This window comes from Lathamus discolor, chromosome Z (assembly GCF_037157495.1).
Source record: "Lathamus discolor isolate bLatDis1 chromosome Z, bLatDis1.hap1, whole genome shotgun sequence".
Taxonomy (NCBI): Eukaryota; Metazoa; Chordata; class Aves; order Psittaciformes; family Psittacidae; genus Lathamus; species Lathamus discolor.
Genome location: NC_088909.1, coordinates 97453098 through 97597276, shown reverse-complemented (window position 1 = coordinate 97597276; position 144179 = coordinate 97453098). Strand labels below are relative to the sequence as shown.

Sequence of the window (144179 nt, the reverse complement as noted above, 5' to 3'; positions counted from 1 at the left end):
CTGTGTTCACCAGATACTTGAGTACTGGGACTTGTCCTACAGAATTTCAAGCAAATGATAGTCCTTTTTTATTCTTTTCTTTTTCTGCTGCCATTTATTATTTTTACATACTTTAAAGAATAAAAAGTGCTTGATCCTGGCATAAGAATGAACCAAACCACTAGTGTGGACTAGACATCTACATTGAAAGACAGTAGTGAAATCAGATCTTGTTTCTTTTGTGCTTTTTTACTACAGTGGTTTTTAATTGACCTAAATCTGTGCAAGCTGCAACCCATTCTGATGTTTTTATCATGGAAAAATATATTCTTATGAAGACATATGATATTTCTCTTTGGATTACTGCTAATGCTTGTTAGTTAATGTTTTCTATTTCTATTAATCTTTCTAGTATTTTTATAATATGTGTTTTCTAATGCTGGCTTTCATCATGTACCACAGTAAGGAGGAGTTGTAATAGGAAATTCCTCTAGTTTGGGATAGGGGAGATTGTACTTTTCAGATGATTTTAGAAACTTTAATCCATAAAAATACAATTACATTGACAATTTTGAAAAAATTAGCGTGAAAATCATATGGAAATCATTCAGTAAAATACATGTTGCGATATTGATAGACTTGAGCCACCTCCATATAAAAGCCTGTTTCAGGCCTGACTGACCTCCCAGTATGTTCCAGTTTTCCTTTGTGCATGCCTGGTCCTATGTGTGCCACCAAGTTTTGGGAACAGGAGAGATGTTTGAGAAGCTCTTCCATCCTATTTGTTGTTGAAGCCAGTTTTTAGTACAGGGATCTGAATATTTTGAGTGCTTACATCAAAGAAGCCTGTCCTTGTCCTTCAAGAAAATGAAGCAGGTAGCCACTGTGCTTTCCACTAAGTGGGTGAGGCCAGGTACTCTCTGGGACAGAACAAAAGTGTTTAAATGGCCAAAACCTTTAAAGTACAAATGCTGAAAGCACATGTGAGAAGTTACCCTTGTGCTTTTAGCTCTGCTAAGTGGCATTTTAAAGACTTCAGCTTTGATGGATACTGACTTTCAGGACAGTTTCTCCCTAAGAGGTGTTCTGTGTTAGGGATGTCTTGGGAAGTACTGTCATTAAAATCTTGATACCATGCTGTAAAGACCTGTGTATAATTTCCTAATATCTGATACCAGCCACCTGATCTTTAGCTACTGCCGATCATTTCTCCCCATTGAGACAAATTTTATCATTGACATCTCTAACATTTCTTCTCAAGACTGAATACTTTGCAGGCTGCATCAAACAGAAAGTAGTTTAAGGGCAGATACATGCCCTTACATAGCAGGTACAATGTCTTTCAAGCTTCTACAGGCTCTACTTGTGCTCAGCATCAAAGAAATGAAACTCTGTTATGCATGTTGCTGCAAGTACATGAACATTTTTGACAGGATGCTTAACAGGAATGTATTTACCAGTCAGTTCGGTCTCTCCTTTTGTTTTAGTTACAAGAAAGCTTTTTTTTTCCTTTTATTTTAAAATAGGACAAAACAACATGAGAAGTCTCCGTTTGCAACATCTGCTTGTCTAAACATCTCTGTGACTCAGGCTGTTTCCGCCTTGTCTGCTGGGCCTCTGCTGCCACCCACCGTGAGCTGTGCAGGAGAAGCTCCAGGTGTGTGGTCAGCTGGAAGTCTTTTCTATCTGTTATCCTGACAAATTGCAAAATGAGTCACCCAACAACGTGATTTACTCAGTATGTAGAATTTTGCAATGGAAGAATTGTTTTTCCATAAACAAGTAAATCTTCAAAACTTTTAAAGGGCTATTTGCATTCAGAGGGCTGGCTGGACAATACCGTTTAAATCCTGTAGAAACAGAACTTGAAACCTGCTAAACTGAGATTGAATTATGACCTATGGAAATACAGAGTAACTGAGCCAGCTTTTCTTACATTAGTATCTGAAATAGCGTAGGCACCTTTGAAAATGTCATCTTGTTTTAAACTCTCATCAGTTGTACCAGCTCCATGGAGACCTAACAAAAGTCTCTGCTTTTTGCTGTGGTGGCACTCACATGACTTTCCAACTCAAACATCACGTTTTTGTAATGACTTACAATCATTCATGTCTGATGGTACTTGGACAAGTCCATTGGATAGTTAATTCTTAAACCAGCAGCTGATCCCAGCCAGTTCCTTAAAAGCAGCACCTTCTTTGTTGGTGGTGGTATGCTGCCTGCACCTAGCAGAGGAAAGAGGCAGCTTTCATCCTTTCTGAAGTGATCCTGGGTGAGCTGTCAGGATGGGACTGGGCTGCTGAACTGTGGGCACCGATCTCATGAGCAGGTCTCTTTTCTCACAGCAGCTTCCCAAACAGTAAATTCCTCTGGTATAAAACACTACCATGCAAATTTTGCTGCGTTTTCTTATGTACATGCCAAAACGGTGTTAGTGATGAATCAGTTAACAAAATCCTTCACCCTGTCCTTTTAGTGTCCCATCTTCCATGTAATGTTTGGGTATACAGGTTTTTTAAAGACTCTAGTGATAACTGTCATGAGTAAAGACTTGTGATATGTACAGGTTAGAAAAAGTCACTGACATGCTGGGAAAATCTTCCGTTTCTTCACAGAGGGCCATACAAAAATAGTATCTTAGCTGGTTTGTATTAAGTATTTCATGTGCTCGTTGGTTCTCTTGTGAATGTGCTTGGACTCTGCTCAGCTGCACCAAAAGGTGATTCTCCCCCTCTACTCAGCTCTAGTGAGATCCCACCTGCAGTACTATGTTCAGCTCTGAGGCCTCCAACACAAGGATGTGGACATGTTAGAGCAAGTGCAGAGAATGGCCAGGAGGATGATTAGAGGGCTGGAGCACCTATGCTATGGAGACAGGCTGAAAGAGTTGCAGTTGTTCAGATTGGAGAAGTGAAGGCTCTGGAGAGACCTTATAGCAGTCTTCCAGTACTTGAAGGGGCCTACAAGAAATCTGGAGAAGGACTTTCTATATGGCATGTAAGGATAAGACATCTGTAAATCGATGGGTCCGGATGGAATGCACCCATGGGTGCTGAGGGAGCTGGCGGAGGTCATTGCTAGGCCACTCTCCATCATCTTTGGTAAGTCGTGGGAAACGGGCGAGGTGCCTAAGGATTGGCGGATGGCAAAGGTCACACCAATCTATAAGAAGGGCAAGAAGGAGGACCCGGGTAATTATAGACCGGTCAGCCTTACCTCCATCCCTGGAAAGGTGATGGAACAACTTATTCTTGACTCCATCACTAGGCATATCAAGGACGAGGGGGTCATTAAGAACAGCCAACATGGTTTTATGAGGGGGAAGTCATGTATGACCAACCTTATAGCCTTCTATGAGGAAGTGACTAGGTGGAGGGATGATGGTAGAGCGGTAGATGTAGTTTTTCTTGATTTCAGTAAGGCATTTGATACTGTCTCCCATAGCATCCTCATAGATAAGCTAAAGAAGTGTGGGCTTGACAATCAAGTAGTGAGGTGGATCGAGAACTGGTTGAAAGGAAGAAGGCAGAGAGTTGTGGTCAATGGCGCAGAATCTAGCTGGAGGTCTGTGACTAGTGGAGTTCCTCAGGGGTCGGTGCTGGGACCGGTGCTGTTTAATATTTTCATCAATGACCTGGATGAGGGAACTGAGTGCACCCTCAGCAAGTTTGCTGATGACACAAAACTGGGAGGAGTGGCTGACACACCAGAAGGCTGTGCTGCCATTCAGCGAGACCTGGACAGGCTGGAGAGTTGGGCGGGGAGAAACTTGATGAAATTTAACAAGGGCAAGTGTAGAGTCTTGCATCTGGGGAAGAACAACCCCATGTACCAGTACAGGTTGGGGGTTGACCCGCTGGAAAGTAGTGAAGGGGAAAGGGACCTGGGGGTCCTGGTGGATAGGAGGATGACCATGAGCCAGCAATGTGCTCTTGCGGCCAAGAAGGCAAATGGCATCTTAGGGTGCATTAGAAAGGGAGTGGTTAGTAGGTCAAGAGAGGTTCTCCTCCCCCTCTACTCAGCCTTGGTGAGGCCGCATCTGGAATATTGCGTCCAGTTCTGGGCCCCTCTGTTCAAGAAGGACAGGGAATTGCTTGAAGGAGTCCAGCGCAGAGCCACAAAGATGATTAAGGGAGTGGAACATCTCCCTTATGAGGAGAGGCTGAGGGAGCTGGGTCTCTTTAGCTTGCAAAAGAGGAGACTGAGGGGTGACCTCATCAATGTTTACAAACATGTAAAGGGTAGGTGTCAGGATGATGGAGCTAGGCTTTTTTCAGTGATATCCAGTGATAGGACAAGGGGCAATGGGTGTAAACTGGAGCATAGGAAGTTCCACATTAACATCAGGAAGAACTTCTTTACTGTAAGAGTGACAGAGCACTGGAACAGGTTGCCCAGGGGGGTTGTGGAGTCTCCTACACTGGAGATATTCAAGGCCCGCCTGGACAAGTTCCTGTGTGATGTACTGTAGGTTACCCTGCTCTTGCAGGGGGGTTGGACTAGATGATCTTTTGAGGTCCCTTCCAACCCTTGGGATTCTGTGATTCTGTGATTCTGTGAAAAGGGGGAATGGATTTAAGTTGACAGAGGGTGGATATTAGATATTATATTAGATATTAGGAAGAATTTCTTTACTGTGAGGGTGATGAGGCCCTGGTACAGGACACCCAGAGAAGTTGTAGCCGCCCCATCCCTGGAAGTATTCGAGGCCAGGCTGGACAGAGATTTGAGTAACCTGGTCTAGTGGAGGATGACGCGCCTGTGCCAGGGGGGTTGGAACTTTACTATCTTTATGGCTCGTTCCAACCCAACTCATTCTATGTTCTATGATTCTGTGACATCCCTTTTGCCTTTGAACACGTCAGAAACATGGGATCTGTTGCTTCATGGATTTTAGCTTGTTTAGTTGTGCACTGAAGTGCTGTACTAGATGAAGAGCTGCCACAGATGTAACTCGGGGCTCTGAAATATTCATGCTTTGAGTTCAAACACCACCATCACAATAGCCTGTGTTCACAGTCCTCCAGTGCCCAGAACCAAGACAAGGAGAGAAGGGCAGAGACTTGTCTCCTTCTCTCTCCCAGAAGACTGCTAGGTAAAGGCTCAGTCTTTGTACAATCTCTCTTGCTCTCCTAGTATCTTGCACACACATAGTTAGGAGAGAGGAACAGCAGTACAGCTGCACATCACAAAGGTTCTGCTGGTAGGTGACAGTACACAGCACACATCCTGCTGAGGCTGGCACAGCTCCATGATTTGGCCAGGGTTCACCTTAGGCAAATGTAACCCTGGTGTCAGGAAGGATGCTGCGGGCCGTGCAGGGCAGGAGTATTACATTGAGATTTTTCTCAGGATGATCAGTAATCACACGGTTCTGCCCTGCGTAGTCTTGCTGGATGCCTCTGCAAATGGTAAATGGCTTCTCTGAAGGCTAGTCCTAGTAGAATCTGTCCAAATCAAGTGGAGCCAATCTACACCCCAAGGCTGTGTTACGCCTAGCTGATAGTTCATGTCTCTGGCACTGCTGATGGCCCATAATTGTGGGCAGTCTGTCTTTCATTCCCAGTATAGAAGTATTTTCCTATCAATGTTGCCTTCTGCAGCAGCGTTTGTTTTTCAGCTGATGCAGTTCGGAGGAAGCATTACCTTTTTCCCCTGGCTGCTTTGAGGGTACTAGAGAAATGCCCTGCTTTACTATGAGTTATGTGATTTTAAATATGATTCACAGATTTCTGTCTGCTCCCTCCTCTGAAACTCTTTCATTTGGCATTAGAATGACATAGAGATAGGAGAGCAGAGTTTCCTCTTGGTGGGAAAAGGTACTTTGATTTGTAGGTGAAAGGGGAGTAAAATAATAAAATCATAAATCATAAATAAAACTTTAATGACATAAATTGTAGACAAAGTTTGCCAATCATCCTAGCTGTATCCTCTTCAGCCTCTACAACACAAAACAGGAAAAAGGAAATGATCCACAAGGAAAGGACATGATCAGGCATTTCTCAGACTACTGCTAGCCACAGTTTTATTAAAAACCAGATACATCTTGCAAACACAAGGCATTGCTGTGCATGCTGAACTGAGAGTATTAAGGTCACTTGTGTGAAAAATGTATGGTAAATACTGATAAGTTGCGGGTGACCACAGAGAAGAGTGAAAAGCTTTATGTGCTACTGGCATAAAACAGAGTTTTCAATCCAGTGACAGCATTAACTCTTTCAAAACACCTCAGGGTCAATCCTGTAAGTGTGTCCTCGTATGCCCAGGATTCATGTGTCTGTCTCCATCTGGCTGATGTCTCAGAACAGTTTTATACTCTTCTGCCGACTGCAGTGCATATACCTCCCTGCTCAGGTCATCATGTGAGTACGAATGAGTCAAGGGACTTTAAGCTGGATTTAGTAAAGTTTTGAGCGTGACCAGGTGACAGGAATGCATTTGAAAACAAGTATTTTAAAGGGAGTTACAGAAGAAGTTTGGTCAAACAGGAAAACATTAGCAGGACAGAGAAAAGTGAATAGTTATTTTGAGGACCCAGAGTTAAGTCCATGCAGAGAAATGCAAATTACATCCTTAAAAATGCTGCTGAACATAACATCAGGTGCTTGTGCTTTACAAGTTCTAGGTAGGGAAAGGGGGAAAAGGAAGTGATTTATGTAGGATTGCTAGTGGGCTACTAGCTATTGTCATTGAAAATGGGCTACTATTGATCATTTTAAAAGCTGGATGGGCTTTTTGGATACACATTAACCTAGGGATTGACTCCATATGAGTGGTATGTGAATGACGGTTGATTCCAATCCTAGCTCTGTGTGCGACATAGTCTTTCACTGCCTTTTTACCTTTGATACACTGGAGCTGTTTGCACCAGATTAAAATGTGTTTTAGCATTTATGGAGGGTTTAAAACCAGTCATATAACAAAACAGAATGGAGCGTGAAGGGGCCAAAAGCCGGTGGAATCTGTTACATTGGTCTAACATACCTGGGAAGCATTTGGATACAACTCTGCTCTACTGTGTCACACACACAGAGCTGAGTTTTGGTGTTTAAAAGAAGAGGCTTTTTGTCCCAGTGAGGAACCACCCAAATTCTGTCCAAGAGCCATAATATCTTGTTCTCTCCTGCCTGAAACTCAGTTTTGGGGTTTTAAGGAATGGTCCCACAGGGCCAGATTACTGGCCATGACATTGCTGTTTTGCCTGTGAATGGACAGAGTTGGCATCCCCAAGCAAGGGTGATCAAGCCTTGTAGAACAGAGGATGTGAGCTATGGAGAAGGGCACCAGAGCTGTCCTTCCTTGAGAATCAGACTGCCACAAGTCTGGGCAAGATTTGCTTTCAACCAGCTGGGTTATTAATAATTAGTGATAGGCAGCTGAGCGTGGGATTTCTCCTCTGTTTCTTTAGCTATCTGGTTTTAATGAAAGGTTTATTATCTTCTATCAATCCTTTGGCACCTGTCTGCCCATTTCTGTCTTCCAGATGGTAAGAAACCACTCACAACTGTTGTATTTCACTCTTTTTGGGAAGTTCTCCTTTTTGTCAAGACAGGACATATCCCTGTCTTACAAAGAAATGGTGGTATATAGGAGACGTGCAAAGGGCTTTCAAAGTGCCACAGGAACTGACCCTCATGTTTGTTCATCCTTTATGTAATAAAACTAATTCTATTTGACTTTTGTAGCGGTGGTGCTTGTGTTCTTATTGCCTCCCACTTGAGCATAGCAATTCTCGTTGGGTACAGCATCAGATTGCAGAGGGGTTAGCATGTGGTAGCAAGAATGATGCTGGGGGGCCTGAAGGAGGGAAAGCATTGCTCTAATTTTAAATCACTGAACTGGCAGCTTTATCTTAGATCAGCTTATCCAGACTCAAAGGATATCGCTATGATCTATTTAACTGAAATTAACCTCTACTTATAGGAGGAAATTACATTCCAAAATCATCTGCAAACTTCTGCTAATCAGTCCCCGTTTGACACTGTCCCTAGATTTAATAGCATTACTTTTAAGCTGTGAGAACAGGTTTTTAAACCCAGCTTTGGGATTTCCTGAGTCCCAGCCAGCTTGTGGGCAGTTGAGCGTGTGTTGCAGAGTTTTTAATTGAATATATTTCTGCGATGAGATGGCTTTGCAGAGCAGACCGAGCCTGAGCTAGGCTCAGCCTAGGCTGAGCTCACCTAGCTCATGGGCACTCTTGTCCTCAGGAGGAAAGAGGAAGGTAGGAAGCCTCCTTTTGTGCCCTCTTTCTGTGTGCCTTCAGATCATCCACCTCCCACAGTCTTTTTTTTTGTAGTGCCAGCACTAATGTGGCTTCCGCAGTCCTCCTCTGAAAGAAGGCAGGAAGATACTGGGACAGGCCAGTGCTGAGGACACCTATGTCTGGAAAAGGACTGAATCACTCATCATAGAATTGCACATTCATGGGTCAAGAAGGACAGAAAGAGGAAGCCATCTTATACACATCCTCATTTAACAATGACTTATGGACACAGGAGAGGAAAACAGTTATTGGCAACAGCAGATGCCAAGTCAGGTTACACTGTTGTCTGAATAGATGACACCCAATGGTTATCTTCAGAGGGTGGTAGAGTGTCCTAGGGAAAGGACATGTGGAGGAGAAGAGTAACTAACTTTGCTTCTCACCCCACGACATTTTCCACAGGAGACCTTACTAAAAGGGACATTTGGAAATGAGGATGTCTAGTCACCTAGGATCTTGTGGAGTTTAAGAATCAGCCAAACTTATTGATATTTAACTATGTCCCTGTGACAATCTACAAACTTGTATGTTTTCTTCATGTGGCCTTAGAGTCTGTGTGGAAGGGTGGAAGGTTTCTTGTTGCATATTGTTTTCTGATTCTCATCCGTGGTGTTTCTTACACTGTAGTTGTTAAGGGCAACAAAATGCATTCAAGTAAAGACCCTGCATGACGATAAAGAGAAAGTAAGTGGGAGGAGAAGGTAACTATTGGCTGCTTAAACTTAAGCACAGCTGAGTTGCTAAACCATCTCTGGTTTACTTCCATGCCCAGCACATTCACTCTCACTGCCAGACCTTGCACATACTGGTCAGCGCTCTGCAAGATTCTCTCTTGGCTGTTTCAAAACACCTACTCTTGTCTTAGAAGTTTCCTCGGAGGTACCGCTACAAAGTGGGTCTGAGCAAATCTGCTTCTGCTTGTGTCATCTTGAGTTCAGGTTCAGATTGTGTCCAGGAGCAGCTCAGAATTTAGTGTGCCTCAGCCTACACATAGGGGAAAGCAGCTTAACGAAGTCAAAACTTGTGTATTTCTATTGAAACAGAAATGATGTGGGAAAAGATAAGCCTTTGTTTATTCACGACAGAGAAAAGATCCTGTTATGGCTGAGACATAAGGCAGCAGGATATATACATCTAAATGTAACGTTACTAAGGTGCTTATAGAAGCTCAGAGCTGCCAAGTGTCCTGATTGCATTCTAGTGCCTAAACCAAACAGAGTGGAAAAGTGCCTCTGCACTTTAATGACCTTTCCTGGGGTCACATTCTAGTCCCATTTATTTGGGGATAGAATTCTTTTATTTTCTTTCTCCCTTCAGAAAATGTTTAAATGTTAAAGTTCATCATGAGTCTTTGATAAATTTCTGTACCCTTCCCAAAGCCCTCTTCAGCACTCGCACCTCTCTGCTCCCTGTCTGCTGACACTGACTGCTACAAACCTTTTGTATGAGTTCTCAAACAATGCCTGTTTCAGGCTGTCTGTTGATGTTCCCCATAAAAAAGCTTTAGGAATCACAAGAGCCTGAGTAAATATAGCAGAACTATTGCTCTTGTAGGATGCAACTCCTATGTTCTCAGCCCAGTTTGCTCATTGACTCATTGGATGACCTTGAAGAAAGTGTAGTGGAACAGGGATTCACTTTGTCAGGCTGGTGGCTAAGTCATCTCAGCCTTGTGCCTGTAAAAATAGGGCTTCTGTGTCAAAGAGACACCCCCACCCAGGCGCTATTCAGCTCTTTTCAGTGCTCATTGGACTTTACTCTGAGTTTTCTTTGTAGAAAACAATGCTATCTTTTATGGATGAGTGGAGTTCATCAGAGCAGAGTGGTATAAAGATTCAATCCAACATTGATGAGAAAATCTGAACGAAGCTTCTCCAAATGTTACTGATGCATATTGTAATATATTTGAAGCCAGAAATATCTGCATGCTCATCTCTGAGCTTGTTCATAAAGGACTACCCCAAAAGCTCACATCTCTTACCCTCGATTATGAAACAAATATCTAGTAGCTCTTTTTTCTGTGCCATATTTTGGTAGTGAACTTGCAGAGTGCTTGCATTGGAAAACTGCCCAGAGAACATTTTATTGGTCACATTCAATTTTAAAATGGTTTATATCTCCCTAAACCCCAGGTTTACAGTATTTAATATTGCTAATGGGATGGTAAGATTGCCAAGCATTTATCAGCATATAAGAATGAAAATAGTAAAATGACACATTAATCTTAGAGCTCTCAATACGTCGCCACAGAAACACCCACTGCCCATTATCCAGCTGTTATGAAAATACCAAGTTCTTAGTAACAGACATGCTTGAAGAGAGGTAGAAGTGCTGGGCAATGAATATTTCAGTTGGCTTAAACCTCCCTTTCCTTGTTCAGCTTCAGTCACAACCATATTGGTCTCGCAGGCAGTGCTGTCTGCCTCCCATGGAGATAGGTCATTGCCAGGTGTATTGAAAAGGAAGGCAAGAGACAGTATTTTTTATTTTTATTTCTCTTCTATAAAGTAAAGCCACACTAAGTACTCTTATGTAGGACACTTGGTCACTTGGTCTGTAGTGACAGCAGAGCTTCACTGGCACTAGGTGAGGCTCTTGGGGACCTGACACTTATTGCAAACAGTGGTTGGAGTTTTAAGGGTGACCAGGGGACCAAATCATGGTCTGCCCACAATTTGCAACTAAACATAATTCTAGGCTTGGCCCTCTCCCCATCACTACAGCTCCTGACAATACCCAAAGTCTACTCTCTAGGATATGAATCTGAAAATGGAGAAACTGCACATTTGAAATTCCTGGCTGACATCTTTATCTGACAAAAGGAGAGTTAGCAAGTCAGCATCAGCAGCATTTGCACCTGAGCCTCTATGAGCCTAAGTCCTCCTGCCTCTCAAACTGCTTCCCACAGGATTTACTGGGTAAACAAAGTTTAGTTTACTGCAACCTCATTAAACAGCTTTCTTCTCTCTGGATGGCAAAGGAACTGGAACTGAATAAATGTGTGAAGGTTCTTCTGCCTTTTACGGCAAGCAGACATAATTGGTCTGTTTGTAATAAAAAATACAAAGGATTTTTTTCCCTTTATGATGGGAGAAGATAGAAAATTTGTCTGGCACCAAATTTTTTTTGTATATATTGGGGTGATAATCATTCTTTAGAAAAGAAGGCCTGTCTAGTGTGTTCTCTGGCATACTCAGGAAAAGGCACTCCAACCTGAGCAGCTCAGCTGATTTTGGTTCCGTATGCTCCTCCAAACCAGCTTCTAGTGAAGGAGAAGAAACAGCTGTTCCCCAGCTAGAGTCAACCCACTGCCCTTGCTTGGACCAGAAACGGCTAGAAATAGTTGTGCATTGTGCAGGATGCTGGCTTAAGGCAGAAGCAGCACCTTATCCATAGGTAATAGTATCAGTATTTTCAGAGGCTTTTAATGACCAATGAAACTGCTGCTTTATAACCTGTCTTCATGCAAGGGGTGATGATTTTATTTGTGGAATAATCACTGGGGTAAAACAGAGATTCTCACTTTTAATACAAATATTCTCAAATATAAAGAGCAAAGGAAGCTATACATGGGGTTTGTCTGCTTTAATATGCAGCCCTGCTGTGCACATGGAGTGCACACATGCAGTTTAATGGATGAACAAGAGATTTGATGTTAATTGGTACATATTCAAGAATACAGTTCTTTGCCATGTCTCTCTAATAACACCCTTGGCCCACCTCTTCCAAAATCAGATCCCACATGCAAAAGTGTGTTTAAGTCAAACTTGTGAGACACTTATTTTAAGCTCCACAGAGGCTTTGCAGGTGTGTCTGGGATAACCGGAGCTCACATAGCTGCAGGGAAAATAAAAAGCTCTGTTTATTCACTTAGTGATCTGGCTGCCTGTGTCATCCATGATGTCAGACAAAAAGTCAACACCTCTGTTAAAACTCATGTTTCCACTTTTCACAGACCTTATATCCTTAAGTACAACTGATACCTGCTGTATATCTTAAAAGAGTTGGGAGGCATGTGTGAAAAATCACAGCAGCAGTTCTATAAGGGATCTAAGCATTCATTCAGTGTCCATGCATTAACTTTACCAGTTGGGTGCTATCCTATACAAGCATATGTACAGATAATAATGAACCTTTGGGTGAATTTTAGAATGTAACAAAGCCCCAACTACCAACCTTGTATATTCTTTAATGTTACTTGCCTAGAGCATTTTATTCAGCCAGAATAAATACTGTGCTGGGATGATGACCTAGTGGAGCACACTGCAGGGGAAATCATTAATGCCCACACATTTGTTCTGCTGGGCACCATGGCCTAAGAATAAAAAGTCATCTGTGCTGATGCATGTGCACTTTGCAGGGATTAGCCCATCTGCATCTTTCTATTTTTTAATAAAACACTCAGCTACATGAGTGCTACAGCACTCATGATAATTACTGTATTGCGCATCTGCTAAAACTAATGATGCAAGAAATTTCCAAAGTTCAAACAATTTCTTCATTTTCTAAAGCTCAAAGCTAGAACATTTCTGTGAACTGAATGCAAGGTTCTGAATTGAATTAGGAGGAAAATTGGATTAGGAAGGTTATTTTCATGTTCTAAGAAATGAGATTTAAATGTCCTACTGCAGTAAGACTACACACAGTGGATCATACATAGCAGTAATTCAGAACTAGATAAACAAAAGGCTCAATTAATATTTATTTTTGGATGCACAGAGTCAGAGCCTCATCTGCTCACTGAACTGAATGGAGTTTTGTTTGTTTACTTGTTTGTTTTGTACTGTGCATATGGCACCTGTTTTTTCTCTCAAATAATCAAGTCCATTGTTCCATTGCTGTGTGTGAGCAAATAAATATATATACATATTTAATAAGGATTAAACTTGCATCCTAAGCATACACTCTAGATGTGTCTGTAGCTAAGGACAAGGCTGCTCTTGCCAGCATTGCAGTCATTCAGTTTGTTTTCCTGACCTGATCACCTTTTCTAACATAAGCTAACTGCTGAGGCTGACTGCAGCAATGTATCTGTTTCAGCAGAAGACTGGTCTATTCAGGGATGATACTGCGTATTGAGGTAGTGTGTGATTTATGTTGTATTCCTGCTCTGCATTAGCTGTCCGTGGAAATTTGCTCAGTGAGCAGATGGTAAGGACAACAATTCTACTTTGAAAGTGCCAAGCATCATCTAGCATTTCCTTGTGTTTGCAATTGCTGGGTTGAGCTATGGCTCGTTTTTTTAATTGGTAAGAAGAAAGTAACTGTTCCCTGCTACTACCCCAAAATACCTTAAAGTGTATCCTAAAGCATACTCTTACCCATCCATCAGTCGATCATTCCTCTGTGGTGTCCAATAAAAGCTGGTAAGTTCCAAAGATCCCAAACTTGGCTGTTTTCAGATTGAAATTCCTAGTCTAAAAAAATTCTCCTGGTCCTCACTCACTCTTAGGAAAGGTTAAATTCTGGGGTTTCTGTAGCTCTTTAGGAAAGGCATTGTCCCAGAGAATTGAGGCTTAGAGCAGGCTGGGTTGAACAGGTTCAAAGGAGCACCTTGCACACCTGCACAGAGGAAGTAACGTCAGCCACTGTAACTGCAGTAATGCGATCCTCCCTGGTTAATACTGTCTCACAGAGGTTCAGCCACAGCTGGATAAAAAGAGATTTTGGCAAGGCAAAGCATTTGAAACTTTAGGAACAGTTGCTCGATGAAACACACCCCAAAATACCTCGCTTCCCTCCAGTGAGTACAGCAGTTTCAGTAATCATCAGAGGTAACTTCTGCTGTCCACAAATCCTCCTCTGTGCTTTCTTGTTCACCTTCAGCTTTCAACTTTCCTCTCCCTGTCCACATCTCACCTATGGCCAGCACTAGAAAACCTGCTTGTTTGTCTGTGGGAATGGTGGAATCACAGCCCAGGAACGAATATCTGAAGGTAAAACCTGATTATTTTGGAAACCCATATACTTTCATATTCCTTTCTCCTCCAAAAGAGTGGTGCAAGGAATAATATAGACTGAATGAAGCTGAACAAAAAAATTTAACCACTATGTTACAGTATTTACTTTTCTGAAACATGAGTCCTAACTAAAGAGAAACCTGCAAACTTCTTCTATAACAATACCATCTTAATAATGTGGATTTTCTACTTAGGTTCAGCAGTGCATCCAAAGGTAACAGGCACAAAGCTGAGTAATAACACATTTCTGGTGCATGCTGTAAAGTTGAGAACAACTTTACCCTGCATTTGGGAACATCTGGAATGATGTGGTGAGGTTGTCATGCTACTTTTAGGTCTTCAAGGAAATAGTTTTTCCAGTTCTCTTGCCATAAGGAATACCTGAATGATCTTTAGGCATGGAGCTGTGTGACTGTCGCATAGCTTTACCTTGCTCAGTGGTTTCTCCCCACCATAGCTTTACTCTGCCTTGGCAGGCAAGAGCATAGCAAAATTAAACAATGTTTTGTAAAGCAACCTCTGAAGTCCTGGGATAGCTTAAGAAGAAAATCAGGACTTGCAAGACCTAAGTAGGACCTTGAATGGAGATTAGCCATGGCTCCTTCAGCCTTGCAGGCATAGCTGCAGAGAATTTGTCCATCTGCATTTTAATGGTCTGGGTTGCATTATGGATTGACGCCTAAACTGACACCCAGGCTGGTATGTCTGGCTCTGTAACAACAGACAGACTTGCCCCTGTTCCAGAGGGCACATTGTCCTGTGTTTGGAGGTGGCTGTAGTGTCTCTACAGACCACCTCGGCAGCAGGCTGCCACATGGGCAGGACAGGTGGTTGTGGGTGGCAGTATCACTTACCCACTGCCTTTGGGATGGAGTCACCACACCACACAGTGAACAGGGTCAGGAGCAGTTGTCTGCCCAAGATTGCGATCCACACAGGCATGGGATTAGAGCACACTGGTAGTGAAAGCCACCTGAGTCCGTAAGCTGCTCCAACATGAGTGATACTGTGCTAGGAAATGAGCTGCTGGTTTTGCCTTCTCTCTAAAAGTATTTCTGTTCAGTATGCTTCACATAGCACAACACAGCACAGTACAAGCTGATAGTGATGAAGAAACCTAGGGAAATGCTTTTAAAGTGCTAATATACTCTGAAGAGGAAATAAATTTCAGGGCCAGCGCGGATTATTTTGCAAACATCTTTCAGAAAACCAAACCTGACAATATTTTCCATATAAAGTTCTTTAAAGATGGAAGGGAATAAATTAAATACATCTTTCCAGCAGAAAGGAGTTATGTTCCATGTGTTTCAGCACAGTGCAATATTCTATTGACTGCAGATGTAAAAGTAAAGCTGGTCGCTGGGACGTGCCCAGGCTCTGGAGCTGTGTTGCGCAGGCATAGAAGTAGCCCAAGAGCAAGTGAGAGCAGGAAAAAGCAGCGCTCCCTGGTAGCACTGCAGCTCATAGATGCTTGTATCACCATTGTAACTCCACAACCACATGGCCAGGGACTATTGTGAGGCCAAGTCTTCTGTTCACAGCACTTCACAGAAGATGCTGGTTTAGCTAAATCTGTCAACTTGTAAACTCATCCTTCCATCTCTCGGAGTGCTGGGGACACTCTTTCCATTTGAATCCAGTAAATGTAATGCAATTGAACAATGTAACAATTTGAATGCAATAAATGATGGTCACCAGGAAAAGCTGACGATCAGCAGTCAGCCTATACATGCTTACTATGAACATCAACTGAAACGCTTCAAATACAGAATGCAATGCAACCTGCTTTTCCTCTATGTTTCTCTCCATCTTGTGTATGATGGTATGTGATAATAAGGCACTTCCTTTTGAAGTTTCAAATGGAATTTAAAGGTGTCTGTACAGAAGACAGATAAAACTTCCACTGTCCTTGAGTAGTAAATGAATAATTTTCCGTGATGCATTATGGAGGAACCACTTTGACAGTTAAATTCAGCTTAGCTTCATTCAATTTTTATAAAGACATCAGCACACAAGAACTTTTTTGCAGAAGCTCAGTTCTTCAAGGGACCAAGAATCTCTGTCAGGGTACTGAATATTATCAACTCCGTGTTTTAACTATAAGTTTTTAGTAAAGAGGCAATGCATTGCAGAATTGAGATCAAAATGAATCTTATCATGGAGAACATAATTTTGTCTCCGAACCTATGATTTATGTGATTTTTTGCTACTTAGAGTTAACAGAAGGATGCTCACACCTTCCATATTGAACATTAGAGCCTGGACATTCCTGTCAGAAATGTTTCCTTGTAACAGCCTTTCTCTATCAGAGGTTAAGGATACTGAGTAAATTGCAGAACAGACACCGAATGTGGATCTATTTCATAGAGTCTTAAAAGAAATGGTGACATTTAACAGCCTTGCTTACTGCAAAAACTGTTTCAAACAAACACTTATCTAAATGTATTTGTTCCTGAAGGTCACAACAGGGAAAGGAACAATATGTCCATTAATGATGTCTCTCAGATACGGTTTCTGCTGTTGATTTTTGCCTCATCTGGATACTGTGCCTTGTATTAGTGGTGAACCACAAAAGAAAAGCTTTTCAGAAGCAGTGAGTGGTCTACAAGCCACCCTCATTGTTTAAGGTCTGCACAGCTGGTTTCTGGCGCCAACACAGGCATCTGAAGAGATCCTCACAGGGTTAAATGCTACCCTTGGATAAGTAGTCTAAAAACCAAGGCAGTGTCATAACCACTTGACATTCAGCAGAGCTTCCATGGTTAAGTTAAAACATTTTAGCTCATGTATTTGTGGTAGGTAGTAGAGCTTGAGGATAACTACAGAATCAATCCCAGCTGTCAGCAGAATGAGCACTGCCATTTAAAATGCTCTGTTTGGACCAATCTTTAAGTTGTGGCCCAGGTGAAAAGCAGAAGAATATCAGCAGAAATGCAGGTAATGCACAGAAACCTGTCAGTGATGCCACGCATTGCAAAAGTTGTGTCAGTTTCAAAGGCTTTAGGGATTCCTGAGAACTACCAGAAGTGAAGTATTTCACACTCCAAACTGCTGCCCTTCCTTTCTCTTCCTCCTGTATGCAGAGGGCCAAATTCAGACCTGGTGCAACTCTTCCGCTTTTTTGCGATGTGGCCGAGATAAACTTTGCTCTTTTAACTCTTCTTTTTCTTTCCAAGCTGTGCTGAAATACTTTGGTCCTGTGTATTTTATTATGGCAAGGAAAACATACTTGCTCTGCGCCTCTTTGCGTCACCATTTTTTCATACCAACCCCTTTTTTTCTCTTCAGGCAGTCTCTGGAGACCATGGAAATGCGTAACAGCTCATTGACTTGCAATGTGATTAATCCTTGGATTAGTCAAAATATGATGCAAACAGATCCTGACCCAGTGCTGGTTGCTGTTCTTGCCTGTGCATGCCGTGTTAGGTACCTTACAGCAGTCTCGAATTGATCAGGACATCCGGATTTTGTAACCTCATTTTATAACTGTTCCTCTCTCTCGAATTCCATCCTGTGAAGTTCTGAGGATATGTAACAAGAAGCCACCCAGTTACTATTCCTTGCAGCTATCTGCCAGTGTCACCTGCTTCTCTGGCATCATCATGCAAGTATGCACTGTCACACTCCCCGCTGGAATCTCAGCTCGCGAGTTGAGATTCACACCATCATTCAGCCTGACGAGAGTGTTGACTCCTGGAGCCAGAGCACTGTTTGGGAGCACATAAAAGCACCAGAGTCCCCTGCATTTTGGCAGGACTTCAAGGACTATCCCAACGAAGAGATCTTGACAGCATAGCTGTAAACTCCACAGGCCCCAAGGGCTCAAACACCATGATATTTATGCTGCGGTCTATATTGCCAAGATAGTATCACTGTTATGCAGACATCGGTCTCTGTGTAAGAAGTAACATTTCTCACACCTGTTAACTGGCATTTGAAAAAATTGAGACTGGCTGGAGTGGGCAGTGTGGCTGAGAAAGACAATGCATGCAAAGACTATATCCGGTGTTCCTTCTGTTCCCTGTTCAAAGAAACTTCAACTGCATGGGTACCACAAATATTTGTGAAAGCCAGTAGTAACTGAAGGCATTACGTACTGCATTATCGGCATGCCTGATATATTTAGGACTGTGCTTTTACTCCTTTCAGTCTTTATTACAACTTCAATCTCTGCAGAAAGGTAAGAAGGCCAGAGCTCTTAAATTAGAAGCAGCTCTAGGAAGCACCTAATTGTATGACAAACTACTGTGAGATTACATGCAGGCTTTCATATACAGCATAATCCTTCGTACTTTGCTCAGCTCTATCTATGATGGAAAGACTAAGTCTAAGGCAGATTCTCCACAGTGTTTCACCGGACTAGTTTGATTGTAGTTGTAAACCCGGGTATCTTTCTGTTAGAAGGCTGGAACTAGAACATTAAAGATGGAAAGGTAAAGCTGGAGACATTCTGGTAGGTAGTGCTTCTGGGACTTCAGGCAGTGCAGCAGTACTGAAATTAGTTCACAAAGTCAAGTGCTGACAGCAGATTTCAAACTCAACCTATTGAAGTAAATAGGGCAGTTAACACCTCTGATAGCTAACTTTTAAGTTCATTTGAGGGGCAAAACCCTTAAAAGCTTCCAAAGCCACCATTGCATCACTCTGATCTTCAGTGTTTTTTCTTGAGAACTGCAAGAAAACTGGGCCATATAGGCAATAAATGATGACCCAGATAGACTGCCCCATAAGCAGAACAACAGAAAATAATACATAAAATCCTGCTGGCAACTTTTAACTCCTTTTTTTTTCTGATTTAAAGACCTGATTTTCTTTATGAACAAACTTGTTTTAGTTTGGAACAATTCCATTCATTTCAAACCAGTTATAATGAAAATAAAGCCTGTGTCAGTAATATGAGAATCTTGACCATATGAAGTCAAACCCCAAACCATCTTGAAATTATTCAGCCTCATGTAAAATATCTGGAAAGCGCATCCATCTAACAGTCAGCAACAATTCATCAGATTCTTAGGAAATATTTCTTGTAACAAATGTAAGGAATATGAGAACTTAGAATAAAACCTGTGCAAGTAGCTGAAAACAGGCTTCCTAAAATATCTGTAAGACTTCTGTAAAGATATTCCTGCTCAGGTTTTCTCCTAGCTTTGCCTTTATATCTAGTCAGAGTGGAGAAAACGGGACTGGAGGCTAAACTGCTGTTGTGCTTGTTCACCCTTCTCCCCCATTCTGGATATGCCCTTGGACTGGCTGTTCTTTCTACTGTTGTATTTCAGTGAAATAAAGCATATCTATTAAAACATCTATAATTAATGTTTAATAATGCTTGAAATACTGTATATTCAAGCATTAGCATGTGAATATTTTTCTATTTGTATAAATAATATATTTAGTAATTTATATAATATTAATTATATATAATTAATAACATGACATTAAATATTATATATTATATATACTTGAATTCTAATATCTATAATATTTAATAATGTAATGATTAATCAAACTATTAGCGCAATTATAATGTAATTACACAATTCTCTATTATGTAAATCATATATTGTATATTTATTCTATAACCCCAAATCATAAGTTACATAATTAAAACATTATTTTAGTTAACACTTAATAGATTGATAATTAATATTTTTAGTGGATACAGTTATTTGTAGTCAGACTGACTAGTTCACAAGGCTTCTCTCATCTCATGGAGCCTCCTGTCTTTCGAGGGAGCGCCTCCAGCATTTGCAACCAGCACAGGCGGACGCTCCCCGATGAGTGAAAGTGCTCAGGACAGCGAGGTCTGGGAGACGGGGAGTGGAAAATGTCGGGAGAGATGGAACGAGCGGGGCAGGGCAGGGGCGGACCGAGGCCCGGCGGGACGGGGGCATCCCCTGGCGGCCACCGTGCAGCACTGCACCTCCCGGCCTCGGGTCTGGCTGCGGCGCACCGCAGCGCCCGCAAACACGGCACCCGCGGGAAGCCCAGCCTCGACTCGCTGCTGCTCTCCTAGGTGAGTGCTGCGGACCTCACGACTGTTTGGGTCCCTCAGCGTTATAAATCAAACCTGCTTACCAGTTTCTTCTGGCTTGTTTGGCGTAACAATTTTCAGTTGTCAAGCTCGTTTTCCAGTTCTTCGTGAAGTCCAGTACTTTTCCCGCGTTATATAAGTGGATTTTAAAAATGTTGGCTGCGTTAGTGGCCAAATGCCTGACGTGACAATTTAAAGTGCATAAGTGCTTACGTGATGCTAGCCTACTATTTCAGCTGGCACTATTTTAAACGTACAAATCCCTAGTTATTGGCTGAATATTCTTACCGTAGCACACTTGTGTAGATTTCTGCAGACAGGAAGCGCTGGGAGTGCCTCTGGTCAAAGCTGTACTCAGTGCAACCCAAATTCTGAAAGCCAATTTGAATTCCTCAGGCAGCTTGCATCTGTAGGAATTGCTTCAAGTGCGTGTTGAGCGAGAACTGGGGATACCGAACACCGAAAACATTGACCTTGATCTGAATTTTTGTTCCTGGTCCACTTTGTCCAATAATACGTTAACATGGGGTTTTCAGCCTTTTCTCATAGGTGGAACGTCTCACTTGCAACTTATACCAAAAGGCAAGAAGCTTAGTGCTCTTTCAATGAACTACATATCTGGACTCCTGCACTTGCTGTGATTGAAGTGATCATTTTGTACAGATGGGTCTTGTTGCTTCTCCAAATCATACACCTTGTGAGCTTACAAGTTTTGATACCATAGCAGAGCATAAAACCATTTCAGTCTCTTCCGAAGCGTTATGATACAGCTCTTATTTTCTGTTCTTGCTAAAGCTTTATTAGTGATAAGTGTCCTTTGAACTTCTAGGCAAGGGGCTCTAGGCAAGCACCTTGCCGTAGTTATTTGAATTCATTCCAGGGTTGAACATAAAATATTAGAGAGATTCCTTTAGGAGTGTTGAAATAACATAAGTGAGCATATCTGATGCTGACCATGTATGTGATATTCCCAGCAACTGACTGACATGCCTTCAAAAGATCAAATTCAGCCTTCCTTGCATGATGTAAGATAAAAATCTGGCCTAGGATTTAACTGTACCTGGTAATTAAGTTTAAAGAACAAAAGCCTCACAAACCTCTCTGGGCCTACAGTAAGCATGCTGGAATCTTGGTTGCCATTTCTTCAAACTGTTTACAATTCACATACCTCTGCAAATCCAATCCTGATCTCAAATTGCTGCTCATAAACAACATAGCAGAGATTTGATGTATGAGGGCATGTTCTGAATTCCCCTTTGCTAGCAGTAGCGTGGCTAACTTCTATCAGTAAAAACCCCTCTTATGTCTCTTCTTATTACAAGGAGTGTTCTGTTAACTACTTGAATACATCTTTGGCCATTTTTTTATGTGTGTGACTGGCGGCAAGCAGGCAGATGTAACATGCTTTATTCTCCTTCTCTTCTGCTCACTGTCTGTAAATGAGTATTTTTCACAACTGGAGGCAGGGCAGCCTCTGTTAATTGTCCTAGAATTTCTATGGCAGTCCATTGAAGCCAGATGTTAACCTTCGAAGCATGATACAATGCTGGTCTTTCAGGCTGTGCTCATGCTCAGTCTTAACACATCAGTGTTTATTAGCAAAGTTCGGTAGTGCAGTGATAAGTAAAAATGAGGTAAAATCTCCTGTTTCATGAACTGTATTTTTAAGGGCAAGGAACATATTGTTCAAATAAGAAAGAAACAAATTACTTGCTTGCATTTCCTTGACTTAACAAAATCAAGGGATCTATCCCCAGTTATTAACTGTTTCATGAAGACAGGCTGGCATCCCAACACATATACCACCTTGGGGAACTCAAGAAGAAAAGTTTGAACTCTTCCTGAAAGAGCTGTGTTTGAAGAGAGTTTGGGAGGTAGGTAATTAACAATACTTCACGGGATGCATGCATTAGAGAAGCATGTTAGCAGGACAGCACAGGAACGAAGCAACAAGAGTCTAGTGAGTCTTAATACATTTTACTAGAAAAGTCCGTAGAAGCTGGGTTAAAAAAATAATTCTATTAGAGACATGGATTTCCATGCCATAGTGGAGAAGGTAGGTCTGACTTTAAAGAAGAAAGTAGCACCTTAGGAAGACGTTGGTTATGTCAGCACGTGCTCACCTCCAGAAGACTTTTCACAAGATTTCTCAAAGTGTCAGAAAAGCCACTAATCTGTGCCAGAATGAGATTAAAGATCCTTCATGGATTCTATTGGTTACAGGCAGAAATAAAGGGTAGGAATAAAAGTAAGTTTTTCCAGTGCTCTGGGGACCTGTCCTAGGACCTGTGTTATTTGACATATTCATAACTGATGTAGAAAAAGGGAGTGAGAAGGGGATGAGAGGTTTTGTATGTCGTAATTATCTGCTCAGGGCAGTAAAACCAAGAAACAGCTAAAAAAGACTACTTGCCTTGCAGAAAGATCTCATGCTGTTGTAAGCTGGAGGGTACAATAGCTAGTGAAATCCAGTGCTGCCAATCATGAAATTATGTACTTGGAGGCACAGTGAGGGATTCAGCTCTAGTTACTATCTCCTAAGAAAGAGATTCATAATGTACTTCTGTGAAAATGTCAGTTCACTTTCTAGTAACAGTTAAGCACAGAAAAAATAAGTGTTACTGGGAAATAAAAAGTAAGAAAAATGGAAATACCATTATGCTACTACAGAAACTCCATGGTGTGAAGAAAATGCCGTTTGACACAGCATTTTCCTTCTGGAAGAGGAAATGTCATTAAGCCAGAAAGAGCTGGAGGCTGGGAAGGTACTCTGGGAAGGCCTGTAACTCTTCAGCAGCTTGCTCTGAAGCAGAAAGTTGAACTGGGTAAATCTGTAGTGTGACCCGCTATACCTTACAGCCTTCTAGCCAGGAGAAGTAGCAGTGGGAACAAAGAGGAGAAGGTGAGTGCAAAGTATGGGCTGTATAAGACCCTGGTAACGTGTTGAAGATGTTAGCGCGTGCTGGTGTCAATCTGCTTTACCTTCACCACTGTTTTTACCACGTAGCAACATGGGAGATCACAGCTAAGCAGAGATGGAATGCCACTTTCACAGCGCCTCTGCTACCAGACTGCAATGGAAGAACAGAAAGAGTTTGTACTTTGGGAAACACACTCTGTGTAACAGGTTACTTTCCTTCCAGACACTCGGGTTCAAATATCGTTGCGTTTCTCATAATAATCCTGTTTAGTTTTGTGTTTGCAGGATTATCGATCTGCTTGCACTAGTGTGTGTCTGAATATCCATGACAATAGCCTCTTCTCCCACTAGAGGTCTCACAAAGCCAGTGATTGCAGTCACTCTGCTCAACTGGTACTTCTTTCAGCTACAAAATATTATCTTCTTTAAAATAAAGGGAGTTTATAGAGCTGTATGCTAATGCTTGAGATAATACTTCGTATTAAGCCTAATATTCCAAACCAGTTTTATTAATTTAGATTTCAGCGGGAATTGTTACAAGCTGGACTTCCCTCAAGGCTCCAAGTCAAGCAGGTCATAAATATGTAACTGGACCACAAGGGACGTGAATGAACAAACCAGCCTTAGGACCTGGTGTTTCTCAGGCTGTAACACAGTTCTGCACAGCTCACAACACAAAGGTTCTTTTCAAAGCCAGACATATCTTGTTATTAATGGTGTTTGGGTTTTTTCTTTCTTTTGGGGAATTGTCTTCATAATGAAGGCTTTTGCTTTCAAACTTCCTACTCTTCCCTCTATAAACATATATAAGATCTAATACGGAGATCCCCACATACATACAAGTTACTCTGCTTGAGGTAGAAAGATTTGCTTATTAACTCTTCCACTGAGGATGTGGAAATTTAGTTGCCTGAGTATCAGTGGGTTTTGTTATTCTACCAATAGCCAAGAGCTGCTGTTCTTGCTTTAGCAGAGACGACAGTGCTAAATGCATGAGCTAAAAGCCATTGCAGTTAGTGACTGTCCAGCTACCACAGTGTCCTGGAATTATCCTTCTGTGGTATCTAGGCAGCTTAGTTTGGGAGCTGCTGCTCTAAATATTGATAAAATAAATTTATGGTGAAAAGATGAATTTTGTTATTTTTGCAATAGGAATGCTGCTCAAGAAATGGCTTAATAAGTTATTTTTCTTTCTTTTTTTTTTTTTATATATTCAAAGAACCATAAGAACATTTTATCTGACATCCTTTACAATACAGATCAGAAGATACAGGCCATACAGTTACTAACACATATATTCAGAAAGTGCTCTAGAGTTGTGAAGTGCAGTGTTTGTTCACCCAGAATAGACAGTTTCTAGAATGATACCCAATGTTCAGCAAAATACTGCAAAATCCACTATGTTCCTAGGTGTGCTATTGTGATAATTAATTATTCTTCTTCTTAAAAACATGTGGGTTTCCCCACACTGAATTTGTTCAGCTTTATTTAGACACTAGAACTAATCGTGCCTTTCCATGTTAAGCTAAAGACTGCCAGAACCAATATCAAGGCCTAGGAACACGGTTATTGTATTTGTTTTACATGATCATACACTTCAGGACCCGTCATGGCATTTACATGATACAAGCTTATAAAGAAAAGAGACTGTGGAAACCAGATTTTGATTACTAGGAAGAAGCTTATGTTCAACAGTCTTGACTATTGCATCCTTTGGAATAGCTGTCCCTCCAAATATCTGCTCAGCCAGAGCTTGAGAAAATAACATAAAAATTATTTAGAGTAGCATGTTTTAGTGTGTGGGGAAACCTCGGTGTTTCCACTGGCCTACATGGCAGAGCCTTCAGTAAAATTAAAGTGTGAGGGCTGTCTTCCCTATTTAATGTTGTGCTGAAATCGCTGTCTCTTGTGTAGGGGGGTTGGTGGCTGAGCAAACCCAGATAAACAGATAAATCCAGATAATCCAAAGTAATTGCGCAAGAACTGTAACGGCTATTACAGTGTTAAGATAGCCTTTAAAAGCTTATTCCTTTTCTGGTAACAAGATTTTCAGCGTTCCTTTTTCTTAATTTTTTTTTCTTCTCCAAGCCTATCACAAAGCTGGCTTCCTTCTGGAGAATGAAAGGTCTTTCATATTTTCAGCACATTCTCAGCAGCCACTGCCAAAATCTGGAGTTCTTTGACTTCATATTTCTACTTACACCATGTCTCAGGGGATACTTTCTAGCAGGCCTGGGTTGAAAGAAGCGCTAGAGACTTTGGCTATGCACAGTGCATCCTGAGAGGATATTTGCTGTTTAGTGATAAGAAAGCAGTTGAGGAAGTCATTTAGATACTGACCTTCAAGTTAGAAAGCAGCAAAATCTGGGACAGCAGAAGGAAATTCAGGAAGCTGAAGGGAAAAAAAAAAAATAAAGAAAAAGAAAAATTGCTTGTGAAAGATAGTCAAGACACAAATGGAAAGAAGATTCTCTTGGGAAGCTGGGAAGGTTTTAAATAGACCCAAGGGGGCTGGTTAGTTCAGCAGTATTTTAGGAAGGCAGGACAATTGTGGGAAGGGGCTTTACTGGGCAGTAGGTCAAGCCTCCTCCGGGACACACCTAGACCCAGTACAGCTGTGTCTGGAAACAACTTTAGTCTTGCCCAGCGGTTAGTCTTGTGGGAGGACTTGCTCAGTCATTTACTCCTTTGATAATCACTAATGCTCTGATTTTCAGATCAAATTTGCTCTGATGCTGTTTGCAACCTTTTTTTTTTTTTTGTTAGCCTTTTATTTTAAATAACTTTTTTCTTTCCCTCATTTTAACCATAAGAATGTAATTATAGAAATAATTCTTTCAGCCCTCATTCTCTTAGAGTGTTTAGTCTAGTCCTGTAAGATGACACCTCTCTTTTTTTATGCATATAAAAAATCTATTTAAATCTAGTACACTCACATATATTTGAAAACCGTTATTGAAAACCATCTATGAAACTAGCATAACATGTTTCAAAAGAGATGATGCTATACTATGCAATTTTCTTTTAAGTATCTGTAAACATACCTGTTCTGTTAGATAGAAAACAGGGTCTATCCCTAGCCTTTGTAAAGTAGATTTTGAAGCTGAAATATATTAGTTTAAGGACAGTGAGTTTGCCATTTGTTTTTATTCTGCATCCTGATCTGGTGTTTCTCTGTGCAGGTATTTTGTTTGCTGTTTTCCAGCATAGCAGATTGTTCTTTTCCCATTGCATGTGGAGGACTTGAACATCTATATCAGAGAAAAAAAACCCAAACCATGGCCTAATGGAAGTAGTATGCCAATTAGTCAACCACCTCAGTTACTACGTTTTGAATTTCAGAGGTACCTAATAGTTTCCCTTTTTTTCCCCCACTGAGTTTATTTTGAGGTTTAAAACCACATTTTTTTCAAGTATCTCATGAAATTACATGTGAGTAAGAAGTGCTAAAGAAACATCAAGTTTGTAGAGTTAAAAGAGCTTTTGTCTTCCTTTGGTGATTTGTTGTCATTGTTGAAAAAGGTCTTTATGTTTGGGTTTTTTTTCTTTCAATGTAGAGATCTAGAGGAAAAAAAAAATAGATGTATATATTGGTTTAATAAGTACACTCAAGCCTGATCCAATACACCGTGAAGCATAAGACTTCCATTAGCTTTTATGGGCCTGATTTGATGCCCTTTAAACATTAGTGTATCCTCCAGTGCAGCTGTTGACAAACTATTGCTGATCATGGCCCTTGAAAATGGAGTATTATGGGATATTTACCACTTCCAATAGGATCCCACCAAGTTCATCATTATACATTAATATCCCTTTACAAAGCTAAGTAAGAGAAACATTTGCTTTATAGGGTAGTAGTTACACTTTTTTTTTGTTGTTAGTATCCCTATAATGCACTCTCCCTTTTCTATTTATTATCTTTGCAATTGTATTTTTTTCAAATGTGTAACCTGTTGGAATATAGCTGGTATGAAAGGCAACACAGGAAATAAAATTTTATAGCATGAAGAATTGTTTCAAAATGTTGGACATATTGGCCATTGATTTCATTTTTATTGCACTCTGAAATCATAAGCCACTTCCACAACAAACTCTCATATCCTTAACAGAGAATATGCACGGAAGAAATGAATAATACATTTTATCTATGTTGCTTTCTGCAAGTTCCATCTAAGCCCATCGGGGGAAGATTTCATTTTCATTGCACTGTGTAGCCGGCAGTCACACATCTATAATCTACCAGATAGCAAATAAGGTATTTGTATTGCTGCATTAAAAAAAAAAAAAAAAAGGAAAAGTGAGGAAGTGTGAACCTGCTGAATAAGGCCCTTCTTTTTGTTTTCAAGTTCAGTTTTTACCCAGAGATCCCACTAGGGACCGGTATGATGACTTTTATGTTTCCAGTGGAGGTGAGTGAAATTACATTGTATTTAGTCCTCCAAGGAAATGGTTTCATATAGCCAGACCATTAATTTAGTATCCAACTTGATTAGCCTTGACAATGAGGCTTGATGTGACTTTGCTGAAAAGCAGATTTGAGGGGTTATTATCAAAATACGTCAGTTTTAAAGGAGTAACAAGACAGAAAAAAGAACACATGTAGGATCAGGATAATGAACTGAAGCACTGTCATAGCAGCTTTGCAGGCAACTGAAGCACTGTCATAGCAGCTTTCAGGCAGTAGAACCCTTCCACTGAGATAATACAGCCAAATACTGCACTTGTATTAACCAAAATACTTATACTCACACTTTCCATTGCCTGTTTTGCCTTGAGTTCATCTATGGTAAGGATGAGGAGGTCACTGCAATGTAAGAAAGAGTCAGAGGTGGCTTTTGTAATGTCTAGAACCACTCCTGTGGAACGATGGGGGAGTGGCACCACCCAGACCTAGAAGACCCTAGAGATCCAGGTTCCACTGGGTAGTTCTGTTCCTGCACAGCTGAATAGTCTTCAGAAAGTCACTTCTGTATAAGTCAGTTTTCTCATCAGCTATGTGGGTGTAACCCCTTCCGAGTAAAAAACTTTCAGCTCCACTGCTGGCAGTCTAAGAGCTGAGGATTGTCAGTACTGTAATGCAACATGAGGGTGTGCCCACCATATTCTAGTTTCATTGCAGGTAGACACTGCACATAAAACAGCCCTCTGAAAGTAGTCGAAGACATTCACCAGCAGCTTAATGTTGAAGCTGATCTGAGTGATTTTCTTCTACAGCCATGTGAAAGCAACTAGAAAGAGGACTCTAAACAGTGTAAGCTGTATAACAGTTACCTTTCTGTCAAAGGATTGACTTCATGTCTTTGATCTCTGATGCCAACAAGGCAAACCTAGATTCTTGTAGCCAGTTCCCCTGGTACCCAAGTAAGGTCAGTGCCATCACACTGGAGTTTTGTCGCATGGTTGCCTGCCAGGAAGAATGATACAGGAGACCTCTCGCAGTCCTGTGAGCCTCTAACTTGGGGGCTATTCTGAACTCTTTTTATCCTACAACACCCCAGGATGATTTTTCCTGCTTCACCCAGTGAGTTGAAGTAACAGTTATCATTGAAATACAAGGGTAGCTCACACGCTTCATTAAGATGGTTTCCAGCTATCTGCATCAGTTACCTTCCGTCATGCTTATAAGCTTTCATTCTTGCTGAAGAAACTTACTTATTTACTTATTACTTGCAAGAAACTTACTTATTTTCAAAGGAAGCTGCAGTGCTGGGTTAATCTCATTACTTTGGCACATGGGGCTCTCAGTGTGGGATTGCAATGTTTGTAATGTGGGTTGAACGAGATACTTTTGAAGGATAAATGATCATCAGATTCATTGATAGTTAATTTGGGTACAAGAAATTTCAGTGGATTCTGGTATTACTGGTACAGATCCTCCACCTGTGATCATTTCTTGTTAAATTCAACCACTCTTTCAAAGATTCTTGTTCACCACAACTAATAATTTTTAATGTCTCACCATCAGCCTGAAATAAATTAAAACCTTAGCTCTTGCCTCGTGGCTTCTTTGTGTTATGCTGCTTTTCTGACCTCCCAATGCCTTCCCCAGCCCATTGATGTGGTCAGCTGCTGTCTTTTCCTTATCTCCCACAGAAGACTCACTTGTACAGGCTTAATCAGTATTGAACTGCACTAGGTAAGTGCCTTGTCAGTACTTGACAAGATGTTTAAGAAAAGGAAATTAAAAATTTGAATTCTTTAAATCTTTCTCTACGTCTTCTTTGGAGGAGTTGAACTTTGCATTTTGTATATGACTGCCTTTCACCAGCTCTTAAACCATTGAGGATTTATTGCCAGGTTCCCTTGATGACACACACGTCTCCCTTGAATGTTGTAGCAGAAGTTAGGATACAGCTTTCAGGATCAAGCAGTGATATTGAACAACAATAGTGCTATACATGATCAGAAGTATTTTTCCAGCCAGCAGCTCTTGGCAGCACAATGCCCCCTCTCATCAGGCAATGCCTATGGATATGGAGGATACAAAGTCAGACTGTGCAGGAGCTGTCTGACAGCTGTTTAACAGAACAACACTATGCACTTCACCAACTATGGGCGACAGCGGAAAGGGGAGCAGGGCATGGAAAGTCAGACTGAGAACAAAACATAGTTCTTAGATACAGATTTCAAATTTCGTAACAGCTAAGCTGGTCGTGCAAAGACCTGCTCAGTGAGAACAGTCCCTCTCAAAATGCATTACAGGAAGTGTTCTGACACAGAAAGAATATCTGTCCATCCTATTTACCACATGGTAAATTGGATACAGCACAGCTTTTGATCCTTTTGCAGTAGGGAGGCCCTGTGCTATAAGAGAAATAATAAAGTAACGTCTGTGCAGAGATTTCTGAGAAATCACTTCTAGGGTAATGCAAGGTTATACTGCTGCTCAGAAGTGCCTCTCTCAGAAAGGCTATTGATCCAAGGGATGTGCAAGGGTGTAACACAATGTTCATACTTAGCAACAGGTTTCCATAAGTATACTGCAGAAATATCTGTTGCCTCTACACCAGTGCTACATGAACTCCGTGAAAAAGGAGATGGGTGGGAAAGGGAGTCTTTTTTTTTCTCTAAGTCTGGGCTGAAGTCTGTGACGGGAGACCTCAGAGGCACCATCCTTCATAACAAATGCTCCCAAATTCCTCTTATTATTTGAGCAATCCCAGGCACAGCTACAGATTGGGAAAAGAAGAGGTTCAGAGCAGCCCTATGGAGAAGGACATGGGGGTGCTGGTCGATGAGAAAATGAACATGAGCTGGCTTCAGTGTGTGCTTGCAGCCCAGAAAGCCAGCCGTACCCTGGGCTGCATCAAAAGGAGCGTGACCAGCAGGTCAAAGGAGGTGATCCTGCCCCTCTACTCTGCTCTTGTGAGACCTCACTTGGAGTATTGTGTGCAGTTCTGGTGTCCTCAACATAAAAAAGGACATGGAACTGTTGGAGCAAGTCCAGAGGAGGGCCACGAGGATGATCAGGGGACTGGAGCATCTCCAATATGAAGACAGGCTGAGGAAGTTGGGGCTGTTCAGCCTGGAGAAGAGAACGCTGCGTGGGGACCTCATAGCAGCCTTCCAGTATCTGAAGGGGGCCCACGGGGATGCTGGGGATGGACTCTTCATCAGGGACTGTAGTGACAGGACAAGGGGTAACGGGTTAAGACTTAAACAGGGTAAGTTTAGACTGGATATAAGGAAGAAGTTCTTTCCTGTTAGGGAATTGGTTGCCCAGGGAGGTTGTGATTGCTCCATCCCTGGCAGTGTTCAAGGCCAGGTTGGACGAAGTCTTGGGTGGGATGGTTTAGTGTGAGGTGTCCCTGCCCATGGCAGGGGGGTTGGAACTAGATGATCTTGAGGTCCTTTCCAATCCTAACTATTCTATGATTCTATGATTTTTTCTCTTTCTACATGAGAATAAGTCCAGTACATTGCATGCTCCTCCTCTTTCTCCCAAAGCTCGCCCAAGGTGGGAGGTGATGTGCAAAGTAGTTGTGAGATGTCCTCTGATGATGACAGCAGCACATCCAACTGGATGCTGTGGGGTTTCTCTGCCCTGCAAGGCTGCATTGTGATGATAACCCATCAGTGTGTTCTATCTCCTGCACAGGGAGTAAATGAGATGAACACCTAAAGGGGAATTAACACGAGACATGAATGAGAAGATACTGCAATTCATTCACCAACCAATGACACTCCTGGGCAGACAAGCCTTCTTCACAGTGTAATCATCTTGAACCAGTGCAGTGAAATGTGTGCTTAGGACTTCTTTGCTTAAAGCAGCTGTGTCTGCTGTCCCAGTAAATGAGGACTACTTTAACTGCATGTGTGGAATGAGGCTATCCAAGACAGAAATACAGGGGTCCACAGAGAAATTTGCTTGAGCTTGTCTGAAGAGAGTTTATCTGTGGACAAGTCTGCAGACAGGGACAGAGGGTAGCAAGGGACCCCTCTTGGAATCACAGAATCATAAAATAGTTAGGGTTGGAAAGGACCTCAAGATCATCTAGTTCCAACCCCCCTGCCCTGGGCAGGGACACCTCATGCTAAAATATACCACCCAAGACTTCGTCCAACCCGGCCTTGAACACTGCCAGGGATGGAGCATTCACAGCCTCCCTGGGCAAACCATTTCATTGCCTCACTGCACTTACAGTAAAGAACTTCTTCCTTATATCCAATCTAAGCTTCCCCTGTTTAAGTTTTAACCTGTTACCCCTTGTCCTATCACTGCAGCCCTAATGAAGAGTCCCTCCCCAGCATCCCTATAGGCCCCCTTCAGATACTGGAAGGCTGCTATGAGGTCCCCACGCAGCCTTCTCTTCTCCAGGCTGAACAGCTCCAACTTCCTCAGCCTATCTTTATATGGGAGGTGCTCCAGTCCCCTGATCATCCTCGTGGCCCTCCTCTGGACTTGATCCAGCAGTTCCATGTCCATTTTATGTTGAGGGCACCAGAACTGCACACAATACTCCAGGTGAGGTCTCACAAGAGCAGAGTAGAGGGGCAGGATCACCTCCTTTGACCTGCTGGTCATGCTCCTTTTGATGCAGCCCAGGATACGGTTGGCTTTCTGGGCTGCGAGCGCACACTGCTGGCCCATGTTCATTTTCTCATGGACCAACACCCCCAAGTCCTTCTCCACAGGGCTGCTCTGAATCTCTTCTCTGCCCAACCTGTAGCTGTGCCTGGGATTGCTCCGACCCAGGTGTAGGACCTTGCACTTGTCATGGTTGAACTTCATGAGGTTGGCATCAGCCCACCTCACAAGCATGTCAAGGTCCCTCTGGATGGCATTCCATCCCTCCAGCATATCAACTGAACCACACAGCTTGGTGTCATCGGCAAACTTGCCGAGGGTGCACTCAATCCCACTGTCCATGTCACCAACAAAGATGTTGAACAAGACCAGTCCCAACACCGATCCCTGAGGGACACTACTTATTACTGGTCTCCAGCTGGACGCTGAGCCATTGACCACAACTCTTTGTGTGCAGCCATCCAGCCAGTTCTTTATCCACCGAGTGGTCCATTCATCAAATTGATGTCTCTCCAATTTAGAGGCAAGGACATCGTGTGGGACTGTGTCGAATGCTTTGCACAAGTCCAGGTAGATGACATCAACTGCTCTACCCCAGTCCATCAGTTCTGTAGCCCCATCATAGAAGGCCACCAAATTGGTCAGGCAGGATTTCCCCTTACTGAAGCCATGCCGGCTGTCACCAAGCACCTTGTTGTTTTTCATATGCCTTAGGATGCCTTCCAGGAGAATGTGCTCCAAGGTTTTGCCAGGCACAGAGGTGAGACTGGCTGGTCTGTAGTTCCCTGAGTCATCCATTTTCCCCTTCTTGAAAATGGGGGTTATCTTTCCCTTTTTCCAGTTGTTGGGAACTTACCTGACTGCCGTGAATTTTCAAATATGATGGCCAGTGGCTTAGCAACTTCATTTGCAGCTTCTTCAGGACCCGCGGATGGATTTCATCAGGTCCCATGGACTTGTGCACATTCAGGTTTTTAAGATGGTCTCAGACCAGATCCTCTCCTACAGTGGGCCCAAGGTCTTAACTCTCGCAGTCTCTACGTCTGCCTTCCAAGACTTGGGTGGTGTGATCAGAGCCTTTGCCAGTGAAGACCGAGGCAAAGAAGTCATTCAGAACCTCAGCCTTCTCCAAATCCTGTGTAGCCAGTTCTCCCAAGAGCTTCCTCAGGGGGGCTAAGTTGTCCCTAGTCTGTTTTTTATTTGCTATGTACCTATAGAATCCCTTCTTGTCATCCTTAACATCCCTAGCCAAGTTTAATTCTAACCGGGCCTTAGCTTTCCTAGCCTAGTCCCTAGCTTCTCAAACAACATCCCTGTACTCTACCCAGGCCGCCTGTCCTTGCTTCCACCTTTTATAAGCCTCTTTTTTCCTCTGAGTTCTTCTCAGCAGCTCCTTGTCCATCCAAGGAGGTCTCCTGGCCCTCCTGCTGCACTTCCTTCTAGTTGGGATGCAGCACTCCTGAGCTTGCAGTAGGTGATCCTTGAATATCAACCAACAGTCTTGGGACCCCCTCCCCTTGAGGGCTATATCCCATGTAATATTACTCAGCAGGTTCCTGAAAGGGCCAAAGTCTGCTCTGTTGTAGTCCAGGGCAGTGAGCTTGCTGCACGCTCTTCTGACTGTCCTGAGGATTTTGTATTCAACCATCTCAGGATCGCTACAGCCAAGTCTGGTCTGGAGTTTCACATTTCCAACGAGCCCTTCCTTGTTGGTGAGCACAAGGTCAAGCATGGCACCTCTCCTTGTCAGCGGCTCCTCTATTACTTGCAGAAGGAAGTTATCATCCACACAGTTGAGGAACCTCCTGGATGGCTTGTGCCAGGCTGTACCGTAGCTCCATCAGATATCAGGGTGGTTGAAGTCCCCCATGAGGAGAAGGGCCTGTGAGCATGAGGCTTTTCCTATCTGTCAATATAGTGCTTCATGCACAGAGTCCTCTTGATCAGGCGGTCTGTAACAGATTCCCACAGTGATATCCCCCATCGCTGTTCTAAAGTCCTGGTAGTCCTGGTACAGTGTCTTTGCTCAGCTGTAGTAGCTGGGTACCTCTGGGCAGAAAAGAAAAGAAACACATCTTGTGTGTACAAAATTCCACCAGGGCTCCCAGTCTCTGAAACCTCCATTTCCATAAACTGCACTTTACATGCAATTTTTTTCTTTTTTGCTTATCATTACAGTGCACAAACAGCACACAGCAACAATTTCAGCCTGCCAGCATCTGACTACAGGAGGGCAGGACCTTTCCGTTGCAGCACAGGGATGCAGCCCCAGGCTCATGCCTATCTTTAAGAGAACATGTATCTCAGGTATCTTTGGGAGAGCAGCAGGGAGAGGAGAGAGAGCAGATGTTTTTCCAAGTACTGAAGCTGTTTTTCTCATGCATTTTCCACTAGTAACATTACCTGTTAGCTTAGTGTGTTTTAATGACTAGAAATTGAGAGAATGTAGCAATGATACACTTACAATGATGCTGACCAAAGATAAGGTGAGTCAGCTGGAGCTAGTACAGCTAATGCAGGAAAGTACTTTCATCCTTTATTGCTATCATATGCTGTTGTCTCTCTCTGTGTGTATGTATTTTTAGTGGCTCGGAGGTAGAATAAAACTAACTTCATTCCCTTGAAAAAAAATATTAACCATCTGTGACAGAAAGTATATGTTAAGCAGTTGCATTCCACATCTATTTTCTTTGCTTTTTAAATTATTTATACAATTACACCACCCACAGCTTTGTGCCCCTTTGCACTCAATGAAAAAGTTTCTGTAGGGATAGGATTCATTCTTTTGTCTCTGTCTCACTTACTGTATGTGGCAGCTGGGTATATCTATCTAAAATACAGCGCAATAACAAAGAAATGACAATCAATGGTATGTGACAAACAAGATTCATGCAACATGAGTATCTCAGAGCAAATTAGAAAAGAGTTCATGTCTGGGTAGGGGGAGGTAAAACAGAGAACAATATAAATGCACTAATAAAATGTGAAAATAGATCATATTCCTAGCCTTGCTTTTCTGATTAATTCCTAAGAAGAAAAGACACAAGTTTTCCTAGTGATTTAAATACAGTCACAATGTTAGTTGCTTTTCACTGATCAATTCACAGTCTGATGGCCTGAATTTAAGAGAATGGTGGGATCTGCATATCCAGTGTCATAAATATGTAAATTAGGTGGTATTGAAGCACTCTGCTGAACCACACTGGTAAGGTAAAAAGATAAAGGCAATGAACCTGAGGCTGCACCTACTCCTTATCAATGCTGATAGTAAATTTCCCACTGGCTGTAATCTAAATCTGTGTTTGTCTATCAGGTTGGAGAAATTATTATTAACTTAATACTGTGTAATAGAAATGTTAAAAGGGAAAAGAGAAACAGCAAGGACACAAATTTTAACATGAAATATAATTATTGCATGTTACAGAAACAAGAAGTACAGTTCTTGAACTGTAAAATATCCTTACAGTTCACTCTTTAGCAGATTTCTGGAAAAATAAATCAATAAAATATTTAAATTTTCTCTCTGGGAATTTTCTTGTTGTATTAAAGAAAATTAAGATAAATAAGTAACATGATTCTGAGTCTTGAAAGTTTTCCAGGGTTCACAACAACACCATCAAAGCTTAGAGTGTTGCTGAAAAAACTATCCTTTGAAGTGTATGCATTTCCCTCTAGTTGTTCCAACCCTCTTCCAGATATCCTACTCTAGACTGAAACACTCTACTTTAAATTGATATTTCCCTGCACAGTAATAATTAAATGACAGTCTGAGTTAAAACAGCAATTTAAAACCAAGCATTGACATTTTGAATTGAAGTACTTTGGTTATTTTCAGAATGTTGTTTTGGAAAATGGAAGCATTTTCTCAAAAAGGATATTTTCCCAGGGGTGGACAGTACTCTTTAAATTGGAGAATGCTTTTCTCCTACACGAATTAATCCACTTGACTTGGAAATTCAAAAATGAAGTTGAGGCAAGTCTTTGAAAGACAACTGAGTAGCTACAAAGGAGAATGAACTCCACTGTATCTCTCCATCTGCACAGTATTATTTCATATCATACATTTTCTGCGTTTTGCAAAGCTTGTTAGAGCAGGAACTGAAGCAGACTATACATCTGTGCAGTGTTAAGCCTAAAGATGTACTGATTTCTGCCGCAATGGAAACAAGAATCAAAAGGGTTTTGCCCAGTTCACTGTAATGTTTACTGAGCCAACACAGAGGGCTTCCACCCAGGTCCATGGGAGATACTGGGAACGCTCACTCTAGCCTGCCATTCTCAAGAAAGTACTAAGAGCTTTGCTGCTCTGTGGCATGCTCCAGGCTACTGCGGTTGTAGCTGTGTCACTCATGTCCAACATGTTTCAGCTCTTTCTTCAAGACCACCACTTCCCTGCACTAAGTCTGATTTTCTGCAAGTTCATTAAGGTCAAAAAACCTCATGCTTCAGACAAACTCAGCCTCTTTGTGGCAGATTCAGGGCTGATACTAATCTTGCCAACTCTAGAAGCTCAGCTCTAATGACTGGTATGGTAAGTTTGTCTCATCCTGCTCCAATTTCATAACTAAAGATTAGAAATTTAAACCTCACATGATGGTTTTCATCCAGAGGAGCCCCTTGTTTCAGCTGGATACACTAAGGTTATGTCTGACATGAAAAAAAGCAGCAAGACAAGTTCGGTCATGACTGGAAGCCCAAGCTGTGCTCTGGTTAAGCTTACTGTCCCAGCCTCAGTGCTGACAGCTGACACTGGGATTGCCCACGTAGTCATGCACAAGGGCTGACTGCTTAGAAATAAATATATAAATAAACAACTGACAGGCTAACTCAGCCCTTCCCAAACTGCATTGCCCTGGGTCTCACCTCTTCCTAGTCTTGTCCCAGAAAAGAGATGCAGGTAGCCTGGCATCCAGGAACTCGGCTTTCCAACCTGCTCCCGTCTCCTTCTCACAACGCTGTGCTGGGATCCACACCAGCCCTAGTCCACAGCACAAACAACAGGTGCACTTGCTTATTCTCTGCTCCTAAGCCCCCTAAACCTGAAAATGCTGATAGGAAAATACAGCCTATCTCTATATGTTGCACACTGCCATATTTCACTGTTTGCTATAGCCAAGAAGCCAGTACTGGCTCCCTGGTGCACAAGAGAAGGCAGATTTCCCCTGGGATCATGCACATCTTACCTTCAGGTACTAGCTTGCAAGCTTTGCACTGTCACAATATGAAATCACAAGTCTGAACCTTATTTTGACTTTTTATTAGTACCTGGTTGATGCTGGTAGCCAACTAGAAAATAAGACTCTTATCTTGGAATACAGTGAAAAACAAATTGCTGAGCTATGAGGGGGTATAAACAGGACTGGAGATTGTTATCCTGACTATCCTGAACTGCTGCCCTCAACGTGGGACTGGGAAGGCAGAGGGACTATGAATGTTCAGAAATAATACTATTGGCTATAAAATCATGTGAGAAATACCCAGAAGAATCAGTTTGCTACCCTCTGCTTGCCTGTTGCAGTTGGATTCCTTAGGATTTGTGCTGAACACTTTTTTCAGCAATTTGCAAAAAATTAAATCCTTAATTATTCACATGCTCATGTAACTCAAGATGCTGAAGCTTTAAGAAAGCACAAATGGTCCTATAGCTTTTCAAGAGAACTGCAGCTCTTTGCTGGTTTATTTACCTTCGTTGTTGCCTTCTTATCTTTAGAACTCTCCTTAGTTTTGTTCCATGTTCTCTGACCTTACATACCCTAAGTGCTTAAAGGTTCAACTCTATTTTTCCACCCTGGAGTTTGCTTTTCACTGGTCCTGCTCTCTGGCACTTGCTTCCCCCGTCTGTCGAAGTGCATCCTCTTATTGACTGTGACTCTCAAATCTTCCTGTGTACAATTATGCTAAACCCATTTCAGGACTCTTTCCATGTACTTTCATCTTTGCCTTCCAAACAGAGTGAATTTTATCTTCTTTGTTAGTATCTTTTCCCTTTTCTTTTATCCTCTGTATTCGTACCGTTTTTCTGAGTTCAGGCAAGGCTGTGCTGAACTCACTAGCACTTGTCTCTCACTAAGCATTTGCTGACTGTCTGGGTAATAAAGCCGTATTATTACACTGTGAATGCAAAATACCACTTTCTTGCATGCAGCTCTCCCTAATGTTTTTTTGTTATTTCCTCCTACTGATTCATGTTGGGTATGCAATTACTTCGATTATGCATTGGCCACGCATGTGCTAGAGAGAAACCTCAAGGCAGTCCATGCCTACCTGTTTGATGCCAGTGCTAGCAAGAGATGCCCAGAGACTGGAGAAGGATTGAAGGCCAGTAGGAGAGCACCTGAAGAGCAGCACAAAGGAATTTCAGCCACTTCAGCCAGTAAATCAGTTTCTTCGGGGCTCAATATGCAAACACACGTAGCATGGGGAATAAAGAGTTAGAGACGCATGCCTGCAGGGTTACAATCTTACTGGTGTCATTGAGGTGGAATCATAGAGTCATAGAATAGTTAGGGTTGGCAAGGACCTCAAGATCATCTAGTTCCAACCCCCCTGCCATGGGCAGGGACACCTCACACTAAACCATCTCACCCAAGGCTTTGTCCAACCTGGCCTTGAACACTGCCAGGGATGGAGCATTCACAACCTCACTGGGCAACCCATTCCAGTGCCTCACCACCCTCACAGGAAAGAATTTCCTCCTTATATCCAATCTAAACTTCCCCTATTTAAGTTTGAACCCGTTACCCCTTGTCCTATCCCTACAGAGTCTGACGAAGAGTCCCTCCCCAGCATCCCTATAGGCCCCCTTCAGGTACTGGAAGGCTGCTATGAGGTCTCCACGCAGCCTTCTCTTCTCCAGGCTGAACAGCCCCAACTTCCTCAGCCTGTCTTCATACGGGAGGTGCTCCAGTCCCCTGATCATCCTTGTGGCCCTCCTCTGGACTTGTTCCAGCAGTTCCATGTCCATTTTATGTTGAGGACACCAGAACTGCACACAATACTCCAAGTGAGATCTCACAAGAGCAGAGTAGAGGGGCAGGATCACCTCCTTTGACCTGCTGGTCACGCTCCTTTTGATGCAGCCCAGGATACGGTTGGCTTTCTGGGCTGCGAGCGCACACTGAAGCTGGCCCATGTTCATTTTCTCATTGACCAACACCCCCAAGTCCTTCTCTGCAGGGCCGCTCTGAATCTCTTCTCTGCCCAACCTGTAGCTGTGCCTGGGATTGCTTTGACCCAGGTGTACGACCTTGCACTTGTCATGGTTGAACTTCATAACGTTGGCATCAGCCCACCTCACAAGCGTGTCAGGGTTCCTCTGGATGGCATTCCATCCCTCCAGCATATCAACCGGACCACACAGCTTGGTGTCATCGGCAAACTTGCCGAGAGTGCACTCAATCCCACTGTCCATGTCACCAACAAAGATGTTGAACAAGACCAGTCCCAACACCGATCCCTGAGGGACACTGCTTGTTACTGGTCTCCAGCTAGACGCTGAGCCATTGACCACAACTCTTTGCGTGCGGCCATCCAGCCAGTTCTTTATCCACCGAGTGGTCCATCCATCAAATTGATGTCACTCCAATTTAGAGACAAGGATGTCGTGTCAGACAGTGTCGAACACTTTGCACAAGTCCAGGTAGATGACATCAACTGCTCTACCCCTGCCCATCAGTTCTGTAGCCCCATCATAGAAGGCCACCAAATTGGTCAGGCAGGATTTCCCCTTAGTGAAGCCATGCTGGCTGTCACCAAGCACCTTGTTGTTTTTCATGTGCCTTAGCATGCCTTCCAGGAGAATGTGCTCCAAGATTTTGCCAGGCACAGAGGTGAGACTGACTGGTCTGTAATTCCCCGGGTCTTCCATTTCCCCCTTCTTGAAAATGGGGGTTATCTTTCCCTTTTTCCAGTTGTTGGGATCTTACCTGACTGCCATGATTTTTCAAATATGATGGCCAGTGGCTTAGCAACTTCATTTGCCAGCTCCTTCAGGACCCGCGGATGGATTTCATCAGGTCCCATGGACTTGTGCACAAGATGTGGTGGGATGTCTTCTATGGCTCAATGGCAGGATACATGCTCTTCAGGAAGGACAGGCATGGAAGATGAGGAGGGGGTGTCACCCTCTATGTCACTGATCAGCTGGAATTCATAGAGCTTTGCCTGGGATAGTCTGGGAGATGACCAAGAATTTATGGGTCAGGATTAAAGAGAGGGCAGGGACAGGGAACGTTACAATCAGGGTCTGCTACAGACCGCCTGATCAGGTTGACAAAGAAGATGGGCCCAAGAAAGATCCTGTCCCCTCCCTTCTTCTAGAGAAGCTCATATCTCTAGCTTACAAAATTCCACACCCGTGTTTGCCATCAGCCCCTGACAGTGGCTGAGGAACTTGTTTTTTTCCACTCTACTGCTGCCCGTTTCCTTACGTAAGTAAGGCAGCACTTTCCTCCGCGGGGTATGAGGGGAATGAAAGTCTTTTAATTTCCTTCACCCGCTAAGTTGGAGAAGTGTCAATTTAGTTTTCAGACAGCGTGTCAGACCAGCAAATAAATAAATAAGTCCCAATGACCCCCTACAGCTTTCACAAGCCTGCACTTCAGGGTTTGATTTTTGAGGCTCCTGCTATAGCTAATTGAAAAGGTCTGCTTATAGTTTGTTTCTAAGTGCTCTGCATGACATACAAACTATCTTGTGCATGTACAAGATGGTTTGTACATTTGTGTACAACATGGGCAGGGAATTTAAGTGCTTATATCATGGCTGTGTATCCATAAGTGTTTAAAGAGAAACAGAGTCCCAGAGGCCAATGCTGCAGAAATGCATAGTTGCATTTCTGAGACCCATTTTTTGTTTTAAATCCTTCTTGTTCATATGAAGACAATTAGACAATTTCTTTACCCCAAAAACAATTTTCCTTTTTGTTTTTCTAGAGTTCATGAACAATGGGTTTGCAAATAGCGAGAGATGTGGTTATAGCATGTGATTATAACCAGCAGTATAAGCACGTCTGGAAGAATCATCATAGTCATAGTCACACCAGTCTTTTGCACTTGAAGGTGACAGATCCGCCAATGTGGTTCAGATGTCTGTGCCACCACAACTGCTTCAAAGTCGAGGGCCTGACTGCGGAACTCTTCACTATGGTGTGGGTGTGTCTGCCTGCAAGCTGCGCATTTTCTGGTTTTGGTTCAGGGCTCTGGTAGCAAGTGGTGCTGCAATGCAGCTTTGAGGCATAGCCTAAAAGCCTGTGGAGCATCCTTGGGATATCAGAGGGTGGGCACTGCAGACACCCTCTTCCTGTGGTGGCTTTTGGCTGCGCTGGACAGAGAAAACAGAAGTTATTTAAGAATTGAATTCTACGCCAAGTCTGTTCAGTTTAATAGTGAGAGGAAAGGTCACAGTATTGTTTTTCAGCAGCAAATATTGATATTAAATACGTCTCAAAATGAAGATTTAAGCTCTTAATTATGTGCTATATGGGCATGATGCAATATATTTGGTTAATCAAGATCTTGATGAACTGACAGGCTATGGAACATGGAAATACATGCAGTTTATTGGACAGGGAGGTTAAAAGAGTGAGCCTGGAATAACTGAAATTTTATTGCATGCAAAGAATACAGCATTAGAGAATCCAACTGGCCCTCTTAACAGAAAATAGCATGTCTTGCTTCTGGAATTGGTACAGGAACATAAATAGATAAAAGTTATTCCCAAGAAACTAGAGAACAGTGTTCTTGAAGAAAGAGACCTAAATATGACACAGACAAAACAGGGTTCAGTACATTTTAAATTGGCTTAATCCAAGAAGCAGCATGGTGTCTCACAGATGAGATACAACGGACATGAGCTTCCATTATTTCTGTTGACAAAGTGTATCTGAAACCCTGCAAAGATCTGACAAACTTTTGTAGGCTTAAGTTTGCTCTGTACTTCTTTCTTTTGAACATTCTTTTTTTTTTCTGAAGGTAGACAAAGGGAGAACAAACACACACATCTTATTTGTGTAAAAAGTGAAAGAATTGGTAATGTTAAATATCATACCAGAATACTTTTAATTAATAGGAAGGCTCGATCACCACTGTCTTTTACCTGGATGTGATGAGAGTAAAAACAAAAAAAGCCTTGAAGATTTTGAGGGAGAGTTTGGAAAACGCAAGCAACATCAACACTGGAATATTATTTCATGAACAGGCTGTTAATTTCTACTCCCCATGCTGCTGCAGGGTAATGTGCTGGGGACAGACCCTCAGTCTTATTGTAGAAAGCTCTGTTTTCCTGAAGCTGATGCAGTCTCCAGGGAGCTGTCCTGACTTCAACCTGCAGAGGATCTGACATACTGTATTACAGAAAATAATAGGGTTGATGAAAAGAAGACATATATTTATATCCTTACTGGTCATCTCCCTGTTCAGCAGCAGTGATGGCGACATCAGGAAAGGTGGCTGCAAAATAAAAACATTGGTGGCATTTGTTGCTATGCCAGGTCCAGATGAAGTCTGAGTTCAGAGTTACATAATAAAAATTACTCTTCTTAGTAACATAGTTGGATTTCCTGCACTCAGGAGGTATGAGATTTAACTCTTTCATGTAGAATGTCCTTTTGCAAAGAAAAACAAAAATAAAATATAATACTGCTGCTTACTAACCAGAATACTGAAAAGCAGCCCAGTTCATTCCACTTAATCTATAATTATTTGTATGCCCTTTATCACTTCTCTGTCTTGATCCTGAACCTGAACTGAAAAATGGTAGTATAAATCCAGAATAGCTCCACTGATGTGGAGTATAAGCTGTTGTATTTTCATTTTTCAAGCTATTTAAAGGTCAGTATTAACTTCCTCCTCCAAAGAAGGCAATTTATCTAATTTTTGATAGAACTCTACGCTGTCTTGCACCTCACCAACCCTGTAGCATGATGGGAACGTAAGTGTAAATACAGGCTTCAAAACTGATTCTAGGCATTAGACAACTGTGCTGGAAATCATGTGGCCTTGAATATCAAAGTCAAAGGAATTGAGATGCATGAACAGTCCAGAAGGCAGCACAGCTGTCCAGTACTTGAGGTAGCTTTAAATACACTATCAGGGATATCACACATGATGTATGCATATAGCTGCCCTGCACAGAAACCATTAGCTGCCTTCAAAGTTGTGATTACATAACCAGAATGGTACTCTTATCTTCTGAAACTGCATTACAGACCAGCACCATTTTCCTTGTAGTGTTTTGCAACCTGACAAAACATTTAAAACCTGGAATATGAATCCACTATGTAATCATTAGGAATAAATGCAAAGCTGGATGATGACTTTCATAATCCATAAAATCTTCTGCTCTACGACTACTCTTCATTTGGTGCTCTCGGGGAAACAGTCTCCCAGCTCTTATATATAACAGCCTGGGCAGCTCATCTGCCAGCAATTGCCTCCAAACAATCATGCTTAATACCTACAGATGAACCTGTTCCTCAAAAATTTGGTGGATCTTCAGTTTTACCCTGTGCAGGTGAATCAAAGGGAAATTGCTTTATTGTGTAAACTATCTTTCAACTCAAAGAGTAAGAATCATGGTTTTACAATAAATGCAACTAATTTCTTATTTATGCAAGCCACTATTTTCATATTTATGCAAGCAGGGGGCTTTTCTGATGACAAGAAATAGATAAGATTATTTCAAGTTTGGCTTATGAAATAAATAACACAACTTTCTTGTGTTTTCTTGGACAATAATGGAGAGTTAAGGATTTCACAGTTTCTTCACTGTGTAACTCTGCCTTGCTGCTGCCAGCATCTTAGTGGTCTGTTGGCTGGATCTTGCTACCTGCTGTTTTTAAAGAAGTTTTATTACTTTGTTAGGGCAAACATGAAAAACTGCTTTTAAAGACCTTTTTAAAGTTTTATGATCTTTCAAAAAATTCGTAGATGCTTATCAAGCTCCAAGACATCTGGAATTAAAGTCACAGTATTCTGTCTGCGTTTCTGAGACAGAGAATCAATTTGTGGCAAGTGAAGTTTTCAGTGATCTTTGGAAAGAGACAGAGAAGGAACACCTTGGGTGAATCAGTGCACAAAATTAGTGACATTTTATTTTTTACTTTAATTTAAATGGGGAGACCATGTGATACCTACAAGTGAGTTTCTTCATGTCAGATCCTAGAGGTGAACTTACGTGATGAAGAATCTTGTATCTGGGGTCATCTTTTCAAAACTGGGACTTCAAGAACATGACTGGGGGACTCCAAGGTACGTGGTGCTAATTCTTCATTTTTGTCCTTACAAACTAAAACTGAACTGCTTAACTTTCTCTTCCCTCCAGTGCTTAGATTTCCTTGTGGAAGGAGCAGAAGAGACTGAGTGAACTAGCAGACCTTGTGGTATTCAACTTCTCCTTCAGTGGCCTTGCCAGAAACACCATTCCTTCTGCAATCTGTCCTTTACTGCTCTTTCCTGCAAGTAAGGAGGGTGATGAGATTCATGGAGAATCAGGTAATTCACTGGGAGACAATGAATAGGTATTAGTAAATAAAGAAAATTAAGCTGCATATGTTTGTCCTTCTCCCTGTCATTTGCTTCACAGGAGTGCCATCAATATAAGGGTGAAATAATAAAATTGGAACAGTATTCTAGCCTTCAGACTTCACATTTCCCTAGCAGAGATTAATGGGAATCACATTCCCTCTGTACACAGAGCAGAAAGAGACAATCGTTCATGTGTCTCTAAACTGTGGGTACTCCTTCCAACAGAATGGGAATTAACAACAAATTTTAAAAGGCCAGGAATTGTAGTACCTTTCACGTGTTATTTCTGCAGAATTCATCCCCTCTTCCCCTTATTCAATGTAAATAAACCATTTAAGTTCAAAGTTGCAAGGAGTTTACTGTAAAATCTGGATGGTTCTTTGTGATCCATCTCTTTCCTCATTCTGAAACCCTGATCAGGAACGTGGAGAAAATACCTCAGGAGACTATATCATGAGCAGGAGCTATGTACCAGTCTGTGAGGTTAACAGATGAGAGGATGGAAAGATCGTGCATATTACATTAAATACAAAAAAACAATGAAAGTCAATCTTTAAAGTAATTTTTTTGGAGAGCAGCAGAAAGACTGAAATGGGAAAACGGATATGAAGATGGGGCCCTGAACTCCTCAAAGCACTGTGGATCTTACTTTTCCTTTATATTATCATCATAAACTGAAGAGGAAGGAGAAAAGATGTCTATATTGGGCAACATATAATTTCCCCAGCAACTCCCACACCTGCGAACCCTGAATATGTAATATTTGGTACAAGCAAGTTTTGTAAGTGTCCAAAGCAACAGTTAGGTTTGTAAAAGCACTCATGTCTTCCTTCGGCTACTTTTCATTGCATTTACTATAGGTCCGAGGTCTGTCAAGAATTGATTTGTCAACAAGAAGAGAAGAACATGGTCCACATTAAATCATCAGGAATAAAAGTGGCAAGTATTGACCTGTCAGAGATAAGATGGTGAGAGGTAGGAGAGATAACAATATACCAGATGAGCATTTTGTGGGAATTTGTGTCTTCGTGTGTTGTTTCTTTGTGAGCTGAAAAGGGACAATACGAAATGCTCTCAGAACTCAAATAAGTGCTTTCTCTACCTTACCAAAGCACAGCCAAAGAAGATAAAAGGAGAAGAAAACAAAGGTTATTAAAATTTAAATCTATAAATCCACAAACAACTCTGACAGAAAGAATAACTCTATGACTTTCTCATAAGCTATAAGTGCATGGTTTGGCTTTTACAAGCTACCACTCATATTGCTAGCCCTATTTCCAGGTGGTTCCTTGTACTCTGCCTGTCAATCTGCCTGTGTGGAGGTCAAATTTACTCAGGTTGAGTGATCTTTGGAGCTTACCTTGGGCATTTGTAGCATACTGACATCCTAATCCATGACCTAAATGCTGTAAAATTGTTTGCTATTAAAGTAAGAAAGAGTACTATTTACAAAAAAAGAGCAGGATAAAACTTTAGGATTTGAACATATAGACTACCACATCCATTTTGGAGTGCTGGCACAAATGATTTTACTTGTTGCTAATCACATTTATTTTAAATTTTAAACAAGGTAATGAAGTTGGCCCACAAGTGGAAGAAAGGAACCTTAAAAGTTTATCCAGTATAATCCTATTATTTTAGCAGTGTAATGCATACTAATTCTTAATTATAAAAGTACCAATGATGCTTGGTAAAGTGTCATCCTGTGACTAATAAAAATACATAGCACGTTACGAAAGAGCACTTTATAACATGATAAATACTAATGGGCAAAGAAGAGATTCAGAGCAGCCCTGCGGAGAAGGACTTGGGAATGCTGGTAGACGAGAAAATGAACATGAGCCAGCAGTGTGCGCTTGCAGCCCAGAAAGCCAACTGTATCCTGGGCTGCATCAAAAGGAGCGTGACCAGCAGGTCGAAGGAGGTGATCCTGGTGATCCTGCCCCTCTACTCTGCTCTCATGAGACCTCACCTGGAGTACTGTGTGCAGTTCTGGTGTCCTCAACATAAAAAGGACATGGAACTGCTGGAACAAGTCCAGAGGAGGCCACGAGGATGATCAGGGGACTGGAGCACCTCCCGTATGAAGACAGGCTGAGGAAGTTGGGGCTGTTCAGCCTGGAGAAGAGAAGGCTGCGTGGAGACCTCATAGCAGCCTTCCAGTGTCTGAAGGGGGCCTATAGGGATGCTGGGGAGGGACTCCTTATCACGGACTGTAGTGACAGGACAAGGGGTAACGGGTTAAAACTTAAACAGGGGAAGTTTAGATTGGATATAAGGAGGAAATTCTTTCCTGTTAGGGTGGTGAGACACTGGAATCGGTTGCCCAGGGAGGTTGTGAATGCTCCATCCCTGGCGGTGTTCAAGGCCAGGTTGGATGAAGCCTTGTGTGGGACGGTTTAGTGTGAGGTGTCCCTGCCCATGGCAGGGGGGTAGGAACTAGGTGATCTTAAGGTCCTTTCCAACCCTAACTCTTCTATGATCCTATTATTCTATGATTGTAATGTGGCATAAAAAAGTGGAAATTAGTGAGAGGAAGAGAGAGAAAATAATGAGGAAAGTAATAGTTTATACTGTTCAGGGTACTGCAGGGGTACAACTATTATCTATTTGGTTGCTCATTATCCTCCCATTCATCCTTTTTGTTCTCAGAATTTACTTGTTGCGTGCTTGAAAACTTTTGGCACAACAAGTATTTCTATGCTATCTTTTTGTCTCAGTATATAAAACCAGTCTTACTGGAGTTTGTAAGTCCTGATAAAGTACAAGTAACTGGTGAACTATAATAAACAGAAATAGCCTTAAAACACAGTAAGAAGTAGGGAGACTGGGCGACAGATCTGACAGCATAAGGAAGAAAGACTGTAAAGACTCTCAACTGATGCAGATGTGGTCAGGAAAGGCTCTTCTTTGTAGCACCCTTAGCACTTGCAGACGTATGTGCTGCTCAGGTATATTGACATTTTGTCTACACCACAGCCAATCCGTATGAGAGACAATGGAAGAGAGAAAGACTCTAAGTACTTGGAAAGTGTAACGTGCTTAAGGTGTCAGTCTGGTGAATAAATATATGGCAAATATTTATTGAGGTGACAAGACAGAAAACTGATGCTGGTTTGTTTGAGTTTGTATTTTCAGCATATAATATTTGTGAATGTGTAGCATGTCTCTGCTGTATAGTTGTTTCTGTATTAAAATTTGAGTAAATGGCAGGCAGAGTTTGTTTTGTTCTTTTGGTCCCAAATGACTTAAGTCTAGACTCCATAAACTGTCTGATGGAAAATGGAGAGGACAAGAGCCTGGAAGGCTCAGTTCAGACTCAGATCTGAAGTAAATAGATGGTGTCAAAAGTTAAGAACCTAATAGGATAAACTCATCTCTTCACCACTTTAAGGTAGCTTAAATTTATATTAATCTTTATGTGTTTCCTAATAATATCATAAAGAAGAAACCCTACAAACTCTGAAGGAAAACTAGAATTTCCATGACCCTTGCTCCTTTAGGCTGTTTGACAGCCTGAACTTCCTTTCTGACCTGTTCACATATATCCTGTCTGTAGAGCCACTTATTCATATAGATAAAGCTGCTCCAAACGTGTCGTAGACCTCTATGGTGCCCTATGCACTAAAATGCTCTTAAGTACTTTCAATTACCATCGTCTGTGCAATCAGAAACAGGTCTATCCAAGACACTCAGTTAAGCTAGAGGGAATGCATATGCAAGAGTTATGGATTTAGATGGCATTCTGTAATATAGACTCCATGAACATCTATGACATTTTCTAAGTGGTGAATGAGATAATAAATGTAAACAGTCATTATATTGCAAAGTAACTAATTATTTTGCCATTTGGGGGGGGTTTGTCAGTTAGACAACTATTTATTATAATGAGAAGTTGAAGCAACAAATATACAAATTCATGAAATATTACTGTTTTCTAATTAAACTATTATAGGGTACAAATTACTGTGAGGTGCTTTTTATTGCTCTAAAACTAAATGTGATCTATTAAAATAAAGTTTGCTGATTTTAAGTGCATTTACATTTGTGGGGTTTGTATTTGAGAACTAGTAAGTAACGGTCCTTGTATTTTCCATATATTTGTGAAGTTACTAAAGTCAGTATGAAGAACCTTACTTCTGTATAATTTTATATATCAAAAATATAGATTGGTGTGTCTCATAGTTAATGTCTCATGTTGGAACTAATATCAGGATGGTAAAATAAGTAGAATGATCTTGGCTTAATAACAGGACTTTAATAGGTCAACGGTTTATGTACTTCCTTCAACAAGAACCGAGGAAAAATTCCTGACAAAAATCTGTAGTGGATTATGGATGAATTGACACAATGCCACATATTCAGAATTTATCTTTTAAAAAGTTACAGATTATTAAGAAAAAAAAGTACAAAATTTTTGAGGATTTAGTTAAAGAGAGAAAAAGCCATTCTTCATAACTACGAAAATGTAGAGATTCCTAATTTCCTAAACCAAGCCTCTCACTGACATCATAAAAAACCCCATGAAGTTGTGAAACATCCCTTCACACCATAGATACCTCCCTTTTTTACACTTCTCAATGAAGACTCTTCACTGGTTTTCTTTTACTCTGCACTAAATGTGTCCACATATGGAGCTACTCTAGAAAATGCTATAAATTTACACTCTCCTTTTATCCCAAATATCTTTCAAGTGAAGACAAACCCCAAGGCAAAGACATGGCTCTTTTCCCCCATGAATCACAATGGAAAAGCCTGCTAACTCCACTAATCAGACACCTACACTCTTCAGGCTCACTGTCTGCTTTCTTAACTGCCCACAGAGAAAGACTTCCTCACTTTTACAAAATAGTTTTGGGGTAAACATCCTGTTTCAGCTCCTGCCACAGCAAACTGCTTCCTTGGTAATTTATTGTAAGATCAGGATCTGAGAATAATTGTAGGAATCTGTCTTTTACTATGAATACATAATGGTATAGAGATCTGCTAAAACCACTTTGTTTCATCGTGAGACTTGATGTGCTGGTTGTGAAATTCACCCTGTTACACTGGACTTCCAAACCCTGAAAGAGAGGCTATGGTCATGTTTGAACATTTACATTCATATCCATTTTTAACTTTTCAAAGAAAAAGGATGGCTCTTGCAAATCATATGTGGCATACCAGTGTAATGCAGGTGCAAGCTGAATTGAGTCAAACCTGGATGTAGAGCTTTCAGAGGGGTCTGTGTACACAGAAGTATGAGAAAGTGTTTCTCTTGCATGCCCATGACATCACTCCTTGCATTCCTATTCCTGTATGTACATATGTTGCCTCTTAGAGAAGAGATATGAATGAAAAACTCTGTGCTCTGTGTTACATCCCTTTGCTTCCCAGAGTAAGAAACCTTGTGGACTGGAGCCTGATTCCCTCCCATAGCTACAGTATGGGAGAAAGGATGGAATATTTGACCTAAGCACAAGTCTAGTGTACCCAAATTCATTGCTTAGCATCATCCCGAGTAGAGTGGGTTCAGCAGATAAGGATGGAAAACTGCCTCCACCACCACTAGATTTAGGGACTTCCAAAAGATTGTGCCTCAGTCCTTACCAACAGGTGTATACAACCACTGGTGAGCAAGGTGCATGACAGTACAATGTACAAATAACAACTGAACTGTTTGGAGCTTTTCTCAACCATTGGCAACCATCTTTCTGCCATCTTTTACAGATGAATGAGCAGTCCTGTGTGTCCTGTGGGCAAATGTGAAGTCCAGAGTTCATTCAGTGCCTTATGAATTGCAGTTTCACACGGCACCGCAGTCCCTGACCCCACCAGGAATTCCTGTCACGGGTCCTGCACTTCTCCCACATGCATTACCATTCCTCCAGCTCTTCAAAGGCAGGCTGATAAGGGTGTGACAGACACCACTGGCATCCCAAGTACGCTAACAGAACTGCTCCTCATCTCTAGCTCCTGCAGCCTCGAGCATGCTCTGCTGGTGGGGATCACTCTAAAATTCACATGCTGCCCTTTCTGAAGAGACCAGGTTTCCGTCTCCTTGCTGTGTCCCCGAGGAACACAAGGGCTGTCTTCTCCACCATCTGCTTGTGAGGAATCTGATTTCCCTCTCCAGCTTCTTCCTGAGGTACTTGCAGAGCTTGTACGGAATATAGCCTCTAACTCCCTTGGACTTTATTACCATTCCCTTGTCTCCTCTTGTACCCATAAATGGTACAGCTTTCCTTATTTTACTGTCTCAGCATTGTTCCCAGAGTGAAACAGCTTTTCTTCTGATCTCCTTCTGTTTTTTCTTCCCCTCCCCCCCCCCCCCCCAACCATCATAAAATTACAGCCTGGAACTCATTGAACAGAGTATCAGTGCTCTAAAGATTCAAAAAGGGGCTGCATAAACACAATTTATAGGGACATCAAACCCACTCAACGTTATCAAAGTGAACAACCAACCAAACAAACAAATGAAGCTCATTGCCAAAACAAAGCCCACACAAACACTCAAGACATAACAACTCTGGTATTTCAGGATTTAAATTTATCTCCAACTAACCAAGATTAGAGTGAGACCTAAAGCAGAGGGCAGATAATCCCACATCTGCCTAATACAAAGTTTCTTGAACCCTCCTGTGTCTGTTAAACTCCAAAGATAAGACACTGAACCAAAGAGATTTGGCCTTCCCATCAATGCTATATTGCTCTGAAGGGACGCTTTGGGCTCCTTGTTGCTCATCTTTTCTTGGTTTTTCATGAGATCCTCAAGCTTTGCAGCTTCCCCGTCTTCCTCCCCTAGCCCTCCCCATCACCTCTAATCTCCACAGGGGTTTCTATATTAGTCTGAGTGGCTGGATAGGTCTCAGCCTCCATATGGGGGGATTAGACTTAATTTATCCTCTTAACTCAGCAACAACTTCCTCAAAAAATCCTCTCCCCAGCTTCTCCTTTGCCCCAGTACTTGTCTTCACTTCAGCCCCGTCCGTTTCAGGAAGCCAGGGGAAAAAAAGGAAGAAACTGTGAATCCCAGCGTCAATGCCCACGTCCTGGGGAACGGATCAGCCGGCTGGGGTCCCGCAGGACGGGAGGGAGCCGCGGCCAGCCCCTGGGCGGGGAGCGGGCAGGAATGGGCAGGGTGTCACTGCTGAGGAAGGGGTGACACCCCGCCGCGCGGTGCTAGGGGGTCCCAGCTGCCCTCCCCGCGGGCAAGGCCGGCCTGACGAGGGAGCACCATCGGCACCGGGCTCAGCGGGCCGGGGCCGCTCCGGCACGCAGTCAGCGCAGGGCTGGGGCCGCGGCGCCCTGGGGGGAGGTGCCTATCTGTGCCCAGCGCCGCCGAGGCGGTAATCCCATCAAAGGGCCGGACCCAGCCTCCTCCGCCCTTCTCTTCCCTCCCTTCCCTCCTTTTCGCTTCCTTCCCTCCCCGACCCTGCCCGGCGCCGGTGCAAGCTCCGCAGCTCCACTCCGCTCCGCGCCGGCCCCAGCTCCCAGCTCGGGCGCCGGCGGGACCACGCGGCGCACATGGAGGTGCCGGGCCGCTGCCGCCACCGCTACAGCTGCCGCTGCCTCGCCTCTCTGCTGCTCCTGGCTTCGTGCCTCGGGTCCGCGGCCGTGCCGCGGAGGAGCATCCCCCGCCGGCAAGGTAGGGCGGCTGGCGGTGCAGGGTGGGGGATGCCCTCTTCCTGCAACGCGTTTGCACACAGCGAACTTTCGCGTCCCTTTAAAACTGGCGTCGCCGCGGACTTGAGGGCCCGCCGCCGGGGCTCCGCGGCGGGCAGCGGTGGATCCCGTCGTATGTGAGATGAACTCGCCCCTGAGCTCCGGGAGCACCCAGTCCGCAGCGGGTCCGGCCGGCGGGGCGAGCGCCACTCGCTGCCCTTCCTGCAGCCCCTGCTTTGTCCCCTCCACCCGGGCTGGGAGAGGATGCCCAGGCAGGGGCAGGGGTTGTGCCCCTGAAAGCGGTGAAGTTGCAGAACCAGCGGACTGTCCATTTTCTCCGGCATTTAACACCCATGCCGGTCCGTTCACCTAAGTTACAGACCAGGACCCGACTGCCGATGTTGCGGAAGGGATTGGCAAAATTTTTACCCGTTTTTTTTTTTTTTTTTTCCTTGAAGCCCATGCTTCAGGTGCTCCGTGAGCTGAGTTAGGAGCCAGGTGTACCTCTGTGTCGGTCAGAGGTTTCTTGTAGTCAGGGATGTGCTTTTGCTATGACGTTTATGTGTGTGGTAGTCAGTAATGCAATGCACGGAGTAGTAAATGTGAAAGAAAAATGGCTAGGGAAGCAATACTTTAATAAGAAAAAAAAAAGTACTTATTGTGTACCAGGCATGATGTGGGGTGGTCCAAGTTCTGCTTCTGGCTGAGTGATACCTGTGACCTGTGGGAGAGTTCCCGCGGCTGTCACAGGGTTTTGCGCCTTGATCGGGGTGGTAGTATGTGGTCCTTAGTGGTTGAAAGTTAAAAATCTGGACTCGGAGCAGCTTTTACAGCCTCTGCAATCTTCAGTGTGTGAAGCAGTAAGGTAAAATATAAACAGTGAGATGGGGCACAGTGTGTGGTGAAGTTTGGCATTCTGCATACTCGAAAACTTGTGGTTCTAAAAGGAAATAGTGATGCCCAAGACTGTCCCAGACACTGGGACAATCCTGGAGACTTTACCTCTGATTTCACTGTGATCAGATCAATGGAAAACATACAACAAGTTTAGTAAATTCTGCCTCAGCTCACTAAGTGTTTGCAGCTTCAGACCCATTTTGTAAATATTTCACAGTGATACAAAATTTGTATTGCTGCTTTTTAGAATCACTATTGTGCATTCTTTTGATCTTATGAGAAAAAAATAAACAATAAATGCCTGTACAGTTGGAAACTTAATACTTAAATACAGCCTGAGCTTAAAGCCCTTACTGGACAGATGGCTAATTTTACTGGTCTGACCTTGTCTCTTAAGGATCTGGTTCCGTGATCCTTGGTTGTCATAATAGCTACCATTAAGTACTTGAGGAAATTAGGTAGACTGTAGTTGTGAATGAGACAATCTGTAGTTTATGTTAAAATACTATATATGTGAAGTTTGGGATGGAAATGAGTAGGTATTTATAAGTATTCCTCTACATACTGGTATACTTTTTTCCCCTAAACAGAGCAGAATGTCAGATCTAGATGAAATGTATTCCCATGCATTAAATTAAAACAGTTTAAAGCTTGGAAACAAGTTTTTTTGTAGTATTGTGAAGGAGATGCATTAATACACTAATATTGTGTTTGCCTTACTTTTATTAGCTACATGGTTTATGTTTTTTTTTTTTTTTTTTTTAATAACTGACTTTTCAGGTTCACTGACTTATTCAATTGTTCTTTTTCTACTTTTGCTATATAAGATTTACATGGGAACAATTTTTTCAGAGTCTGTGCAAACAGTTGAAAATCCACTTGCACCAGGCTTTGAAGAGGGAAGTTTCCCAGACAGTTTGTGTGCAGCCACCTATGATTTGAAATCCATCTGCATTGTGCCAAGGGCTCTTGGTATGTGGGCTTCTGAGAATCTCATGACTGGGTCCCTACTGTAAAATGTTGCTGTCAAAACACTGAGAACAGGTATAGTTCCAGATAACTCATACAGACAAGGTAGTCTACCTTGTTCTGCAGGGTATCACATGCTGGGCAGTTAAAATAAACTATTATTTACTCACACATGTAAAAGGAATGGGTTAAGAAGAAATAACATAATTAAAAGTTCTTTAAGATTTCCCCCTCCCCCCCCTCCGCCTCCCCCCCCCCCCGCCTCCCCCCCCCCCCAATTTGCCCTTTTAATAGCAATAGAATTGAGACTTGTACAGGAATTGTAACTAAGGTGAAAACAAGAGGTTATATCAAGAAAGAAGTGATAAGTGATAAAAACAGTTCATCTTCGATACCAGAATCTGACTGGGAGGTCCTGTTGGTCAAAAGAAAAAAAAGATAGTCAAATGCATCTTTGTTTTTCCAACTTTTTTTGTTCAGGGCTCAGCTTACGAAGATCAATTTTGCAATCCTAAGAAATAAGTAGAGCAGGAAAGCTGTTTGCAAAGTGAAAAATAAAATACAGGGCTAAATGGCCACAAATGCAGCTTCTTAAATTAAACTTCAGGGGGAAAAGCTGTCGTGCTCAAATTTGAAACATCCTGATGACTGCTAAACTCATTTGAACATTTATTTACAGTTACATGATACATTTGCTGGCAACAAGGAAATGGGATGACAGACATTTTGGGAAGGGCTTAAAACAAATCCCTAGACACCGTGTGGTGAATAGCGTAGTTGGGAACAGATTAGGCTGGGATTCTCTAAATCTTGTACTCTCAGAAGCTGGCACTCATTCTGCTGCTTTCACATTATTTTCTTGTGTTAGCCTTCTGCAAAGATGCAGGTTTTCACTGCTGCTTCTTCAAGTTTCAGTCAGTTGATTGAAGGCTGGAAAGTCTAAACCGAGCCCCCAGTGTGTAATACTGCTACTAATATAAACATAATAATAATTGGATTTTAATGGTTCTGTGATTTTAGAGAATTACAGGGCAAAGATCCGACCACTTAGTTAATTTCCCATGTATGTTCATGGCATGAACTTGTTGCATGATATTGCACTGTTACTTTCTTAGTAACAGTGTCAAGTTCCAGTGCCCTGTAGAATATTAAAACTGTTGACTTCGTCTGCACAGAGAAAATAAAATATTCGTACCTGATGCCTAGGAAACCTTTATTATTATTATTATTATGCTTGCCAACTAATATAAATAAGAATTGGGTTGTATTGTATTTGTTTCCCAGATGTCTGTAACAGTAGACATCACTGGCTTTGTGTGTAAATGCTGAAGGAATCAAACTGGTTAGAGTCTGAAGACTTTACAAGAGTGTAGCACTCAATATCAGGGCCAGATTTTTGAAAGGTCCCATATCCCTGGTCAGTACTACAGTAAATGACTTTTTTTTCCAAAGAACTTGGCACTGTGATACTTAAATTCTTTAGAAAATCTATCTATGTAGTAAGAGCTGCTGGATATGGAACACTTTTGAAAGTCTAGTCCTATTTAGGTATCAAAATACCTTGAAAATCAGGTCTACAGATATGGAAAATGTACTTTGGGAAAGAAGGTGCTTTCTTGAGTTATTAAAAATTACTTTTTTTTCTGAGCAACAGTAGAATGAGTTGTAATTCACTGTCATGATAAACACCACATGGAAAGCTTGCAGGGGTGAGGTTGATCTGCTGCTGAATGTGAGGTGTCTGAGGAAAGGAATGAGTCTGGATCTGAATGATTCCTAATGCCAGGGCAGCAGAGCTGGCAGAGACAGTGCACATCTGTGAGCTAAAACTAATAAAAAAGATGTGAATAATTTATAAGCGGGAAGAATAATATCATTCTTGTATTGTTTCAGACATATGCCAAAGCGGGGACTATCAGTCTACACTGTTCTTATGTCTCCAATGACAGTAAAATCAATCAAGCACAGATAATATATGTATTTGCTGTTTATTGCATTTGGGTGTAAGTTGTGTCACAACACTCTGTGACATTTTCATTTTGATTGGACCTGCTCTAGTACCTCTGGGATCTGTACTTTGGTAAATCCTGCTAGCTGTCATCAATCCCATCGCAACCTTATTCAGGAATGAGCATTTCCTTAATGCCCTCCGGGGCAGCAATGAGAATGCACTGAATTACTTCACTTGAGCATGTTACTTAGCATGACATTGTTAATCACTCATTTTGTAGCATGTTTTCTGACTTTAGTTAGTCTTACTTTTACCAAAATTTATTGCTTTCTATCCTGAAATTGCTATCTTCTTCTGTAAAAAGAAACTCTTGGTAAATGTTTTGCTTGAGCACCATTTGCCAATGCGACCTCTAAAACTACTAAAGAGACTTCCACCAGTGTTCAGAAAGGTAAAATTAGCCAAGGCATTTTTAAATATTGGTGGAAATATGTCTATACCAGATACAGGGGATCCCATAGATGGTTTGGAGATGAAAGATTGTTTTGGAGTTCAGGCACTAGAGTGGGCCTTTGGAAATCTTTTTGTTCTGAGACTGTCACAGATTTGCTTTGAGGGTTTACCAGTCCTTCACAGGCCAGATTTTCAGTTTTTGAAGTGGGGTTACAATGGTTTTGTGCTTTTATCCTTTTCCAATCAAGACATGTTAGACAGTAACAGGACTTCTTTAGGGTGCTCAGAACAGGTGTATCCCTATTTTAGCCAAAACTACTAGGCATTACTTTGGTAATAACAGGTGAGTGAATACTTCCATGTCTTAGATCACCCCTTGTATCTTCTCTGGTAGATACACAGGGGCACTGGACTAGACACGGCACAGCACTGTGTCCTGTGTACAGTTTGTTAGGAGTGAGCACACCCAAAGATCAGATTCACCTTCTTAGACTTATTGGTAGGGATTTGTAGTGTCTGTCACCCAAAAGACATCCTAATGAGCAGGAGAGTACTCTGCTGTCATAACACATAAAATTTCAGTGGATAGCATCTCTTCAGTGCCCGACAAACTCATCAGTCAGCTGAAAGCATACTTGGGATCTTATCATTCCTCAGATCACGCTGTGTTGGGACTCAACCTTATGCCAGGTTCTACTTATATCCCTTTAATGTGGTCCTACTGAACATAATAATAAATAAAGGATGACTAATATTGTTGCTTCATGATGGAGACTCAAAGCAGGACTGATAGGACCTTTTCACAGCTTTTCTGATACAATGAAGTGAAAGGTTATTAAAATATATCAAAGATGCCTGTAATCTGAGTAAATTACCATGAAAAAGTCTTTGCAGATTTTATTAGTTCACATATAAAAGAGTGTACCATTTGGTGCAATATTTATAAGGGAATGTGCAATGGTGTTTTGTGAGCATGTAACAGAAGACTTCCCAAACCACAGGTACACATGGGGTCTGTATTAGCTATGTGATGTTGAATAAAACTTCCTCATAGTTTCCTATGCAAACAAATGATCTGTCTGAAAAAAATAAACCCAACAAACACAAACCAAACAAAACATAAAACCTGTTCTTCATAGTTAATTCCAATGAAAAAGAAATACTTTCGGGTAAGAACAGGCAAGATTTTACTTTTTTTTTTACTTTAATGAAGATGCTTACATGTGAAGACTAAATTAGTTATTTGTAATATATATAACGGGAACATCCAGACCACAGCAAAAGATTAACATTATTTTTTTAGACTTTTCAGAGTTACTAAGGTGGGAACAAGCACAGCCAAATTCATCTTTGAAAGTAACTGCTTCAGAAGGGCTTAAGCCACTGAAAATTGGAGGCTTAGGGGGAAAGCTCCATCACAAGCAGGTAACTAACTCAAATCTAGGTAATGATACAGTGTGTGATGATCCATAAACTCTGCAAGTGAGTGGTCTGTAGCGTGAAATACAAGTAGTTCATACCAGTACTTCTGCTGAGAGCAGGAGTAAGAATAACTCATGAAGAAGACTCTTTGGGATACTGGCCTCCAATGAAAGAGGAATTCACACAATATTGACCTAGGGAGCCTTTTATTCAAAAGGAAAAGTACATCTATGGGGCTGTGAGAGAAACCAAATTAGTGACTTGCTGCCATGTACTTAGACAGTCAAAATTCACTGTCTTTGTTTTCTTGAAAATATCTATTATTTGAGCATTGCTGAAAGTTATTCTGGATAATTTTTGAAAGTAGAAGAGGTAAACCACATGCTGGTGCTAACATATTCTGCACCTGGTTTTCTGGGTATACCACCAAATGGTGATAGGGTGCTTTTCCACTTATATATGTTAGCTTTATAGTTAATAAACACTTTTTAAATAACAGTGCAGATAGCAGTCACATTAACAGCAATTCTCATAAGAAGCCGACACCAAGCGGTTCTGAGTTTCTCTGTGTCTTCAGAGGATACTCACACTGGTGTAACTCATACAGAAAGATCTCTCAGGCTGGAAGAGTCCCAGGCCAGATTATTCTTAACACTTCTTTTGGTTTTTAAAGTAATTTAAAATTGCTGGCACCTGCGAAAATGATGGTACAGTCAAATAACACCTGTGTATATTTGGAACTTTCAATTTGAACTGTCTTTCTAAAACGAGGGAAATGAGCATCTTGTGAATGTTCAGCAGGCTGCTTTCAAATACCGAAATCATTCCAATTCTTCTAATGTGTCAGAGGCATTATTGCACTTACAAAGTTTAAAACCAAGACTGGCTTTGTGTTGCTGAGCTCAAAAACCCTCTAAAAAAATCCTAAGGGCAAAGATTATAGAGAATTTCACTCAAGCGGAATCCTTTCATGCATAAGAAATTTCAACTAGAAGATCATTTAAGGAAAAAACACATGAACAAAACTTGTCAAACTGCAGATCTTGGAAAGTAAGTGCCTTGGACCAAAACTTTTGTGGTTTAATTAGAGATAGCAGAAGCCAGAATTTGTTGCTTGGAATAGAATGTGAGCTCTGTTTCATATTGTGCTTTCTAGATAATCACAGGAGAAGGCAACGTGTTTCTAAAAATAAGAAGTCTTTATATGAAGACAACTATTTACAGAGTTGGTGACATTGCAGCTGGTACTCCAGCCATGCACAGAGACAAATGTTAGTTGCCACTCCCATTTCATGATGTTCCAGTTCATACATGGACCTGTTGAGTGCAGGTTGCTACTGTTCTCATCTTAATTGAGCTGTCATAATGGCAGGGCTATGGTATGATGCAGCCAAGAATTCCAACTCTTTCTATATATGTGCTAAAAGACTTAGTAGGCTGAAATGTTAATGTTCAAGCCATTCAAACCTCTGTGAGGCCATAGGGCAAAGTGATCATAGAGAGGATGGAGGAAGAAAACTGCAAAATATAAGGGGTTCTTCCAGTCACTTCTGGACAGAGAACTGGACAGCACCTAAAATGGGCAGAAAGGAGAAAAGAACAAACCATTTGAACCAGCTGATGCCAAGAGAAGGGCATAGCTTGCATGGTGAGGCAGCATTGACAAGGGTTGAGGCCAAAGGGTTATACTCTGCAGGCTGCAGAAGCCGATGTGCCAGTGGAGCAGGGAATGCTTTGAGAGGGCTAAAGAATGTTAGATGCTAGCTTTGCGGACATCACAACTGTGTCTAGGCCATTTGTGTTTGTTTCCTTATGTATCTGGTCTTCATGCTGACACATATTCTGTGTCTCATTGTCTCTTGAACAACAAAAGTTTCATCCCTCACAGTCATTCTCCCAGCTTTCACATCCCACTGCTTGTTGCTGGCTGTGGATACACAGCCATGTACCACACAAAATTAGTGCAGGGATTCAGGTTTAAAAAGCATGTGTACTCCAGCCACTTAGTAGAGACAAAGAATTTCCTTTGTAGTTTTTGCTGATACTGCTGGTGAATGGAGGGACTTGCTGACTGCAGAAGGTAGTGGAATTATTCTGTTTGTTATGGAGGAACTGAGTTGGATAAGAATTTTCTGCTCCTTGAGATGATGCCAGATTTCCTCCCTGACCTGGCCTTCAGCAGCCTTTAATAAAATCACAGTTGCAATTGAACTGGTTTCTTCAGTCAGGTTAGGGTTTCTGGGCTGTAGCAGCCCTCATGCCCTTGCCACAGAAAGTTCAGCAGCACTCTGCCCTGTGTTAGGAATGTTGCCAGCAGGTCAAGGGACATGGCTCTTCCTCACTGCTGAGCACTGGTGAGGCAAATCTGCAGTACTTGGTCCAGCTCTGGGCGGCCCAGTAGAAGAGAAGACAGGGACACATTGGAGCGAGTCCAACAGTGGACCACAAAGGTGATTAAAGGACTAGAGCATCTCTGGTATGGAGAGGGACAGAAAGGGACCATTCAGCCTGGAGATTAAAAGGCTTGGGAGTATCTTCTTGTTGTATATAAATATCTGATGGGGCAAGCAATGAAGATTGAGCTGGGTTCTTCTCAGTGGTGCCCTGTGGCAAGACTGGAGGCAGTGGACACAAACTGAAAACAGGAAATTCCATTTAAACATTAGAAAAAACTTTTTTATTGTGAGGGTGACTGAGCACTTGCTCAGAGGAGTTGTGGAGTCTCCATCCTTGGAGATATTAAAAACTCATTATGCAAAGTCCTGAGCGATTTGCTATGGTTGGTCCTGCTCTGAGAAGGATTTTGGACTAGATGATCTCCAGAGTTGCCTTCCAGCCTCACATTCTCTATGTTTTTGCAGGCTGTTGTAAGTATGTCTTGAAAATGTCTATTTGAGATCCTGTGTTTAGCTTCTTTCGAGCTGTCCTTCGTTCTGTCATGCACTGAAAACACCAGCTGAACCAACTGCTCCTCTTTCTATGGATAAGCATGTGTTTGTTTTAGCAGTAATCCGTACAGAGATGTTCAGTGAAAGGTTGCTACCATTTGGTGTAGATGTATGAGGCATGTGCCAAAACCTCAGGGATAACCAACCCACGCCTTTATTTTTGTGGTACTTTCTAGGGCATGACCAGATCATTTGTGTCCACCAAGAATGAGCTTCAAAACAATTCCTCAGGACTTGTAGGGATTGTGGGAACCCAAGATGCTGTATGTCTTATCCACACCCTCCACATCTGTTGTTTGTCACAGGGTTGTCTTTGTTCTCTTTATACTTTAATCTTTGTGTGTATGTGTCCATAATTGTGGGTTTTTCTATCTGACCCCTTTTCCAGAAGCTCGCCTTGAATTTCGTTTCTTATAACAAATAAGCTATTTCTTCAAGAGCTGTTTTGTATTGTGTATCAGCGAGAGAGAAATTTGCAGTAGATAAAGCAAAGAGATTAAGACACCTGAAGAACATTTTTCAAGTAGCATGAACAATTTTACCATGGTTCCCATTGAAGATAATAAGCTTTGGCTAGTGAACACATGAAAAATACACCTTTAACTGATATTTATTGATGGAAAAATAAATTTTCAAGGTATTTATTTGACATTTCTACAGTTTGTCTGGCCTTTTTATTTATATATTATATCTATGTAATGAAGCTGTTTTTTTATAATAAACACAAAGTCTCATATGTGATTCTTTTATGTATTATGTTACAAATGCTCAGAAAATGTAGCAGGCTGACTTTTATCCTTATTTTTGTCATTTCATTTCAGAAGAGTAATAGCCTGCTTTATAGAGTTCATTTTCATGAACAATGCCTAAGACTTAGGGGGCAACTTTGTTAATGATTTCCTGCTTCCAGTAGTGTTTGGAGTGCCATGTTTTCTGGAGCTCCTCTGATACTTGTCCTTCATAGCACCTCAGATGCATGGGCCACAAGAGAAAAAAGAACAGCCTCTTTTTATTTTATTTTATTTTTTCCTGGTGAAAGTGGGTTGAATCTCTTAGATGACACCTAAACCAGTGCAAAAGAGGAGGGAGAAGCCCTGGGTGGGGGAAGGTGGAGGGAAGTGCCTGAAGGAAGAGGGATGGAGGAGTGGGGATGTGGCAGAGAAAGAGGTGTGACACCTTGCCCTTGCCACTGGCTGTGGGCTGTTCTATTTGCTCAGTGGTAGGATGAAGCTGCAGCCTGGATGACACAGTGTTCCTTGGGTGCTGTTTCCCCTGCGGCTTACTGGGTCTGTCTCACCTGGGCAACATATGCAGACCTACCGGTGCCTGTCAGCTGAGTGGCTTTTTAATTGATTGCTGTTCCCAATGTAGTCCCAAGTATAGAAAGCCATGGAGGCAGATGGGGTCAGAGGAGATGCCAGGGGATGCTATTGGCATGCTGGTTCTTATCTAGCCCATTCTACCGATTATTAAGGTATCATGCCATAGCTTGATCTCAGCTACTTTCTAACACCACACCTAAGTTACACCTCAGAGACAGTTATTTGAAAACTGGTGAAGTAGCTGCTGAGGATGCAGGCAGCAGCAGGGCACGCAGGGCTCTGGCAACAGGCAGGGCTAGCAGCAGCCCACTGGCTGCTAGACACAGCCTCAGGGAGAAGGCAGGTCCCAGCCCAGCCAGGAAATCCCAGGACAGGAAAGATGTTGAGCTCTGCATCCAAGCAGCCTGTAGGCTGGAGCAGGGAGAGGTGATCCCCAGTGCTGCCTCGTCTCCAGGAACAGCGACATGGCTACCATTTTCTTCTGCAGAGGCATCAGGAATGAGGACAGCCAACACCCAGCACTGGGACTTCGACAGCAGAAGCACAAGCCTGGTTTTATGTGTGAGAGCACTAGATTTTGAATTAGGCTTCCAGGAATACAGCTGAGATGACGCAAGTGGAATGTCTTAGTGGGGCTTTTTATGGGCCCCTATACTGCATTTGTGATGGAAGTGGAAAGTGCTTCCATTACAAGAAGTATCTCACCACCTTACCTCAGCTGCAGATATAGCATATGTAAGTGTGCGCTTGTGTTAGTCAGACTGGCCTCCGCTCAGTAATCATTAAAAACACAAGCCTGTAAGGGTTATTGAGAGATTGCCCTGGCTGTTGCTCTTGACAAAGGCAGGACAGGTGTAAGCTAGACCTTTGCTCAGAAATAATGGTGTTCCCTGCTTTTAATAATCTTCAGTGCCAGGAATTCCCCAAAAGAGGTTCCAGTGCATAACCATGAACAGATAGAAGGGTTTTTTTCAGTATCTAGCTCTTAAAAATAATAATTTAAAAAATCAACTTTCGCTTCTCCTTCCCACACCTGGAAGCCCCTATGTGCTGTGCAGAGCTTCCCTGCTGTCTTTATTCTCCCTGCGGCATCGGAGCTTTCCTGGAAGCAGAGCTTTGCTCCGGAGAGGAGCGCAGGGAGTGGAACAGGGCATCCCACCTCTACGCTCCTTTTCTGTGGTCTGCAGGGTCATGGCAACACAGGAAAAGCTGCAGTAAAGTCGCCACTGACATTGTGCTTGCTTGTTTTTAATGGGATTCGCTGTGCTGCACTGTAGCTTAAGTTCTGAGATTTGCCTCCTTCATTCCTCTTCGTTGGGCTATAAATACCCCGATGACTGTCACCTCAGATGTACCTGGGCAGATAACAGATGCTATATACTGCATCAAGAAAAAATCACGTGGCTGCTAGCCTGCTGTTACTACAATGTTGAGGATTTTTTCCATTGTGTTTATTACAGTATTTCTAAATCAGTAAACTGAGCTCAGGTTAGTGTCACCAAAAGTTTGTACACCATGGTCTGGGTCAAAACTGTGGTGCCTCAATAGGGCTATACTACCTGCAGCTCTGCACCAGTGCTCACAGTGGTAGCATGCAAGTGATCCAGTTGATTTCTTCTTATCAGAATCTAGTGCAATAGAGGTGATAGTTGATTGCTTCAGAGCAGCAACTGTCAAGCTTTCTCCGTTCTTTTATGTTTTCCATGCTGTTGTTGCTACTCAGGGTGCAGAACAGGAGAAAATGGCTGAGATTTTCCAGTTTCAAGTCATCATCCTTTGCAGTTTGTGTGGCTGGGAGATTCTTGCTTTGTTGCCCACTGCTGCTGGGCAGTGAGAGCTGGAAAACACTTCAAAGAGACTAAAAGATGGCACATTTGTTTCATTTAGGGTTTCCTGACCTTTTCTGGAACATCATGCTGTCTTCATTCCACTGTAGGGTTTGCGTAACCTCGGTCAGTCTGTAAAAAGAAGGGAAACAAGAGAAAACCCTATTGCTATTTATTATGTTAGAAATTATGATTTCACCAGTATTTCAGTGAGAGAGTGAATGTGCCACAATTTATTTTGTTCCACTTTTAGGAGTGGTTTTCTTTCTTGAAAACAGGTTTTTGAATGATAAAATGCTATTTCAATAAAACTTTTTTCTTATGACTTAATGGACTGAATTAAATAACTTTTGAAATGAATCAAAAGGTATTTATGGAAAAAGTTCTGTTCTGAAAACTTCAATTTAGAATTAATTTGGATTTTCTTTCCTATGGGTTTTTGTTGCTATTTATATTCATAGAGTCATTCTATGATTCTGCGATTCTATGATTCTGTAGACTCATAGGAAGTGTCTGGGTTGGAAGGAACCTTAAAGCTCATCCATTTCCAACTCCTTGCCATGGACAAGGACACCTTCCACTAGACCAGATGGATCAAAGCCAATCCAGCCTGGCTGTGAATGCTGCCAGGGCTGGAGCATTCACAACTTCTCTGGGCAACCTGTGCCAGTGCCTCACCACCAGAAGTAAAGAATTTCTTCCTAATGTCTCATCTAAATCTCCCCTCTGTCAGCTTAAAGACATTACTCCTTGTCCTATCCATCTATCCATACATGCCCTTGTAAAAAGTCTCTCTTCAGATTTATTGTGGGCAGCTGGCATTTTGTCAACAAATTTCTCTGGTTTCACTGAATAGAAATAGGAGACACATTGACCTGGAAAATAAGGAATCCTTCAGTCAGTACCTCTTAGCTGTTACCCACAGGATGTAAAAGTAGAATAACGGTTATCTCATTTCATTGGCCTATACTCTACCATTAGTAGTCGTACAGAATACATTGAATAAATTTTTTAATTTTCCAAACCATAAACTAGTAAAGATGAAATGAACCATTTTCCCTTAAATAAATTGCCATATTACTGCATGTGAATTGTATTAGACAATTATTTTTGTATTATTTCAGGACCTGTAAGTACCTGTGACTATCTGCATGCCTTGAAACAACGTAAATATCTAAATAGGAAAAAGAAAGTGAAATGCAAAATATAATTAAAATTACAAAAGAAAATTTTCCAACCCTAATATTTTCAGATAATTAATGAATATTTAAAAAAAATACCATTTTCAGTCAGTATTATTTTAATCTAATTTAATATTTCAATAAATTTTGAATTTTTCTCTAAAGTAATATTACCAACTGAGATATTAACTTTATCCAACTCCTCCAAAGCACTTCAGATGTGAAGCTTGTGAACATAAGAAATGTATTTGTTTTAAAGCTGAATTTTTATCATAGCTGTCCATCACTGTAGTAAGATTCTGGGGTCACTTTATGACTGGAAGGATGGGGGAACTTGTCTGTGTGCGCATGAGGTGTTCTCTTGAAATGGCTGAAGAAAAGCATCAATCTGAAGCGGTTGCTCCTTAGCTGCATGAGGCCAGCATGGTAAGGCTTCAAGCAATGGATGGTGTTCTCATTGGGTACCCATGCTAACTCTTCTTAAAATCACAAGGGTAGGCATGGAAGTGACGTCGCTGTTTGCAGATTCAGTTCAAGGAGCAGCCTGAGATGCTGATACACAATTGACTGGCTGAGGCTGGGGACTGTTCCCAGGAGGCACTTTGCTTATGGCCACCCCGATGGTAGCCTACGGGTATTTACTTCATGGGCAGAGGCTGTTTTATGTAGCAGTGGAGCTGCAATGGAAATTACACTTTTATCAATAGGATAAGTTTTTTTAACATTTTTAATTTGAGTGGCTTTTGTGAAGCAAAAATTCAAATGATATTAATTATTCCAAAATTAACTCCATTTTAGGGAAAGGGCTCATGTATGCTTCAGCTCATCTGGAGAGCTTGTTTGGTGACTTTTTCACTGGTTTAGCAGTTTTTACATATCTTTAGAAGTATAAAACCAAACAGATCTGTAAACAAGAAACAAAACAACTATAAGCAGAAAGGTAAATATGACATTGTCAGCTCAACATTGTTTATCTACAGTTGAATCCTCATTAGCTTCCTGTATTTCATATACTTTTACAATGTACAGTCATACTATTTGTTGAAAGTGCTTCTCCTTGATTAGTGGCTTCTTTGCATGCTTCCATTACCAGTTTCATCAAAGCATTTTGGACAATATCAGGCTTTCCGTCCCTGACGGGCCAGAAAGAAGAATGACTTTGTGCAAAGTATGTTCAATTTTATTTTTATATAGACTGGTTCCGTGTTCTTTTTGAACAGAGCTAATCTCCATGCAGAACTCTCCTTCACTGCAGAAGACATTTGCAGTGGGATCATCACTGAGGCAGATCTTCAGAGCGTGTACAAGTAGTAGGTATAGTAGTTTGCAAGTTGCCATCCAGCAGGCTGCAGGGGGGAGCAGGCTCCATTGTGGTTTTGCACTGTGCATCAGATAAACAGAAATTTCATGCTGAATTTTGAAAAGAGATATTTCTGACCTGAATTGTAGGAGGAACTACAAATATCCATGCAGTTTTACCCTTGAAAACTATTTTTAGTCTTTATATTATAAACATCTTTGATTTAAAGACGTAAATGTTTAGACCAGTTTTAATATCCATTTTTAGAGTGCCTAATACATGATGTTCTGTAAAATCTTGCTAAATACCTCAAGCTCACATTTATCCCAAAATAATTTGTTCACAAACAGCGATATGTATTGGAACAGTTGTGATCAGCTGACAGCTTTGACACTGTGCTGCAACGTGACTGTTCCAAAGCCATGACATCTTCTGCATCTCAGTGGTGTAAACATTGCTTCTGTCAGATCACACAGTCACTTTGTCACGGTTGTGAAGGGAAAATGCAGTCCAAAAATGGACATCTTTTACTTCCTGCTGGGTTGTGTGAAAACTGGACTCTGGCAACCAGAAGCAGCTCTGAATCCCCAGATGCACATCGGCAAGCTACAAGGTCAGGATTGGTGACAGCAGAGGACTGTAGGGACCACCACACTGCGTGAGATGCTCCTCTCTGCCCTCTATCCTTCCCAAGAAATAACTCTGCTGCCTCAGGTTTTCCTTTTCCTCTTGGCTCATGGTTTAACGAGGAGGCAGTGCAGTGCCTGGCAGGGTGAGTGCCCGTGCCTACTTATTGGATGGTTTTGTCATGGGGAGGGCAGGTTGCAGCGGTGTGGTGATACTGGATCCTGCACACTCCACAAACCATCATGTGATGCTGAGCATCATCTGGGGCTGCTTGCAGAGACAGTGCTAGGTGCTGATGCTGGTTACATCTCGTGCCAAGGCACACCTCCTACCACTGCCTTTGCTCTGTTCGGGGAATTCCCTTACTTCTACAGAGAGTTAAACAATATAGAAATATGGATCTCTCTAGCTCTTTTATTTTCCCTGGCTTAAGTTTGTATTTACTCCTCCAGTGACAATTTATATATGCCAGTGTAACTGAGGTCAGTATTTGGCTCTCTGTGCTTTTTCATCATCTGCAAACTGGAGATAGTAGTGTTTAGCAGGGCTGGGTGAATAATTCATGGCGTGGCTCCTTATTAAACAGATGTTGCCTCTCTGTTTACAGATAGTCTGCAAATGGATTGCATTTTTATTTTCAAATTTATTTGTTGTTCCAAATTATTCACCAAATACTTTCTGTAAATGATTTTATTGGCCTTTGGTGCATTCAGAATACCAATTTGAAGCCTGCCTTATATGAGTATTTGTTATTGCTGGTTAAAATTTTTTACTTGAGCAACTCTGCCTCCCAGCAAACTTGTCTCATAGAGCCTCTCTAAAAAGTAATAGCAAGGATAACACAAACATGCTAAGAGTGAATTGTTAGGGAGTATTCTTTTTCTTTTACTACTGATGCAGGTCTAATACTAATCCGGCTCACTGGGTGTTGTGAAGATCGGAAAGATGTTTTCTGAATGTGAAATGCTCTTTAACTAGACAGTGATACTCCAGCCCTGGCTTCTCTTCCTTCCTCTCCTTTCAGTAGCAGGTGGTACATGATGGTGTATGGTTCAGCTACTGCTGAGCGCAGGGCAGAAGGTAAGCACGAGAGGTAGTACTCTGCTGTGCTCAGAGCCCCAGGGCCAAGCAAGGATAGAATCATAGAATCACGGAATCATAGAATCATAGAATAGTTAGGGTTGGAAAAGGCCTTAAGATCATCTAGTTCCAACCCCCCTGCCACAGACAGGGATGCCTCACCCTAGACGATATCGCCCAAGGCTCTGTCCAGCCTGGCCTTGAACACTGCCAGGGTTGGAGCATTTGCCGCTTCTTTGGGCAACCTGTTCCAGTGCCTCACAATCCTCACAGTAAAGAGCTTCCTCCTTATATCCAACCTGAAATTCCCATGTTTTAGTTTGAACCCATTCCCTATCGCTACGGTCCCTGATGAAGAGTCCCTCTGCAGCATCCCTATAGGCCCCCTTCAGATACTGGAAGGCTGCTCTGAGGTCTCCACACAGCCTTCTCTTCTCCAGGCTGAACAGCCCCAGCTTTCTCAGCCTGTCTTCATACGGGAGGTGCTCCAATCCCCTGATCATCCTCGTGGCCCTCCTCTGGACTTGTTCCAACAGTTCCATGTCCTTTTTATGTTGAGGACACCAAAATTGCACACAGTACTCTAAGTGGGGTCTCTTGTTTATTCCCCATACCACAGGAGTTTGTACAGAGGCATCTGAGCTAAGCTCTGAATTAAGCCTACTCATTGGCTGGAGAGGCTGAAGTAGCTCTGCATCACCCTGAGGATTCATTACAAGCACAGGCAACTGACTGGTAGTCTTGGAATGGATCAGTGCCCCCTTCCTCCAACAAATCTACTGTAAAGCTGCCTCGACCAGCTTGGCAAGTCTCCTGCCAAAATGTGATCTTTGATCATGCATGGTCTTTGATCCATGTGACTAAGTCTGTGCTAATAAAGCAAATGAGTGAAGGTTGAGAGAGCAAGTAGTATGGCATAGTTTGGTTCTCATCCTTATGGCTGCACTCCTTTCCTTACTGAAACATGTCCATACTGACTTACGGACATGGTTTGTGAGCTGTGTTATACTCCAAACCCTTCTTGGGAGACTATCGTAGGATGCTGAACCTGTGCCACAGACTGTGCAAGTACTATAGATATGTGGATGTCCCTGTCTTTGGGTCCTGGAGAGTTTACAGCATCTTTTCAGTGTCCGAATCAGTTCTCTGTTACAGTTATTTGTTAGGTGTGTTTGATTTCAACAGCATTGATGATGGTGTTTTGGAGAAATTATGTTAAAAATCTTGCTGAGGTTACAGAGCAGAATTGCTCCTCTGCCTGCTCTTTCTCCAACTGCAGTTAGAATGCAGTTTCTAACCTGTTACCAGAGATGTGGAGCTCAGGGTTTACTTCATCTCCAGCTATTTTTATTTTTTTTTCAGTATTGTGCTAGCCTTCATACTGAAACACCAACCTGTACCATGTGAAGAGAAGGAGATGGATAGGTGCTGTGGGACAAGTACAACCATATTGAAAACGCCCTCCTCCCACTGTAGCTGGTGAGAGATGGGTTGATTGTGGCAGCACTGAAAGCATGATGATGAGATCCCACTGCTGTAACCTGCATCTGAAGAGAGGCAGGTGGGGACTGAAGGGTCCTTCACATCAGGTTGATCTTGCTTCTTACTTAAATCGTTGCCCTTTCCATCAATAGCTGTTGAGAAGGAATTGAGGTTGCAGAGGCTGGTTGTGATCAGGAAGCCCCTCAGTGGGCCATGAAGGGGGTCACTTGGCCTGTGCCAAAGTAGAAAGGGGCTGAAGAGGAGGCATGTTTTGAGTTTGGTTTGGCTTTCTTTATGCAAGGATGTTGGTGTCATGCGTGAAGCCTGGGGGAGAGGATGATGAGAGGCTGAAGGTGTTTGTGTGGTGTCCTGAGCTGGTTAACATCTGCTTGCCACAGAAAGAGGGGGACTCCTCCTTTGCCCTGTCTCTCCAGGTATCCTACCAGTGCTTTGGAAGGCAGAGGTGAAGAGGGAAAAAGTGCATCCAAGTCAAATCTGAGTAGTGGGCTACAGCTGACAGTTTGGAATGAGGACAGCACAGGTCTATTCTTCTTCAAAGGCATACCTGCCAGGTGGCTAAAGGAGTGGTTTTACATCTTAAGGCATCTCATACACTGTTATTTTGTTCTGAGCAGATAGGCTGGGGCCTCCTCTTGATATACTGCTGGATTCACTGAACTGCACAGCATTCAGCGTGCAATGGAGGATGCCAAAGCAGCATGCGAGCACCATTACGGGATATACGGTAAGTGGTCCTCTATGCTGCCAGTAGAGGATTGCAGAACCCTACATGGCCTCAGGCAAGCAGAAAGCCTGTTCTTGTAGCAAATAGCACTATTGGCCATAAAGTAGTCACAGGATATTGGGCCTGAATGGATTGAGCTGTAATTTTAAGAAACAAGTGATTCATGTTTTAAAAACAAGCCATGATGGGAATTTGAGTTGGGTGTTAAGGGCTTGCAGTGGATGTAGGTTGCTTTTCTGTTGTGATTTTCATGCAAGGATCTTGGTGCACTCTGCAGCCAAGGCAGTAAAGTAGAGCAGAGCAGGTTGATACTATGCTGTGCAAGCAAAGGGACATGTGTGGTGATTTCAGGGCCATTCAGATCCCTTGGCTAGTACTTCCAGGCTGAGAATTGCTTTAACAGGAATAGCTCTTCCAAATGATACCTTTACACCTTCCCAGACTGGCAGCAGGTAGAGAGGAAGGAGAGTTTCATCGTTTCTCTTCCCCAGTAAATAATGTACTGCATAGCATCCCTGAAAGCCCAGCCACAGCCTTAAATATCAAAAGGGACTTTTATTCACCTCTACATCAGTGGTGAATTTCCCTCAAAGAAGTTGAGTGATTTTTCTGGTTTACCCAGAAATTTTACAGGGGAGGCTCTGACCCACTCCCAGACTCTGACACTTTGCCTTCTGCCTACTGGGCACAACAGAGCGGCTAGCCTAAACTGGGTACTGTGTTTTAGTGTGCAAGCAGAAAAACAGTGAGTGTTAATCTGAATTCATTGACTTTTATTAGATGTTGCTTCAACAAGTGTTCCATAGCGATGAAACTTAGCCCCACAGTGGAAGTTTGTTAGTGGGGAATAAGCACCAAAGATGTGGGATATCAACTAGAATTCATTGTTTTCCCCTGCAACAGTAAACAAGTAACAGTTGGGTTTGTTACCATTTTCTCTGTAAGGAGTTGAAATTTGCAGAAAAAAAAATTAAAAAATTCAGAATTCAGTTTTACATTAAAGGGTGGGATGCAGGAAAATCTTGACTACCTTTATTATTAATGTATGCTAGAAGAATGAGAACATTCCCTGCCACGGGTATCTCTGGAACACATACCACTTTATCCAATGGTCTTGTAAATGACACTAATGCAGTCCAGCTGCAGGGTTGTTTTTATTGTTACAGAAGTGCTTGTAGTCTAGGACACTGAGAAAAATTTGCTGTAGCCAGAATTTGCCTCAGTCAGGCTCTGTGTGTAGTAGAGTCCATTCCTTTGTGTCAAAACAGAGATGAAGCTGCTTTTCTACAGATCATGATGTTTTTCAAACAGTTGCAATACTTTATAGTCATAAATCATAAATAGTGTTTAATGTTGTAGATGAAGCATCCAAGCCTCAGTCTATTTATAAGCCTTGAGCTTCTGTGTGGCATGATAATAAAATCAGTGACAACCAGTACTGACACTGTTGTACCCAAACTATCTTCACCCTATGTTATCTTTTGACACCCAGTCATCGCAGGGTCTCTGTGCATAGAATAGCAGACTTTCACTGGCTCATTAGGCTCCAGTACACAACAACAGACACAAAGAGACATTTATGATAACAGCAGTTTTTATAATGACATCATTATGTAATGTCAGTATCTTCCTTACATGAAGTAAAATGCCTAACTTGTGCAGATCAGTCCCACAAATCTTCAGCTGTCCAATCTGACCAATCTGTCCAATCTGATGCACAAAGTTGTCAGTTCCAGCCTGCCCTAAAAGCTAGGTTGTGTTTCATGTCCATTTAGAATACACGCCTTAAGATGGTGTTCTTCGGCCATACTGATAACTTCTATCAAATATGAATGGAATGTTAAAGAGCATTAGCTTTTTATGCATTTGGAAAGGTAGGGGAACATAGGCTCAAATGCTGCCTGCAACATGTTAACAATTCACTTGTTTCTAGGTAATTCTGAAGTGTTGAGTTATTGCTTTAACTGGCTTGAATATATCTTCTTTCCAAGGTCTTTTACTCAGAAGTTGAAGATGACAAAGCAGTTAAACAGCTCTCACACAATGTTCCCCTGAGTTTGGATATGCTTAGCATGGTGAGTATTCCTTTTCATCAACAGTCAGAGCACTGGAGCGGAGCTTGCAAGTGGGATCTTGCAACTGTCTACGTGTTGCTGGTTTGTGAATTATGCTGAGGATCCAAGCCCCTGATCTGCTCTGGGTGTCAAGCAAAAGGAAATCACAATGTTTTTCTCTAATCCAGTCACTGTGATACACTTTTCCTCCTTGTAGTCTAATTTATCATGAAAAACTGTTGGAACTTGCTTATGTCTTCCTAGTACTGACCTCTGGCATCTACAAAAATAGATCTTTTAATTTAGAGTATGTATTTTCTATGCACTTCTACACATGGAAGTGGAATTGCGTGACTCTGCACAGAGCTACCATATGAGTGCATGTGTGTTGCACTGTGACAGAAGTAAGTGTGTGAAGTAAAGGAGACACAGCATTTTCAGTGTTTTTTTTTTTTTTTTTTTGTCTCTGTATGGGACTGTGGCCTCCTGGAAAACAGTTTAATAGTGCTGCTTTAGTTGCACTTTTGCAAGTCCATCTCCTAGAAGATTCCCTCAACTTCTGAGCTTTTTGTTCTTGAAAACACTACTTTTCCTCCTTGCTTCTCATTTTTCCCCTTTCCTTTGTTTCTGGTTTTCCTTTTATCTCTCCTTTGCATTCTTACTTTGCTTTATTTCACTGTCCCCTTCTCTTTCACCCTTCCCTTTTTCTCATCAGTTTCCCCTTCCTTTTCCATCTGCGAATGAGCACTGCATGTCCTCTTCTGCTGCACAGCTGGGCAATTAGTGCTGAGATGAGAGCAATTCCTCTGTGCTTCTGGATGGTTCTAAGACTGTCTGCTTTAAAAGTGTATTCTCAGAACATGCTGGTGTTTACTTAGTGTAGAGAAGCTGCTCTTTGAGTTCAGCAAGGCAGGAACAGAGGTTTCCCAGCCCCTGCTTGGGCAGAGAGCAAAGGAGTGTTGCTGTGATGGGAGCACTTTCATAGCATGCTCTGCAAAGGGCAGTCTGTCCACGAGACAGCAATGTTAGCAGCACAGGAATCAAAGGCTTATGTGTGCACAAAGGGGCATTGCAGGCTTTCCAGTCTTTATTTGGTGATCCTTCTTCTCAATTCATTTTTTTTTTCTCTCCTTTTTCTTCTGCTCATCTTCATTCTCTTTATTTCCTCACCCTGCTTTCTGCAGTCTCCCCACATGAAGTTCAATGAAATGTGTTCACTGATATTTTGTGATCCCTGCTGGGCAGGGCTCAGAAACCTTCACTGTGAGAAGTGTGGGTGAGGGGGATGCTCAGATTTCCTGCAGTTTTCTATCACTCTGTCAGTTCTGACTCCTTCAGGTTTCTGGGATCGTGGCGAATGAAAAAATATTGTTGCCATGATATATTATTTCTTTCTTTATGCATTATTTTCCCTCTTCTGCTCTTTATCTCTGTATTCCTCACTCATTATTCCCCCCCCCCCCCACCAAAATCCCATTCTTACTAGTAGTGCCAGCAAAGATCAAACAGCATGTTGGTTTTTTATCTTTATCCTGACAGCAGTAATTCTTACTCACTTGGAGAATGGAGTCTGTATCCCAGCACTCACGCAGATGAATAACAGCCACATAGACTACTACATGCTGCAGCATTGGCTTTGTTTTAATCCCCTGACCTGTTATTTATGTGGTTTTGCCAACACTTTTTGATATGCTACTTCATTAACAAGCCCTATTTTGCTTTTTCCCAGGGTCAGCTTGAAGGACAAGCAATTTTTGTAAGTATTGCTTCATGTGAACATTGGTCGCAGCTGTGATTTAAAATTAAATTGAACATTCTTGACCTGCTCTTTCCCCATATTCACACACAAAAGTTAATGGCAGATGTTGGTTCTACTTAGCACTCATACAGGAACTTTTCAAGCCAAAAAGTGGGAAATATAGTAGCTAAAGCACAAAATCCAGAGGTGAAGGAGGTGAACGTGTGTAGATACAGCAGCTCTCTTTTTACCAATGGATAAACTTTCTCTCAAACATCCAAAGTATTTATGGATATGTTGGCTTGCTGGAGGAAATTTGTGTAAAACCTATACCCAGGCAGTGAGGACTTCAGGGAACAGGGACAGTAGGGTAGTAGACAGAGAGTGACAGGGAAGAGCAAAAGTCAGTGGGAGAGGAGGCAGAGAGGGAAAATCCTGAGCCAGGAGACAGACAGGGGAAAACCTGAGCCAGTCCAGCTAAAAGCATGGAGGAGGAGCACGGCGAGGGGCCAGCCATGCAAAGCCCAGGAGGAAGGAGTGGGAGACTAACAACTAGTATAAAACAGGTTTGAAAGAAATACCAACCCTCTTAATGGCTTTGCAGCTGGTGAGTTATTCAGATTAATTATTTCCAGTCCTGTGCTCAGTCCAGTCTACTTCCTATGAACAGTCAGCGGGTTAGGTTTATTATGACGGTGGAAGCAAGCAGGAGGTACTCAGGTTTGTGTAGGGTAGGGGCAGAAGTTTCAGTGTCCCTAACATCAACTGCAACTGCATCCTTCAAACTTGTGTTTTCTGAAAGCTGTTCTAGAAGTAGAGAAATCCCACAAAGTTGGTGGTTCTCGCACAGCTTTCATGGTCTGAATTATGGGAAGTTTGCTTGGACTGTAGGAGGCTGATGTCTTGAACCAGGACTATCTGGTTCAATCGCAGCTGAGCTGAGTCTGGATTATGGCATTTCAGAATTGAGGTTCCACGCTGAGCTCTATTCCTCTGCTTGATAAAAATAACACTTCCGAAGGCTACTTGTGGAGAAGTATGACTGACTGGGATTAATCAGGTCCCAGCTGTCATTAATCCTCAGGAAGTGGTGTTCTCACTGAAATGCTTTCTGTTATATTCATACCAAACTCAACAGAAATCTGCAATTGTTTTGTGGTTAAGTCTGCGTAATTCATGTTTCCATCACTAAGCCTCCTCTTACAGTGCTGGGCATGATCCCCTACTTTCTCAGAGCCTGTCAGTTAGCAAACTGGATAATATATTATAGCTGTATTATATCACCTTAAAATAGAGAACATGCAAGTGAGAGCATCCAGAAGAAGAACAGATGCAGTGTAATTTAATAAGGCAGTTTTTCTACTCGACATAATATTCGAATAGTTGAGCACAAATATAAAATAATAATAAAAAAAGAAACAACCCAAGAACAAACAAGAAAAAATAGTTGACTTTGAAGGTGAGAGGTCTTAGGTCAGGCACAGAACTATGGAGAGCAGTATTGCTCCTTATCAAATCACAACACACGCCAGTACAAAATGAGGAATGACCAGCTGAGACCTGTAGTGTAGGGAAGGAATTGTGAGGAAATCAAGTGTCATTAAACCAAGCTCATTTTCTGTAGTGGTTCTGTAATCCAAGGTTTGAGGTTTTGCGATTGTTTTATTCAAACAAAACAAATCAGAAAACAGGTTTTCTTTGGAAAATTATTTGTGATCCTGTCTTCTGTGAGGCAGCTTACTGTGCAGCCTCACGAGCAGCTTCAACACACTGGAGAGAGGGCAAACTGTGTGGCAAGGATATAGGGTTTCTACATTCACCTGACTTCTGTACTCCAGAAAAGGCATCACATTGCTTCCCTCCATTCAAGAATGCGAGATTATGATGAAAGGGTTTTAGCAAGAATATTGTGTAAAACAAGAAAGTAAGGTTGGTGCTTAGTAAAGCCTCACTGGCAATGTAATGTCCGGATTGAGGTATCACACTTCAAAATCTAGAGGCAATCTGAGTGGAGAGAAAGAGTACAAAAATGAAGGCCATCTAACTCTTCCACATACTACCTAAATCCCTTATTTGTGTGGGCACTGTGTCTCTTCTGCAGTGGAGAAAACTTGAGTTTAGGACCCTTCTCCTAAATACAAGCAAAAAAGAAAAAGTGAGATGAAATATGTGCTCTCAGGTTCCTGGGAGTTGGGGTATGAGGAAATGTGTTTCTTCTTTAGAATCTCATTTGAAAGTGTTCTGATGTGAGATGGGTATTTACTGAAATTGCCACAGGTTAGGGTAGCTTGATGGTGTCCTGAATCTTTACTTATCCACTGATGTCTTTATCCTAGATTAGAAGGTATTTGATTAAAAAAATATTCTCTGTATGTCCAACAGCTATGTTTGTGGAGAGGACATTGTTAAAAGAAAGAGACAGCCATGTATACAAGGCAAGAGAGCACTTTGCTGAGGTTTTGAAGGTACCCATGTTGAACTTAAATTCCTAAGTATATGTTAGGACTTTGATCTTGACTGGCCTTGCCGTCAATGAGATTTGTTCTGTTTAGTTTTTTGTAAGACTGAAGTCCAGAGGTAATAATAGGAGGTAAGTACCACAATATCCCACTCTCTGCAGAGGCCAAGTTCCTGAGCAATGTGAAAGAAGTAAGACAGATAATGAAGGATTTGTTTAATTTAATTTTGTTTTCTCATAAGAATGAATGCAGTAAGGAGGGACGTCGGCGGGAACAAATGCACACAGTTTAAATACAGGTGGGCAGTATGTATGCCATAGGTGGAATGGCATGACAATATGTATGGCATAGGTATGGCAGGTGGAATGGCAGGAGCAGGGTCATCAGTATGGTCATTGGGAGGAGGTGACGGGTTTTCAGCAACTCTCTTTTCAGATTACGTTTGAAAAGATCTCAGTCACTTCAGCTATATGAAGCTGAAAGACCAATAAACAGGGATAAATCTTTTGGTGCGAGTTTCCGTGCTGCCTCTCTCTGGGCACTTACTTTTCCAGCATTGTTATCATCTCTCTCAGATGAATCCAAATCATTCAAGCAGGGAAGCTAGGGACCAGGTTAGGAATGCTAAGGCCCAGTTAGAATTAAACTTGACCAAGGATGTGAAAGATAACAGGAAGGGATTCCATAGGTACATTGCAAATAAAAGACAGATTAGGGACAATGCAGGCCCCCTCCGGAAGCTCTCGGGAGAACTGGATACCCTGAATTTGGAGAAGGCTGAGGTTCTTAATGACTTCTTTTCCTCGGTCTTCACTGGCAAAGGCTCTGACTGCACCACCCAGGTCTTAGCAGGTAGACGCAGGGACTGTAAGAATCAAGACCTTGGGCCCACTGTAGGAGAGGATCTGGTTTGAGACCGCCTTAAGAACATGAACATATGCAAGTCCATGGGACATGATGAAATCCATCCGCGGGTCCTGAAGTAGCTGGCAAATGAAGTTGCTAAGCCACTGGCCATCATATTTGAAAAGTCATGGCAGTCAGGTGAAGTTCCTGACGACTGGAAAGAGGGAAATATAACCCACATTTTCAAGAAGGGGGAAAATGGATGACTCAGGGAATTACAGACCAGTCAGTCTCACCTCTGTGCCTGGCAAAATCTTTGAACACATTCTCCTGGAAGGCATGCTAAGGCACATGAAAAACAACGAGGTGTTTGGTGACAGCCAGCATGGCTTCACTAAGGGGAAATCCTGCCTGACCAATTTGGTGGCCTTCTATGATGGGGCTACAGAATTGATGAACAGGGGTAGAGCAGTTGATATCATCTACCTGGACTTGTGCAAAGTGTTCAACACTGTCCCACACGACGTCCTTGACTCTAAATTGGATAGACATCAATTTGATGGATGGACCACTCGGTGGATAAAGAACTGGCTGGATGGCCGCACACAAAGAGTTGTGGTCAATGGCTCAGCGTCCAGCTGGAGACCAGTAACAAGCAGTGTCCCTCAGGGATCGGTGTTGGGACCGGTCTTGTTCAGCATCTTTGTCGGTGACATGGACAGTGGGATTGAGTGCGCCCTCAGCAAGTTTGCCGATGACACCAAGCTGTGTGGTTCGGTTGATATGCTGGACAGGGAAGGATTGCCTTGACATGCTTGTGAGGTGGGCTGATGCCAACCTTATGAAGTTCAACCACGACAAGTGCAAGGTCGTACACCTGGGTCAAAGCAATCCCAGGCACAGCTACAGGTTGGGCAGAGAAGAGATTCAGAGCGGCCCTGCAGAGAAGGACTTGGGGGTGCTGGTCGGTGAGAAAATGAACATGAGCCGGCTTCAGTGTGCACTTGCAGCCCAGAAAGCCAACCGTATCCTGGGCTGCATCAAAAGGAGCGTGACCAGCAGGTCGAAGGAGGTGATCCTGCCCCTCTACTCTGCTCTTGTGAGACCTCACCTGGAGCATTGTGTGCAGTTCTGGTGTCCTCAACATAAAAAGGACATGGAGCTGCTGGAACAAGTCCAGAGGAGGGCCACGAGGATGATCAGGGGACTGGAGCACCTCCCGTATGAAGATAGGCTGAGAACCTTGGGGCTGTTCAGCCTGGAGAAGAAAAGGCTGCGTGGAGACGTAATAGCAGCCTTCCAGTACCTAAAGGGTGCCTATAGGGATGCTGGGGAGGGACTCTTCGTCAGGGACGACAGGACGAAGTCCTGTCAGGGACTGACAGGACGTCAGTGACAGGACAAGGGGTAACGGGTTAAAACTTAAACAGGGGAAGTTTAAATTGGATATAAGGAGGAAATTCTTTCCTGTTAGGGTGGTGAGGCACTGGAATGGGTTGCCCAGGGAGGTTGTGAGTGCTCCATGCCTGGCGGTGTTCAAGGCCAGGTTGGATGAAGCCTTGGGTGGGATGGTTTAGTGTGAGGTGTGCCTGTCCATGGCAGGGGGGTTGGAACTAGATGATCTTGAGGTCCTTTCCAACCCTAAAGATTCTATGATTCTATGATCCTGCCCCTCTACTCTGCTCTCGTGAGACCTCTCTTGGAGTATTGTGTGCAGTTCTGGTGTCCTCAACATGAAACTGGAACTTTTGGAACAAGTCCAGAGGAGGCCTGGAGGATGATCAGGGGACTGGAGCACCTCCCGTATGAAGACAGGCTGAGAAAGTTGGGGCTGTTCAGCCTGGAGAAGAGAAGGCTGCGTGGAGACCTCAGAGCAGCCTTCCAGTACCTGAACGGGGCCTATAGGGATGCTGGGGAGGGTCTCTTCATAAGGGACTGTAGTGACAGGACAAGGGGTAACGGGTTAAAACTTAAACAGGGGAAGTTTAGATTGGATATAAGGAGGAAATTCTTTACTGTGAGGGTGGTGAGGCACTGGAATGAGTTTCCCAGGGAAGTTATGAATGTTCCATCCCTGGCGGTGTTCAAGGCCAGGCTGGACAGAGCCTTGGGTGGGATGGTTTAGTGTGAGGTGTCCCTGCCTATAGCAGAGGATTGGAACTGGATGATCTTGAGGTCCTTTCCAACCCTAACTGTTCTATGATCCTATGATTCTATGTTCAAGGGTGAACAGTGGAAAAACAGGATAATGATCAGGTGTCCCATGTTAATAGGATATTAGTTACTGAATGGCAAAACTGCAGATAAATGACGGATGACAGGGTGTTGCTAAAGAATGTTGTAGTAATAACATGAGTTCTCCAAAGAGCAGAGAAGGAAACTTTGTCCAAAAGACCATCATAAGCAAATCTAGGAGTTAATAACATTTTGGGATTGTTTACTATTTTACTGCATCTGGAATTTCAGATTTAAAGTCTATTCCAGCATGAAGATAATGGAGATTTCTGCATTTTCACATGCACTGTGAGCAACATTATCAATATCAGAGAATGAAAAACAAAAGAAAAATTCCCTGTAAAACAGTTTTTTGTAAGTCCTTTTTCCACACCAAAACTGGCTATGGTGTAGAACCTGGTATTTCTGTTTACTTGCATATGCTGTCTAAATTTGTAAATCTGGTATTTACATCTCTCTACAGATAGCTTGCAGGTAAAGAATGCTGAATTTCTATACACATCTACATATGCTCCATTAAAGTCCGAATCTAACTGCCTTAAGTTGATCTATGTTGTGTGTATCAGCCAGTGATAAAATGTTATTTTTTTCTGACATTTGCTAATTTTGGGGTGATTTTAGTAGGTCCTTTAAAGAGTATTCAGCAGCAGAAGCTCTTCAGATGGAGGTTAGCATCACCTCCCTTACAGTAGTTGTCTGTGGGTTAATCTTTCTGAGTTTATGGCAGAAGGACAAATAAGGGCAATGCTTGCTTTGGGTCAAGCCAATAGCTGGGCTAGGAAAATTGCGAGAAGTGCTCAGACTGGTCTCTGCTCCATGAGAAATTAAAGATCATCAGTTCACACTGCATCAACTTGCTTCATTCTCGGGAGCTTCTACAGTCTCTGGATTTAAAAGGAAAAGCAAACAAACAAACGAAAAAGAAAATGCACCAGACTGATACTGAATGCCAGAAATTGGCTCAAGGGAGGGAATAGTATGTGACTTTGACTTCACCAGTCAAAACACTGGACAGTGAAGGCAAATTCTGAGTTATGCTGAAGAAATGGGTCCAGGTCATCCCTGTGTATTCCCCAGGGGCAAAGCTGCAGCTTGAGAGGAAACACGTGGTGCTGTTTGTGTTTGTTGCTTCTGAGCTGGGCTTGGGACAATCCTCCTAGGAGGTTGCATGGAAAATACTGCATAAGATCCCTGAATTCCAGTTCACAGCACCGTCCCCAGTTACATGGAAGAGCTTTCACAATGTTTTTGTCTTGTTTTCTTTTGAATCTGGTAGGAAGTTGTTATCGGTGACCTAAAGCCAGGCACTCTGCACCGTGTTAGTGTTGGAGCATATGGCTGGGCAGGGAAAGGACGACCCAGTATGCCCAGAGATGTGACAACCTTATCCCAAGGTAATGCTATGCACATGGCTTTCTGTTGCAAAACTGGCAGGGCATGTCTGTAACACAGCAGGCCACTGCATGTAAATCTCTGTTGTGTACAGTATTGTAATGTTTTTCCAAAGTGTGGGGTTTTAGAGGGGCAGCAGGTGAGGGGAGCAGTCTATGAATTTGATTCCCAAGTCTGGAGGGTTTGGGGTTTTGTGTGTATTAGCCCATCTGTTTCTCTAATCCTGTTCCTTTCCTTTTCTTCTGTCTTAGATAAGTGCATGCCCCCTGCACCACCCCATCAGCCCCAGATCGTGGTAGTTTCTGATTCAGAAGTTGCATTATCCTGGAAGCCTGGAAGCGAAGGAAGTTCTCCCATCCAGTACTACATGGTGGAGTTTATCAGGCAAGTTTGCCAGTGAAATCTGAATTTCAGTGTTTGTGCACTACAGGATTTTATTTTTTCTTTGCCAAAATTTCACTATTAGACCACATATATATTCTTCTCATGCTTTATTCACTTACTTTATCTAGTACACTTAGTTTTCCAAAGGGTTAAATTAAATGTGAAAATTTAAAGATAAAATGAGACATGATCTATTTTTTTAATAAAATCCCAGGAAACTGTACCTTCTGATTGAAGTAAATAACGTCTCATTTGATCTGTTCCCTCTAATTACGACCTGGGCAAGTGAAGTTTTGGGTTTGTCCTGTCATCAAACACTATTGAACCATGCTGAGAAAAATATGTGTGCAAGAGCAGTTCCCCTGAGCAGGAGCACCCTCGGCTGCTGTAGGAAATAATCTCAAGACTGTGAATTCAGTATGTTGGGTGGTTTTACCTGACACAAGTCTTCTGCGTCCTGAGCTTGCAGGACTCAGACTTTCTTTGTTACTGTAATGCTAATCCAGTTTGCATGAAATGTTGGCTTTTCTGCTTAGATTTTTTTTTTTTGAGGAAGTGGGGTGTTGGTGTTTGGGGTTTGGTTTTTTTTTCTTTTTTTTTCCTTTATATTGAACTCTAAAATTTTCAGTAATAGAACTGAACTCTGAAAAGTTGACAATCAAGTTGCTTTTCTAAGATGCATGTGAACGGTTAGAAGGAAGTGGTTTTATCTACATGCACAAACAAGCGTTCATACCTGACAGTTCATATGCTTGTGAAAGCTAATATCTGCATACAAAACTATTTATTTTCATTTGCTTGCCTCTATGTTTACCCTTACAGTAAATGCAGAATTCAGCCTCTAGTAGTTTAATCCTTCGAGTGAACATGATGACATGTTTTACTTGAGATTTCTGGGTGAGAAGGGAGAATTGCATCTTAAACTACTCTGAGCTGTAAAGGTCAAAAAAAGTTCTTCAGAAAAAGATATTCAGTTTTTAAAAAGAATTGTTGTTAAAACAGACGACTGTTAGTTTTCAGTGCTCAAATTATGGTTACAACCTAGAAAATGTTAATGTAATTAAAAGAATTTCCAGGCTGAAAGTGAACTGTTTGTGTTTAAATTGAAATGCCCCATGTTAAGTGGGAAGCCATCCAATGTGCATTGCACTGGGAGACAGAACATAAGGGCTAAAGATGCATTATGGCCATCATGTAAACTCTGCTGTATTATTACCATGAAATTTCTCCAATATCTACTTTTTGAACACAGATGTTTCGTGAGCCTTTTTATTTTCTTCCTGTCTCTTCTGTTTCATTTTCTTGGTGGATGTGAAAGGGATTTTACAGGGGTCTCATTCCCTTCTATTGCCTCTCTGCTTTTGCTGGGAAATGGAGCCTGCAGGTTTTTGTACACATTTTCATAGCATCAGGGGCCTGCTAATGGAAGAAGAAGTGGGCACCATCTGTCCATCTGATGCATTGGAAGTTCACCCTTGAATGCTTTTGTTCATCCAGGGAGTGGAAAGCAGCCTTCACTGTTTAAGTGGAAAGATGCGAGTAATTGAAATGTCAGTGTTTTGTTGGTTTTAGACTTTGGGAAAGAATTTGCTAACAGCACAATGTTTTGATTACACTGTTTAGTTTGAGGTTTAAAGCTAAGCTGGAAGTGTATTTGTTAATTTTGGGATTATGCTTTCTTAGACTTGGAAGCTTGATCACATATTTGGAGAAATTTCAATGATCCGTAAGTCCTAATGGTAGTTAAAGATTTAACTTTAAGCTTCATTGTCTTTTTCTGCATTTAGTTTTAATTACTATAAAATGTATTAACATGAGTTAAAACTGTTAATTAAACCAATGTGAACCCAAAACTAAACAGTGCAAGTAAATTTTGAATTGTCCTTTTATGTCAAATAAATACAATACTATCCTGTGCTTTTGCAAAATTAATAACTTTCTTATGCAAATCTGTAATTTTTGCAGCACAAATGTCCAAAAGCTGACACTGTTTAAATCATTTCCATCCCCTTAGAACTAACTTTATGACTTTAACCCTAGCAAAGCCATGCTAGGAGACCAAGAGGAGGGAAAAACTCCTCATTTGCTCAACTGTCACATTGGGGGTTAAAACTTCATGACAATTCAATACAACAATTATTTGCACATATCAGGAACTAATCAGGATCAGAAATAATCTGGAATCCATTTCTGCTAAATTTGGGCCTTTATTTAGGCACTTGCATGGGTTTCCTTCAAGACCTTTTGGTTCACTATAGTCAGGGCTATAGGTCGCTATAGGCAGGCACTAGGGCTGCAAGCGGTTTCATATGTAAAATGAGCTGGGCTAACTTAGTCTGTGCTCTGCTGTTGACTATAAAAGGGTGCTGTGGAGACCACAACCCCAACTTGTCTGAATGCTTAAATTCCAGAGGGCAAAAGTAGGTCTCATTCCTCACTGCGCAATTCATAGGGAATATGTAAAAGAACATGTTAAACCCAAAACAGTTAATGGTGTCTGTGGAAGCTTGCAGGTTCAGTGTAAATAGTCTGTTGGTTTGTGATGAGAAATATTTTATGACAAATGATATTCTTATGAAAGCCTCCAAAGTAAGACCCCGGATTTAAACATACTAGTTGGGGTGTTCTTCTGAAAGATGCTATAAATAAAATTATACTCAGAAATGTCTTGGATGTTTTCATTTGAATACTCCAAATACTCAAGTTTTTAATCGGTTGAATGACTGCTCAATTATCTAAATAGTGGATACTAACATCCAGATTTTTATAGGCAGCAAGCCTCTAATGAACCACGAGTGTTTCAGCACCTAAAATCCTCTAAAAAGGATTAAGTCACTTTCTTTTCATCTTCTTGGTTCAAAGACGTAATCAATAGTTTTCAACATTAATCTTAACATACACAAGGAACCTAAAACAACAGATCTGATCAGGGAGTCACATTCTAATGCACAGCAAAAATACCATTAATAATACTTTCCTGATTCCTGTATGAAATGGGTGCACCTGTCTCAACATTTCACCTACTGCTTGCAAAGGTTAAATCCTTGAAGAGGTAGTTAACAAAGGAGGAGTGGAAGATGTAGAAATTAGTGCGGAAGTACTTAACAATGTTAGACAGCATCAGAAGAATATTCAAGAATGAGGTTAGCAAACTGTCTACTTTTCCTTTCCTCAGAATTGACCTGACATATTGTTTGATATATTTTGTAGGAAGTATCACAATAAAACTAAATAATTAGTAAAAATAATATCCTACAGGGTGTTACTTTCTACAATTTGTATTTTCCATGGTGAATAAGAATGTACTGTACTTGTCACTACATTTATTATTTGTAGGAATTGTTTTATCTTTAAATTGTAGAGATGAATTTGCCACTTGAGTACAAACACGGCACAAAACAACAATCAAAAACCTCATAAAAATTGGATTGCTAGCAGGTGCTTCACTCTGTTAAATCATTTCCAGGTGATTATAACAGGAAGTTTGAGTGAAAATAAAATTGTTGTTCTCTGCATCATAAAGATTCACTTTCTTAAATGAATTGGCCCCCAGATTACAATGTAAAGCAATAATCCAAATGTTTTGGGTACATCTGGGGCAGGATTCTGCCACTGGTTTGTATCCATCCAGTTCCACTGACTTTATGCATATGTTCATTATCTTAAAAAAACTCTGATTTTGTCACTGGACAAGATTCTTCCTGCATGGCACTTCTGTGTTAGTTATGTACAGCTGTAACTCGAAGAGTAGAACAGGCCCAGGGAAGTTGCTTGCTTTCCCTGTACACAAGTGCAACACCCGGAACAGCCCTGAGAAGTCTTGTCCAGAGACAGAGGGACCCATGGTAGGGAATGAGTGCTGCAGAAGATGGAAAAAGTGGCATCAAAATAAGCCCTTCTGGTGTAACAGTTGACACAAACTAAATTTGATGCAAAAAAGGGCCGTTGGAGACAGTTTTCAACAATACTATCCCAGCTTAGAAAATGCAGGAGCTGGCTGGCCCTGAATGCAATCGCCAGCTGAGTTTGTTGTGTGCTTCTCCCCATCTGTTTGCCATTTTTCCATCTTGTACCGATTTGTTCACACAGGGAACATTCTGGAGAAGTAGCAAAGGTCAAGTGATAAATCTTCCTCTTTCCCTCTCCTTCAGCTGCAGATGCTTACACATTTGTAGGCATTTCCTTTATTATTCACTTCTGCAGAAGGAGAAGTCTTGAGAGAGGTAGTCAGTGAAGGCAAAGGCTAGCCTGCAGTTTATGTTATCTCCTGCATTTTAGGAGGATGCAATACCTCGTTTGGGTCCCTTTGTCAGGGGCGTGCATTTCCATTTGGGCTCAGACTTCGGCAGGGTCTGTTGTAAAGAGGCTGTGAGGCAGCTCTTGGGCTAGCAGAAATTCCTTGGACTGGAATTACAGCCAAAAAAAGATGTGCACAGGAAAATTGAAAACACTACTAAGCGAGCATGTGGAAGGAAGCGATGTTAACAGATTTCATTTGGAAAACACTGTATCTTTTCATTTTGGCGCAAGCATCAAAAGCTCAGAGAAGGCAAACAATGAAAGAGTAGCCAAAATAAATGCCCTTCTGTCTACCAGGAAATGGTGGTGAAGGGTGACTTAAGATGGTCTGCTTAGTTGTCGTTACATCTAATGCTTTTTTTAAATTTTATTTTTATTTTTAGAGAGACAATGAAATATTTGCATCCTGTGTGCCACTGTGCACAGGAGCTGGGCAGCTGGGAACTGCTGCTTTGCCTCTGCATTTGCCATGCTAGCACAAAGCAATGAAATCTCAGTGATCAATAAATCTTGTACTGACTGGTAAAAGGAAACATACATTAACTTCAGCATTTCCTTCCAGCTGCAAATAAACAAATACAAAATGCCTGCCTGGTGCTATAATTTTCATTGGAAGACTGTTGGAGACATTTGCAGCTAGTCTTATGTAAACATTGGTAGATTCAGGGAGCACTTGGAGGTTATTTCATGTAATAAATATCACAAGGACATATTAGAAAAGGGCACTGGAATAATATTCTCTGAAAGTAATTTCTGTCCCTATTTTACTTACATAGGCTTCAATTTGAATATTTTGGGTGGCTGAGATTTAACATTTGCATTCTTATTTTGTTTGGGTTTGTTTTCCTTTTCTCATTCAGTTCTCTCTTTGATAGGAAAAGACCACTTTTAGAGAGAGTAGAAATTGCGTGAAAGCAACAGAATACTCTCTCAAAGTATTCTGCTTCCCAGGGTCCCTCTGCTTCAACATCTGAGACTAAACTGCCATGTGAATGGTTGCACTGATTTCACATTGATTAAAATGGTACTTAGAGCAAACGTTAATTTGCAGCTGCCTTCCAGTATGAATCGGGAGTAAAACAGGCATTGTCCAAAGGCAGACACAGGAATTTTATTGCAAAATCCACATATATAGGCCAGGTTTTAGATGTTATAGTTCTGATTTGTTTTGTGGGTTGTTGGGTGGGGTTTTTTTTGTTTGTTTATTTGTTGTTTTTATAAGCAGACAAGACTTTTGATCCAGATTTTCTAATGTGGCTGGATTATCCTGATTGCCTAAGAGATGCAATGTTAGATTCTCAACCTGCTAATGCTTGTAAATGTTTATAGGGACTTATTGGCATTAGAGCACAAACTCTTAGAAATAAATCAGTATTTTTCTCTCTATTGCAAAGTACTGTATTTTTACAGCCAAACAGGGGCCTGGGAGCTGCAGGTAACATAACTCCGTTTGAAAACTGTGAATCCCAAATCTATGAAAACAGAACTTGATTTTTCAAGCTGTCCTCTAAAAAACCTCCTTGGCTTTATAAGTAAAATCTGAATATTGGGGTTGTGTTGCTGTATAGTTTTGATATCTCAGGCTTTGCAGCTTAGTAATGATTGCAGTCTGGCCCTTTAAGAGTGAGGGATTTCAGTAATGATTTAGCATTAATTTTCTTTTAATTTCCCTGGAAAGTTTAAAGGCAATTAATTTATATAGCTTTAATTATTTATGATCTTGGCTTTGTTTGACCCTGAAGGCCAGATCTTGACAGCAATTGGACAGTGATAAGAGAGCAGATCCAGATGGAGTCCATGGTTCTCAAAGGACTTCTCCCAAACACCAAGTATCAGTTCGCTGTCCAAGCAGCAAACTCCTATGGATCCAGCCCTGCCAGTGCACCGAGTGACATCATCCGAACATTCAGTGAGTAGAACCACCTTTTTGTAATTCAAACCATGTAAAAATAAGGTATTATCTGTAAATGAAGTGTACCTCTTAGTCCTGTCCGTAGAGCTTGAAGCATCCTGTGAAAGTCAAACTGTAAACAAAGATATGAAAAGCACCAGGCAGAAGCACCCTCATGGCGTTGCTCTGCTCTGTAGGTCATTGCCAGATATTTTTGAATCACTGCTTACTGACTTTTTGTGCTGGCTTCATGCAGAACTGATAAGTGAATATCACAGGGGAAAATGAGAGAGACAAGTCTACTGTCAATATTTTTTTTCCCGTTCTTTGCAACTGAACCTTACATATTATATTTATAATTTATACAACTCTGAAAGTCCAAGATAAATCTACACTGTTTACTGAGGAGTAAGGCTCTTAAACTATTAAGCACAATAATGAAAATAATGATATAAAGAAGAAAGCATTCTGTTTTGGTCAGAAGCTGCATAGCAAAAATATTAAGTGAAAGTGCATTCAAGCATACTTGAGTAATCACAGACTGTTAACTATTACATTTACATTCGTGTAGCAATGTAGACTATGCACACTGCAATAAGGTGTAGGCCTTGAGCATGTCTGCTAATGGGCTTCCTTGGGGTATAATGCTCTAGCATGTCTGTGGGTTTTGAGGTTCTGTTGCTCCTGATCACCCCCAAAGTCTTAGCTGTATGTGAGAATCCCAACCAAGCCACATTGAGAATCACACAAATTATACCTCTTGCACAAAGTGTCACAAAGAGAGTCAATGCAGGAAGCAAAGCCAATGCTGTCAGGCTATGGGGACTAACTATATCCAAAATTTGCCAAACTTTTCATTGAGTTAAAAAGGTCTCAGTACTTCTAAGTTCCAGTTTTGAAAGCATTTCTAGGGGACAGAATACCATGCAAGAAAATACCTGGATATCATTTTGGCAGATTAATGAACTATAAAAAAGAAGAACAAAACTGACTTTTTTTCTTCTCACTTGTGTGCTCAATTGCAAATAATGTTTAATTAACTGGTAGAAAATGAGCAGCTGATATTCAGGTAGGACTGTGAGCTCTGCAAGAATAATTTGCATGCAGCGGAAATGTGCACCACTTCTTTAGTGGCATAATGATCAACTTAACCCACTAAGGATTTCTTTCTAAATTGTTTCTCTCTGTTAGAATCACTTGTTTTCATTGACTTTTATACATCAGTTTCCATTCTTTTTTCTCCTTTCTGTCATCACCTCAATCCCTTGAGCAGTTTGCCTGAATTTTGTCAAGGCTGTTAAACTAAGTTTAACTTCTGAAGTAAATGTTTGGGAGAACACAAAGGAAAAGCAATACGCTAGGTTTCCTTGGCCCTTGGATCCTGAAGGGTCAGCTCCTGCTGCCTCAGGCACACTTCTGTGCTCCTCAGTATCCTGTTTATCTTTGGATGTGAGTGGCTGCATTCTTTGGTCAGAAAAGATCAAGTGTTTAGCTTTGTTATAAGGGTGGGGTAGTATTCATGCTGTGCTTATTACTGCAGTACTCTTAAGAAAAGTTTTAGGAAACTGGCTGTTCTGCAAAGACCTGTTGAGATGGCTCTAAACCATGGGTTTCTGTCAGTAGAGCTTGGAATCAATTTCATGCCTGCTGTATGCAAACACTGATTTCTGGAGAGGTTCACGGGGCATAAGCTTGATTCTCTGTGCCTGCATCAAATCTGAAAGTGAATGTATTATGCATGTTGCACTGCTTTCTGAGGAGGCTCAAAAACTGTGTGCCGGTCCATGGCAGGCACATGGGTGCTGCTGAGAAGTTGGTCTCCCTGCACTATGGGACTGGCAGTGCTTGGGGGAGACCCTCATGAGTGGGCAAAGCTCCTAAAGCCTGGCGCCATGTCATGTCCATGATGTGCGCCAGCTGTGCACCAGGTCTCTTGTACTTAGGGCTACTTTGGCAAACGCTGCACTTTTGAGCAAATACAAATGTGGCTCCTTTCACCAGTCTGCTCTTAAATCCGGGATGGATTTTGGAAATAGGCTTAAAAGCTGTCTATAGCCACTGTGCATGAAAGCCTGTGTTATCTTGTGGATACTTGTCTTCACAACAACCAGCTTTTTGTAGAACAAGGAGTGGTGTTCACAGATGAGAGAGAATGCCTTTAAAAAGAAGTCCTGTGGCTTTCTGGAAGCAGCAGTGTAACTGAGTGTAGCAGCCCTCGTGGCTTTAGCTGTCATGTCTGTGTAAGAAACTGTTTTAAATGTTAACCAGATACACAAGTAGGTTGTGCATTACTAGAAAAGTTAACTTTTGTTGTGAAAAAATGTTCCTCATTATTGCTATGCATAGCCTAAATATTTATTTTTGCCCAATACACTAAAAAAAAAAAAAAAAAAAAAAAAGCCTGTGAAGAGTGATTTAAACTGTTGACAAGTTTCACCGAACAAAAGCATTTCTGTTGAGCTCAAGGGCAACAAAGTAAAAATCCCTTCTAGTTCACATGATGTATCTGCATCTTCCGCCTTCAAGTAGTCAAAAAGCCAATAGTTACCTTCTTTGGCTTAGTTAATCATTCAGTTGGTTTCTGAGATATAGACATTGGGTGGACTTGATGCTCTCTAGGTCCTGTGCTTTTCAGCTGTCGCTGCAGGAGGGCATGTGCTTTCCAGGCATCTGCCAGGCACCTGGCAGTCCTCTAGAGATGTCTCAGGTACCATAATGCATCTCAGATGGCGCCAGTTGAGTGACTCTCCTAAAGTGCCTGCAGTTACCTTTTTCACCTATTACTGCTGGAAGGGTGTCAAGACAGTTGGCATCTCTGAAACTGAAACATCTTTGCTCTTCAGGGTGCACATTGTAGGAATTAGTATCTTCAGTATCACTACAGTTGCTCTTCCCATGTATGGAGTGAAACATGCCACAGATATTTGATGCTATTTTCTGACTATGTGTTCCTCAGAAATACCTGAAATATCTTAGGAAGCTGGCAGAAGTTCACACGATATCTAGGTCCTTTGCATTGCACTAAGGCCATGTGGCACCAAGGTCCCTAATGTTTTTGAATTCTAAAATTCTATCGCTTTATGCTTGTATATTATGGATTTTTATGCTCATTTTGAAATGATTAGTACTTTTCTGATGCTTATTTTAACTGAAGAACAAATTCCCAGCATTACCTCAAAGGCAGTGGACCTTCAGGTTCCATGTTTCATTGCACAGCTCTTCTCTGCAGTCTGAGACAGAGATGAGTCCTGCAGGTACTGAATCCAGGATACTTGGGGACATTTTCTGCGAGAGTTTATCTCATTCTCACATGCAGCTCTTGCATTTTGGTTTTAAAAGGTGGCTGGCTTTGCCATACTCTTGATTTAATTTTCAGCCCTACAGAGGAAACCACTGTCTTTGTTCACTAAAATGGTCCTCTGAAGGGTTGCTGACAGTATCACCTAATATGACAGACCTCCCAGCATCCTTGCAATTAGAACATGTGGCCTTGATTATAAGCAGTTACCCCTTACCTAGTAAAAAAGGCATGATTGGTTTATTGCTTCATTTTCAGGAAGGAAGGAGAGGGCAGGTTTCCCCATGGGTTCTCATTTATTTGTGATTTGGCTTTTTTTTTTTTTTCCTAGAGGAAAATAATGTAATAAATATCTTTTTTTTTTGTTGCTTTTCGTAGTTACAGATGCAGGTTGTGGGTGTTTCACTTGTATGGTTGTTGGGTTTTTGCTTCATTAAGCTTTCAATTTGTCATGGACAATTTACTTGAAAACAAAAGATTGCACATGTCCAGTTAGTAACAACAAAATAAAATGTCCCAAAGAATCAAACAAACAAAGTGTCATCACCTGCATTGCTTAAATAACTTTCCTCTCCTGGGGAAACAGATGGGGTTTGCACTGTGCCTGGAAGGTCACCAGACTTCGGCTTTGCCAAACCAACAGAGGAAGTGTCTTCTGTTAAAAATACCATCCTGCCTGTCTCCACAGCAAATTGGCAGAAGGGGCTGCTTAATAAGGGTACATCTCTTCCTCTGGTCCTGGCTGTCACCACCAGGCTAATACTAAGCAAGGCATTCTGCATGGCACTTGAATGTGTTAGCCGAGGCTCAGGCACAGGAACATGGAAGTCCCTCAGGCCCAAATCTTGATATAAATGAGGGTGATGTGTCCTGGAGATAGCAAACGGGGAAGGTTTTCCTAAGAACTGTTTCCACAGGTCTCCAAAGGCTTTACAAAACCAGTGTTTGTATTTATAGGGACAGGGACAGAAAACAAGAGACAGGTCAAGTGATGTGCAGTCACTGACAAGAATAAAACTCAGATTAAAATGTGTTTTGGAGTCAAACCTGTGAGGGTTCTGCATGAAGGTGTCAGCCTGCTAACACTTCTATTCAGTCGTCCTGTGTTGCCTGTGGGTCTGTGCTCTCCTGTGTCTCCTGGTCAGTACGCTCGTGGCCACCTAATCAGCAAAACAAAAGTTTGTGTGGCTTTCTGTTTGTTTTCAGGAAGATTTCTTTGGTAGAACTTAATCCCTGATTATTTGGACAGGATCTGTCTAAAGTGCATGACCCCTCACAGGTTTTCCAATTAATTATAAAACAGGATTATAGGACCCGGTAGGGGGTCTTAAACAGGCTTCATCTCCTTGTACGCTGCAGTAGTGATTTAATGAAATATAGCATGCGTATAATCTCTGTAGTCATTGTTTCAGTATTTGCAGAGTACCACTTTACTTAATTGTCCCTGATTTACCACCCATTATAAGTCATATCCTGGGCTGCATCAAAAGGAGCGTGACCAGCACGTCGAAGGAGATGATCCTGCCCCTCTACTCTGCTCTTGTGAGACCTCACCTGGAGTATTGTGTGCAGTTCTGGTGTCCTCCACATGAAACTGGAACTTTTGGAACAAGTCCAGAGGAGGGCCACGAGGATGATCAGGGGACTGGAGCACCTCCCGTGTGAAGACAGGCTGAGAAAGTTGGGGCTGTTCAGGCTGGAGAAGAGAAGGCTGCGTGGGGACCTCAGAGCAGCCTTCCAGTATCTGAAGGGGGCCTACAAGGATGGCGGAGAGGGACTCTTCATCAGGGACTGTAGTGACAGAACAAGGTGTAACGGGTTAAAACTTAAACAGGGGAAGTTTAGATTGGGTATAAGGAGGAAATTCTTTACTGTGAGGGTGGTGAGGCACTGGAATGGGTTGCCCAGGGAAGTTGCGAATGCTCCATCCCTGGCGGTGTTCAAGGCCAGGCTGGACAGAGCCTTGGGTGGGATGGTTTAGTGTGAGGTGTCCCTGCCCATGGCAGGGGGGTTGGAACTAGGTGATCTTGAGGTCCTTTCCAGCCCTAACTGTTCTGTGATTCTATGAGCTCTCCACCAAAACAATGCAGTGCTCTTAATAGATGGGCTTGTGTACGGGTTTCTCTGCAAAATGTCCTGTTAGCTTCTCTGCTTTCTGTTTGTTTTGTAGTTTTATTGTATCATGTCACATGTGACTATCATGTTACATCCAGTGAGCCAACACCAAGTGCAAGAAAGAGCAAGGCAACTGAAAAGCTTATGGGCTCTTAGATTATATTATCTATGTGTGTACTCACCTATATAAATTCAGGTATAGTTAGAAGAGAGTACATGTCCGTGACTTCACTGATTCTGGGTGCATTATGTGTTACCAAGACTGCTCACAGTTCAGCAGGCAAAGTAATACAGCATGTGCTGGCTGAAACTGAGGTAGAGGCAGGGGGGGAGCAAAAACGGATCTGAGGCTGTGCTATAGACCTGTGGATATAATAAGGCCTTCTGAAGTTACACTTTACCTGGTGATGCCAAAATTATGTCCTGAAGGTCTTTGAAGAAGGTTCTCAAATCAGTCTTTTCTACCAGTCGTAATAAGCCATACCTTCTTTGCTCTCTCCAGGCTGTAAAAGCTCACTAAGGTGAAAGGAATCTTTGCCTCATTTAAAACAGTGGGTATATTTCATCTCCCAAGGTCATCTGTTGGAAAAGCGTGGAATATTTTGGTCTGCTAGATGAAAGAGGCACACCTTTGCCTTGAGAAACAGCCCGTCTCTCCCAAGCTACCAGGTGTTGTTGCATGCTGGTGTTTATTGATGTAGTTTAGTGGTAACTCCACTCAAATCGGGAGAGTTGCACTTCTGTAAAACTGGCATGGCATTGAAATCATGTCTCTGTATGTATGTATGTATCTGAATGTGAATTTGAGACTAAGATTTTCCTACATGTGAATATAAAGTTACTTCATTCTCTGTATTGCTCCATTTCTGCAGTCCTTATTAAACCTAAATCCCATTAAGCCGATAGAAAGTTTGCTTGAGAAGAGAAAAAATGTGGCAGAATTTGGACTACAACACATATTTATTTTTTAGCTTGTGACTTCTAAATTAGAAAATGAAGTTTGTGTGTCACAGATTGTTTAATACAGATTGGATTGTTTTCCCTGCCACATGATTGTGTTTCTTCCTTTCTTTTTCCAGACTTTATGGCTTCTGTTACTTTTAGGTAAACTACAGTTTCATCCACTAGAAGAACCAAATTAGTTCTGAAATAGTTTCAGACACACAATATAAGGTCAATAAGTAATATTACAGACATGACTTAAAAGCAACGGTGTTCCATTGAGCTGAAAATTGCTGCGTCTGGTGGCAGAGCCTGGCTGAGTTAGTGCTGGGGTGTGCTTCCTTCATGTAATTTCTGTTATACTGCAAGTCATATTTGTCATACTTGTGTTTGAGGTAGAGCACACTGAAATTCTGTTGTAGAAATGCATGTCATATAAAATCACTGTTGCCAAAGAATGAGATTCTGATGACAGTGATGATTGGATAAAGCTAACCTTGTAGTTGGACTAGATGATCTTGTAGATCCTTCTGTTCTGCTCTACTCTGCTCTGCTCTACTCTACTCTACTCTTCATACCTGGAGTAAAACTATCCTGTGATGGTGATTAACCCAAGTGACTATACAAGCACATACTAGGAATATGAGATTTTGTCCATATTTTGATATTATTCCATATGGTGGCATTAATGCAAATGAATGCAGGATCGTGACCAGTTCATAAATGTGCCCTCTTTCTCAGTAGTAATCCTTTGCCTGTGCGTTCAGTCACTAGCAGGAATAATCTACATGTAGGTTTTCCAGTTGGCCTCATCTCATTACCAGTTGTAAAGCTATGAGTTTTCTTAGCTCAGTTGATAGAACTCTGTGCAGAATACTTCTGTTTAATATTCAGTTAAATTGCATTATTTACAGATGATTAGGTATAAATGTTAGAGGGAAAGGCTTATACACTTTCTCTTCTGGTCTAGCATGCTGCTTTAGTTGCAAGTGTGTATGCCTCATTACCTCTACTCACTCGACTCTGATTTTTCTATATGCTGATGTAACATGTAAATCCATTGATAAGTAACTCCCACAAAACATATTGCAGGCGGGCAGTTAGCCAGCCAGTGCACACGTGTATGTCGTGCACATATGCTTGATTTCGTAACTGTCTGCCAGGATTTCTGGGTTGCAGTCATGGCAAAGAAGCAAAAGTACACAAAGATTTAGACAAGTGCTTTCCTGCCTGAACCGGGTCAGTGAGTTTTTCCTTTATTCTCCACTGAGGTAGAAGATGGCTGCCCCTGGCTTGACTGGCTCAAATGGCCTGGCAGCACTGTACCCACACTGCTCCCTGTGAAAGTCTGATGAGCCTCAGCTTCGTCACTCACTGCCTCCATTGGGTTGTTCAGTGGTGGTAGTGAAGCTCTCACTACCATCAAGTGGCATTTTCTGTGTTGTCACATCTCATTTCCATGGACAGCCACTGACCAGCAAGACTCCGTGTCTGAATGTTGTAATATGAAGGACACACTGATTTATGAGAAAACACAGGCAGCTTGTGGTTGCTAAAATAAACACACACTCATGATCAGCTTATACAGAGGCTTTGTAAAGCAGGGGTTACTGATGCTGGTGTTAAGTGATTGCAGAATATTTTACGGAAAAAGGAAATGTGCAAATTCTGTTTTAATGGTTATCAAATGTTTGTCTATTCTTACTCTTGCTAAAATGACAATGATAATGATGCTGTTATCTGTATTACCTTTCTTCATGACTTTTGGTTTAATCGCTGAAAAACATAAACCACTGTTTAAGCAGAAAGTGCTATGTGAAGTGCAGAAAAGCACAGGTATTTTCTGTGAGGACTCTCTTACTGTTTAAACTGCCTGTTTCCAACCTGGTGTCCTTCACATCACAGTTAAGTGCTGCAGGGTGAGGCAGAACAGATTATGCATGAAAAATGCATGGTATTTGTGCATGTTTCTTTTTTCAAGGTATGAAATTGTTTTAGAAAATAGCCTAAAAAGGCTAGGATTAGGATGCTAATTTCAGGAGCATAAGAGTGAGTCCTATGCTCCTGTCTGAGTCCTAAGAAGAGTATGCCAGGAAAGCCCTACCTAGATGCATCTTTATTGCTGTTCTACTTATTTGATCACCAACAGGTCAGGTATGGGACTGTGTATTTATAAAAGGGAAAAGTCAGATCTGAAAACTTTGATTTTGCGTAAAGGCCTTTGTCCCATTCCTTCCACTAGGCTCAGATTTATGCTAATTTAAATTAAATTAACGTGGCTGCCCCGTCCCTGGCAGTGTTCAAGGCCAGGTTGGATGGGGCTTTGAGCAACCTGCTGTAGTGGAAGGTATCTCTGCCTGTGACAGGGGGCTTGGAACTAGATTACCTTCAAGGTCCCTTCCTAACCAAACCAATCTGTGATTCTGTGAAAAACAATTCAGTTACTAAAATGTTGTCCACACCAAAAAAGTTGAGCCATTGTCCTGGAAGAATGATGGATAAAGGTCAGTTTGCAGCAGACAAAAACAGTTTTGCCTGCTTAATTTGTTTAGTCACTTAGTAAATGACTAAATGAGGGTCTTCACTTTAAGTTGCACATATATCACTAGGACATCATTCCCCATTTCAAGTTGACATTTGCATTTTCTGTAGAGTTCATCCACATATTTCCATGTGGCAAATCAGAGGGTGATAAGATCTGACTTCCTGTAAAGAGAAAAAAACTACATGAACTGAATATGCCAGTCATGTCTTTTCAGGCTCTGAGGAACTAGGAAGTGGAAGCTATGGGCATCGATATATCACAGATACAGTGACTGGTGATGATGATGGATTTGAAATCGATGACTCTGACTATGACATTTACATAGAAGAGGTAAATTTCAAGATTTCACTTCTTATTTGTCTTTTCTTCATAATCCTGATATTTCAAGTGTCTGGTCTTGTCAGGAAGTTTAACATGTCATATTATGTGGTCAGATATAATAATACTTCTTTTTCTTAAGTGAGGATAAGTTTATTGCCTTGGCTCTGTATCTTGAAAGGTATTAATTTAATTTCCATGTAGTATTTTAGTTGTTACTGAATTTGTGCTTCTTTATTTCCTTTCAGCTCAGACCTCTTCCTGCCATTAAGGGAGGCAACAGAAAATTTCTAGTCGAAACTAAGGTCACACCAGGGTCTAGTTCCAGGCTCCTGTCACGGGTCCTTACAACCACTTCTGAACCCACTACTTCCACTCCCACCACCACACGGTCCTCAACCACAGCAAGGGTGACTACAGCTTGGGCTTCAAGAAGGGTCAGCACATATTCTGCTGCACGCCTCTTTGATCTGTCCTGCGATGAGGCCATCTGTTCTGCAGACAGCTTTTGCATCAACGATTATGACCGGGGTGGCTCACGCTGCCACTGCAACTTGGGGAAAGGTGGAGAGACATGTGCGGAAGGTAGGTTTCTGTGTGCCCAATGCTGCTGGCTTCCCCTTGTCCAGGGCAAGGAGCAGCTTTGCAATGAGCCAACCAAAGTGTGCTTTGGGAATAGCTGGCTGGGCTAAATTCCTGAAGACAGCAGCAGCTTCCACATCCAGTTTAGACATCCTCAGCTAGGTGAAAGAAGTTATTCTTTAATAAATATGAATGCAGAACCTGTGTGAGTGTGCACAGGGGAGGTTCATCTTCCTTCTCCAACCTAGGAGTGGGAGGGTGTTGGAGCCAGATATATTGGTAGGCACCCAGGGCTGACAGGGTCCAGCCATGGCATCCAGAGCTTCCAGCAGGGACATTCAACCCCCCTTTGACCCTTGCCTTTTTACTGCAGCTGAAGCCCTGAACCACCTGCATTTACAGTGTGGTTAGTTGGATGGCGCTGATTCTGCAGCAAGGATGTGAGACAGAGCCCCAGTTGTAAAACCAATTCCAGAGAAGGCTTTCCTCGTGGTCTGTAGGGCACAAGTGCTGGAGTGGTAACCTCAGCACTCATGTCAGTCAGCCCCAGGCAAGAGAGGAAGAAAACCACCTCCCCAGTTCAGAAATCGTGACCAGTCAGGATTTGCCATGTGTCTTCTCACCTCTCTGCAGGGCGGTTGAGCTGGAGTAAGAGCTTGCTGAGCTGAAAGACACCAATTCTGCTTCTCCTTCCCTTGCCACCTTCCTCTGCCACTGCAGACCTAACCTCACCCTTTTGCTGGGTCTGATGTTGAGCTGATCACCTTGTGAGCCAGTGCAGCTCACTTACCAGGCCAGGGGTAGATCACTTTTTTCCCCACCTGGAGTTACTTTTCTTCTGGTTTGGTGACCAAGGGGTCAGATGAATGCCAGAGCTTGTGCAGAGAAAGTGTTCTGTGGCTTGTAGTGGTGTGTCCCATCAGCTGAGAAAGAGCTGATCCATCCATCCCCATGCTGATTGATCTACCAAGAGCCTGACACACAGCAGTGTTGAAGACACATTTCTTCTGCAGGCTTGTGTTAGACATTTGTGATGCACAGCGCTGTGCACTGGAGATACAGACACTGAAGGTGTTTGATCTCCTCCTGGTGCTGAAGTAAAGAGGGCTCATTCTGAAAACAATCTGTTGTGACTCAGTTACATAGAAGAGCTGCAGATGTGATTTTTGGCTTTGATCAAGTATGAATAGTCAAGGATTTATTTGAACTGACATAACTATATACAATTTGTAGAACGGATTTGTTAATGTCAGTCCAAACCCACCATTTTTCACAAGGGAGTGTGTTATTCCTTGGTAAGCAGTAGCAACATGTACAATATTTCTGTGTCCTGAATTCTCTGCTGTAGCCAATATTGTTAAATAGTATATTAATCTGAATGAAAACAGACTTTTCTTTACACAGCTGTACAGCAGTCTGGTCCAGTCAGTTCTGCTTGTGATCAGGGCATGAGTTAGGTGCTGTCTGCTGCGGTTGCATTCAGGTTTATAGCACCAATTGTCTTCAGCTTAAAATGGTTGCATTGCAAACAGAAACATTGAGAGAGCTGAGAAAGCTGTATCCAGATCCAAATATGCAATAAAAACCCACTCAGTATTCAATTAGCAAATAGGAATAGGACTCCTCAACCTTCCTTCCTCATTAGACTTAGATACACTACAAACAAAAAAATGAAATTAAAGTCTGAAACTATGTGTGTTCTCAGGGCTTCTTAGGAAAATGAGCTACAAACATAACAGTAAGACATAGCTCTGATTTTCTGTGTGCAAGTCAGGGTGGGACTCTAACATAAGACAAGAAAGGATTGATAACTCCAGCTGACAAGAGCAATATGAAGCGCCACTGTTGCAGACAGGGATGGAGAGCTGCCTGCAGAGACTCTTCTCCCTATCACTGCCTTTAGATTCTACCCTGAGCTGACTTGAGGGAAGTGCTGGAAGCTGCTTGGCTCTTATAAGCCATCCAAGGATTCTGCAGATGTTGAGCACAGTAGCTATGGAGCAGCAGTGACTAATGTGGTTTAAAGTCTGGACGCATTTCCCACATATGTTTTTATAGTCCTGCAGAATAGGAAATTACTTTGTTTTCTCTTTGCTAAACGAATTCTTAAAAGGAGATAAATATGAAGTTGATAGGTTCTGTCTTCCATTACAAGGATGAAATCTAGAGAAATTTCCACTGCATTCACAGTGATTGAACTATTGAGCACTATTTGGCCCTCATTATCCTGCATCTTTCCAAGTTCACCAGATCCTTGGGAATGAAGGAATTACTTGTGAAAGGTGGAGGGAGGACAAGGCAATAGCTTAACTGATTGTTGACTGCTGCAGACTAGTGGTTCTGTCTGGAGAAACTCTGCTTTCCATTTTCACCTGGTGTTGTGCTAAATATGTATATTGATTTCTATGTGGGAGAAAACTGCTAAGTAACATGCTTCTGTCTTTGTTTTTCAGATATTACTATCCAGTATCCTCAGTTTTCTGGCTACTCATATATCACCTTTGAACCACTGAAAAACTCCTATCAGACATTTCAAATTACCCTTGAATTCAGGGTAAGTTTAAACAATCCCAAGCTCACATACGAGCTTCATTTTGTATTTGCTTGTTCTGATTATACTGGCAACAGAACAATAGCTTTAGTATAGCTGAATTGGTAATTGTGGTGAGCCTATACATAATTTTAATCTCTAGAGATCTTCACCTTCAGTGAATGCAAATGAAGTTGGTAAACTGAGCTAAAATACTTGGATCCATTATCCGTAGGCAGCACATGAGAGAATCCCTGGGACTAGTAAGTATTGTAGACTAGCAGCAATGTACATTGGCAAGGTTATAGCCATGTGAATGATCTATAGGCTGAAGTACACCTGGAACTTTTGCAAATTACAGTTTAGAGGTGGCATGTACTATCTTTGCATTGTGCAGTTCTGGTGTCCTCAACATAAAAAGGACATGGAACTGCTGGAACAAGTCCAGAGGAGGGCCACGAGAATGATCAGGAGACTGGAGCACCTCCCGTATGAAGATTTTGGGCCCACTGCAGGAGAGGATCTGCTTCGAGACCATCTTAAAAATCTGAACCTGCACAAGTCCATGGGACCTGATGAAATCCACCCGCAGGTCCTGAAGGAGCTGGCGAATGAAGTTGCTAAGACACTGGCCATCATATTTGAAAAATCATGGCAGTCAAGTGAAGTTCCCAACAACTGGAAAAAGGGAAATATAACCCCCATTTTCAAGAAGGGGAAAATGGAAGACCCCGGGAATTACAGACAACTCAGTCTCACCTCTGTGCCTGGCAAAATCTTGGAGCACATTCTCCTGGAAGGCATGCTAAGGCACATGAAAAACAACAAGGTGCTTGGAGACAGCTTCCTAAGGGGAAATCCTGCCTGACCAATTTGGTGGCCTTCTATGATGGGGCTACAGAACTGATGGACAGGGGTAGAGCAGTTGATGTCATCTACCTGGACTTGTGCAAAGCGTTTGATACTGTCCCGCACGACATCCTTCTCTCTAAATTGGAGAGACATCAATTTGATGGATGGACCACTCGGTGGATAAAGAACTGGCTGGATGGCCACACACAAAGAGTTGTGGTCAATGGCTCGATGTCCGGCTGGAGACCGGTAACGAGTGGTGTCCCTCAGGGATTGGTGTTGGGACCAGTCTTGTTTAACATCTTCATCGCTGACATGGACAGTGGGATTGAGTGCGCCCTCAGCAAGTTTGCCGATGACACCAAGCTGTGTGGTCCGGTTGATACGCTGGAGGGAAGGGATGCCATCCAGAGGGACCTTGACACGCTTGTGAGGTGGGCTGATGCCAACCTTATGAAGTTCAACCACGACAAGTGCAAGGTCCTACATGTGGGTCGGAGCAATCCCAGGCACAGCTACAGAATCACAGAATCACAGAATCCCAAGGGTTGGAAGGGACCTAAACAGATCATCTAGTCCAACCCCCCTGCAAGAGCAGGGTAACCTACAGTACATCACACAGGAACTTGTCCAGGCGGGCCTTGAATATCTCCAGTGTAGGAGACTCCACAACCCCCCTGGGCAACCTGTTCCAGTGCTCTGTCACTCTTACAGTAAAGAAGTTCTTCCTGATGTTAACGTGGAACTTCCTATGTTCCAGTTTACACCCATTGCCCCTTGTCCTATCACTGGATATCACTGAAAAAAGCCTAGCTCCATCATCCTGACACCTACCCTTTACATATTTGTAAACATTGATGAGGTCACCCCTCAGTCTCCTCTTTTGCAAGCTAAAGAGACCCAGCTCCCTCAGCCTCTCCTCATAAGGGAGATGTTCCACTCCCTTAATCATCTTTGTGGCTCTGCGCTGGACTCCTTCAAGCAATTCCCTGTCCTTCTTGAACAGAGGGGCCCAGAACTGGACGCAATATTCCAGATGCGGCCTCACCAAGGCTGAGTAGAGGGGGAGGAGAACCTCTCTTGACCTACTAACCACTCCCTTTCTAATGCACCCTAAGATGCCATTTGCCTTCTTGGCCACAAGAGCACATTGCTGGCTCATGGTCATCCTCCTATCCACCAGGACCCCCAGGTCCCTTTCCCCTTCACTACTTTCCAGCAGGTCAACCCCCAACCTGTACTGGTACATGGGGTTGTTCTTCCCCAGATGCAAGACTCTACACTTGCCCTTGTTAAATTTCATCAAGTTTCTCCCCGCCCAACTCTCCAGCCTGTCCAGGTCTCGCTGAATGGCAGCACAGTCCTCTGGTGTGTCAGCCACTCCTCCCAGTTTTGTGTCATCAGCAAACTTGCTGAGGGTGCACTCAGTTCCCTCATCCAGGTCATTGATGAAAATATTAAACAGCACCGGTCCCAGCACCGACCCCTGAGGAACTCCACTAGTCACAGACCTCCAGCTAGATTCTGCGCCATTGACCACAACTCTCTGCCTTCTTCCTTTCAACCAGTTCTCGATCCACCTCACTACTTGATCGTCAAGCCCACACTTCCTTAGCTTATCTATGAGGATGCTGTGGGAGACAGTATCAAATGCCTTACTGAAATCAAGAAAAACTACATCTACCGCTCTACCATCATCCCTCCACCTAGTCACTTCCTCATAGAAGGCTATAAGGTTGGTCATACATGACTTCCCCCTCATAAAACCATGTTGGCTGTTCTTAATGACCCCCTCATCCTTGATATGCCTAGTGATGGAGTCAAGAATAAGTTGTTCCATCATCTTTCCAGGGATGGAGGTAAGGCTGACCGGTCTATAATTACCCGGGTCCTCCTTCTTGCCCTTCTTATAGATTGGTGTGACCTTTGCCATCCGCCAATCCTCAGGCACCTCGCCCATTTCCCACGACTTACCAAAGATGATGGAAAGTGGCCTAGCAATGACCTCCGCCAGCTCCCTCAGCACCCGTGGGTGCATTCCATCCGGACCCATCGATTTACAGATGTCCAGTTTGCATAGCTGATCCCTAACCCAATCCTCATCTACCAAAGCAAACTCCTCCTTTGTCCTGACTCCTTCTGGGGCTATAGAAATCCGGGGCCCTTGGGGAGAGTCTGCAGGAGTAAAGACAGAGGCAAAGAAGGCATTCAGCACCTCTGCCTTCTTTATATCCTCTGTCTCCAGGGCACCCACTTCGTTCAGCAGTGGGCCTATATTGCCTCTTGTTTTAGTTTTATTTGCTATGTATTTGAAGAAGCCCTTTCTATTGTCTTTAACCCGACTAGCAAGATTGAGTTCCAAGGAGGCCTTAGCTGTCCTAATTGCCTCCCTACATCCTCTAACAACTGTCCTATATTCCTCCCAAGCGGCCAGCCCCTCCTTCCATAATCCATAGATTCTCCTTTTCCACTTGAGTTTGCCCAGCAGCTCCTTGTTTAACCACGCCGGTCTCCTAGATCCCTTACTTGACTTCCTACTTATTGGGACGCTCCGATCCTGAGCTTGGAAGAAGCGGTCCTTGAATGCTAACCAACTATCTTGAGCCCCTTTACCGCCTAGTACACTTTCCCATGAGACTTCCCTTAGCAGTTGACTGAAGAGGCCAAAGTTGGCCCTTCGGAAATCCAGAACTGTGGCTTTGCTAGGTATTCTATTCCTCCCACACAGGATCCTAAACTCCACCATTTCATGGTCACTGCAGCCAAGGCTGCCATTGACCGTCACCACTTCGACCAAACCCTCCTTGTTGGCGAGTACTAAATCTAGCAGCGCTTCTCCCCTAGTTGGTACGTCCACCATTTGCATTAAGAAATTACAGGTTGGGCAGAGAAGAGATTCAGAGCAGCCCTGTGGAGAGCGACTTGGGGGTGCTGGTCGATGAGAAAATGAACATGAGCCGGCTTCAGTGTGCGCTCGCAGCCCAGAAAGCCAACCGTATCCTGGGCTGCATCAAAAGGAGCGTGACCAGCAGGTCGAAGGAGGTGATCCTGCCCCTCTACTCTGCTCTTGTGAGACCTCACCTGGAGTATTGTGTGCAGTTCTGGTGTCCTCAACATAAAAAGGACATGGAACTGTTGGAGCAAGTCCAGAGGAGGGCCACGAGGATGATCAGGGGACTGGAGCAACTCCCGTACGAAGACAGGCTGAGGAAGTTGGGGCTGTTCAGCCTGGAGAAGAGAAGGCTGCGTGGAGACCTAAGAGCAGCCTTCCAGTACCTGAAGGGGGCCTACAGGGATGCTGGGGAGGGACTCTTCATCAGGGACTGTAGTGACAGGAGAAGCAGTAGCGAGTTCAAACTTCAACAGGAGAAGTTTAGATTGGATATAAGGAGGAAGTTCTTTACTGTGAGGGTGGTGAGGCACTGGAATGGATTGCCCAGTGGAGTTGTGAATGCTCCATCTCTGGCGGTGTTCAAGGCCAGGTTGGACAGAGCCTTGGGTGGCATGGTTTAGTGTGAGGTGTCCCTGCCCATGGCAGGGGGGTTGGAACTAGATGATCTTGAGGTCCTTTCCAACCCTAACTATTCTATGATTCTATGATTCTGTGATTTAAGAAAATGTGATCTTGTTGTGCTGAGGAAAATACTGCCCTATATACAGAGTTCCTTTCTTACTGTGCAGGATTTAAGTAGGCATTATTTTCCACCTCTGAAGTTTGGGACACCAGCTATCAATACCTGCAAGATACTGGACTACTTAAACTACCTGTGGTGGGGTATATCCCACGGTGATTTGTTTTAGTGCTGTCTGTGTATATACTGACGGAGCTGGTAGGGCTGCCTGCAGGGATGGTGGCTGAGCTCTTGGATGCTCTCCGGCTTCTATGTAAAGCAGACTTGCTAACCTCACAGCCTAGGTATGAGACCATCACTAGTGCAGCAGTAGTCTGTTGCCTCACATGGTGATCTAACACACCTGGCAATTTGTCAGCTTAAAATGCAGGACAGCTGCAAAAAGCCACTGTGTCACGTGCTATGCACATATGGAGAAATGGTGTTTGCAGAGGTTGTTTTGCTTGAAAAGTGTCAGGCTCACTGAACATATGAAGCAAGGTGTATGTATTTATGTGCAGTAGGTCTGATGTGTTTACACTTAACAGGCATCCTAGGACATCCTTGCTAGACTTTGTGCTCACAGGTATCATATGGGAGATGTCAGACAGCCTTTAATGCTTTCAGGCTTCTTTTCAGGTCTGATAGTATCATACTGTAAACAGAAGTTCTTAAACCATTTAAGCATTAAGGAAATGTTTTTCTAGGTTCTTCAAATGCTGGATTCAAAGTTGATAAAAAAATTTCTGACTCTGGAAGTTAAAAACTCTATCTGAAAAATTATGTGCCTTTTCTGGAGAAAAGCTTCCCGGTGCTGCTTGCATTTTTCTGTTATTGTGAGGCTTTGACTTTTCATGTTGATGCAATGATTGCAGGCTGAATCGGAAGATGGCTTGCTGCTATACTGTGGAGAAAATGAACACGGACGTGGTGATTTTATGTCACTGGCAATCATCCGACGTAGCATCCAGTTCAGGTAAAACTCCCGCTCCATCCTCAATCTGATGTAAAGAGAAGGGCCCGTTGCTGCCTCCTGTGAGTGCTATATGTTCATTACATATCTTCCATGTCTTTGACTTTTGCCCCATGCAATGTACAAAATGGATGATGCTACTTCATTTAACAGTTCTTCAATATTTTTTTCTCTCATCTTCTTCAGAGGACATGTGCCCTGTTGAATTCTTTTCACTCAGACCTTGGTGTAAAGGCAACATTTTTTTCAAGGCATTAGTCAGGGGCACTGTGCTGAACCCAGGACACTATGTTGTCAGAAATGCCAGTGAGCCACTGTGTTTGCTAAGCTGATGCTATATCGAGCTGTGCACAGTCAATGTTTTTGTTTCACAGCAAAATAATCTGCAGATAATGTAGCAAAAGAAAGGATTTAATGCCAGCAAAGGGCCTGGAACTTTGTCTTGCATCCCTTGTTTAGAAGAGAGTTGCAGGTTTTGAAAAAGAAAATGGAAGGAATTTCATGCTGTCCCATAGATATGAAGTGTGTGAAAGAATATCAAGGATCTCCTTGGGAGGTTGAGCCCTTTGAAAATGGGGAATAACAAAGCAAGTGATGTGCCTTAATTGTGTTTCTGCTCACGTGCACTGAATGGCAGTTGATAAAATGGCACCTCCTGGAGGTCTCCTTGTTGATCAGTCCTGAGTTTCATATAGAATCGTAGTATTATTAATGTAGCATTGCCTTTTACCAGGGAGCTAGAAAAATTCCAAAGAGAAATTACTCACAGCAGAGACTCAGACTGTAATACCCCCTGTCTTGAAACAGGTTTCACCTGCTGGCAAGCTTAGCAATGCACTTGGTACAGCCAGAGAATGCAAAATCTTCTCCATGGGAGAGAGGCAGATAATGGAGCTTGAAAGTTAGAACAGATCATATATAGACCTGCTGTCTATTTTTTATGTGGTCTGCAACATGCAACGCAAAGCAGAGAGGTTCCCAGGAATGAAGAGAATATTTGGAACCTAAACCCAACTTTCAGTTGTGTGGTTAATGTGTGATTGTCACCTTTCCCTCTCTGTCTCACACTCCCAGGTTCAACTGTGGCACTGGAGTTGCAGTCATAACAAGTGAAAACAAAATCAAGCTGGGGAACTGGCACAGTGTCACGCTGTTCAGAGACGGGACAAATGGCTGGCTCAGGATGGACAACGATGCTTCAGTGACAGGAAAATCTCAGGTAGGCAATCCTGCACCTTGACCTTGGGCTCTCTCAAGATTATGTTGACATTTTTCTTTGCCAGCAGAAGTCTGGTTAGATTGTTAAGGTACCTATTTTTTTATCAGTTTTGGGACATTTAGTGAACCTGGATCAGTGTACAGGTCACTCTTCCACCTGCTTAGTCTAGAAATCGCATTGATAAATATCCCGCTGCTGAATCCCATCACAGTTTTCTTGCTGTCCTCCACGTTTGCTCTGCCACCTTTCTGCTACACTTTGTTAGTCTCAGATACAAGCTGCAGTTAAAAGTTTGCCAGGTTTTACAGCTGCTGTTCCTGATTACTTTCTTTTTCAAGCTTCAGAGAGCTGCTTTGCTTCCTCAGCTAAAAAAAGAATAGATGCATATATTTATGTATAATATGCATATGGCCACACAAGGTTTGTATACAGAAGTGTAATTACATGTGCATCATGGACATAGATGTAAGCACAGTAATGGAGATATGAATTCTGTCCTGATTTATGTTGAAACCAACAATTTCATATGAGGCTGCCAGGATAAAATATAATAGGGGAAGACGTCTTGACTTGCTCATCTGTTGGCAGGCCAGAAAATGGAACTGAAATTAAGGCGCAGAAAAAAGACAGTTGCAAATTGTTTCAGATGTTTTTCCTCTTCCCTTTGATAGCCACTATTAGCATGCTAACCCTGACCCTGACAAAATGGCTTCAAACATCTTATTAATTTACACTTACTTACACTGAAGGGAAAACAAAATGCCATGCATTGAGTTGTCATCAGCTGGAAATGACAGAAGAAAGGATTTCAATGTCTGTCACATATTGTGGTGTGTTACCAATCCAATGAGGCCTGGCAAGGCTAAGTGTGAGATATATCCAGTAGAGACTAAAGCTATTGTACAGCACTTTGCTAAGAAGGCATCTGGCTGTGCAGGACTATGATCACCCATAGCCAAGAAAGATGAAGTCAAAGAAAAAAAGGTGAAGGCAAAGAAAAAAAAGGTGAAGTCAAAGGAAAAATGGTGCAACAAAGGACTAGGAGGAGGATTATGGTTCACAAAGTATTTTAGACGAAGAGTTTGACCGTGGACACACATTTTTCTAGCTGCAGCTACAACAGTAAAGAAGTTATTTGCTCCAGGTGCTGCTCTCCACCAGAACTTGCTGCTGCTGTAGTATTGTTGCAGGAAGTACTCTTCAGCCCTTCCCAGTTAGAATTACATGGATTAGTGTCAGCAGAGTGGTACTGTTTTCTGACCTAGTTCATTTTGACTTGAGCAGTCTAAAGAGTGCCTACAAGAGAAGGGGAGTTTGACAGACCCAGGCAGGCAGAAACACCGAAGATGATGGAAGATGGCAAGTAGAAGGCAGACTGGAGAGCTGTTTGCCCACAGCCCTGACATGCCCACTATGAAATCATGTGGACATCTGAACTCTCTTTAGCTACAAGCTCCACCTGGATTATTTTTTCCTGCTGAAATTGAGATCCATTTGATATGTTTCTGCAGTGTACTGTTCAGTGAACACCTGTAGACTTTATTTAGCTTGGCAAAATATAGGCTATAAAATTTATTGTTATAAATGCTATGGAGGCAGGATTAGAGTGAGAAATACAGAAAGATTTTAGGTCATTGATGTTAGAAGGAGACATTGGTAAAAACTGGCCATGAGTAAATGTGGGAATCTTGAGTGTTTTCTTCTAAAGGACAGTGAGGTTTTGGAACAACCTTTGAGTAGAAGGCAAAAGACATGTATTCTGATCAATTAATAGATGGAATAATGACTCCATTGCCCACGATAGCATGGAGTTTGACTCAGCTGTCAAAAAATTCTGTTAGGTTTTTATTGTTGCTGTTGTTCCTTTCTGTGCACTATAGCAGTGCTAGTAAACTTCTGCATATACATTTCTATAAACAGGTCAACACACACACACACACACAAAAGATGGAGGGTAAGTTTAGTGGTCATAAAGTGAGCAGAAGCCTACTGAAATTGTAATTTTATTGACTTTTGCTTGACAGGTTTTACTGTTGGTTTTTTTTTGTAATTTCATTATTATTCAATGCTAGGCACTTGCTGGGTTTTGTCCAAAAGGCAGTATCACATTAGTCTATGTCCTGCAGCGCTTACAGCTTAAAAGACAAATGATTTTGTCAAAAGTAAAGGATAAAATTGCAGCAAAAGAAAGATCATAATCCCTCCTCAGAGGGATTTTTAAAGTTTTTATCCTGGTTTTAATAGTCCAGTTATTATGATGGATGTGGGTGCAAAAAGTAAAATTTAAAATGGTAGACTGATTGAGGAGTGACTAATGGAATAGAACTAACAGTGAACAATGTACATCCCCCCAGCACGATTCTTTGTGGAGAAAAAAATATTGATTATACCTAGTGTGGCTTAATTAATTATCCTGTCTCATGTCTTTTCTGCATCGTGTCATGCTCTGTTTTCTTTTCAGGGCCAGTACACTAAAATTACGTTCCAGACTCCTTTCTATGTTGGTGGTGCCCCCAGCGTGTACTGGCTGGTCAGAGCCACAGGCACCAACCGTGGGTTCCAGGGTTGCGTTCAGTCACTCAGCATCAATGGAAAGATAATTGATATGAGACCCTGGCCATTAGGGAAAGCTCTCAGCGGTGCTGATGTCGGTAAGTATAATTATGTGGGGTCTTCAATCAGCAATAAAACAAGGGTTGCTTTTTCACCTGTTGAAGTTGAGCAACGGTCTAGGCTTGAGAGATGGAAGGTGCAGTCTTTTTTTTTTGGCATGGTATTTCTCTGTGCCTTTGTGCGCTGGTTTTGATGAGTCTGTAGTAGCAGGGTTTATCACCCTATGCAAGTAAACATCACTGTTTAGTATACTGAAATCCCTTATGGACACCATTATCCCAAACAATAAATAGTAAAACCTGTTCTCACAGACAAACAGGAAACTCCATTGCTGATAGAATTAAGTCTGCATGAGTGTTTCTGCCAGCATCTCTCAGGATGCCACTTCATGCTTCTGATTGACACAGTAATGTCATCAGAAATCAATAGTATACATGGTGTTTGTATTTAAAACACTGTGGACCCAACAAAATGTGTTTTCCCTAAAGACATCATTGCACTTGTCCAAAGCAAACAGTGATCTTTCAGACCCACAGGAGTTCTATGGCCATTACAGAGGGCTTTACCCATTAAACCTCTTCACTGCTGAGGTAAATAGGCTTTCCTTTTGACTATTCATTGTTTTTTAATTTCCAGAGTCACAGTATGTTTTAAAAATAGCATGGAATAAATTCTTTCAACAGCTTTATGGAGTGGTATTATAATACTATCTTCCCTTCACAGATTAAAAGATGGACAACTAGTTGTGTCTTATTTATTAATCTTTATTTCATGCATGTAATGGGCACTTGAAAAACAAGACAGGCGAACAAAATCCTGTTTTAATGACCTCCCAGTGTAAACAGTTTAAGAGTAAGAGTAAACCCAAGTCATAAAGGCAGGAAATAAATCCTGTATCACTGAACTTTCCATGCTATGCTACAGCCACAAAGTCAGCTTTCTTCTCTTATAGAGCTGTGCATTTGGCATTCCAAAGGAAGTGATTAACGAGAAACTTCCTAGCAATTGCTCTGTATTCTCTAGATACCATGGCCAAATTTATGTGCAATGTAGGGGGAGAACAGAGTAGCCCACGAAACAGGTGATGAAATGAATAAGACTTTGGAAGCAATTTCACGATAGGGTGAGAATCTATGGAATTTAGATAGATAGATAAATGAAAGCCCTGCTGAAGTTCTCTGAGCCCTAATCTCTATTGCCTTTTGGGTTGCAGCTAGCTTCATTCTCATCCATGAATGCTCCACATACTATTGCGTTAGCAATCAACTTCAATGAAAATAAATGCTGAATTCTGTCATGTGTGACTTGAAACTGAGTGATAGAGCCTTACCGTCATTACGTGACTAAACACACTTGTATGAAACTCTGCTAGGGGAGATTTCCAAAAAATATGCTGCATAAGTTAAGCTTAAAATACATAAATCGCAAGTGAACTCTGCTAGTGTTTAGGGATGTTTTTTGCTAGCCAGCATGCTTTATCTTTCTATTGGCACAGTGTATAAATGAGGGGTACTGTGATACATTGACCACAGAACTGAGGGTGGGGAGGAGAGTTGTCCATCCTGCCCCTGTGCCATCTCTGCTGGCTACAGCAGAAGTCCCACAAGACTGTAAGCTAAGAGGCTGATTGGGAAAGCAGCACTCGTGGTTTGGAGCAGGCACAGCAGGACCCTGGACTTCCACTGCAGGTTCCTTCCTTTCTTCCTTATCTGCCACTGCAGCCAACCAGATGCAGCCATCAGACCTGTGTTTTGCATTTTTTGGTGTAGTCACATTTGCTGGCCCAAAGGCTGTGAGAACTGAGACATGGTGAGAGCAGCCTGTCCTTAAACCAAGGACTGCTCCAGTTTAAGCTGTCCCTCCAACCAGTGAGCTTGTAACTTGTCAATTTAATATTATCCTCTTAGTCCTTTTCTATTTTTCAAAGACTGTCTAACTTTGATGTGTTTGAACATACTGCCAGCACTGATGCAGTAAAGATGAGTGTTGTCTTGGTTTTCTGTTTGTGTCTTAAACTAGTACATCTAGATCCTTATTTACCCACATGTCTTGGCTCTGTTTCCTCATCTATAAAATAGAGCTAGTGCTATGTATTTCTGTCAGTGTTGTGATAGCTTTTGGGTGTGAAGGATCTCAGAGACTAAATACCAACCCTGCTCCAGTCACCATGTCTGTTACTATGCAGCCCAGAAGGGGAAAAGATGGCCCAACAAGCATTGCGAACACCCCTGCTCCCATGGCTGTGTGTGGGGCAGCCACTTGAAGGGGTAATTGTCTGCTTCCACATAGAAGGAGAATTTATTCCCTTCTGCAGTACTTGTATATTTTGCTTATGCTCCTTGGGTTAGCCCTGGGGCCCTGTGTTATGACTGCTGTACTCAGACCTTGCCTCTCTACAATGAAAAATGGGCCTGAAAGGAGATTTGTAGACGTGCAGTACAAGACAAGTCAGTGCTGTCAGGGAGCTGTACCAGATGACCTCAGAGTTAAATGAGTAAGCTATTTGTTCTACACCAATTTCAGCGTAATTCCAGCAAGAAGAAATCATCTCCTTATTGTTTTAGGTGATGTGCCAGAATAGTAGAAATGCTTCTTAAAAAGCTCATACATTGATGCTATGGATCACTTTTAGTGCAGACAAGACAGCTGACAAACTTATTTTAAGTGATAAGATTAGATGATGATGATTAACACCCTCCAAGCTTTCCATGGCAGGAATTTACAGTGAATAAATAAGTGTTGAAGTCAACTGAAATTAAAAAAGTTGCAGTGCTTGTAAGCAATGGAGACAGATTTCTATTTTATGAGAAAATAAAGATTGAAACAAAAACAGAAAAAAAAGTTGAGGGTATAATTGAAAGCTAGAACTGTTGTTGTTTGTTGGTAGGGGCTAATTTTTTGCTGTAAGGTCTCTTGCTGGTCTGCTACTAAAAAAGTGGTAAAAATCAAGTTACCTTGTCGAAGTTGCGCACCTTCTGACAAACTGGGAAAAAATTTAAACAGGAGAGCAAATCGTATTGGTTAGTAGCAATGATCAACAGCCAAATAAATCTTCCTTGACAAGCTTTCCTGATAAATCAATGTTCTGGCTTTGTGTTTAGGTGAGTGTAGCAGTGGCATCTGTGATGAGGCGTCCTGCATCAACAGTGGTACCTGTACTGCAAGCAAAGCAGATTCATACATTTGCCTTTGCCCTCTTGGATTTAAAGGTCATCATTGTGAAGAAGGTGAGAAATGCTGGGCTGCTTATATTTCTTTGGACATGTTATTTAGTGTTCAATATGTTTTCCGCATAGTCATATCCAAGGAGGTCTTAAGCTATTACAGTAACAGAAAAGAGTATTTTTTACTTCATCTTTTCAAAATCACATAGTGAACACCTCTCCTTCTCCTTTCACTTTGGGGCTACATCCAGCCTGTACGTAATCAGTGATTCTCAAAAATCTGCTTATTTAAACTAACTGTAATTGAGCATCTCATGCTACTTTTCAGGAGTTAAAATAATGTGCCATTCCACAGCTGCACATTAAACCTAAAAAAATCCCCACTTTTCTTCTAAAACCAGTGTCAGTTTTATATTCTGAAATGTGCACGACCCAATATCAATTTTCTGTTGAAATCAGAGATACAAAGAGTCAAATGCATACAGCATTATTTTCTGTGCTGCAGAAATTTTTATACCACCACCCACGGTGTGCATGCTTGCTATTTTGAAAAAGAATATGGTGAATCACTAAAGAAAAGGAACGCAAAACTTTGTAATACCAGGACATTCCTGGAAAAGGAAGGGATTAAGAATAGAAGCAGTGTTGGCTAGGATAAAAAAATGTATTTTTAATTTGGAAGATGAAATTTTTTGGTTGTTTTTCTTAACGTTAGCTCTAAGTTACCTAACAAAGGGAGCCGACACTGGTTGGCAGGAGTCAATTCCTTACCTATGAGCCTCAAGTGACCTGCTTGTGTATTCTGGATTTCCAGCACTCACCTTGGCCATACCTCAGTTCAACGAGTCCTTAAGGTCATTTGCTAGTACACCTTGGCCCTTGGAACCACAGAATTACCTTTCCTTCATGGAGTTTGAGATGACGTTTCGTCCAGATTTAGAGACTGGTGTCCTTTTGTACAGCTACGACACAGACAGCAAGGACTTCCTCTCCATTAACATGGTGGCTGGTTATGTGGAGTTCAGGTTCGACTGTGGCTCAGGAACAGCTATTATCAGGTAAACAGCATTGCTTGTGTTTCCATTCCAGCAGTGCCACAGTGCTGACCCAGGGAAGGAGTGGACTGGAAATAGTAGTAGCCTATTCTGAGGTGTGGGAGCCCATCAGTCAGTCCCTAGTGGCTACTTCTAAGGAAGCAAAGAAGCACTAGAGCAGTATTCAAGGGGACAGGATTTTCTTCCTACACAAGTCTGTGTTTCCAGACTTTATTATCTGAGTTACCATGTCATGTCACCATCTTATGTAGTAGCATTTATGGTTTAACTACAGATTTTACTTTTGTTTCTGTACAATATTACAGAAATGCCCTTCTTGCCTCCATGGCATTGTACTATAGCTAATTAGGGGGTCTATAAATATCTTGTACATATACTTTCTAGCCACGATTGTGCAATATTGGCACTTCTGTAAGCATCCTCCTCCCTGGTCTCCAGTTCCAGGTAGTAAGTAACAGGCTGGAGGTGTCACAAGTAGATACAACTGCAGGTCCCCTTTCTCCTCATAGTGCTGGTTTTGGGGGGAACCTGAGGCTAATATCCAATTTACATAACTTAAGCAGTCTAAAAGATAAATATATCTTTTAAACAAGTTACTCAGGCTCCCAGACAAAGACAGAGCTTCTGAGAATGATTCATTGCATCCTAAAATTAATGTCTAGGACAGGAGTAATGAAATGCCTCAAAAAGGGCTGCTCTCCCTCTGTGTAACAGAGTGCCCTGTCTCTGGGCAGCTCTTCCCTGGGCTTTTCTGAAAAGGCAGGGGGCAAAACAGAGGCACTTAGTACCTTGGATGTGGTCCAAGAGGCTGCCTGTTTGACCAAATTGACCTGATATTTAGAAATAATCTATATAAAGCTTATGCAAAATGTGTACAATGCATACAAGTCCTGCATACTGTATGTTTCCTGTGGATGGACATCAGTGGTTTTGGCTATACCCCAATTAGAGAAAATGTACTGATTTTCCGCTGATTGAGGACTCAAGCGAACAAACCCTTTCAGATGACAGAGCGAAAGAAGAAATTTCAAGGGAGCAAATGCAAAATGATGCACAACTCTATCAGTGCACAGCTGTCACAATACAATTAGTGTTGCCAGACAGAGAAAGATCCTGAAGTCATCATGGGCAGTTCTGCGAAAGCAACTGCAAGCTGCATGGAGATAAATACAGAAATCTTAAGTACAATGCAGAGAATTATTAGGAATGATGTAAGGAACAATGTCTTTTGCAAAAATCTACAATATCACCTGTCCTGAAAATTTGTTACCATTCTGATCACTTCATTTCAGACAAAATGAGCAAAATTAAAAAAGAAGAACAATCTTGATATCCAGGGGAGGGAAAGAAACAACTTCAACAATTCAGCAGGACCCTTCAACCTGGAAAAGAAAGAGTTTGGTGGAAGTATGATAAAGATTTTTGAATTGTGAATGACATGAAGATAAATAAGTAATTCTGTATTTTTTTCAATATGGAAGTATTAGAAGGAGCCCAGTGGAACTACAAACCGAAAATATTAAACAAAGAAAATAAGACTTTTTTTAATATGGTACATGAATAAGTTGTGGAAGCTAATTGTCACAGCAAGTTACAGATGCCAGAACTATAAATAGGTTGGGAAAAAAAAGACAAATCTGAAGAAAGCTCCATTGAGGGAGATCAAACACAATGGTACGGATGCAGCCTCGGACTCAGGAAATTGCTAAATGACAAGTTGCCAGAAGCTGGGAGAATATATCAAGGGAAGAATCACTCTGTACTTGCCCTGTTGTTTTCTCTTGTTGGAAAGCAGCAGAAATAGCTAATGTCAAAGACCTTTGCCCCAACCCAAAATGGCCCTTTCTTACAACAGACTTCAATCTTTATCTGATTACAGCTGTCTAATTCCTATTACTAGCAACCATAAGACATTAAAGCAGACATAATTTTTCCCTCCCCAAGAATATTGTACTGCTTCAAAACACCTTGGACTAAAGTTTAACCAAGATGTAGGTGTGTAAAACATGGCAAGAGCCACAAGCATATGGCTGAGAGTGGAAACTGCTGCTTTCCACTGGAAATCAGAAGAGGAAGCAGGATGGCAGCTAGCACTGGCGGTGTTCAAGGCCAGGCTGGATGAAGCCTTGTGTTGGATGATTTAGTGAGAGGTGTCCCTGTCCATGGCAGGGGGGTTGGAACTAGATGATCTTGAGGTCCTTTCCAACCCTAACTATACTATGATTCTATGATTCTATGTGCATTGGAGTGAAAGAGTGTTGAGAGATAGCTGGGTAATGGAGCAACTCACAAGAACAGCAGGCTTCGTTGAAAGTTGGTGGGATGTCCTGTTCAGCTCTTTTTTCTAGGTAATGTGTGCAACCCACACACTGTCATCAGCTCTCTCAGTTTTTAAATAAGATAAATAGGTTCCCTGGTTTTTGTGCCTGCTTAGTCAGTAACCATTTGAACTTCATCATACCCCTTCACGCCTTTCCTTTGTCCTAAGTGGGTATACAACACTGACCATCCTGACTACCTCTTCCATAGGACCAGGCAGTTAAATATTATAATATAATCAGAACACACTTATAATGTCTTTATAATTAAGCTTAAGGCAAGCTCATTTATGTATGTCAGCAGCAGCAGCAGGAAAGCTGATGGTGGTGAAACTTGGTTCTTGTCTGAAGTGCCCTGGGGTGGAAGCAGCACAGCAGGATGGAAGCAGCACAGTGTGTGCAGGGAATGCGAGAAGGAGCCAGGATGCCAAGCGCATGCAGAAGCAGAACCTGAGCTGTTTACCAAGATGTCTCAGTGGAGAATTTATTGTCCCCTGTATTTTCCTTGGCCAGGCATTCATGGGATCTTCATCATTTGGTGAATTTTTTAAGGTTTGGTTTACATGAGGAAAAATAATCCTTAACCCAACAACCAGAAGAGTTCAAAGGTCTGCAGAAAGTGTTACCAAACTCATGCTGGTTTCAAAATGCTTGTGAATTCAAGAAATAGCTTGCAACTCTGAAGTGATGGCTCTGCAAGGCTTAATCATCCCTAATCATAATTAAACCTAGCAGAGTAAGAGGGTTAGTGTGATGATGACCTAATCAGCAGAAAAGATAAAATGTATGTATTGCTACTTATTCAGTAACCAAACCTATCTTGTTCCTTTATATGTATGTATTGACTTCTTCAGGGTGACTAAATTCTATTACCTATTGATTTATCCAAAGTAGTTAAACCATAAATGCTACTAGATAAGATAAAGACAAATGAATGGCACTGTTTGATAATATACTCTCATTGAAGTTTTCTGCACCAAGTGGCAAAGTAATACTGCCTGTGTTGTTCAGATAGATAAAAATAGGCTTTAAGAAAATTTGGAGGAGCAAAACTGATACAACAAAAAGATTTGAAAGGTCATATTGATTGTTCATAAAAAAGAAGAAATTCTTATTTTCACATTTTCAAAATTATATATTTTTAATCAGCATATGAATCAGTATTGACTCACCATTTCAAATCACAATTATTTTATTTTGAAATGTATCTTTTTTTTTAATTTCTAGATGTAAGTAGCCTGAAAATACAAAGCATTATTTCACCCCAAACAATTTTGTATTTTTTTCATTGAAAGCTAAGAAGTCTTCATTATCCAGAACTGTGTTCTAGATAACATGGTTTCTGGCTTTTGCAGCTTAACCAGTGAGTCAAAAACAAGTTTTCATTGATCCTGGAGGAAAGGCTGCAAGATAAAACTTAGATTTAGAAAGCTTTAGCCAGTGTAGTAAAATGACAGTTCTGTAGAACTTGTAAAGGGGAATATGGTTTTGCCATTTATACAGGCTGCAATTCATTGTTAGCTATGAACGAAGATTGTAAGAACAGTTTTAAAATGCTTCCATTGACCCTGGTGAGTACTTCGCACAACTGGGGGTTATTGTTCCTCATCAGGATCTCATCGCGTCATTAGGAACATATATTAGTAACTTCCCCTTAATGCTCAGCAGCGAGGCTGTGTGTCTTTGTATAGATGTCACTGTAACAGGCTGCATAAATAGAATTGATAAGGCAACACAAAGTAGTTCTATTTTAAAAGAGGATGAAGAATGTGGGACTAGACTGACCATTAAGTGGGAAGCTTTAGATCCAGGCTTATGTCATTGTGAAATGAGGATGTACAGCTGAGACAAAAATTTGTTGTTATGCATTGTAAATGACTGAACAGAAAAATTAGCTCATATAGATGAAATACATGCTGATTATAGAAGTGTTTCATTTATTAATAAAAGTAGAGCACTTGTTATTGCTGTAGGAACATAGTCTTATTTTCCTTTGCTGATGAGGCTCAGAAATCATTTTATTTCCTTACAAGGAAAGAAATACAGTGATTTATTTTTATTTTTATTCAGAAAATCATCCCAAAAGACTCGACTTTCTAACATCACAAGATCTGAAAACAACATAAAGGCAAAACTGTTTAATACATAAAGGCAGAATTGTTTTCTTCTTCTCAAAACAGGAGTGAAGAACCTGTAGGTCTGGGTCAGTGGCATGAGTTGAGAGTGTCTCGCACAGCAAAGAATGGTATCCTACAAGTGGACAAACAAAAGCCAGTGGAAGGGATGGCAGAGGTGAGCATATGGCATGCCTTGGCATGAATATGGTTGTTAAACTATAAAGTGATTGCACGGTAAACTACACAAGCTCAAAAGCGTTAGGGTATCATTTTAAGCCCAAAGTTGGAAATTTGCACACATGGTTTTCCCTTTGAGGATAGGGATCCTTGTAAAGGCAGCTGAAATCACAACCTTACCTGCTATTGCATGTAAGTGGATTCACATTTTTTGCATTACATACATGTGTTCATACAAGAATATGTTCATACATATTCTTGTGGTTGTTTTCTTGGTACTACCTGGTTGTGGCTAAGTGTGCTGAATAATGTGTGCGCCATGAAATACATCACCTGGAGAAGGAAGGATAATATTGAAAATTATGTTCACATTGTCCTCTTTTTACCTGTCTCTGAATATTGTGCTGGAAAGGTAAGCCAAAAGAGAACTGTTTCTTTGTCTTCTTAAAAAGAAATTGCATTTTATTCTTTTCTCACTGAAAGGTCTTAGTGAATCCAGTGTATAATATGGTGAAATTTTCCTGTACTGAGAAAGGTATTCACTCTAAGCACCCAGATGCATACACAGAGGTGCTTTTTCATCCCAAGAACCTGAGGCTAGCGCAGCTTAGAAAATGCCTTTTATTCTTTTCTACTGGAAAGTGTGGCCAGAGAACAGGACTCCAGATCTTGTTAGGAGAAGAATCTAAAGGTTTTTCTGCAGATTGGAAAACTATTTATAGCTTAAACTTTTCTTGGAAAAAAGTGAATAAATTGAAATTCTGCCTGTCTGTCAAGAAACAGATTGAGTTCAAAACATTCAAGCAGAGCAGACAAGAGTTCTTTAGATAGATGGGTCAAGAGGAAGACTCCATTTCTTTCTCTAAGTGCTGCAGTGCAGCTGCAGAAGGAGGGTGGCTGGGAGCTGCCAACGAAGAAACCACAGGAGCTTCTGCAGGGCTGGAATTACATGACTATCCTGTCCTTTGCTGTTAAATATCTTTCAGTTCACTCCAGGACCTAGCCTAGTCTGTTCAGGTATCTTGAGCAACAGCTTCTGTTAACTAAGCAAACTCAGTGTTTCTTTCTTTTAACCCCAAAATTTGCTGTGGATTATCTTTTCAGATATTGGAAACATTAAATAAGTCTCTGTTGCATGGACTTTGCTCTAATTTTAACTTTATGAACCTCATTCTGATTCTAGATTTACATTAATGTACCTCAAGTCATTGCAAAGAGAGCTGGGTGTGCAGTCAGAAAGCACCATGAGTCTGTCACTTTTGTTTCTTCTGTCACTATTCCGACTTCGAAATACTTGAGATTTTTTCAGTTCTTGATTAGGTTAGAATACAGTCAGTAGAGAGTATCCTACAGAGGCTTTCTTGAGAAAATTGTACAAAGAATGCAATCAAAAGAAGTAAAGAGACATTAAATAAGCCATATCATTTCATGTAGGCTAATCTGAAAATATAAGTGTTGTTCCAGCTATTCTAATAAAATGCTATTCTTTTGTTTCTTGAAGGGGGCTTTCACACAGATTAAGTGCAGCTCTGAAATATATATTGGTGGAGTCCCTAGTTACGATGCTGTGAAGAAGAACTCTGGGATCATCAGACCCTTCAGTGGGAGCATACAGAAGGTGAGCACCCAGAAAAACACACTGGAGGCATTTATTTCCATCTCATCCAGTGCACACTTTAGATGGAAACTTGCCCTTATACCACTAGCAATATTCAAAATAATTCAAGATTTCACCTCAGGAGCCCATCACAAACTGCTTAAACACATATTTCTCAGTGAAAAGTCATCCTGACTTTAATAGGCAATAAGTATTACCACTGCCAGTCTCCCTGTTAATTTCCATACTGTACTAGTAAGTGAGAAGTCATATGGGATCGAGTTCAGAATGATGCACAAAGCTATGTCAAGATTAGAGTCTTCAGAGTGCCCTGTAGCGTCATACATAAATAAATGAACAGAAGAAATGCTCGAAGACTTTAATGTATGCTCACTGAGGCAGCTAAATATCTGAAGTAACCAATACAGTAACAAGCAAAAAGGAATCACAGAATGATTTGGGTTGGAAGTGACCTTAAAGTTCATCCAGTTCCAACCCCCTGCCATAGGCAGGGACACCTTCCAGTAGACCAGATTGCTCCAACCTGGCGTTGAACACTGCCAGGGATGGGGCATCCACAACTTCTCTGGGCAACCTGTGCCAGTGCCTCACCACCCTCTCAGAAAAGAACTTCTGCTTAATGCCTAATCTCAGTCTCCTGTCAGTTTAAAGCCATTCCCCCTTGTGCCATCCTTACATGTCCCTGTCAAAGCCCCTCTCCAGATTTCTAGTAGGTCCCTTTAGGTACTGGACGCTGACATAAGGTCTCCCTGGAGTCTTCTTTTCTCCAGGCTGAGCAACTCCAACTTTCTCAACTTGTCTTCACAGCAAAGGTGCTCCAGCCCTCTGGGCATCTCTGTGGCTCTCCTTTGGACTTGCTTGCGCAGGCCTATGTCCTTCTTATGTTGGTGCCCTCAAAGCTGGATGAAGTCCTGTAAGTGGGGTCTCACCTGAGCAGAGCAGAGGGGGAGAATCACCTCCCTTGACCGTGCATGACCAAGGTCATGCTCCTTTTGATGCAGCCCAGGATACAGTTGGTTTCTGGTCTGTGGGCACACACTGAAGCCAGCTCATGTTAAGCTGCTCATCAGTCAACATCCTCAAGTCCTTCTCCTCAGGGCTGTTCTCAATCCATTCTCTGCTCAGCTTGTATTTGTGCTTGGGATTGCCCTGACCCAGGTGCAGGACCTTGCACTTGGCCTTGTTGAACTTCATAAGGTTTTCAAATTGAAGTGAATCCCAATCCATCTAGCCTATTCTTATACCCCACAGCAGCTGCACACCTCACCGCCTTTCTCTCTAACAATGTTACTTTTTCACTGTTGGCAGACATTAGGGATGATATATGGTGGCATCAGCTGTGCCTGCATGCAGTTCTCGTCCAGAGAATGAATCTGTAAAATCATAATAAGTCCTAATAAGTAATCAGAAGAGAGTTCAAACTGAACTGCCTTTTACACTCCTTAGGCATACTTAAAATTATTCAGATAAAGCTGAATTATTGTCACTGAATTGTCAGAGGTTTAAATGAGTGAATTATTGCATCAGATTTATTCAACAAATAAAAAACTTTAGTAATGCATCTTACAACAACTGATCAAGGGCAAAAAGGTAATTGCAGTTCAGTGCAAACGGTTTCATCACTTGATCAAACATTTTTCATCTTTGTCAGCTGTCCAGCAAAGAACATGAAGCTCAAGAAAACTGGGGAACTCTGTAATAGTGATGGGAACAGGTCAGTCACACAAACATAATTGGAAAAGTGGGCTTGACTAAATACAGTGCATTTTGAAGAGTGAGATAGTGTAGGAGCAGTTAACATAGGTCACACTTACAAGGTGAGGGGTTGTACCGTAGACTACAGAGGCATTCTTAAGTATTGGGAAATTCTGAATGCGAACCCTTAGTTCTGTGATATAGTTAGGAAGGTGGGTTTGCCTTCTCAAAGGTCTGAATGAATGGGATATCGAGAAAGAGTATTGCCTGCCTTTGTGCAGTGGGAGACTCTTATTTGACTGTTGTGTTTATTCATGGCAGGATTTTGAAGAACTGTATGGAAATAGAGGTACAAACACCACCAACTACTTGAAAACATGCCTTGTACAGAAATATCTAAGATGTCAATCTCTTTAGTTTACTAAAAGAAAAAGGCTAAGAAATGACTTTATTGTGGTCTACTAGTTCTTAATGAGATTTCCTTAAGTACCTGTCTCTGAAATGATGCAGAAAAAGGCACAATGAGAGACAATAGCTGGAAGCTGAAGACAAGTTTAAGCCAAGAAATGAGACATTTTTTAGGAATGGGGGCTTGTTAACCTTTCAAACAATATAGCCAGAATTTACAAAGAAGCTGAAAAGGTAGTGAAGTCTTCACTGATCTATCTTTTCAGCAGGACTGGATGTCTTTCTGTTGTTGGAGTTGTTTAGTGCAGTTTCAAACAGAGTATATACGTGATCCAACCCCTCCTCCTAGTAGGATCCTTTAAGATGTGTCATCTGAGTTACGCAGGAACTAGAGTAACTATTGCCATTCTCACTTCCGGCCTTAAAATCTATTTGTTCGTGAAAATGAACTTCTTATTTTGATGTAGCCAAGATCAGAAGCATATGCACATGTAACCTCTCTGCCAAGATACCAGCTGAGATCATACAAATGTCAGTTTATACTGCAGAACATACATTGCTGGCACATTGGAAAAATCCCAACATTTAACAATTATCTTCAGTTTATATACAAATGGTTTTGTGAAATCATTAATTATGTTTTAATCCATCTTAACTTTGGCTTCTTTCATATCTTTCAAGCAAGATATGATACTAGAAAGCCATAGAAAATGTGAAAAACAAGCTGTTCTGCTTAGCATTTCTGTTGTCAACACTTGTCTCCTGGGGGTTTCCTGATCTCAGAAATGCTTTTCCTCAGCGTGCTTATATGATTTTACTGTCCTACCACACACAGTTTCATCCCATATGGGGGTTGCCTTTGTCTTTGTTGTCACAAAACACAAAAGATATTAATCTCCATTGGGCCTGGGTGAACAACAGAATGAGTTGGACATCTGTGACTTGAAAAACACACATTACTAGAAATAGGGTTTTCACTAAGTTTTGAAGGTGAACTCTGAAGTGTTCTGGAGAACTGTTCTAACAAGCAGTACAATACTGAGAATTCAGAAGTTTTTAGTGTGTGTTTTCCTTTTTTTATTTTCTTCATAATTTTTTTTTTTTTTTTTAATGAATAGATTATCTTGAATGACCGGACAATTGATGTGAAACAGGATTTCACCTTTGGAATCAACCTAGCAAATGCTGTCCACCCATGTGTGAGCTCACCATGTGCAAATGGAGGCACTTGCGTCCCCAAGAAGGACAGCTATGAATGTGACTGTCCCCTGGGCTTCGATGGTCAACACTGCCAAAAAGGTAACAAAGACGGTGTTTCAATCCAGAGATCGGAGCTGATCGTAAAAATAAGAGAGATTTAGCACCTACAACTGCTGTTTCACACATCCCTCGAAATAGAAAACTTGGAGGCCAGAGCTTCCTTTGCATCCATGCACATTCCATGTACCCAGAGAAGAATTCATTTTGTTATTTAGGAACGTGGTAACTGTTATCCAAGCACAGAGCTATGAGCCGTAGATAGCAGCCTGGTATCTGGTTGCTCATGGTAGCCAATACTGAACACTTCATATACATCCCTAATTATGCAGTCCGGTACAAAGGGGGAATTCTGGCCAGTGTTCTCAAGCCAGTGATTGTATTACATCCTGAAGCATGAGCATCGATAAGCCTTGTAATTTTATCCTCCCTAGGGCTCACAAATGATGCTGTTCCCATATACAGAAAGGTCTAGTTCTTTTTTTAGATACTGACTACTATGATGGTAATTTCACCTTCTGCACATACCCTACCTTGATGGAGACCACCAAGGAGGAAAACCTGCTCAGATGCACATTATTCTTCTTTCATCAGTCACTATAGTAGTTCAAACTTCCAATTCAGGGAAGTGTTCAGATTCCGTGCGTTAAAAAAAAATGTGCTTTGGGTTATTCCACTAGATGGAGATGTTTCCCTTCTGTCAGGCTTGATCTTGTAAAATTCCTGAGGGAAGGTTTTATAATGTAATAGCAAACTCTGTTCAAAAGAGCTAAGTGACATTATTGTCTTCACCCACTCCTTCATTTCTCACAGGCACAAACTTCAGAGTTTAAAGTAGTGGTTTTGGTTAAATTTTGATGAATAGATTGGCCTTTCCTTCAGAAATTAAAGTATCTTAGAACAAAAACATTTTATTAAAATACAATGCAAGATATCCCTTCACTTACGTTACTGTGGTCTAACTAATAGCTGGAACAATGTCATTTATCCTGGCTTCTCTGTGGGGAGGAGGAAGGATTGTGGTTTCGGCTTTCTAGGTATGTACAGGGCGCTAAGCTCCTGCATTCAAGATGGTATCTGCAGCATTATGGGGTCTCCAGGGGAGTCAGGGAGAGCGAACGGTTTGCAGCTTGGGTATGTGACTGCCTGCATGTTTGATGAGCTCCTGTGCACTGCTTCTGACAGCTCCTCTGTTTCTGACCTGTGCTACGCACTGAGAGCAGTGTGCTGAGCTGCCAGTGCTGCTGCTCAGGCTCTCCTCCCTGTTGTACCCCAAATGGGTGTTCAGGCTTCTAGAGGCAGTCTGAACTGCCTTGTGCCTTTGGATCCTGGGTGTTGCTTCCTATGTGAATCCAACTTTTATTGACTTTTAAGTGTATCCAAAAGCACAAGTCACCTGTCTTATGTTCCCGCTCCTTGTGGCTGCTGTTCAGGTGCCTCTCAACACCCCTCCACTTGTGCAGCCTCAGCTGCCACTGAAAATCCAGGTTTTTGCTGATGGATATGCAGGGAGCATGGGGGCTGCTCCTGAACCTCAGAACACAACAGCCTTGATGAATCTGGAGCAGATTTCTCAGGATTCTTACCTCTTTCTCTTCAGTAGCATAGCTAAGACAGGATGCATGTGTATGTCCGCTTCTGTTTCTATTTCAGAAGAGGGCTTTTGGTTAGTGCACTTGGCTGGTGTGTGAGAGGCTGGTGGGCTGCTATAACTCCACATCCTGAAAAGAAAATAAGTGTTTCTGAGGGATTGCACCTAATTCTCCAAAATTATACATGCCACTTATAAAACTCAATTAAAATGATGCTGGTATGAAGTATATGAAATACTGATTCATATTGTAGTGTATTGTTAGCTGAGGATTCAATAGAATATTCACGTGTATTACTATGGTTTATATTTTCTATCCAAAATATGGGGAGTGTTCAAGGTATTTTTATATTTAATTGTAAGATCGAGTAGCACAGCAAACTGCTAAACTTCTGCTTTCCTCTGGATAGAATTGATCCCTGGGTAAACCAAGGTGAATCACTGGGATTTGAAAACTAGGACTAGCAGAGGAGTTTGATGCTGGTCCTACCTGTGTGCACCTTTGTGTATATTGAGCAGGCAGATATAAATACTTGAGGCAAAACATGCTACCTTCATAAGTGGTTATAGTTGCTTATCCAAATGGGAAGTGAGGATCACATATTTGCAGAAAAGTGGGGATGAAATTGGACAAAGAGACATTTTTATGCTATAGAAAAATAAAATGACAATGTTCTTGTTTTGTTTTGTGCTGACTCACTGCAGAGTGTGGAAGTTACTGCCTAAACAGTAAGTACTGCAAATGATGTGAAAACTGCTCTGTCATTGCGTGTCTGTGTCTGCTCTACCAAGCTGGAGCTGAATTTCTATGAAGTCTGGCAAGCTTCTGTCAATAAAATAAAATATATTCTGGTGTTATATAGTACATCCTTAAATCTCATTCTGATGAAATTTTAAACTGCATCCAGAGCATCTGCAAAGTAGTGGCTGTAGAGCTCGTGCCTGTATTGGCAAAGCAGCAGAGCCAGGCTGCTTCAGGCTGCCCTGCAGATCAGAGCTGACTCCTACTTGTCATTAGAATTTTGGTGCCTCTCTGCTGAATTGCAATGAACAGGGTGAAGGTGTTTGTTTAGTCCTAGGTCTCCTTACTGGCCCTGTTCCAGCAAAGATTCTGCATGCATCAAGGGTGCTGCTAAAATTTACTTGGGTTTTCTAGCATCAAATTCAGTGCAGCAAGTGACAAGCATAGAGAAGAGCAAGCAGAGATAAAATGTACATCAAGCTCCACAGTGGAAATCAGAGTGCTAGAGGCAGCACAAGGGCAGTTGCATGGCACAGGCACCTTTCCCTGCTGAAGGCAGGAGAAGTAGGGCTCTAGTGCCAGTGTGGGATCTGATGGATGAAGAAGGGCTCCTTTCACTCTCTGCTGTCATCCACCATGGTCAGAAACTGTCCATTGCCAAAAGTGTCAGACCTGGCGAAGAATGTGTGGCCAAGTGTAACATGTCTTTTGCAATCTTCCAACAATGCTGGCAGGCTGCAGGCTGTGGACCGCCTGTGGTGATTTCTTTAGACACATTAGGCAGCTTTCCTGATTTCACTGCAGATGAAAACAGGCATTTGTCACTATCTAAAATTCCCTGTCTTGGCACTTAGAACTAAATTGCATATTGCTGTTTTTTGGCTGCCAGACTACACCAATTGTTGCATATCTGTGTTACAGTGAGCTCTTAAAGCCTGGCCAGCCTCTGCATTGCACAAAGAAAGCCAGCATCTATACCCTGAAAAGCTTGAAATTTATATAGATGGGATTAGCTGTGGATTGAAGGGATTAGTTCTCAGGAAGAAAACAGGATGAAGACAGCTATTTTAAGGAATTTATAAAACTGGCTTATATTAATGCAGCAGTCAGTCATGGAAGATCAGGAGCAAATTATAGGATGTTCATGTGAAAGAAAATCTGTTCAGGCCAGTGCTCATAGCCTACTGAAAGCTCTGTAACAAGGATATTCAGTGGTTTATATTACACATCTGAGTTATTTTGCCAAAGTCTTCTGCATGGCAGCAGTACAGCAGCTCCAGGACTGGTTGCAATGCATGCTGCCATACCAGGAGCTGTACATACACCACAGCTGTACCAAGCTCAGAGCTCACTGATGTCCAAGGAAGCATTTGGCATTTGAAGCATCTCGAATGCCTTGCAGCCTCTGTCACACAGCATTTAATGTAGTCTCAGTTGCTTTTGTGCAAAGTGTTCGACACTGTCCCACACAACAGCCTTGTCTCTAAATTGGAGAGACATCAATTTGATGGATGGACCACTCGGTGGATAAAGGACTGGCTGGACGGCCGCACGCAAAGAGTTGTGATTAATGGCTCAATGTCCAACTTGAGACCAGTAACAAGCAGTGTCCCTCAGGGATCGGTGTTGAGACTGGTCTTGCTCAACATCTTTGTTGGTGACATGGACAGTGGGATTGAGTGCGCCCTCAGCAAGTTTGCTGATGACACCAAGCTGTGTGGTCCAGTTGATATGCTGGAGGGAAGGGATGGCATCCAGAGGGACCTTGACACGCTTGTGAGGTGGGCTGATGCCAGCCTTAATGAAGTTTAACCCTGCCAAGTGCAAGGTCCTACACCTGAGTAGGAGCAATCCCAGGCACAGCTACAGGTTGGGCAGAGAAGAGATTCAGAGCAGCCTTGCAGAGAAGGACTTGGGGGTGCTGGTCGGTGAGAAAATGAACATAAGAAAGCTTCAGCGTGCGCTTGCAGCCCAGAAAGCCAACCGTATCCTGGGCTGCATCAAAAGGAGTGTGACCAGCAGGTTTAAGGAGGTGATCCTGCCCCTCTACTCTGCTCTTGTGAGACCTCACCTGGAGTATTGTGTGCAGTTCTGGTGTCCTCAACATAAAAAGGACATGGAACTGCTGGAACAAGTCCAGAGAAGGGCCACGAGAATGATCAGGGGACTGGAGCACCTCCCATACAAAGACAGGCTGAGAAAGTTGGGGCTGTTCAGGCTGGAGAAGAGAAGGCTGCGTGGAGACCTCATAGCAGCCTTCCAGTATCTGAAGGGGGCCTATAAGGATGCTGGGGAGGGACTCTTAGGGACTGTAGTGATAGGACAAGGGGCAACCGGTTAAAACTTAAGGGAGGTTCAGGTTAGATACAAGGAGGAAGTTCTTTCCTGTGAGGGTGGTGAGGCACTGGAATAGGCTGCCCAGGGAAGCTGTGATTGCTCCATCCCTGGCAGTGTTCAAGGCCAGGTTGGACGAAGTCGTGGGTGGGATGGTTTAGTGTGAGGCGTCCCTGCCCATGGCAGGGGGGTTGGAACTAGGTGATCTTAAGGTCTTTTCCGACCCTAACTGTTCTATGATTCTATGAAAGTGATTAGGGACACCCTCTATGCCTTCTTAAGAGACAGTCTCCTCCCAGTCTGTGCCCCAGGGTGCGTCCAGCAGCCATGATGTGCAAAGTCACATACACAAAAGGAGAAAATGGGTAGCTCACAGATTGCCTGTGCTGCCTCCTAGATATGATGCTCCATGTAACCAGGGGGGAGTTTCTTAGACTAAGAACAACGGGTAGTTCATGCATAAGCTTTGGCAGGAGGGTGCTTGAGCAACACATTGAATTGAGGAATGTAGAAACAGGGATAAAATAAAATTATCAGTTTCCCCCCATATTTCTTATTTTCCTGCGCTAACAGTTATGGTGGAGCAATACATTAGGCCCATGATATGAAGGCTCCAAGTAGCTGTCAGCAGCTTCAACAACCTCAACTACTCCCCCAGCATTTAGGAACAAACTGGTGGTGCCTTTTTGCAAACCAGGGGAAGTTCAGCTCAGTTCTGTGTTACTGGCAGGTACCTACCAGTATGGGAATGTATCAATAAAACAATCTTGTCTCTGTTTTTTGACTTCCATTTCCATGTCAGCTATCTGATACTCATCTCTGACTTTTTATTTACTTTTCAGCCATTACAGAAGCAATTGAAATCCCGCAATTTATTGGTCGCAGTTACCTTACATACGATAATCCAGATATCCTGAAAAGGTAATGTATATACCGGTAACATAAATATTCTCTTTGTTAACCATTATAATGCTAGGAGCCTCATGTGGGAGGGTGTTGTATAATTATGTGTTTTAAGCTGTAATTGCCATATTTCTAAATTTCAGGAAAAATACACATTTTCCATGCATATGTTTATGCCTCTGATATCATATCTGAGTGTATGTTGCAACCTGTAAAGACATGGCATGCACAGTGTATGTCTGACATGGAGAAGGACTGGTATGAGCTTTCTGAGAGCAAAGAGCAGACATTCAGAGCCTGTATCTGTAAAGAGATTAAGGATTTTAACTCCTGCTTTAGACTGAAATTTAAGTACCTACATCTCCTTTTGGCTGCTCTGTACCTTAGAAGATGCCTAACTTCCAGCAAATTTGGGATTGTTTCAAGAAATTCCTCCATCTGTCTGTATTTCGGCTATTGGCTGGAGAAGGCTTCATAGATGTCCTCACCTGTAGCTTGATAAATTTTACTTACCAGGACTTCCTGATTTGCCCTCCTTAAGCTTCTTCAACTGGCTTTTGAGGGCACCAATCTACTGAATATTCTCAAAATTTGCTTGTTGGATTGAATTTCTTACTAGGCTTGGGAGAAAAAGGATTTTCTCGTATTTGTGTCTTACTTGTGTGGATTAACAAAGTATCTATTGTGTTTGGGCTTTTGGAGGGACAAGTTCAACTCTCGCACTCTAAAATGTTGGAAATGGGCATGTGAACCAGCATCCGTCACACATCAGCACGTAGGCAAGTTGCAAGACAGTAACCCTCAAGACCACTGAAGAAGAAATATATCTTTTATGATTTTTTTGAAAGAAGACAATTCCATTTCAACATTTTACTATTATTTCTTTCTTCTACATTAAACAGGGTATCAGGATCAAGAACAAATGTGTTCATGAGGTTTAAAACCACAATGAAGGATGGTCTTTTGATGTGGAGGGGAGACAGTCCCATGCGACCTAACAGTGATTTCATTTCCCTAGGCCTTCAAGATGGAGCATTAATATTTAGGTAGATTTTTTCTCCTTATTTGCTTTACACACAATGCACTAAGGGCTCAAAGGAATTGCCACAAGATATCTACTTATCTTTTGGTACAGTGTGAGACAATTGTATCCTCAAGGTTCTGTTCAGTGATGGGTCTCATTATTATCTGGGGAAGGATGTGAGTTGAAGAGGTAATGTGCTGCAAGCTTGGCAACGTTCCTGCTCCATCCATCCCCTTTTCCCTCCCAATTTTTAAAACATCCATTTCTTAAAGTGATTTTCTAAAAGTCGCCTTATGAGTATACGAGTATCACCAGTAACTCCCCCCCATGCCTCTTGAAGCTCTTGTCATCTCAGTTAAGCAGATCAGGTATACAGTTTACAGAGAGAGCAGGGGTCAGTGAAAAACCATGCTGACGTCCATGATCACTGTAGGCTCACTCTGCACCAGAGAATGCACATGGGAGCAGGGCTCCCACCTTCTCAGACCCCCAGATATCCAAACCCGTGACACAAACCCAGCCATCACCAGGCTTTGTTATTGTCACCATCTACAGAACCTCTATATTATTTGTTCCTTAAACAAGGAACAAATAATACTACTGTCTGAAAGATGAAACTGGGGAGTGTTGAGAAATTTGGGGCCAAGCTTTTATTCTCTGTCCAGAATCACTTTCTCCCTTGCAGAAACCTAGGCAGACTGCAACTTTTTGCGTGGTGCTTTTCTGGGACTCCTGCCTTTTGAAAGCCCTGTCTTTCCTCATGATCCCCTTTTAGGCTGTGTAAGACAGATATTGAAATAACAAACTAAAAATGCCATCATTATTATGGATTGTTGTGAGACATTGTTGATTGTATGACAAAGATTTTGTTAATCATTTAAGCTAATTTGAAGCTGTCTTTTACATGACTTACCTCGTTGTTTTTTGGTACCATGGACCATGCAGACAGGTCACACCTTTCTGTTTAAATTAATTTTTAAAAGATTTTCTGTGGTTAGCTTTGCAAAAACTCTTTAAGTTTCCTCATTGTTTTATAAACAAGGAACTGATTTTGCAGAAATGGTGCATTTTTTTAAATGTCTTTGAGAACGCATTCAACATATGTAAGTGGCCACTCCATTGTGTCTTTTTTCTAGGCACAGTGCATTTGTATTAGGGTTATTGCTATCCCCCAGAGATGAAGATACACAGAAGTTTTAGACTAAAACAGCTGAATTTTATTGAAATATCTGTACCCTCCATACACATTTAGGCAGTGAAAAATTAAGATCCCAGATTAAAACTCTCATAAACTATCACTGCATACTGAAAGGAAGCACCGAAGAAGATGCTGAAAGGACAAATACAGAAAAAAAGTAATCATCTCATTTCAGAAAGAGTGATCTTCATGCTACCTTTCCACCTTTTGAGAGGTGAGGTGAGGAGAATATCACTGCTTTGAATTGGTCAGAAGTATTCTCCTGCAGGCCAAAATCATATGTCTGTATTCTGGTACAGTTTGAAATTCAAAACATACCTTTTCTTTCCCTTTTTCTATGGCCTAGCAGAGTAGGTTCTCTGTACACTCTAACCGCTCCTGTAAATCCTTCCTGTTGTTCCCTGCGTCTGTATAAGGTTATATCACTATTGTAGGGGATTCCCTTCCGTTAGGGATATTAATCTAATTTTTGTTACCAAAGGTCTAACATTTAGATACAATCCTGAACACCCAAACATTCTGTAACTCTCGATCTACATTGGTATCTGCATCCTGGGTAAAAGGAGATGCTTGCTTGAGACTCATGTAACTGTCTGGAGAGGAGTCAAGTTTAGGACCATTTTGTTCATGATCTAACATGCTGTTCTCAAGTACCTAACCCTGGCCAGGAACTTAATTCCAGGCTCAACCTTGTTTGAAGAGACGATGATGTTTGCTTTAATCTCTCTAGTTTGGTACTGGCTGAAGGCCAGGAGTGGCTGGCTCAGACTAATTGACCCTGCTTATTTAGGCAGCTGAGCACCCAAAAGCTCACTGTGCTGTAGCATCTACTTCCCCTTCATGAAATTTGGCCCAAATTTCTGGGACCCAGACATTAAGATGCCTAAGAGTAAACATGATGGGGACATTACATTTGCTGAGTAATTTTAGTACCAGCAAACCCAAAGAAATAATCTGAGCTGCAACTTCGTGATTATCCCTGAGTTTGGTTATTAGACTTCATCTTTTCTAATATCACAAGTCTCAACCTTGCTTATAATTCACATGATTTGTAGATCCATTATAGGTTGTCTGCTTATTTGCTCTTATAATAGTTTATTTATTAACCATGTTTGCAACCTCCCACTACTTTCTCAAATTAGGCCAAAGGTTTGCAGGTCACTGACTTTCATAACCCCTTGGTCCGGGGAGGAACTGCCACTCAGAGGCCCCCTTCTTGCTCCCATGGGATGGTAGTACCCTCTCTGATTTGGACAGGAGTGAGTTTTGCCTGTTGCTCCATGGCTGGCTCTGCAAAATGAGTGTATTGCTGCTGGGCTTCCAAAGGGCTCTGCTATTGCCCTCAGGGTCTAAGCCACGAGGGGAGCTTGGGGGGCTGAGCAAGTGGGGCACAGAGTAAGGAGATCCGAACAACCTGGCAGCAGCTGCTGTTTACATGGGAGGCAGTAAAATTTACAATTTCTCTTTAATTGTAGCTATAATTTGGGCAGTGGCATTGCCTCCATCATGGTGAATGGCTCTTTCAGCGATGGCCGGTGGCACAGAGTCAAAGCTGTTCGGTAAGTGGCCGTGCTTCACGGGAGGTGTTTTAGAGCTGCCCTGCCATTAAAGGTGCTGGCTAGCATGTTTGGATGCTGATAGGGTGTGAATCACTGCAGCTCCACACTCTCACATCTCTTAGGAGTTGAACTGTTAGCAACTTGGCTGTTGCAGGACGATGCACACAAAGATTATTGTATTAAAGATGACAGTGCCAACTTGGCACAGCTCAAGGCAGGCTGCCAAAGTCACACAGGGCTACTCTGAGGCTGTGACAGACATTCTATTAAACCCATGCCATTTGGGTTAAGACTATTTTTCTTTAATGTCTGCATTTTGAAATTCCCCAGTGAGTATTTTGCGGGCTGGCATAAGCAATGGAGCATGGACAGTGTATGCCTACTTTTTCTATTTGGAGGAGGTGCAGACATCTTGCAGTGTATATATAACTCATATTTATAGCTCATTACCTCATGGGACGCAAGTATGCCCAGCAGGAAAAGCATGCACCCCTCGCTTCATGAGATATTGTGTCCCTGAAAATCACAGGGTGACATTAGCACAGTTTGTTACCAAATTCAGTTAGAATAGAAGCTCATCAAGTGGTTTTTCTTTCAATGTGGTTATTGACCATATATAAAATAGAAGTGGCCTAAAAGCTCTACTAAGAAACAAAACTGTTTATAACTATGTTTTGCCTTAGCTTGTCTAATGTCTATTTCTTCCCTTCCGTTGAAGCTTCTGCTGATTACTTTTTATATTAAATCTGATTTTTAACATGTCAGAACCGGTCCATCCTCCTCTTTTACCCACGAGTGCAATTTACTTCTTTCCCAGTTTTTTTCTCCTCCTCAGATGTGTCACACACACTGCAGATTTCTGACATCTCAGTCCCTGGAAAAAATAAAGCACCCTGAAGGGTCTGGGTTGCTTTAGCACACTGCTGTCTGTGGGTCTCCACAACATCAGTCCCAAGCCTTTGCCATGAACCCTGCCAAGCACTGAGTCAGCCTGGTCTCCTGGCAAGGAGGAGATGCTGCTGCTCCTCCTGCCTGGTTACAGGCTGGATATGTGAGAGTGGTTTGTTTTGTTTTTGTTTCAGGGATGGACAATCTGGCAAAGTAACTGTGGATGATTATGGTGCCAGGACTGGTAAATCCCCTGGAAAGATGAGGCAGTTAAACATCAACGGAGATCTCTACGTAGGTGAGTGCTCACCCTTCACATTCAGGATTCAGCTGCAAGGCAGGGCATTCCAGCTCCGCCCATCTCAGGGTGAAGGCTTCACGTGGCAGCCTTGGGTCCTGCACAGCCTGGGTGGGATGGGGGGGACTGGTATGAGAAAAGACCAGCATCATGGGGTGCTGTGGTACGCCCAGCAGGTACATAGGCAAACAGCAAGTGGCAGGTGCAAACCCTACACCTCAGTGGGAACCTGAGCACAAGCTTATTCAGCTCTGGGTTAAAGTTTTAAAATTATTATCTCCTGCTTATCTCCTCTGTACTTTCAAATGCTTAAAAGCTGTATTAAAAAAAAACCACGAAGAAACCTGTAAGTTAAGATTCACCTCTGAGGTGCTTTAGGAAGGCTAATGGTGTTTCTGGGTGTGCAGGCTGCTAAGCAGGAGCAGACACCCTTGCTGGTGAAGAGTTTCTCATCACTGCCTTTTCCCCAGGTGGCATGAAGGAAATAGCCCTGCACACGAACAGACAGTACATGCGGGGCCTGGTGGGCTGCATTTCCCACCTCACTCTTTCAACTGACTATCACATCTCGCTGGTGGAGGATGCTGCCAATGGGAAGAACATCAACACGTGTGGGACCAAGTGACAAGAGAGGAATCCTGATGCTGAGGACCTGTCGTGTTCTTGTGTGTGTGGCTGAGCATGAGCTGGCTGCCTCAGCCCTCTGCAGCCAGCCCATGTTCACCATCTGGGAAGGTGACAAAGCCAAAGGGAACCTCCCCTAACCCCTCAAAAAAAGAACATTTTTCCCTCTTCTTTCCTGTCCTGTCCTTTCCTGACCAAACCAAATCGGGTATTTTGTGTATGAACCGTCCCCTTTTCCCAGTAAGTGTTTAGCTAGTGCGTTAGTGCAAACAGCAAAAAGAAATGTGTGATGTTGCAAGTAGCTCAATGACTGTTGTGGTCCTTAGGTTATCTTTTGTAATGCCCGAGAAGGCTGTCTTGAAACACCTGCATTCCTCCCACCTTTCAATGCTACAGTGACTGCTGTTCAACAAATACACCATCAGGCAGTGTATCTATGCATTCAGATATATGTTGTGGAACAGCAGTCCTCCTGACCACTCTCTGATTTAGCTAAATTATGTTTCGTCCTGTGTAAATAACAGCTACAGTGACTGGTTTCAAAATACTGTTGTTTGTTCACGAGGAAAGCTCTGAAAGTCTAATTTTTTATTGCAATCAACAAAATCAATGAACCGATTTTGTAGAAGTAATTTTATACTTGTATATTTTTTATAGCAGCAGCAGCAGACCTGCCTACATGGTATAACTTTTAACACTTAGGTGTACTATTAGCTCTTTGCACACTTTCCTAAAAATAGCAAAGTCACCTGTGGTTTAAATTTGCTATACAGGACGCATAGTGTCTGTATTATACAGTTCTGATGGGGATATTTGTGCGTTATGACCAGTTTTAAATCTCACTCATTTTGTTTTGTAAATTTTGACAGTTTAAGATTGTACATTATGAAGCTTTCCTGGCTTAAACAGATTAAAATATTAGAAAAAGAAAAAAAAAAAGATGAGCAAATGCTTGCTACTGTGTATTATAAATCAGTTTGGTTTTTTTTTTTTCTGAAAATGGGAAAAGGGATGTGCGAGAGACCTTGGTGGGTCACAGTCCTCTTAAAATAATATGTTTTCTAGGCACTGGACCAACACTTATGCAACCTTGATTGCCAAGCGGTAATTTAAGCAGGCAAACAGAGTGCTGTCGAGACACTAAGGAAATGGTCCAGAATTTCATAGTTTGGAGATTTTTCTTCCTTAGCTCTTTGTTCCAAGAGGATTAGTGAGCCATCAGGGGGAGAAGAGAGACCCGCTGTGTACCATGGCTAACCACACGCCAGAAGCATGAGGAGCACAGACCTCCTTGATGGTGCAGGCTCATCTGAATGCTGCGGAGTTAAAAGCAACCGTTTGAGGAGGAGATCAGGAGGTTTCTGATCCATTTTACTTTGTCCAGGGTGCTCCTGGCTTCGTGGAAGCTAAAACATGTCCTATCTTCACATGACTGTGAGCAGCTGCAGGCTCGAGTGGGAAAAATAATAGCTCATACTAGATAATGGCACATGCAAATAACTACCAAGAAGACCTGAAGTCCTGTCCTGCATACTGAAAGGGATGCCCTGATCACAGGTGAAAGATCTGGTGCTCTTTGTAGACATAGCAGCTGTGGTCAAAGAGGTATAAAACAAATGCAAGCACTTGTTAGAACTAGAAAGGAGCAGAAAAATGCATGGTAGTGCCAGCATGTACAGTGCACCCCTGTGTTGCCCAGTGTTCAAATCACACTTCAAAAAACTGTCCATGGCAGACATGGGCAGCTTGCAAAGGAACTGGAGACACTCATGCTCTTCTCCCAGGAGAAGCAAAGTACTGGTTGGTTTAGGGAGCCCAGTGCATGGTTGAGAAAAAGCAGGATAAAGTATACACAATCAAGATGTGGCTTTAAAATGAAGATAAATGGAATCTGATACCATGGGATATACAGGGGAAATGTGCAGGGTTTGATAAGGGGTGAAAACTGAAACCTCCAGAGGCTGAAGGTCTTGCCGGCTACCCACTGCATGAGCCCTGCAGCAATGTCCAGACATAGCCCGTGCTCAGCTGCTGGAGAGGGAGGACTCACATTTTATCAACTCAAAGGAGTTTCCCAGATGGTAGTGAACTGTCCTGACCTGGGCAGGGAAGGGAGATCAGCCAACTGTACCTCTCGTCCTTGGGACCTGATGTGCTGCTAGTGACAGGGAAAAACACTGGTCCAGAAACAGAATGAGTCTCTGTCACATGTGCCTCGCCTTTCCCACCCTTTCATTTCTGTCACAGGGTTTGGAGACTGTTTCCAAGATAAACATCTGGCGGGAGAGGTCTCTATTTTAAGATAATTTACTGCAGAGTAACAGGCATTTTAGTTCAAGGCCATACTTCTCCAGAACAAAAGCTGCTCTTTGAAATGCAGGGTAGGGGAGGAGTGGGTAGGAAATACCTCTGCTGTTGTTGTGGAAAAAGAAGAGCGACAAAACTGCAGCTCCCCAAATGCCTGTTTCCAACTGTGTGTATCACCACATGGGAATTTGGAGCTGGCGGCATCACCCCGCTGCAGCACAGACGGAGCACAAGCAGCAGAGCTGCATGGTGCCAGCCAGGCGGGGGAATAGCAAAGATGCTGTGGGGTTTGAATCTTTTAAAGACAAAGTCCTTTCTACATCCTGTTACAGTCTGAGAAACTTCTGAAGAGGGAAGTATCCCACATCCACATCTCCTGTCTCCCTGGTGAAGCCTGGGGCTGGGTGAGAGGCAGGGATTTATTCTCAAGGGGTTAAGCAGCAAATAGGTGACAGAAACTCAGGAACATCTGACCAGATGTGGAGGCTTGACCACCTCTATTTCACTAAAGCCAGGCCGGGGAAGCATTGGGCAAAGGTGGATAGCACGTGGCAGAGTGCTTAGTCATTTTCCCAGGAACTGGCCTGGGTGTGCTGCTCAGTGTCTCCGAGGCTTTTTATTAATCATGTTACTTATCATTCAAGCCATATCAGATGCTCAGCATGACCCTGGTGCTGCTGCAGTAGGAGCTCTTGCCTACTGACAAAGCCATGACCTTTTTGTTACAGGTACCTGTGCAAACCAGCAACAAAGCCAGCAGTCCCAGGTGCTTGTGCCTTTCTTTGCAATTTAATCCCCTTCCCAAAATTGCAGCTTTTACCTTGCTTCCTGATTTTCCACATGAATCCCAAAAGACAACCCCCTCCACTTTCTAAGTCTAAATGCCTACCTTGGTACCAGCCTTGGATGGTCTGAGTTAGGCTTAGTGCTGGGCACTGGCTGTTGGGCAGAGCTACTCCCTTCTTGCTCCTCACCTTGCTCAGGGCACAGTGCACCTTGCTGCTCTCCACCACTCCTCCATCACCCTGCGGACCAGCCACTTGGGAGTCAGCAGTTGGGTTTACTCAGATCATCCTGAAGCAAAATAAAGAATTAAAAACCCATCCCTAGCACAGGGTTGTGAAGCTGCCTATTCCCCACTAGTGCATTAGCCTGCCACAGGTGCCTGCTAAAAGTTACTATTTTGTCAGCCAGGCTTTGATCTTGAACTTTTTCATTCTGTCTATAAAGCAAAATAAGCCAGGTGGGAAATCATTCCAGCTCTCTGTGTACAGCGCCCTCCATGCCCCCCTCAGGGGGCAGGTCTCACTTTAGAAGACTAGATAAACTGCAGCTGTGGTTTACTCATGGAGGGCAGCAGCCACATCCCATCAGCCAGATGTGTCTTTTTATCAGCATTCTATTTCTCAGTGTGTATGTGCACACAATGGAGATTTTCCTTCTCCAAAGCAGTAACTTACTCTGATGTCTTAGTCAAGGCGTCTCCTGCACCAAGTGAGCGCATCCCTCAGTACTGCTCCATTTTCCTGTCAGTTTAAATCACCAGGGGCACTCCTATACCCCTTATCAGACAATGAGGTGTCCCCACTTCAGTGTTTGGGTGTCTCACAGATGAGTAACAGCCCAGCGCAGGAAGCTCTGTGAGCTCCTGGCTCTCTGCCTTCCAAGGACAGGACCCAAATGGTCCATGAGTGCCCTCTTCCCAACCCCTGCAATGGAGACGGCCTGGCAGTGCCGTGACTGACTGTCCCTATTTCTCTCAAATATCCGCTCACTGTCAGAGCATTTTAGTTTGTTTATTGTGCACAATAAACAAAGACGACATTGTTCCTTTCCCCCTGCTAATTCTTTTTAAGCTTCCCTCAGTCTTCCTTTCTAGGAAAACAACAGCGCCAGTTCTCTCAACACCCATCCCCACATGTCATGTTTTCCAGTTCCATACTTTGCTGTTACGTATGAGAACAGCATGGAAGAAATGGGGCTGCTGAGCACCAACACCCCATGTTCAGGCTCACATACCAGCAGCTTTCCAGCATTCCTTTTTCTATTTTGCAGACCCTGAAATAATTTGTAGTGGCAATAGCGGCAGCATTTGTGGTCACTTTTTGTGCACATGGTGGAATTTTCCTCAATTGCCGGATAGGCAATATTCACTATTTTATTTACAGTTCCTCTTTCTTCCATTAATTTTTTGCCTTGCTACAGCTATCAGCGAAGCAGAATTAAAAAAACTGAAATCATCAATTTATCATGTTTAGGCAGTTTTCATTCAAACTGATTTTTCTTACCGAAACACAGATTGCTTTTTTTTAGAACTAAATGCTCATACACAGGGTCCCTGCAACCTTTACTTATGTGTTGAGATTAACCTTTTGCAGTTGCAAATCCGAAGAAATGCTGTATGCTAATTCGACAGCTGGTGCCACCTTAGGAGCAGCCAGCACTTGCAGAACAAGGAGAGACAAGCAGAATATAGGGATGCATGCTGGAAGGGGGCCAGGAAACACGGATGGTTTGCATCTCTCTCCCCACCCTCCTCACGACGGTGAAAACTGGGGCAGTCTATGCCCTCTGTCATTACCCAGCCTTTGAATGCAGCTGCTGTGATTTTGTAGCATGACTTACTTTCTTTCAGCAGCCACAACACTGCATGAAACTCATACTCTGTGATTTTAACTACTTGCAGAAGTACTTGTATTTGTAGCTCCCAAGTACCTCATAAATGCACCCAAAGTTAAAGGCTCCAGCTCACAACTACCTTAGTGTATTTCACCTACAGTGGCTGTGCATTGTAATCATGACATGGCAGGATACTGTCAGCATCTCATACCTGTGCTGGCTTCATGACTAGACCCCTTGATTTGACCTGTGGGTAAATCTGCACAGACGTGGGGCCGCACAGCTGCGCATCCCACAGGCACACCCTGCATGTGGACAAGGCACGTGCGGGAGCATTTGCTGCAGTGAAGTCCTTTTTTTGCTGGGCAGGAGTGCTGGTATCCGTGGAGGGGTCAGACCCACCTCACCTCTCCCAGAGCCTGAGCTCTCAGCTGCTCTCACACATTTGCCCCATCCCTGGCAGCGGTCAAGGCCAGGTTGGATGGGCTTTGGGCAACCTGGTCTAGTGGAAGATGTCCCTGCCCATGGGAGGGTGGTAGAACTGGATAAGCTTTAAGATCCCTTCCAACACAAACCATTGTGTGATTCTATGATTTGCTCTGTAGTAGCAGAGCACAGTCTGGGCTAACTGGTCTGAACCCACTTTGGATGTGACACAGCTCTGTCCCTGCAAAGAAACCTGCTACTTCCATGTTCCTTTGCGCTGCCATCATATGAGTACCTCCATGCCAATGGATAGTGAGCCCCAGCTGTCCCTGAGCTGTGTTAAATACCAAACCCAACTGGTTTTGTCTAGTTTTACCAAGATTTGAACAAGCTGTAACTGAACAGCTTCCAGTATCTTCAAAAGACATTGCAAAACCATGATCCTTTTATTTCTTTTAGACCTGAGGCCCAGATTATGGAGTGAGACCCATCTTGAACTTGTCCCTGGTGTTGTGCACTGGCCAAAGCGGTTGCAGGGTTTGCGAGCTCAGCTGAGTGGTTTCATCTTTGGAACAATCGAAGCTTTTCCTCATTTCTACAGCTCTACACGTTTCAGACGTTTCAGACTTTTCACAGCAGTATTCTTCAATCCTGCTTAAATGACTTAGTACCCTTGACCCCACACCTGCCCAGTGCTCAGTGGAGCTAAAACATCCTGCCTAATTGCTGTCACACCAGTAAGCTGCACTAATGACTCTGACTTTCGAGACTGCTTCTGAAGAGTTGGAGAGAGCAGCATGTATGCCATCATGCAATGCTGGCTTCATGTGACATGCTGTGATGTGGCACCTGTCTGTGTGCATGCTAAGACTGCATGTCACCCCCCAGGTCATCTGTGGTTAGATGAGCCACAGAATTCCATGACTGTTTCTAGGACCAGTAAGTGCTGTGACATAAGTGTCCTCAAACATAAAGCCCATGTTACAGTCACCATAGGAACTGATCACTGCCATTCCACTAAAATACACTGAAGCCTGGGCCTCTCCTTCCTGCCACTACATCCTTCATCCTGGAATAGCGACGTCCACCACACAGACCTGTCTCTAGCCAAGACCCTCTGGATCACCTCTGCAACCCCTCAGCCCAAGCCTGTCAGAAGATAACATCTCAAAACCCCAGCTGTGTTAGAGCCATAAGCCAAGGAGGACATGGGTAAGTCAACTGGCCTTCTTCCTATCATCACATCGCATGGCAGGAACAAGAGGGCTTCAGTGAACCATGTATGTACGCACTACAGCATGCTGTGCTTTGAGAAGCTGCTCAGAGAGTATCTGCATTACTACCCGCTCTGTCGATCAAGAAGCCAAGGCTATGCTTGCCAGATCCTGTGGTTATTTACTCTGGCACAAAATTAAAATACCTCTGTTTGTACTGGAGCATGAGCAGAATTTAACTCTTAACTTAAAAATAAACATGCAAGCAAGGAATATGAAAACATGTAAGAGTGTAAGAAAATATATTTATTAAATTCCATGGCAATACTATGGTAAAATTGTTAAATACATGCTTATTTTCAGACACCCAAGCAATACAACAGGAGTTACAACAGCCAAGCAAACTAGGTTTAAAACGTATGCAAAGTTGGTATCTTAGGTTAGGTTAGTCTTAAATGTCATCTGCCACACTGGAATATTATTTCCCCACCATGATCCCACACTTCCTTTTTCAAGCATGCATTTGTTTAACTGCTTAGCTAATAAATTTTCTTGTTGATACACTGCTGAATCAGTATTTTACTTGGTATGCTACAACTTCACTAAAGTGCCTTGTGATGATTTTGCTTAAATTGTGAAACATTTATGCAATACTGGACTTGGAAGCTGGAAAACTTCAGTATCATTCAGCAACAGAATTATGTTAAATGACTGATTAGATTTAGTGTGTTAGGAAGACTATTTTGTCAGCTTGATTTATTGATTTATTCTCAGAATTATTTTCTATAGATGACTATTTCAAATTGGCAAACAATACTTTCACTAGTATTAAACAAAAGTCCATTAAAATCTTTGTAAAAACAGAACATAAAAACATCTCTAAACAAATTACTTACGCTGTAAAAAATATGGTATAAAAAGACCGAAAAAAAACCACATTGATCCTGTTCACAGTATATATTGTGAAAGTTACAGCATCATAGTACACATCTTTTTGTTTTTCAGGTGACCTGTATGACTCCATCAGCTCCACTTTTTTGTGTGCCACAACTGGGTCAAAGTTCAAATTACTGTTACCTTCTAGTAGGATTTCAGAGTCGATTCAGTTATCTTCTTTTTTTGCTATCCCCTGTGACAGAAACTCCTCTGACATGCTATGAAGCATAAAATGTTGTCCATCCCAAGCCATTCTTGTATCACATTTAAGGAAACATTGACAAAGTGATGTTCAAGGATTCTTTTTTTATTGTATTACTACTAAACGTGTGAGACCTTGCCAGTTTCTACTTTACTTTACCCTGCTTGATCAATTTCTTTTTTAATTTTTCTTAGCTCAAATAATGAAAATGAAAACATTTCATTTTTTGCTTTGTTCCTGGTTAAGTTTTACTTACTACATTTCGCCCAACATGAGACCAAATGAGTTGGAAAGATAATGAACATTCTCATGGAAGCTGTGCATACGCTTCCCCTGGAGCTTGCTTTCATGTAGCAACATTCAAAGTGCAGGTTTGGGGCCATCCAAAAAACCTACCGAAAGATTTTGTTGGGTATCACATTAAAAAATAAGTACGTCATCTGCTCCGCTGCACCACAAAGTCACCTGGGCAGCGTTGTCACAAGAAGAGGGTGAGACTGCAGAGGGACTAATCCCATCCTCTCATGTAACACCCCGCCCTTAGACAAGCTCACCTACATGGAGATGCTGAGCCACTGCCCTCCGAAATCAAAAGTTCTCTGGAGACATATTTTTTTTGTTGCAAAAGCAGAAAGAATCAATAGACTTTTTTTTTTGTGCGGAAGAAGTATTGTCATGCACCCTGGGACAACTGGTAAAGTTACAGAAACCCCTGCCAATATCATCCAAGGTTTGTTTGCACACTATGCAAAAAGCAAGCAAACACTGGCAATATTAGAAACACTGGGGAAAATCCAGAGTTACATAACTGGGGGAGGGGAGGAAAGAAAATTGTTATGGAAGAAACTGTTTTCCAGATTCGAAGGAGATATTTAGAAACTCAAGAAGCACGAGGAAATTCGTTTTTAAACTAATTTCTAACTAAAACTAAACATTCGGAATCCATGTCACTTGGGGTCTGCAGCTGTGTTTCAAGGCTTCCTAAGGAAAACGGAAAGAAAAAGACAACAACAAAACTTGCAAACTGCCAACAGCATCTCTGAAAATCAGCCACACAGAGCACTGCTTAATGCACATCAGCACAAACTCCGTGTAGTGTATTGGGAAGAGGGCAGACAGCAGCTATTTCCTCTGGACAAAACTGCATCTCAGAACTCACATAATAAAGTACAGTGCTCCAAAAAAAATTGCTTTGGGAACTGCAAGCCAATTTCCTCTGCAATATGCACCTAGGTACCTAATGAGGTAAGTACATATGTGCATTAAGTGTTTAGGACTTTTCTTAGTGTTAAAAACATTAATGCCATTTGCACTTGATTCTTCATCAAAGAAGATGCTATTTACATAGGAAGCTCTTGATAGATTTATCGTGCATGGAGCCTTGTTAGCAATCTGATTCTTTAAATAGTTACATTTCCCTATGTACTTCAAATTCTTTACTATATTTCTATCTACTTGTAGGTATACAAATATTGTATTTACAAAGCAATACTTGTCTAAAAATAAGAGCATACACTTTCTTTTTGCCTTTTCAGAGTGATGTCTAAACACCTTCCCACTCCAATGCATCCAACTGCCTTCACTTTTGCTAATATGTATGCTCAAGTGAGTGTCCTGGAGGCCAAGATCACAGGAAACACGGCAGCTCTAAGCTTTACTCAGCTGAATGTATCAAAACAAACAAATAAACAATAAAGGTGGCTTGAATGTGGCTCTTCAGAGCAGCCCCAAAACTTGAGGTCAGCAGGAGCTTGCTCCCAGCAAAGGAAAGCTCTGGTCCCCGACATAAACCAAAGATGAACAAAAAACTGCCCATTTGCCAATTGTGCCATGACAGACAGAAAGGCTACTGTTTCCCTTTGGAAATGATCTACCCATGAAAGCTTCAACTACAGATATTAAAGCCAGCTACCACAGCAAATACCAGTCTTGGGTCCTAAGTCTGCCCATGCAGCCACTGCATAGCAAGGGAGGTAATTCACTGCCTGCCTGTAATACTAGCTTACTATTTTGTTGACATATTCACTAGCAGTTCTGTGAGGTATATCACATGC

At 42.2% G+C, this 144179-nt stretch overlaps 1 protein-coding gene across 2 annotated transcripts; it reads left to right on the top strand.

The window, feature by feature from the left end:
- Nucleotides 1–51879: 51879 nt before the first annotated feature.
- On the top strand, nt 51880–135362 carry EGFLAM (EGF like, fibronectin type III and laminin G domains). Of its 2 annotated transcripts, XM_065662810.1 has the most exons (24): nt 51880–52335; nt 70446–70555; nt 72547–72630; nt 74339–74365; nt 81164–81281; nt 81531–81663; nt 87705–87871; nt 96968–97083; nt 97320–97656; nt 100107–100207; nt 105522–105622; nt 106694–106838; nt 109300–109489; nt 112553–112678; nt 113430–113673; nt 118169–118280; nt 119784–119900; nt 123122–123302; nt 125557–125580; nt 128770–128848; nt 129733–129876; nt 132528–132611; nt 133694–133797; nt 134268–135362. In XM_065662810.1, the coding sequence occupies exons 1-24, from the start codon at nt 52215–52217 to the stop codon at nt 134420–134422; spliced, it is 3120 nt and encodes a 1039-aa protein (XP_065518882.1). In that variant the 5' UTR covers nt 51880–52214; the 3' UTR covers nt 134423–135362. The 2 variants fall into 2 exon arrangements, with proteins under 2 accessions (XP_065518882.1, XP_065518883.1); XM_065662811.1 differs by lacking the exon at nt 125557–125580.
- Nucleotides 135363–144179: the final 8817 nt, after the last annotated feature.

What these genes read in the sequence shown, in the direction of transcription:
- EGFLAM (XM_065662810.1), top strand. Translation starts at nt 52,215, where the DNA reads ATGGAGGTGCCGGGCCGCTGCCGCCACCGCTACAGCTGCCGCTGCCTC. An exon ending in TCAGGAACAGCTATTATCAG is followed by an intron (nt 113,674 to 118,168) that starts GTAAACAGCATT and finishes TTCTCAAAACAG; the next exon opens with GAGTGAAGAACCTGTAGGTC. An exon ending in CACAGAGTCAAAGCTGTTCG is followed by an intron (nt 132,612 to 133,693) that starts GTAAGTGGCCGT and finishes TTTTTGTTTCAG; the next exon opens with GGATGGACAATCTGGCAAAG.